At 36.0% G+C, this 116,509-nt stretch overlaps 12 protein-coding genes, 1 long non-coding RNA gene and 2 other non-coding genes across 24 annotated transcripts; 6 read left to right on the plus strand and 9 right to left on the minus strand.

Moving 5' to 3' along the window:
- Positions 1-2,887: 2,887 nt before the first annotated feature.
- On the minus strand, positions 2,888-12,561 carry LOC133877817 (B3 domain-containing transcription repressor VAL1). 4 transcript variants are annotated; one of them, XM_062316240.1, is made up of 13 exons: positions 12,197-12,561; positions 11,912-12,087; positions 10,689-10,770; positions 10,487-10,588; positions 9,169-9,779; positions 8,927-9,023; positions 8,590-8,764; positions 7,922-7,998; positions 7,414-7,839; positions 7,210-7,259; positions 4,420-4,533; positions 4,247-4,314; positions 2,888-3,838 (listed from the first exon to the last, which is right to left on the minus strand). In XM_062316240.1, the coding sequence occupies exons 2-13, from the start codon at positions 12,022-12,024 to the stop codon at positions 3,066-3,068; spliced, it is 2,688 nt and encodes an 895-aa protein (XP_062172224.1). In that variant the 5' UTR covers positions 12,025-12,087; positions 12,197-12,561; the 3' UTR covers positions 2,888-3,065. The 4 variants fall into 4 exon arrangements, with proteins under 4 accessions (XP_062172224.1, XP_062172223.1, XP_062172222.1 ...); XM_062316239.1 differs by having other exon boundaries at positions 11,912-12,041; positions 12,201-12,560; XM_062316238.1 differs by having other exon boundaries at positions 11,912-12,041; positions 12,197-12,560.
- A 1,338-nt stretch (positions 12,562-13,899) lies between these two features.
- LOC133878493 (uncharacterized) lies at positions 13,900-17,557 on the plus strand. 2 transcript variants are annotated; one of them, XM_062317051.1, is made up of 5 exons: positions 13,900-14,005; positions 14,577-15,549; positions 16,386-16,436; positions 16,531-16,739; positions 17,261-17,557. In XM_062317051.1, the coding sequence occupies exons 2-5, from the start codon at positions 14,721-14,723 to the stop codon at positions 17,303-17,305; spliced, it is 1,134 nt and encodes a 377-aa protein (XP_062173035.1). In that variant the 5' UTR covers positions 13,900-14,005; positions 14,577-14,720; the 3' UTR covers positions 17,306-17,557. The 2 variants fall into 2 exon arrangements, with proteins under 2 accessions (XP_062173035.1, XP_062173036.1); XM_062317052.1 differs by lacking the exons at positions 13,900-14,005; positions 16,386-16,436 and having other exon boundaries at positions 14,411-15,549.
- Positions 17,558-19,957: 2,400 nt separating this feature from the next.
- Positions 19,958-24,390, plus strand: LOC133878694 (two-component response regulator ARR17-like). Its single transcript, XM_062317284.1, has 5 exons — positions 19,958-20,561; positions 21,895-21,974; positions 22,649-22,726; positions 23,143-23,213; positions 23,310-24,390. Exons 1-5 carry the CDS (start codon positions 20,435-20,437, stop codon positions 23,434-23,436), a joined length of 483 nt encoding a protein of 160 aa, XP_062173268.1. The 5' UTR covers positions 19,958-20,434; the 3' UTR covers positions 23,437-24,390.
- On the minus strand, positions 23,583-31,597 carry LOC133878693 (uncharacterized). 3 transcript variants are annotated; one of them, XM_062317282.1, is made up of 20 exons: positions 31,358-31,597; positions 31,158-31,235; positions 30,959-31,032; positions 30,766-30,788; positions 30,389-30,573; positions 29,780-29,896; positions 29,617-29,659; positions 29,416-29,504; positions 29,075-29,170; positions 28,863-28,917; positions 27,574-27,673; positions 27,079-27,292; positions 26,526-26,691; positions 26,398-26,435; positions 25,629-25,701; positions 25,483-25,542; positions 25,362-25,387; positions 24,300-25,242; positions 24,141-24,190; positions 23,583-24,034 (listed from the first exon to the last, which is right to left on the minus strand). In XM_062317282.1, exons 3-20 carry the CDS (start codon positions 30,998-31,000, stop codon positions 23,862-23,864), a joined length of 2,493 nt encoding a protein of 830 aa, XP_062173266.1. In that variant the 5' UTR covers positions 31,001-31,032; positions 31,158-31,235; positions 31,358-31,597; the 3' UTR covers positions 23,583-23,861. The 3 variants fall into 3 exon arrangements, with proteins under 3 accessions (XP_062173266.1, XP_062173267.1, XP_062173265.1); XM_062317283.1 differs by having other exon boundaries at positions 27,091-27,292; positions 30,959-31,038; XM_062317281.1 differs by having other exon boundaries at positions 30,959-31,038.
- A 379-nt stretch (positions 31,598-31,976) lies between these two features.
- On the plus strand, positions 31,977-32,089 carry LOC133878732 (small nucleolar RNA snoR100). The gene has a single exon (XR_009901975.1). It is a non-coding gene; the product is annotated as a small nucleolar RNA snoR100 (small nucleolar RNA).
- A 4,995-nt stretch (positions 32,090-37,084) lies between these two features.
- Positions 37,085-40,192, minus strand: LOC133878400 (trans-cinnamate 4-monooxygenase). Its single transcript, XM_062316950.1, has 3 exons — positions 39,323-40,192; positions 38,770-38,903; positions 37,085-37,841 (listed from the first exon to the last, which is right to left on the minus strand). The coding sequence occupies exons 1-3, from the start codon at positions 40,105-40,107 to the stop codon at positions 37,243-37,245; spliced, it is 1,518 nt and encodes a 505-aa protein (XP_062172934.1). The 5' UTR covers positions 40,108-40,192; the 3' UTR covers positions 37,085-37,242.
- Positions 40,193-49,948: 9,756 nt separating this feature from the next.
- LOC133877970 (ATP-dependent RNA helicase DBP2-like) lies at positions 49,949-59,433 on the plus strand. Of its 3 annotated transcripts, XM_062316435.1 has the most exons (15): positions 49,949-50,282; positions 50,799-50,891; positions 50,981-51,145; positions 51,301-51,396; positions 52,164-52,238; positions 52,587-52,748; positions 53,237-53,317; positions 53,862-53,960; positions 54,601-54,696; positions 55,576-55,707; positions 56,632-56,706; positions 57,019-57,108; positions 57,209-57,283; positions 58,154-58,405; positions 59,039-59,433. In XM_062316435.1, the coding sequence occupies exons 1-14, from the start codon at positions 50,031-50,033 to the stop codon at positions 58,328-58,330; spliced, it is 1,668 nt and encodes a 555-aa protein (XP_062172419.1). In that variant the 5' UTR covers positions 49,949-50,030; the 3' UTR covers positions 58,331-58,405; positions 59,039-59,433. The 3 variants fall into 3 exon arrangements, with proteins under 3 accessions (XP_062172419.1, XP_062172421.1, XP_062172420.1); XM_062316437.1 differs by lacking the exons at positions 57,209-57,283; positions 58,154-58,405; positions 59,039-59,433 and having other exon boundaries at positions 56,981-57,107; XM_062316436.1 differs by lacking the exons at positions 57,209-57,283; positions 58,154-58,405; positions 59,039-59,433 and having other exon boundaries at positions 56,958-57,025.
- A 5,343-nt stretch (positions 59,434-64,776) lies between these two features.
- TRNAR-CCU (transfer RNA arginine (anticodon CCU)) lies at positions 64,777-64,849 on the plus strand. The gene has a single exon. It is a non-coding gene; the product is annotated as a tRNA-Arg (tRNA).
- A 151-nt stretch (positions 64,850-65,000) lies between these two features.
- LOC133878309 (protein NETWORKED 4B-like) lies at positions 65,001-70,070 on the minus strand. Its single transcript, XM_062316838.1, has 4 exons — positions 69,873-70,070; positions 68,539-68,613; positions 67,961-68,072; positions 65,001-67,238 (listed from the first exon to the last, which is right to left on the minus strand). The coding sequence occupies exons 2-4, from the start codon at positions 68,569-68,571 to the stop codon at positions 65,488-65,490; spliced, it is 1,896 nt and encodes a 631-aa protein (XP_062172822.1). The 5' UTR covers positions 68,572-68,613; positions 69,873-70,070; the 3' UTR covers positions 65,001-65,487.
- A 1,021-nt stretch (positions 70,071-71,091) lies between these two features.
- Positions 71,092-73,518, plus strand: LOC133877933 (methylesterase 17-like). The gene is made up of 4 exons (XM_062316387.1): positions 71,092-71,555; positions 71,752-71,892; positions 72,136-72,270; positions 73,042-73,518. Exons 1-4 carry the CDS (start codon positions 71,310-71,312, stop codon positions 73,318-73,320), a joined length of 801 nt encoding a protein of 266 aa, XP_062172371.1. The 5' UTR covers positions 71,092-71,309; the 3' UTR covers positions 73,321-73,518.
- Positions 73,519-76,018: 2,500 nt separating this feature from the next.
- Positions 76,019-81,915, minus strand: LOC133878332 (eukaryotic translation initiation factor 2 subunit beta-like). The gene is made up of 10 exons (XM_062316859.1): positions 81,799-81,915; positions 81,461-81,510; positions 80,938-81,046; positions 80,771-80,826; positions 80,589-80,643; positions 80,415-80,506; positions 79,451-79,596; positions 78,809-78,951; positions 78,173-78,258; positions 76,019-76,551 (listed from the first exon to the last, which is right to left on the minus strand). The coding sequence occupies exons 2-10, from the start codon at positions 81,503-81,505 to the stop codon at positions 76,474-76,476; spliced, it is 810 nt and encodes a 269-aa protein (XP_062172843.1). The 5' UTR covers positions 81,506-81,510; positions 81,799-81,915; the 3' UTR covers positions 76,019-76,473.
- Positions 81,916-85,908: 3,993 nt separating this feature from the next.
- LOC133877856 (pathogenesis-related genes transcriptional activator PTI6-like) lies at positions 85,909-87,751 on the minus strand. Its single transcript, XM_062316294.1, has one exon. It carries the CDS (start codon positions 87,279-87,281, stop codon positions 86,397-86,399), a length of 885 nt encoding a protein of 294 aa, XP_062172278.1. The 5' UTR covers positions 87,282-87,751; the 3' UTR covers positions 85,909-86,396.
- A 5,046-nt stretch (positions 87,752-92,797) lies between these two features.
- LOC133878030 (ubiquitin-conjugating enzyme E2-17 kDa-like) lies at positions 92,798-97,119 on the minus strand. The gene is made up of 5 exons (XM_062316510.1): positions 96,932-97,119; positions 96,734-96,817; positions 96,176-96,303; positions 94,258-94,362; positions 92,798-93,205 (listed from the first exon to the last, which is right to left on the minus strand). Exons 2-5 carry the CDS (start codon positions 96,801-96,803, stop codon positions 93,062-93,064), a joined length of 447 nt encoding a protein of 148 aa, XP_062172494.1. The 5' UTR covers positions 96,804-96,817; positions 96,932-97,119; the 3' UTR covers positions 92,798-93,061.
- Positions 97,120-97,694: 575 nt separating this feature from the next.
- Positions 97,695-103,491, minus strand: LOC133878029 (probable inactive receptor kinase At5g58300). Of its 2 annotated transcripts, none has more exons than XM_062316508.1 (3): positions 102,968-103,491; positions 100,011-101,375; positions 97,695-98,648 (listed from the first exon to the last, which is right to left on the minus strand). In XM_062316508.1, exons 1-3 carry the CDS (start codon positions 102,975-102,977, stop codon positions 98,020-98,022), a joined length of 2,004 nt encoding a protein of 667 aa, XP_062172492.1. In that variant the 5' UTR covers positions 102,978-103,491; the 3' UTR covers positions 97,695-98,019. The 2 variants fall into 2 exon arrangements, with proteins under 2 accessions (XP_062172492.1, XP_062172493.1); XM_062316509.1 differs by lacking the exon at positions 102,968-103,491 and adding an exon at positions 101,753-101,943.
- A 9,367-nt stretch (positions 103,492-112,858) lies between these two features.
- On the minus strand, positions 112,859-116,174 carry LOC133877511 (uncharacterized). Its single transcript, XR_009901752.1, has 4 exons — positions 115,652-116,174; positions 115,074-115,311; positions 114,270-114,335; positions 112,859-113,366 (listed from the first exon to the last, which is right to left on the minus strand). It is a non-coding gene; the product is annotated as an uncharacterized LOC133877511 (long non-coding RNA).
- Positions 116,175-116,509: the final 335 nt, after the last annotated feature.

Raw genomic sequence — 116,509 nt, forward strand, 5'->3', positions numbered from 1 at the left:
AAGCTGTTTATTATATTTTCATGTGAGAAGACACTCGAATTCCATTCTGCTCGGACAAGTGTCTTAAATTGCCCGATCAGGCCAGGTTGAGTCCCCATCCAAGTGCAGGATATTTGGGATAAGGGAGTCCAGGTCCTTGTCTTTGTTCACAGCTGTCAGTTTGGTAGGTGCCAACTGCCAAGTTCATTCGGATCAATTAATTAAGGACGGCAAAGTCAGTCCAGCATCCAAATTAAGTGCTGGGGGGATCCACACTTGATTAATTGCTGGCCTATTACTAAAATGTTCCACAAACAGGCGCCACTACAAGATTGTTTTGGGGACCATCACCCATTACTACTCAAATTCTTGGGAGTTTTTTTGGGAACCATCTGATCTGATCATCAATTCATGAATTTGATCTGAGATCCTATTACTACTCTAAAAGTTCATCATATATAATCATCAAACTGTAAAGTATCTGGTTGCCACAAATTAATTAAGCACAATCATAGTAATTAACTAAGGTCTTAGGACTTTGAGAGGATATTTAATTGAAATGTGAAGTTATAAACGATAGAGATAAAATTCGAACTCGAGACTTTTGCTTTGATACTATGTTAAATTACTATGTAATCTACAAACTTAGACGGATAAAAATAATGAATCTAAGTATTTAATTAATATTCTAGCCGTACACCCCAAAACAAAGATCCACATTATTATTATATATATATATATGTTACCTTTGGCTGAATCTTCTCCCTAAACACTCGATGCACTTTCTTCCTTCTGTCATCTCTCCCATGCCTATGTTTACGCATTGCCTGCAATACGCTCTTCCGCAAACCTGCAGTACTCAAGACAATAGTACTCACCATGTCATCATGATCATCTTTACATTTCTTTATAAATAAATTAGTGTACATATATAGAGGAAATATGTAATTCCTCGTTGAATTTTGAAGAATGATTAATTATATGAGGAAACATTTGACACTACGTACTGGAGTCTTAACTTATATATATATTTGAATACTAACCAGGCATCGATGCCGGAATATATAAATATAGGTGCTGCAGACAGTACAGATATTGGAGTGAGGAATCCCAGGCCGCCTTCGTCCACCTCTCTCTTGATGCATGGACGCCATGCTGTTCATGCCACTCACATCATCATACGCAATGCTACGTCCCTCCACTGCGTGCCTGAAACCGGCCGAGCGATGATCATCTGGACTCGCATGGCTTCGGTGGCTTTCTTCACTGTTAACATATCGATGGCCACGTGTTGCATGGCTGTGATGGTGATGATCATGACCACCTCTATACAAGTGATCACCAGTGTCATGAGTACTCTTCATGACGTGTTGAAAGCCGGTGTTGAAATCAAGGCTGGGTATTTTGATCAAAGGGGATCCTTTTCTTGGGGTTTTGACTTCGGAAACGGGTTCCATTTTGGTGGATTTTTTCTTTTCTGATGCTTTCACGTTTTGTGTCACCTCTGCAAGGTCTTGAAAGGTAAGGTTGACGGACTCATCTGGGATTCCCAGATACAGTTCCTCAAGTTCCATTCTCGCCTTTGCCAGTGTCGCCACATCACCCATCCCTGATCACAGAGAGAGAGAGAGAGGTTAGAGTGAATTAATGTTGAAAGAAGGCAGCGAGGGGGTTTACTAAGTTATATTGGAAATGGAGACGGTGATTATAAAAGGCCAAGGCCAAGCCATGCGGCCGGCCTTGGACAGTGTACAAGAACAGGTCAATATCCCGGGTGTCACAATTTTCGTGATTAAACTGAGATTATCCATGTCAGCCCATGGACCCTAAGTCATATGGATGTAAATTCATCTTCTTGAGTTGGATTTGGATCGTATTGAAACATAAGTATATATAAAACTATATAAGTTATTAATATTAACTCGCTAATTTTATATTAGGTTCGTATTAAGTTCACGGATCATTTAAAAAATTGTTAGTCCGTGTTAGCCTTTAAGTATTCGGTGTCGAGACATGAATATAAGATTATATAAATCAACTCCAAGTCAACCTATTTAATTAAATGAGTTAGACCCTTCAAACCTTAACCCACTAATTTTATGTTGAATTTGTATCGAATTGACAAGTCGTATAAAAAATTATCTGCCTTTAACTGGTTCGTAAACGTAAAGGATGATGATGCCATGTTAAACATGGATAGTATCAACTGACAACTTGGCTAAGAATAAAACAAATATTTGGTCGGACCTTTTGAATACTAGTAATGGAGATTTTCTTACTCTGGCGGTGAAAGCGTGTCTTGCTTTGTTGCATGGGCGATATCGATGAGTAAAACAAAACATATACATATTAGCGCGTAAACAGACCAAAGAGAAGAATATTGCCATACAGCATTACGGTTGAAGAAGCAACTACTTGGGTAATTATATCGTATATGATTGTCGTTTTATTGATACAACAAGACCTACAAACCTGGCTGCTGGCTTTATTGGACCTTCTCTGAAACAAAATTGGTTAAGACAATGCCTCGGCGCTAGCTGCCAAGTACCACGGATGGTTCTCCCTAATTCCCATTGCCACGAGGCCAACACTGAAGGGCCTCTTTACCATCTAAGGTGATTTATGGTCAGCTGTCTAGATTGAGCCATGTGAACATTTTTTAAAAAAAAGTTACCATCCCAACTACTTCCTAACCTTCTGCAGTCCTCTCAAATCTCAATGGGCCCAAGTGTAGGAGATTCTAATCCTCTGGAGAAGGGAAGCCAACGTTAGAGGGTACTTGGGACCGATTATTGGGTCACGTTGTCAGTCTATTATCCCAGCAAGTCCAAGGCCATTTGTTTTACCAAGTCGTTGCTGAAACAAACAGACTATGCAATGTAAAGAACAAACACAAGGGGAGAGGGAGGGAGAGAAATGTGAACAACTAACAGATGACAATTGGTAAAAGGACAATATTACATTCGTCAACTATAGAGAAAAAGATGAGTGACACCGCCCATTTATAAAATGGAAAGCAAACAAAACTATACTTTCAGAGAGGAACAAAAAAAGAAGAAGCTCTTCAGTCTTCATGGAAGATCGTTTCAGTCTAACTTGGACTCATGATACCCTCCATCACTTCTACTCTCATGCTCCCAACCCCCAGATGCATGCCCCCCTTCATCAGACAAGCGTCTCTCGCTCTCTCCAGTAACTGGCGTGATTATACAGGAACCCAGACTACCCTGTTGCTCACATGTCAAGCTTGGGATCGTACGTTGTTTCATAAAATCTTCTAATGGAAGGCTGGCTGCTTGAACAAGGCTCAACAGGCTCATTCCTGGTACCTCCAGATCCAGTTGCATGTCTTCACGGTTGGGATGGCAATTTAGGTCTATTTGTCCATTGCTGGTCTCACCCTCCTCAGCTTGATTTCTACTGTGACTGCCTTTGTTCTCCGGATGATTTTTAAGCAACAGAACATCTCTTGATATGCCATTCATTTCTGGTTCATCCCTATGGTGGTTATCATCCTTCTGGGCAGCCTCCACTTCACGCTCTGATTGGCGTTTCTTCTTGCGCAACATTAGGGTCTTAAACCTGCGCTTTACAGTCATACATACGTTGCATGTACACGTGGGCTTGTGCTTGCCCTTCCCACTTGGGGGTTGGATGCACACAATACAAGTGCAGCCAGGGCGGTGTCGGGGATGTTTGGTGGTGGCTCCAACCGAGGGTTCACCTGAATCGCCCACATTATCTCCCAGCACTGCAGCACTGGCTAAAGCATCCAAGCCAGAAGGTTCCCGTTCTTGGACAGACTTATGGCTTTCTGCAATTTTTCGCTTCTTGAAATCTGGGGAAGATTTAGAGAGGGCTGAAAAGAATCAATAAGTATTTTGAAACTCCATTGAGAATAAAGATTGTAAACTGTAAATGATAATATGTAAATAGTGACACCATGACCAATTCATCAGAGGACTGACTTCAACTTGGAACAAAATTCTTTACAAGAATATTGTCCATCACAAACATTTATCTAAAACACCTATAGACAAGCTCCGATCCTTTCAAATCCATGCATCCATATGCAGCCAACACCATGAAATGGCTACTTTGATAAATACATCCAGGCATTGCAGATGCATGCACCATTTTTTACAAATGTATGTCTTAATAAGAATTTCAATAACATACATTTTTATTTCTTCTGAAACCAGTTTTGAAACATACTGGACTTTGGAACTTCTATTATAAAGAAGAAACATAGAGGCCACGTTCATACCTTTGCTTGCTCTCAGAAGATTCTCCAATTGCTTTAGACTTATCTCCTCTGGAACAGAGCAGGAGCACCTATGAGAACTTGCAAACCGTAAGGGTATAAATTATACAGGAACCAACTTTCATCCAAGAAAAGTATTCAAAGGGGGAAAGCAGAATTATGGAATAAAGTTAGACCTGCTCGAATCCCAAACATTTTCTGAACACGTCCACTTCGGAGGGAGAAGAACATCCACAGGCAACCTTCGCCATTTGGAGCAATCATCACACTGAGCCCACTGTTCCTGTCCCCTGGATGAAAGTATTCAGTATATTCAGCGCAAGATGAAAATATTCATCACTAGATCAAATGCACACATTCTTCAACATGGACACAGTGACTTGAAGATGAACTTTATTTTATAAGTAATCAAAATATTATTAAAAAGTGCAAAAGGCACAACTCAAGTACACAAGAAGTATACAAGAGAAACATTTAGCTAGAAAGAGGGAAAAAAAAAAAGAAAAGAAAATCATGAAAACCAAGCAAATTAGGATAATCTAAAGCAGCTGTCCAGTGGTAAAGAGTATTGAAGAAGAAAGACTTTAGCTCCACCATTGTCTTCTCGCGGTCTTCAAAATTTTTATCATTTATTTCTCTTCAAAGACAACACAAAAGGCAAGACAATATCATCTTCCACACCATTGCACCATGAGAACTGCCACTCAACCCTCTCCAACAAGCGAAAAGGTCTACCACTTGTCGAGGCATAACCTAAGTTAGCTCAACACAACTGAAAATAGAACTCCATAAGGCACTAGCAGTCTCACAATGATGGAGAAGAAGATGATCCACAAACTCTCCACTTCTTTTACACATACAACATCAATCGACCACAATGACATATCACTTCCTTAGGTTAGCCATGGTGAGGATCTTTCCATGGGCAGCCAACCAAGCAAAAAATGCCGCTCTCATGGGGACCTTAATTTGCCAAATGCTCTTCCAAGAAAAGAGAGTACCATCATGAGGGACAAGGACGTTATAGAATGATCTAATGTTGAATAACTCTCTCTTGAAAAGGGCCCAAACAAAACTTGTCTTCACCTCCCCGTCTCAGTCTAAAGGAGTACACAAGATTGAAAAATAAAGCAAAAACATTCATCTTCCAATCGTGAGCCGCTCTAATAAAGCTTACATTTCATTGATGGGAGCCAAACAACTCTAAATGATCTGCCACAGAAGCATCATTAACGCGAGCAATACTATACAAATTCGGGAAAGCTTCCTTGAGGGCCTGAATATGAATTAGGGGTTGAGTCTTCTTGTATCTAGAGTATCTTGTCCCCTAATAGGATCCATATCGTTCTTCACATGCTCATGAGCTCTAGATCAATAAGAGAGAGAGAGAGAGAGAGAGAGAAATAAAACAATATAGAATTAAACATATAGGGTTAATTACTTTTGCCCCCATGAACTAACACACCATTTTAAGTTTTCCCCATGAATTGACACCTATCACACTTAGCCGCATTGAACTAGCATTTTGTTACAAAAATCCCCCTCCATTGGTCAAAATCGTTAAAAAAAAAAATTGTAAATGACAAAAAATACTCTAGTTTAGAAACTAAATTTACATAAATACCCTTAAAATTAAAATTTTCAAAGAATATAAATAAAAAGTTTAAAATACCAAGAAAAAAGAAAAGAAAAAAGAAGATCCTGGAGGTGGTTCGTGTTGGGGTGGTGGTCAAACCACCCCCGAAACCCATAGGGGGTGGATCAGCCACCCTTAAAACTCATAAAGGGTGGCCGAGCCACCCAGACACAAACAAAACTTAGAGCCACCCCTTATGGATTTCAAGGGTGGCCGATCCACCCCCTTTGGGTGGTTCAGCAACCCCCAGTGAAAAAAAAAAAAAAAAGTTCCAAGTTTTTTTTTTTAGTTTTTATTTAATTCTGAATTTTTAATTTTTTTAGTTTTTCAAATTGTGATTTTTTTTAATGATATATATATATCATTAACGGGTTTTATTACATTTACAGACTTATCAAAAAAAAAAAAAAAATATATATATATATATATATATATATATATATATATATATATATATATATATATATATATATATATATATATATATTATTTTTAGGGTATTTCCGTCTGATTTAACGAGATTCCTTAACGGTGGGAATTTTTTGTAACAAAATGGCAGTTCAGTGCAGCTAAGCGTGACATGTGTAAGTTTATGGGGACAAAAGGTAAGTAACCTAAACATATAATAAAGAGGGAGTTGAGATGCATAGGCACATTAAAAGACCAAGGTAAATGTTTGTTTTTCAAAGTTTGGGAGGCCAATGGCCATGTTCTAAATTAAATCATATTTGTCCAAATTCCTAATTCCCCCCCCCCCCCCACCCCTCCCCGGCGGCACAAGGGCTTAGTCACCTGCTTAGTGTTTCAATTGCATTGCGTCAAACCTTAGCCATTGAAAAATAACCCAGCCCAAAATATTGGGATAACGAGATCCAGAAAAACACTCCCTTCATCCCGAATTGTTTGTCCACCTTGGAAAATCCAACCTTTTAAGGGGACATCATCTAATATCTTGTCTTTGAAATAAAAAAAATTACCCTTACTAATTTAAATTCAAATGAAACAAATAGAAAAAGGTATGAATTTTTTAATAAAGCAAACGGCAAATTGAGAAAATTAATTAAATTATGTCCATTTAGTTCCCAAAGCGGACAGTATTTTGTGACATCTTAAAATAGGATAGTGGACATGCAATATGGGACAGAGAGAACAAAAAATGTGCAACTAACATTTCTAACGAACTGAATAAAGCCCTACCGGTAAGCTTGAAAAAAGAAGAAGCAGGGAATTGCTAGTAAAAACTATTAAAAAAAAATGTTAACCTTCAAAGCTGTGCAAATTTACCTATACAACATTGATAAGTAATAAGATACATTATATATATACTTACCTAGATGGGAGGGTAGTGAATATAGTCCTCTTTCCAAAAACCGGTGGTTCCTGAATGACATGAACAACAATGAATCAATGATCACATCAATCACCTAGAATATGTTGTAACATGAGATTCCACACTTGAAACCTATCAAGTATTCATTACTTATCTTACTAAATAAAAATAAACACACAAAAGGACTGATCATGGTACACCTACATCGTATTCTTCAAATTCATGATCCTCAATGGTAACAATGCTTGGCTTGACACTTGGGGGCGGGCGAAGCAAGTCTTGTGCTTCTTCCCATGTAAGTCTCAGCTCCAGAGCCTCTTCACTATGCATTAGCAGCCTCTTACTTTTAGAGCCAATATTTCGAGTCTTCTTCTTCTCTGGATTTGGCATTGGTTGCTGCAGTGAATCTTCAATTATCCTACCTCCATGGTTATCACTTTTACGCATCCCGATATCTCCATCCCCTAGATGCAAATTTTCAGCAAGAGCATTTAGATGAGGTTCCCTGCTTCCTTTCATTGTTTGAAAAAGCCCAGAGTAACCACTGCCTGAAGGCAGATTCTCAATAACACCAGAAAAGGAGCTTTCCATAGAAGGTGTGCCATTAGGAAGGGCAGATGTCTGAGCATCCTGTCAATAACACAAAAAAAGTTAAGATATGATCTGAAAGTAAGGTGACGCATATAGTGGTGTGAAATGTGCTTATAAAGACCTGTGTGTCTTCAGTGTTCGATGCCTTTCGAAACCCCATGACAAGTTTACCTCCAGGATCTATCCGACTAAATGTCACTGCACCAAAAACAGATAAAATAATGAAACAATTATGACATGATACAACATGTGTCCCACAATATATTAAAGGTTACAAATGGCACGCCTATATCAATTGACATGGTATCATTAAAAGTTAACTGAAGAAGACACTCCTTGCAAATTAATATAGAAAACCAGAGAAGTGACAACTGCATAGTATCAATAATTGGGCCTGTATTAGATCAAAATATATATATATATATATATATATATATATATATATATATATATATATATATATATATATATATTTTGTAAGTAATTGGCCCTAAGGGGAGATCAAAATAAAAAAAAACTTGATATGAAATTTTGGCGTGAAATAGTTTACAGATTTTGAAAATAGTAAAATAGAGGGATTGAAAATACTAATTTTAATATACAGATTTTGGCGTGTCTCAAAAACTTTCCTCTTCACGGCAAACAAAGTTCAAAGTGCTGCCAATGCCATAACACTGTGCTGTACAAGCTTAACGTACCACTAAACTGAATTCAATATTCATAAGATATTTATAGCAAATCCATGGACTATAAATATCACCCTCTATACCAGGCTATAATGAAGCATACCAGTGTCACCAGCTCGTAATTGCATAGACTGTATGCAAGGGGTAACGCCCTCTAAAACATACATCCTGCTGTTGTTATTGGGCCAAAATCTGAACTGAAACGTCCACTCATTCCCCTTCACATCTTGAATCCTTAGGGGCAGACCTTCTGATTGAGAAATAGGAGGAAAATACGCCTGCATTGACTTTCAGTTAATACACAACCAGGGAACAGAAAGAAAGAAAGGAAAGGAAAAAAAGGGAATAAAAAATATTAGAAAACCCCCTCCCCCACCCAAAAAAAAAAAAAAAAACACAGGCAAGACAAGGCACGTATGAAAATGAACTTTTAAACTTACTTCAGCACATGCTTTTGGTAGAACCAAACGACCAATTCGACCAGCGTCACTGGCACTAAGCACTTTCTCGAACAATGGCAGAATAGTGGAATTCAAACTTTGCAAATAACAAAATTTAAGGGGAAACACTATGCTTGAATCAATGGATAAACAATAACATAAATATAATTACAGAAGATAATATTTTAACAAAGTTAAACTTAGTCGTAGAGGGGGAAAAAAGATGAACAAATCAAGGATACTCTCCAGATAGTTGCTCCAGTTCTTGGTCAGTAATCCTCGGCCAGTATCGAGGAAGTAACTGATTCTTCCCACGTCCTTCAGCAGGTGGCCTAGCAATTCGCATCTGAACCAAGCTTTTATTTGTCTCTGGACTTACAGTGAGGCCAGTTTTCAGGGGTTTGGGCAATATGGGGCGAGATCTTTGCCCTTGCTGAAAGGGAGAAGGTGTTTTGCTCTGTTCCATTCCATCTACAACTCCACCAGAAAAGGGTAGCACAAAATTTGGAGTTCCCAAGGTCATACTCAGAGACGGCTCAGTTAGTGATTCACGCTTATCTTTGCCATCTAACATTTGTCTACTATTGTCTGGTTTCGAAAATGTTACTGATCCAACAGATGGTTGAGTTGCATTAGAAAAGCCTGTGCCAACTTGAGATGCATTTGCTTCACCTCTCTTAGATTGATGCAAGAGGTTTGGTTCATTAGCTTCCATGATTCTGCACAATTGCATAAGTTTTCCCTCATCGACACCATCGCTGACCAATCTTTTCCCAAAAGCACTGGATAATGAATCACCAACATTATTTACAGTCAATGAACTAAGTCCATTAAGAATTTCACCCCTCCAGATCTGCATGAAAAGAATAATAAAACTATGTTTAAAGTGTACAGTCTTACAGCTATTATTATTATTATAGATACTTATCAAAAAGTGTACAGTCTTACAGCCATATAACTAACTATTCTATTAGCACTCTGAAAGTATTGCTCCTTACACCCTATACATGCCAAAAGGTTAGTCAAATGATATGACTGGTAGCGTCCTCAACAAATGATATTATCAGAGATAAGCAAGCCAGAGTAATTAGCTAAACCTCAAGCTAAAATTAAGTTCAAAGAGGAAGAAAAAGGTCCTTCCCATGATCATTTTAACCACACCCAAGACCCTATACCTTACTTTAAAAAAAAAGTCCATGACCCTATACATGTATGATCGATTAGCAACAATTCCATATCCATTTTTGTGAGGAGGAGTTAGAGAGAGAGAGATAGAAAAAAGAAAAAAGAAAAAGGAGTACTATGTCAACTCAAGTATTTCAACCGCTGTCTATTTGAATAAGTTCCATTGAAAAAAGCAATAATCACCAGCACTAGAGTTAAAAACTGTCATACTTGTAACTATATATATATATATATAAAACATACACAGACACCAAAGCACAGCCAGGGATAGCTGAAGATTAAAAGTAAATGTCTAACCCAAATAAACATAATTGAATGAAGTAAAACTAAAACACACTGATTGTAATATATTGAGACGTTATAGGTAGATCTTACTGAAAAAAGTCCAGAGCTTTTTGCACAGCTAATACACCCCACACCGCCAAAATCCAGGTACTCATACAAAGGTCTAGAGATTATGCATCCACAGTGGATACGCTGCCATGCAAAATTTAGTTACACTTAAAAGGTTCAACAAAAAAAAGAAAGAACAAGGAAACCTTTAACCAAAAAAAGAAAAACACCACTTAAAGCTTACCTTGCTGCATAAACTGCATTCCCTCCAACCAGTTTCCTCTGTGTGGAATGTTTCACAGAAAACCATATCCTCATAGGCAGATCTAAGTAGAGAAAACACCACATCAAGAATAAGCAAAGCAAGAAATATTTAAATGAAGGTAAATAAATACAATGATACAACATATTCTATTGATCAATGTTTTGACATAAACTAAAATAGAAATACAATAGTTCTTAGTTGCCGGTGTAGACCATCAAACTTCTGTTATTATGAAAATTAGTCAAGGAATTTTCAAAATGGCATTTACACTATGTAGCAGGGCATCAACAATCACAAAGTATCCATAGATTCATACTAGCACAAGTGGAAGCAAGGTAACAAAAGCTATACAAAAGTCAAATGGGAGAAGTTGAAAAACAAATGCATGATTCTGCCCATGCCCAAGCAAATTAAAAGTTACTAAGCCACGTGCACGCACAAGCACATAATGGACTTTTGTTTTTCTTTTCTGAGCATGCACATTTTAAAACTTAATGTACCTCATACACTAACAAAAGCCAACAAAATTACAAAATGAGTCGAATGGTTTGAAATCGAGAACAATCACAACATTTAAATCACTTGATAGCTATTAAAAAGGGTAAAATCAAACCTATTGCATAAGTCTCAAATTAATCTAAACAGAGGATTATTGCGTAAATTAGATATTATCATCCTAATAAAGAATATACTATTTTTAATAGGTTCTGACCGGGCTGGCCCACAAAAAATTTGGGCCCTTATAACCTGGGATAGCCACTGATTCAGTAGAGTTACCAAGTCGTGCTTCATTCAGTAAGCTGTGATTGCAGGATGAAATTGAAAATTTGAGCATCAACAATACTCTTTCGTAAAACAGCATTAGCCACCTCAGTTAATGTAGCGAGGCCCATTTTCATTATCTAATTATAGGTTTGATAAGCACAATGCCACTAGTTTCTTCACAATACAAGCTCACGTTCTAAAATAGAAAATCCAACAACCACGAAAATGTCAACTGTTTAACACAAATAGAAACAGTTTCAAGAGCAACGCACTAAGTAAAACCCCCAACATAGAAAAAACCCAATATCAACAAAAATTCAATACCTCTCATAAACCCGAGCTTGCCCTTTACAAAACTAAATCACCCCCAATAATATGCAATAAGAAAAATTGCATTGAAATCCAAGAGGACAAACCTACAAGGAGAAGGAAATTACCCGCACTTGTGGCAGAGATCGGCAAATCCACCGGATCGCAGAGGCCAGCCTCTCTTCCATTCGTGAGCGGCGTTTGCTTCACACGAGGCATTCATGCAAATCTTGGACCCCATTAAGCCAAAATCGAAGCCTTCAAGCAGAGCAACACGCAAATCCAAATCAAAACCCTAAAACCCCTTTTGACCCAAACCAAAAATTGAATCAAACAAGCCATCATTAATTAGCCACACAACGCACACGCACAAACTCACACACACTCTCTCTTTCTCACACACACATACTCACATACTTATGCGAAAACTGGTACGAACTCCTAGTCCCAGTCGTTGAAGAAGCCAAATCTAGAATTGCTCTCATTCACATTGAAGAAAACAAACCCATTCCCCGTTTACGCTTAAAACACTCAAATTTCCCCAGCAATAGCAGTAACTACTGCTTCTGTTAATAGTCAAAGCTGAAGTAGACAGGAGTCAGTCCGGTGAAGATGTTCCCGGAAAGTGTTACGGCGGCGGTTATTGCTTTTACCCAACAAGGTGTATTTGTGTGTGTGAGAGAGAGAGGTGCATGCAAAGCAAACAGATTGCATAAAATGCATGCACGACACTTGAAGACACGCCGCTTAACAAGTCGTCTTCCTCTCTCTCTATCTCTCAACTCTTTTACTATTGCTCTCTCTCTCTCCCCTTTGTTTTTTCCTTTTCGGACAGTGATACGGTCACCCGGGGGTTGCGTGGGGCAGCGTGACCTGGAAGGCGTTTATTAGATGTAGATATAGATGTAGACATATACTACTGCGTTCACCCCCGTTGGAAGGAGTTTGCATCAGATTTGTGTCCACTGTGGGCCACGTTTTAATGTTCTAGTTTTTAATTTTTTTTTTAATAATTAATAGGAAAAATTACTTTAAACACATCCGTTAATATAAAATAATTATGATAAAGAAGTATAAAAAGTTGTGTTACTCTTTAATGTTTACTTGCTGTGTTACTCTTTAATTTAACGTGTGGTGGGCCGTGAGTAGGAGTATACAAGCGGTTATTAACTAAAATAATTGTAACGTACACCGACAGGCGATGTAGCTCTAGATTATTGTTATCCAGCCACAAAAGTACTGGTCATTAATTTATTATGCAATCTTTTTACAATTTTGCCTTATTTCATTTTCTCCCTCGGCTTAATAATAATTTAAAATACAAAATGTTTAAAATTATTTTTATTTTTATGTCATATTGAATCATAATATTTTTTTCAAAAAAAAAAAATTATTCTAGAAAACATTAACAAATTAATGGTATTAGTTATAGAATAGGAAACACCGTACCATATAGAGCCTTGACTATTTATTTATTTATTTATTTTTCTTAAATTTGTTGGCATCATCAGAACCTTGAAGTTATTGGCATTGGCATTATCATAATATGTTGACTTTGGATTAGGAAGATGCAAAATAACGGCCCAACTAGCACCTACCCATAATATATTATCTTAATACAAAGTCAAAATGGGATGGTTTGAATTTGTTAATTACGTTTAGTAATGATTTTTGTTCTTCTCCATGATTTGCACGTCCAGAGAAATGCATGGACTGGTGGGATTAAAGAATTAAAACGAAATATTCAACCTAATTTTTAGGTCTTTTTGTGCAACGCATGGATGAAGATTAATTAATTTGCGATTAGGGCCGGGGTTTGTTGGGCTTGGCCGTTGGTGTATCCAATAATAATCCCTTCAGGTAGTGGGCCTGGCCTCTAGTATAAAAGCCCACAAGGTCTATCTGGCAAGTGACACTACAAAAAACCCAAGCCCAACCAGCCCTTAAAGAGCCCAACAACTTCATAGAAACGCATGTCGCGGCCGAAACGCAATCTGCGTATAAGCAGCCCACAAACAAACAAACAAACAAAAAAAAAAAAAAAACCCGGGAAAGTTGAAAAGCAGAGAAAACTGAAAAGTGGGGTTGGCGGGATCACATGTATATAAAATGAGCAGAAAAGTCATTCTTACAGTTAAGAGGCTCAGATTTGAATTTGTCTAAAACCCTAAAATTCGTAGTGTACAAGTTGTCCGACCTTATACCAGTGCGACGTTCATTGGGTAAGTCAGCTAAATTTTTTTATTTTATTTTTTTTCTCTCCGTGTGTAAATTTTACGTTCACTCAGCTAATGCTATTTGCGGTCAAGAGAGAAACAATTAAAATGGGAAAATGGCAAATTATTATTCACATTTATTTTTTTACTATATATATATATATATATATATATTTTAATTTGTTGAGTGTTCGATTTTTGATGTCCATGGAGCATGGAAAACTAGCAAATTTGTTTTTATTTGTTTAGTGTAAAACGGGATCTTTGAGTCTACAAAATCAATGTACATGCTGGTCTAATTGCAGCTTTGTACCGATGTACGCTTTGTTGGTTGCGATTCAGAAAATGCTTTGGAAAGGAAGCCAATTTTTTTTTTTAGGGTTTTGCTTTGTTTAAGCGTGCATTGTTTAAAGAATGCTGCTTCATTTTTTGGTCGTATTTTGTTAATTTTTGACAAGTTCTCGTTTTAATTGTTGGTAGTAGTTTAAGTTTTCAATTTCTGCTGTCCCTGGAGTGTATACTGGTTGATTGATGTGGAACCATCTTGTGGGTCGTTGAATGTGTGGTTAATAATTAGGTTTTAATTGAGCAAGTGGACTCTTGAGAACCCCATAAGCAAATTTGGAGATGCAATCTAAGAAGGAACAGAGAGGGACAAGATTGTAGATTTTCTGGGGAGTCCTGCTTGTTTGATGCGTGCTCGCTTTGGCGCTTAAACGCCATGGATGGTAAATTTGAAGCCCGGCTCAGTGACGACTCAGCTCATGATGCTAAAGACAAAGTACTGATCCCAAATTGTTTCACCTCAGGGGGAATTAGGTTTCATCCTGGTGTAGAGGCCTTGTCGAGCATAGAAGATAGAGACCCATCAGGCAATGCTTCAGAGTCTGGAAGTTGTAATGCTCCATTGGAGAAAAAGGATGCTATGAAAGTGTGGCAAGACATGAAACAGAATGGTTTCCTCTCGCTACCTGCATGCAAACCAGCTCCAAGAAAGGATGTCACGAAGCACAAACATGACATGGCTAGTAGAAAAAAGAAGTTTGCAAAGATAGAACAGGTTAACAGGTTCACTAAGGTTGCTGCTGCACCAAGTGGGTTGCTGGGAGAACTGAACCCTGGGATCATAAACCGCTTAAGAAACAGTAATCAGGTCTATTCAATAATTGAGGCCTTGGTTAGAGGTGAAAAGTTAGAAAATACTCAAAGCATGCAGAAAAGCCGGTTTAAAAAGGAAATTAGGGATAATGATGCGAATGAACGTTTCAATACTCTATCAAGGGGCAGTCAAGTCAGTGCACACCTTATGTACCCCAGTAGGCCTGTGCATATCAATTCAGAACACAAAGGAGGGGTGATTTGTGATTTGAGTGTAGCGGTGAGAAAGGGTGAATATCATGGGGATGAAAAACATGAAGTAAGGTCATGGTCGTCTGAAACAACGGCTTCAGAGAATGCGGAATCTGATTATGAAACCGTGTCAACAGATAATACAAGTTCTCAGGAAGAGTCATCAGAGAATGCAATGGATTCTCCTTTTAACCCCAAAGGTTAGTTGTGATCTAAATGGGAAGATTCTTTCTCATGCTTATTGCTTTTCATTAGTCATTTTATTATCTTATTGAAGGCTGGTGGAAATGGATAAATCTAAGAAAAAAGGAATACCAAACACCAATGGCTATGGAAATTGCCACTGTTAACATAAGACATATTTTCTTATGTCAAGCTTTACTTTGCCTGGTCAACTGAAGCATAATTCTACACTAAAAACTTCGGTCCAGCTAGCTAACAAAACTTACAGTTGGCAAAATATTCTGTATTAGGATGATGTACCTTTGTTTATGAGCGCTATGCATCCAAGCAGGGGTCATTCAGTGGGTTTGGCACAATCTTAGCAAGCATAGCATTAATGACGTATTGACAGGGTTGCAAATTTTGTATAGAATATAAAACTTGGGGTGGATTTCTGGATTGCACAATCTTATAAAAATTTTAATTTTAAAATTTAAAACTCGGTTGAAAACATCACATATAAATTTACTGCTCGACTTTTAAGCTGTGGCTGTCTTGCTTATTTCCCACTTTAATCATTGTTACATTTCATGACCAATTGAATGAGCAATAGACACATTCATGCATACGTGCATGTACCAAGATGCTGTACAGGCAACTGGTTTCTTTACGTGCATTTACTCCATTCCCTCTCCCTCTCTATGCTCAAAGTCAAAGTTACTAATTACTTGGTTCATATTGTCTAAATAAAGCGCCAATTTGGGAAAAAATTTCTCCATTTATGATTTTCTTTCCCTGATACTAATCATCGGAAAAGTAGAGAATATCTTAAACTGATATGGATTTTGTTATTGCTTCCCATATGCAAATCTAGCTTCTCAATGGTTGGGACTCCTTTGCCAGGACATTAGAGGGCGTCTTGCAGGTGTATTTTACTTTCTTCAAGCTTGCCTGTGCACTAGTGAAAGTTGATGATCTGAAGTACTTTATGTGTACTTTACTTCTCCTTGTCTGTGCAGCATTAAGGTGTAGTAGGATGAGGGTTCAGGATGTACTCCAAAAAGAACTGCCTTTTCTATTATCAAAAGAGTTCTCAACTATCAAAAAAGATGACCAATTCTCTGCTGCTGAATATCCCGCGAGTATAATTGCTTGCACGCATCAAGAAAAGTGGACTGCACTGTTTGATCAGATGGATGAAGCACTTGATGCGGAAATGAATCATCTAGTAAGTTCAATATGGTTTAGCTTTACAGCCTGGTGTTCAAAGAGAACATCTTAGTCCCTAGGTGATTCTCAGAACTGTAAATTGTATTCTTGTTTTTTAGAGATGATTTACTTCCATGGTGAGGACTTGAAATTTGCATGCTGCGAAATGAATAATACATTGAGGTTGAAAGCTTATTAAGTGTTTGTCTTCAAACTCTTTCTTGACGAATTTCACTTCCATCCACTTGTTAAATCACAAAACAGAGTTAGTGTATTTGTAGATACACAACAAAATTCCCTACAAGCATATTAGCACTGAAAGTAAAGGGTTTATGGTCTTAAAAGCTTCAGTCCTGCTTTTCCAATAACAATTTGTTTTGGACGAGTAACAATTTCTTTTTTAATAAGAGCAATTTAGGCTTCTTATTTTTCTTCTCAAAGGATACTTCGTGGATATTGTAGGGTTGCTGAATCATTTTTTTCTCTGAATTGTAATTCTGAGAGAGTATTTACAGTTTTTAACCCGGACTTTAATTTCAGGAGATCTGGTTGAACCAAGTAGAAGAAATGCAGTTCCTCGGGTAATGCATGCCGCATTTCAATTGTTATGCAAGACATAAGATCAGCACCAGGCATATCAGAGTGTTATACCACCTGCTGCTTTTTTACTTTTGCAATTGACTGTTGTAATCAGTGAAGCTATTTGCTTGAGGTTCCTAAAGTATTGTTCTTATATGTCCAAACCATTTACAAACATTCATGTGCTACTGTGCAAGTCTGTCTGGACTGCCAACTCTTTCATTAAGAGTTCTTCATGAAATTCATGTTCCATGCTCATCTCTGGCTGTATGCATATAAGTTTTGATTAATTCTACATTTCTACTTGGAGTGGTGTCATCAAAATTAGTTCGACATATTGTCTCTGTTAGACTGGCCGAAGAACCCAGATTAAGCTGTTGTTTCTTAGAAATATATGATACCTAGTCTGTCTTTAAGCACTTGTTCATTTGTGGAGTGAAAGTGAGTTTAACCATTATATGTTATATTTTTCTAGTCTATTGGACTGATTTATTTTATGATTTTCAGGAAATTTGAAAGAATGTCTGCATTTTCATTGTATACAGGAGGAATAATCTGACTCCTTTTGGCAGTAGTTCGTAATTTAAGGGTCCGTTTGGCCCTGTAATTTTATAGACTAAATTTGCATTTTTACGCAAAATGAATGTGTTTGAAAAAAATAGTGAAAACATGGATTTATTTTATTTGATTTTTTTTTTTCACATTTTCAAATTGTAGATAAGAGAATAGTTTTTTAAAAACACATAATTTTAAAAATCAAATCGCAATTGTAAAGGCTGAATCGCAATTTTACTTAACGTTTAACTATGTTTTTAAAAATTACGTTTCTATTAACTGTGTTTTGACATTGTTATTTTTCAAATCACATGTTTTGAAACTACTAAATTAAACCAAACGGACCCCAAGTAGATACATCTAATGAAGGTAATAGTGTAATTAGTTTTTGCCCTTGGTAAAGTCTCAGAGATAGTACACAAGACTGGATTTTACTCCGGTCAAAAGTCATGGGTTTCCTATTCACCGATTGCCATGTTCGTTCTGGGTAAGACCTTTCAATGGTGTTTCAATGGTGTTTAGTTTCAGCTCCTTCCTTTTCTAGTTTGCTCCTACCTCCTTCAATAGAGTAGGAATTGCTCTCTCTTTTATCCGGAGCTGGTAGAGTCTAGAGCATGCCATTTTGTCCAAGGAAGCGAGAAGACTCCCTCATTGCAGTCATCGGCAGTGCACCTTTCTCACAGCTGTCCCATTTTTGGACAACACCACATACCACCTTCAAGGTGGCCTTCTCAGTCTTTTGGTCATGAAATTATGAGACTGGATTTGTTTAGATCTATTTTTTTTCTCTTTTTAATCTTACTTTCTTGCACTGTTTTTGAGGTGTTTCTTGGGATCTCCCATGAGGCTCTTCTAACTTTGTTTTTGTTGATGTAATAGTTATCTTTCTTGCTTTTATATATATATATATATATATAACTCTTTGCCCTTTATATTATTTACTCTGAGATTATTAAATGTTAGAATATTAATTAAATGGTTGAATTTATCATTTTCTATTACCTTAAACTTTTAAGACAATTGATAATTTAATTAACATAGTATCATATCAAAAGTTTTGAGTTTAAACCCGGTGTTTATCATTCAATATTTCTTATTTCACACGTTAAACATTCTTTGTTACGGAAGAGTTTGAGTCCACACTTGATAAAAATGTTAGAATATTAATCAAACGATTAATTTCATAATTTCAATAATACAATACAAGTATGAATTGTATACAAATAACGTCGTGCGACAATTTTAGTCCTTTATAATTTACTTGAATAATATTTTCTACGTTATTCTGTTTGTAAAACATTGTCCAAATTCAAGGGATAATTTATTACTTTCTGTCAATTGCACTCTCTATTTGTTTTGCTTTTTCTTTTTTCTTTTTCTTTTTTTTTTGTTTTTTATGTCAACGCACACTTTATTTGTCGATACCCTATGGACAATTGAAATGATATCTTATGGAATCTGATTTTGTCTCTTTTATGATTTCCTCTATATATGATCAATTTATAGTCATTGCACCTTGGAAAATCTTCAGATTGCTCTAAACAAGATTATGCAAAAAGATTATTGGTTTTTTTTTTTTTTTTTTTTTCCATAAAACAATAAAAAAATAGTTTTGTCCCATAAAATTAAAAATCTCATAGCTATCCCACAAATTTTGTAGCCAGTGTAAGTGTTGAACTCTAACTCTTCTATATATGCATATCTATATTTAAACAGATTTGGCTCTAATTAGTAATTAGCAACATAATCAAATCAGATTTCTTTTGGAAGGTTGAAAATCATTTACGCTATGGTAAAAGTAGTACTATACTGACGTGGCATTTTCGACTTGCCTTCTTATTCACAAGACAGTGAAAAACACTGCACAAACCTTATTATATATTAAAAAAAAAAAAATTATCTTAAGCTAGCTGTTTCATGCAACCTTAATAACAAAGAGATTCTGATACAAATCTAGGACACATCGACAATGTGTGGCAACGGACGTACGTGTAGATACCTTTTTTGTTATACGCGTCCATAATCCAGAATCCCACATAGAATAAGAACAAAAAATAAAGATTAAAAGCCAAAGATACTGGTGCATATTTTGTCGATCAGGAGAATAAAAAAAAAAGAGGATCCTGGCCTTTAAAAGGAAGCATATATAGAAGAAAAACAGTAAAATGAATAGCAGTGGTGAGCTGGATGGGGTTCTGATTTCTGGAAGGATTAGGAAGACGATGGGGTTCCTGTTTTGTTTATACGTCTGCAAAGATCGACTGCAATCGATATTCCAAATACCCAAAAGGATCACGAAATATCTGTGACAGCTTTATTTTCTCACTGATTTTCTTTTATTTTTTTGCTCATTTTCTCATCTTTAACAAGTCTATATATTTTTTAGCCCCCGGCCGACAGCATTGCTTTCACATAGCTCTGTTCCTCCGTAGAGTTTTGTCAGAGAAGCGCGTTTTTCTCTCCATCGTTTTTGCTGTCCTTTCTTGGTTAATTCTCGAAAGCAGTCATTTTTGTTGCTTTTCTTCTTCAAAGGTTTTGTGGGAATTGGGATAGTTTTGTTTTAGGGTTAGAGCTTTGAGAATGGCCTCTTCTTCTTCTTCTTCTTCAGCATCAGCGGGGGATGAAAAACCGCATGTTCTAGCGGTTGATGATAGTCTTTTGGACCGCAAACTCATTGAAAGGCTACTCACCAACTCTTCATGTAAAGGTATATATATATATATATAAAACAAGCCTCTCTTTTTATGTTAATGTTTTTGTTTTGATAGTATTGACACTTTCTTAGGGCAGTGATATATATATATATGTGGTGGGCGACAAATTAAGGAATATATATATATATATATAAAAGAAAAGCTTTTCATTTTCATTTTTTCTGCTTATTGTTTCATCCTAGCATGTTCATGGCAACTATTTCTCATTTCTTCTTCTTCTTCTTCTTCTTCTTCTTCTCTCTCTGTGATTATTTCTGTTCTTTTTCTGGGAAGAGACGAGATACTATCGACCCTTCACTGAATAGTATAATTATTTATCGTTCTCGGTTGGACCATTTCAATAGGCAGCGTATAATATAGATTAATGATTTGAACTGTAGAAAAAATTGATTAAGATAATAGGAATCGACAAAAAACAAAAATAGAACTGCATGGAACTTGTGATCCGCCACCAGGTGCATCTTCCTATAACATCACCATCGCTCAACACTTGTGGGTCCCCAATAATGGATTGTGCCCTGTTTCAGTGGCACTCACGGTGGCTGCTAGGAGACCCAGCAAAAGAGAGGTCAAAAATAAAGCAAAATGGCTTACTGAAGAGATTGTCCACTGATAAGTCCAGTTTTCATCTAGTGGGCTTAAGACCATCCGACTCAATAAATTTGCTCTCTATTTTATTTTATTTTTTTTAAAAAAAAAATTATATATATATTATTTTCTTTTACTTGTTCACTTTTTCAAAGCACCTATATAGTTATATCCGATTTTCTATTTTAGCTATTCATTATCACTGTTTCATTTAAATATTCTTTGTTAATGATTTCTTTGTTTTTTTTATTTATTTTTTATTGAGAGAAGAGACAATGTTAAAGATTAAAAAATACTTTATTTTTAAATTCAGGGAACATGGTAATTGTTCACCAAATGTTTCTCTAAATTATTTCTCTTGTTTTCATTTTAACATCCTGACCGGCCAAAATAACATTTGGCTATGCGGATAAGAAGAATGCTGAGTAAAAAATTTAATGCAATGCGGCAATAAAGCCACCACGCCTACCGCGAGGAAAAACAATTAAAAATTAGCTCTTAAAATTTTCATAATGTTTCATTATGTTTATCACATTTCTCAATTAATGGGTTTGATTGATCAACACTTAAGTCTATTAGATCAATTAATGGGCTGATATCTGTTATTATTATTTTTGAAATGGGGGAGGATGCTTGTCTGATTTGCCACATCTCAGCGTGTCTCTTTAATTTTAGAGGCCTTACTTACAATATAGTATTGAGTAAATGTACTTTATAATTTGGGTTCTCTTCTTGCAGTGACTACCGCAGAGAACGGGCAAAGGGCACTGGAGTTGTTGGGCCTAGGTGATGATCGGCAACACGCATTCAATGGTGATGTAAGTATTAGCCTTTTCAATTGCCGACGCCTCCGGTCTTATTAGCAAGAGGACGTAAGAGCATTATTATTATTATTTTTAAAATAAAAAAAATAAAAAAAAATTGCTAGAAGTACCAAATCTTTTACTAAGAGATGGTATCAAGGTCCAAGATGATGTAGAGCTTATTCATTATCCTCCCCAATAAACAAGGTCTACGTCATCTTGGTATTTATTTCTTGGTAAAAAAATTGATACCATTTGGTAATTTTTTTTTTTTTTTTTTTATATATATATATATATATTAGCGGCACTGAGGACGAGGCAGTGTAGGCGCCATTTGGTAAGGTTTTTTTCAAGTGACTTTTGATCTTAAAAGAAGCAAATCCAATGGATTAATTCAGATAGATGAGCAAGACTTTTAGAATTATATATAAAGAACCTATATTAATAATTTCAATAAATTGCAAGAATTTTAATTAAAGGGGATAAAAATTAAAGGAAAAAAAAAGCTTTTTAGTGGGGTAAAAAACAAAATTTAGAAGATTTTTATTCTTTAAATTTTATTTTTTTTTTTAAAAAAAAAAAAAACATATTACTTTGGCTGGAGTTCCGCCTATGGCTTTTTCTGTATTGTAATTTGGAAGTAATATTATACCTTTCATGCAAAACTCATCGGGTATATCTCTTTGCAGGCTTCCAAGGTAAACTTGATAATCACTGATTATTGTATGCCAGGAATGACGGGGTATGATCTACTCAAAAAAATTAAGGTATTATACTAACATATAACCTTCTCTTTATCTGAATATTTTATTGCATGATTGTATCAGATCCCAGTCTCACCGACATACAAGATTGATCACTTAATTAATCATACTTCACATAGCGGTGAAAGCACAAGGTATATACTATATACCGGGTATTAGCCCTTGAATCAGGCCTTGTTAATATATATATATATATATATATATATATATATATATATATATATATCCATTGGCTTGACCCTGCCACATGCATCAGCACAATGCAATAAAAGCGGGATAAAGGTACGGTGTATAGCATTACTCTAACTGGTATGCAGGTCTCCTCATAGAAGATTGAATGGTTAGAGCTGCTTATATGATATTTAGATATCTATAGTAACTAATGACTAGCCTAACCAGAAATCCTTATCTGCAAGCAGGAATCACCTACCATGAAGGACATACCAGTAGTGGTTGTGTCATCTGAGAATGTCCCTACTCGAATTAAGAAGTAACCACTACAACCCCATTTAATTTCGTTACTCTGTTAATTCCCGTTTTCCTCAAAGGTAAATCCATTCTTATTATGTTTTCTTTACTTGAACAGGTGCCTGGATGAAGGAGCTCAAGAATTCATCATGAAGCCTCTCCAGCTATCGGATGTTAAGAAGTTGAGATGTCAGCTAACGAAGTTCGGCAATCCTCACAAAGGGATGCTTTGCATGGGAAGATGAGCGCCTCCCTCAGAAGAGAGGAATTGCAGGAACCAAAAAAAAAAAGCCATAGGAAAACGAAAATGAAGACCGACTTACATGAATACATCAAGCCCTCCAGAAATGCTAGTATTAGTTTAGTTTATCTTTCTATCGCTAATCTGATATCCTCTGAAACTCCTTTGCTATATATATATAGAATTAAGCACATGCCTGTGGCTTTCGCTCTCTGGATTGCTCAAAAGGCTATTGTTTTTTTATCAGATAGGAAGTTCGGAACAACCAAAAGAAAAACTTAAATTGTGTCACTAGACTGCTAAGTTACAAGTAACCTTCTTGACCATTTGTGGAACTGTAGGGTATGGAAACAAAGCAGGAAAAATCGTTTTCTGATTGTTCATCCATGAGTTTGAAAAGAATCCCCAATTCTATCCGATGTGAAGGTGTCATACCTTCTTTGTGGTGTCCTGTGCAGATGCATCCTTCAGTATCTTCTGCGCGCAAAGAAGCTGAAGGACATAGCTTTGAAGCATCATCACCTGACAAGATGAGTTGTCACAGTTACTCTCTGTCTTTGTTATTATCCTTCTTTCCTGAGGCCCAAAAATGTATTGTATTTCTGCAGGCACATGAGTATAATAGGTTACTCCGCCAGAAATAAAACATCGAACAAATTTTGAAAGTTCAAAGGGCAGCTCATGAGAAAAAGGCCAACAAATATGCACCTTTATTCCCATTCTGATATGGAAGGGTCGCTTCATCGTCATTATGATGTCTGCCAACATAACCATTTTAGCCTAATATAGGTTTAAATATAGGAACGTTCTTGAGAAAGGAACGAAAAACAATAATAAGAAGAGAATTATTAAGTCTTTTTGACGTACTCTTGTTCTTCTATGATGCTTTTAACTTTGTCAGAGATCAATAGAGATGTTGATGCCTGCTCTGCATGGTCAGGAGAACGTGTAGTTTTTAGATTCTGCATTATTTCTGGTGCTTCATATTTTGCTTCCTTGCATCCACAAGTGTTGCTCCTGGAGCTTGAAGCATCTACGGCCTTTTTATTCTCTGAAAACAAGCCATTGCCGATGCAAATTTCTTGCATGAGCTCCAATTTTTCATTTTCGGCTGGCTGGATTTGTAATTTACTTTCCACATCTTTGCTTGCACTTTCCTCTGCTGATATTTGAGGAAAGTGTGTCTCACTATGAGAACCAGTCAGATGGGAAGAATCAGGCGTGCCTTTCAATTTAGAATCTCGAGAAAAATCTGGCGTGTTTGCCCCAAACTCAACCTTTGAGAATATAGGGGAATCATGAACTGTGAATTTTTCAGTGATGAAACTGCCAGAAGGTGAACATGCCAAATATTCGCCATGTTTAGTTCTATCAAAAGAAGATTTGGCATCAAAATCTGATCCAGGAACTAAAAGTTCACTGGAAGGATCTTCAGTCCAAAGCTTGGAGCCTGAGAATAGAGATTTTTTCTCTGAATTTCGAGAGAAAGGACTGAAACCTGAATTCATTTTAGCCGTACTATATCCTTTCTCATAAAACCAACTGTTATTTGGACCTAATTTCTCCTGGAGAGGGGTGTTAGAGTGATGGGATGGTATTGACTTTGATGGATTTGACACATCTGTAAATTTGCCTGACCCACCCACATCATTTCCTTGTCCAATATCATTCCTGCTCTCATGCCACGACTCTTTGGCAAAAATGTTCTTCACGCCATAGTTTTTTGGGGGGTTATAGAAAGCATTGCTGTGTCTTCTGCTCTGTCCTGCTGCTGAGTTCTGTTTTGAATTATTGGTTGCCTTGCCCCTAACTGTCATAAATCGTGGAAGAAAGATCACTTCAGTAATCTGTAAGAATATGTTAATAAAAATACAGAAACAGACTTATTTTGAATCGTTAATAAGATTATCCAGAATCAATGAATATAACCTGCACTTGATGAGCACGACTCTTCGCTGCAAAAAGTTTACAACTGCTAATGAACCACAAAGTCAAAGTAGAAAAAACATATGAAATCACTTTTAAACAAAGGAAGCTACTCAAAAACTACCTCAGCATGCTCATATTATCTCTTGCATCTTCTGTTGCAAAGCAAAACCAATCTGATTGACTGGTTACATCTCGAAAATCACAAAAATACAAAATCTTGAGCATATGCAAGTTACCAATAAATCTTTCTTGGAAAACTGGGCGTACCTTGCCCCATTGGGAATCATGAAGTCAAGATCAATTTCTGTTGTTTGGTTCTTGTAAAATGAAGCAGTTGACTCTGATTGCCAAAATGAAGTGGGCAAAGCATCAAAGCAAACGCCAAAACAAATGAGAATACATTCTCTATAGTGCGATACCATATAGCTTTACATACCTAACAAAAAAGTACAGAAAATATTTCCTTGTCTAAATAGGATAAAAATGTAGCAAAATAACAGGATCTCAGAAACAATTATCAGTATAATATTGCCTTTTAATCCTAAGGGATCAAAGAAAAGGTATAACTACAAATTTAGGATAATGAAGATACAGCTTTTTATGAATAATTCCTCTTGAATTACAGTAGAAAAGTACTTTACCATGCTATATATAGAGATATGAAGCGACTAGTGCCAAGTTTTCCAAATAACCAAGGAACTTTTACCAATAATGATAGTAGGGAAGAAGGAAAACATATAAGAACCTATAAAGTACTAGCAGTTGCCAATTATTTAGAGAAATCATATGAGGTGTATGGAGGCGTTTCAATTAAGTCCAGCATAATCAGCCGTAATCCAAATGGACTCTTGTATGTGCATAACATTCCTGAAGAATAAACTATGGGAAGTGCACTTGGAAATTTAATACATATATATATATATATATATATCATAGAGTGTCAACAAAATAACTTTCCTGTTTAATTCAAGTTTCATGGACAAAATACAATATATTAATAGAGATACTATTTTATATTGCAAGTGAGACAGAGCACCTAAGATGTCGAATCTGTCCATTGCTAATGCAGCATCCCTGCACAACAGATATAACAATATCATAATGAAGCTATACATTGTCATTTCTTGAAACAGGAAATACAAAGGATCAATATTAATAGAACACCTTTTCTTCAGTAGATGTGGGCCATCAAAATTGTAATCCGACATTTCAGCGTTTCCATATTTCCAAAAATCCAGAGATTTACCATCTCTTTCAGATGGCCAGTTTTTCCAAGATACATCACATTCCCTCTCATCAAGGAAGTTGTCATCTAGGAAGCAAGACCTAGCTGGTGGACATTAAAAAAAAAAAAACCCTGTATAAACCACTATCTCAATTTCATCCTTGAACATGATTAACATGCTAAAAACAAATCATAACAAGAAGATCCCTACATACTAGTATCATATTTCATATCAGGTTAAAAGAAAATGAAAACATTTTCTTATTGCGGTATGATTCATTGTCTAGGAAATAGTTTTATTTAGAAGACAATAGAAGAGTACAGATGCAGATCAACACAGAATCTATCTCAAAAATAACTTAACAATGATAGGGGAAATATGACTCAATATCTTAGAAGTCAAAAATCTGTTCAATATGTTATAGCAAACACAAAGAGCCACAATAAAGGATACAAATTAAAGAACAAAAAAAAATGTAAATTGTATGCTACCATCCCATATACCTTCTCTGGTGTTTTCACGGTCATAAAAGATTCTTCTGTCACCAAACAAACCATTGATTTCACTACCATGGCCGTAATGTTGCCTGTAGTCTCTGACAGCAGCTAATTTCTGCTTGGGATCACTATATGAATGCATTATGCCTGATGAAAACTCTGAAGAACTGCCAATTCGGGGCACATTGATATCTTGCATTAATGCATCCTGAATTCAGCATGCTGCAATAAATCAGTCTCAAGTGTCTTTTTTCTTTGCTGGGCTAGTCTAAAATCATAATTAAAGCAACAACAGATTTAGAATCAAGGTCCACAAAAAAATGAAAAAAGAAGCTTCTATATAAGGGTCAGTGTTTCAAGGAAAAGGAATCCATAATAAGAGCTGATATAATTATGACATTAAAAAAAGCGTTAAAGCTACAGCACATGGAGCAGCTAAATTATAGCAACAACTAATGTGCATAAAGATGCATTCGGCAATGCTCTCACCACTTCTAGTTCAAGGTCATCCAGCAGATGGTTATGGTTGTTCAACATATTTAGATCCCTTGCAGCCTTCAAAGGTGAGGAGCAACCAAGAGAACAGTATCTATGGTCACACAACTGTTAAAGAGTCAAGACATTGATGTAAAGGTCCAACCTGTTATCGTATTTAGACTCTTCAGACTTATAGCAAGTATCAGAATAGCTAACAACACAAAAATCTTGAGGGAAAACTTGACATGAAGCCTGCGAAGGATGCATTTCATAGAAACTAGAAAATTAAATGCATGGGATTCAACAACAACTATATGACCCTTGCTTTCAATGGAAGTGAAGATCAACAGACAACCAGATCAAAGAATATATATTTTCTTGATGGTTGAAGTTTTCAAACATGACAGATTGCCGAAAGTTAATAATAGCAGTAAATCAGATGCAAGGGCAACTGAATAATGTTAGCACATAAACAAATGACACTACACAGATTGGACGTTCTCACATTGAAATTCTTGACTCCCTAACAAAGTTTGCAATCAGATTTTTTTTTTTTGGGGGGGGGGGAGGGGGGGTGCAAGACAGATGCAAGCGTGGGGTAGTTTCAGACGCATAGGCCCACCTAAGAGCATTTTTGGAAGATGTTACATTTATTTTGTTTCGTTAAAATGCATGTTATTTTGAAAACTTTCAACTATTTTGGGAAGAAGAGAGAAGCAAATAGCCCTATTAACTTGAACACTAGTTGAAGTATTTAAATCTAGTATGCATTGCTTTTAGATCTAGGAAAACAAACTAAATAGTAAAAATAAACTTTCTTTGCATTAGCAAGCATTTTCAACAACTAAACAAGACAAATAAGCTATTTTAAGCAATTAGAGAAATTTTCAGCCCCTAACTAAGATAATAACCTTTTTTTTGTTTTACAAGCAATTACTTGCTAACTTGGAGTGGATTTCGAATTTTCAATGGCATCATGTTTATCAGCAACTAGTCCTAGCATCCCACAATACTAAAGAAAAAAAAAAGATCATCTTAGTTGGAAAAACATCCTACTGATTTGAGTGATCATGATATGGCATAGGATAGTGCATAAACAAACATTAAATTCTTAAATAACCAAATTATGGCAATTATTATAATTCTATGGACAGAAAGGCCATCCATTTTGGGAAATATGTACATGGAACTTGTTGACAGCAAATGGGTCACATGTCACTAGAACTTAGAGATGGATACCATAAAATAGCTAATCCATTATCAAAATATAGAAATCTTAAATCGGAATGCATACCAATTACCTGCCAGGTTGTCGTGGTGAATGGACTGGTGTCTCCGTTCCCACTTTGCCCAAACCTGATGGGTAAGAAACACAGCAGTAAATTATATTTTCCCTTTAATAACAAATAATTTGCCTCAAGATTGAGTTTGTTGATAATGTACACTGAAACTAAAGGTCTAGCCGTGTGAGTTGAAAAATATAAAGCCCGGCTTCCTAAAACCAACAACATACCTTCAACTGAAAATGCAACATGGGCTTCCTGCATTGGACTTCTTTCCATATTGCCCTTTGTCTCATCATCACCAAGCAAATCAAGAACAGATGACTCTGAGAGAGAGAGAAAGAGATGAAGGGAAAAAAGTCAAGAAAATGCAATTTTCAGTAATATATATGATGACTTATAATGAGAAGAATAGCTGCAGAAAAAGGAAAAGTCCATATAATAGGCTGCACCAGTTAAAGTGCTCTCCAAATCTATAAATAACTTTATTTTGCCACGCCATGAACCTTGCAGGGATTCATGGAAAGTGAAAGAGTTCAAAACTTGTTATCAATGAATGTTTGCGACTTACGCTGCTCGGTAGCTATCTTCCAGTGATCAAGTTTCGCACCAGTTCCATTGAAAATAGTGCTATTATCATCATGGGAACTAAGTGAAGCCCTGGAAGGAAATAAATACATCAACTCTTCATGTGGACAACATGCACTCTTCAAGACATTCACAGATACGTAATAGGATAACATGTTGACGCACACACACATTCATCACTCACTTCTTTGGAGATGCAGCATCCACTTGGCAATGCGATGGACTTCCTGTTTCAGCATATAATTGTCATGTGTTAAACATCTCATATCCACTAAGTAAAGTTCAGGGAATTGTGGTCAGAAAACAAGACTAAGTTCAAACAGTAGTGGTGATCCATTAGAAAATACCTGCTTCCTTAAACTTGACAGAGTCGGCAAGGATAACTGTGTGGGTAACGTTTGTTGATGGGCCTTTTGTGAAATCATTCTTCACCGTTGAACGATTAACTTCAAGATCTTCCTTTCCTTATATAGTCGTACAGGTTGGAAATAGAAAAAATGCATAAGTATATAAATCTGAAACAACGAGGAATATTAACAAACACAAAACTCATCACCCACGAAACCAACAAATTTTTAAAGAACAGTTTTATGAACATAACTTGTATGTCAAGGCATCCCTGGTGAAGCTATATCATATTACTGCTACATAACTGCTCTTCCAGATATGTCATTAGCATATTTAATCAAACTGACTTCGCCAACATTAGAATCCATAAGCCATAATTCATTAAAATAATAGAGCTACAACTGTTACTAACGAATGTTAAATAAAATACCAACTGAAAGTTTCAGAAAAAAAAAAAAAGGACTAGCTATCTGATCCAATTGAAGAATAATAATAATAATTTTGAAATTTCAGCATCATATTTAGTCTCACTTCTCAATTATATTAAACAAACTCGAGAAAATCTGCCCATAACTTTTGGATTGATTAGGATATTATTATATACTCACCACTAGGGCAAGCAGAACTGCATTCTTGAGAAACTGTTGACCAGTTTAGCAAACTGAGAACATCCAAGGACCGGTGTTCATTTTGATGTTGGCTACATGTGCTCATTCCATCACCGTAGCTCTCTGACCCGGCTGTCTGCTGCTGTTGTTGTTGTCGTCTCCTTTGCTCAAAGTATTGCTTTTGCCTACAAAAATTAACAAAGGTCACAACAAGTAGATTTGCTGCATCTAACACTATACTATAACGCACATCCAATACACATATATATACCTCTTAATTTTTCAGTTTTTAAGCTAATAATTCGTTCAAAAAACAAAAACACAAACATTGGAAAGAAAGTACATCATCCAACAGCAAAATGCAATAACATATATACCTCTTGTATGTCGACTTCCTTGACTTGATATTTGTACCGATTCAAGCACGAATTCAATGGACACGATGTGCAAAAGAAATGAAATGCTCACATGTCAGAACAGAAATTCACCATCATTTCATTTAAGATTCTGAAAGATGCTTTTGAATTGAATAATTGTGGTGTAAAAACTAAACTAATTGCACTCTCTTACAGTGGCAACTTTGCGCCTCGACCCTCCCATCCATTGCAGCATTGTGAGAGATAAAAATGAAGAATCATCCGCCTCTGTAGCTTGAAATGCACAAAAATTTGGCAAAAGATTTCCAATACTGTTTAAAATAATCGGAATGTTTTCAAAGCAAAAATATCAGAATTTTAAAAAAGTAGGTTCAATCGAGAAGATAAATTACCACGAAGTTGAGGAAAGAGTAACTGAAGCTAAAACCTAATGAACACGAAGCTTGGGTTATCTCTTCCTCTTGAATACCCTAATTTTACACAAAAATTAATATATCAAATGAATAATAGGTAGCATAAATATTGATAAATACAACTTACGCAACGAAAATTAAAAAGAAAATAGAAAATCAAAATCCAACCAATTAACTACCGGAATCCGATCAGCGACACAGGGGAACTGGTTTGAGAGATTCGTCGGCGATTAAAGAATGGATTGACGTTGTGCCATTACGTGATGTTTGTGATTATCCCAAGTATTGCAAACTTTTAAGAAACAAACACAAAATGAAACCGAAAAAGTCGCGCCAAAAGGCTTAAACTTCTACAGGACCTTGCATAAACCATGTTGTTTGTCCCCTCCAATAACAGCCTGCCACGTCAAATTGAAACGCCTTTCCTATTGGGTTGCCAGGCTCCGGCCACATTTGCAACTTGTTTTTGGGGCTCCGGCCCATTTGCAACCCAAACCCAAAGGCCGAAACCATGGCAATTTCGTAATTTAAGGCTTTTTTTTATGAGTGGGAAAACGGAAAACCCTAATAGGACTCTACCTCTCCCTTCTATATAAATACAGGTTAAGAGAAGGGAATCGTCGCGCCTTGAACTCACCCTGGCTTTCAATCTGGGTCTTTAGTTTTTTATTTTTTTTTCTAGTTCATGTATTTTCCAAATGAAGGTTTTCAAATCTGAAATTTTTGTATCCATGGAGGTTCGTTGTAGTAGTATATGCAAGATCCGTGTACAATAAGCCGATGCTCTGGATGACATGAGAATGAAGGAAGCATGGTAATGTGCACGGACATGGAGTTCACGGGTCAAAATGTCTGCTCCCTCTGATGCCTTATTGGCTTTTGATTTGGGGGCCTGGATGCGACCCACATCTTTATTCTCTTTCTTTTTTCCGATCTTATTCCTTGGGTTTTTTCTCTTTTCTTATTTTCATGATTTGTTCTTCATTTTCTGTAGCATTTTATTAGGTATTTACTATTTAGCTTATGAGTTTTTCAGGTATTATTTTGCCTCTGGTTACTTGAAGGGTCATTAGTATTTTATACAGTTATAGTCATTCTGCTAATAAATTTTTTAACCTTTATTAGAATGGCAATTTGTGTTTGTGTGTGAGGTTGGATAAAAAATCATTTAAATATTTCATTTACTTTCTGAATATGCCTATAAATCCAATTACTAGGATTATATTTACAAAAAAAAAAAAAAAAAAAAAAAAACAAGTAGGTGTTGAAAAAAAATGATTTATCTTTTGTGAGAACCAGGAGTATCACTTATGTTGGAATTTTATTTTTTTTAATGATTTCAATTGACTTTTCCAATTTTTAAATAATCCCACCGTTTTTGTTGTATTGAATTAACATGGAAAAAAGAAATAATTGTTATATTGTATGAATGTAAATAGGTCTCATCATTTAAAATTGTTATATTAAATAGGTCTTCTAGTAAGTCTTCAGTCCCAACACAACGTAAAGGACAAAAAAATGTATTTATCAATTTTAATTTGATCTATCTAATTAGAAGGGCAAAAAAATTGGTAAGTCTCAAAAGAGTCATAATATATTTAAAGAGAAGTGGTGGAAGATCGTAGGTATGGTGCCTTCCAATTGAAAAGGGGTCATTGGGTTTATGAGCAAACAAAGCCGTAAGGCATTAGAGACAGACAAGAGGTAGGTACAAAGAGGCATTTACGTCCTGAGTCAGAATCAAGTCTAACTTAAAAGTAGCTACTTAATAATACACAAAAATTACAATGTCACCATTTTAAGTCTTTTTTTATGCACACTCTCAAAAAAAAAAGGGTTGATCTGGCTATCACAGTCAACAAATATTCTAGTAAAATTTGTGCATTACATAGACACACTGTGAAAATGAAGATACAAGAGAATATACAAACAACCAAAAAATCAACACTGCCAGCATCAAAGAAAAAGATCACTGCCTACTGAGGTGGCACGTGCATAACATGCGCCGTCCCCTGAGGCTCCCCAAACAGCAAACATCCATCGCCAACTACCAAACACCACCAGCTATGGCTTGAAAAATAAGGCGTGACCCACGCGCGCCAATCCATAGAAAGAGATCCCCTTCACGTGCAAACCACGGGCCAGCAGGAACGAGCTGCAAGACCACCAAATTGAGACAGCTGAACCAATTGACAACAGTGAACACAGCTGGGAAGCACATGTCATGAAAAATCCAATAGAAAATTACAGATCTTGCATAAAGAAAAACAATATGTTGAAGCACGACTAGAGATCTACCGGAGACACAATGGAAAGCAGCCGATCCTCCAAACCAACGTTACATGAAGGCCTTTCAGTCAATAAAAGAGAAACACTAACACAAACTCCTCAACTCATAAGGGTTATGAGAGCAAAACCTCCACCGAAACAAGTCCGGGAGGAACAAAAACTTCCTAGAGACTAGGAGGACCAAGGACCGGAGGAGGAAGGCATGGAGCCTCCCTCCCCCGGCAAGCAAACCGAAAACGAAAACTTTCTTAAAGCAGTCTTTCTCTTTTTTTTGCCCCATTCTTAGAAAGTAATAACTCTTTGAATTGTGAAGATAACTTTTGGGTGCAGTTTTTGTTTTAGGGAAATCTTAAATTTCATTAATCAATACTAGAAAGCTCTCGATCATCTTAAACTTCATTAATTAACTTTTGGGTGCAGTTGATTGCACGAATCGTTGCGGGAGCCGAAAAATATCACCGAGAATAATGAGACAACTAGAACTCGGAGAATAATGAGACTACTAGAACATTTCCACAAGGCTGTTATTATTTGGGCTAAGGATTAGTCGTTATTGGGGCTCTTGGTTTGGGCCTAACCGCCCGACCCAAGCTTGCATTCTCAACTAGATGGATACTTAATAATTAATATACCAATAACAAAGAACAAAAATGCTAAGCGTCTTAAAATTTTTCTTTAAAAATTAGTTTTTAAGTGATGTGTTACTTGAGATTGTGACACATTTTTTAAGACAAAGATGACCCATCACTTAAAAATCAACTTTCTTTCGTCTGCTTTGCTTTGTTGTTTCATTACATGGAGTCATGGAGAGACAGATTTGAAGGATCTTAAAGAAAAGTTAACTTTCGATGTTATGTTGTACATTAAAATTATATTTTAAGAAATTTAGTTATAATATAATTCTATTTACATTGTATTGCACCGTGCGAAACAATATAATAGGAATAAGTATTACTATTTAATTGTTTCAACCAAACTAATAAATAGTAAGAGGACTAGCAACAGACACCCAATGAGATATAATACGTTTACAATTTTTGTACAATTTCAATAATTATTTTTTAAAATCAACCATTAAATATGTAAAAACCCACATGTAAAAAAACAGATCAACTATTAAAAAAAGGTTGTGTGGGTCTTACATATAAGTTCCATTCAATGTGTCTAAGTTATGGGGGTTGTTAAAAAATCATTCTACTATCCCTTTTCTTAAATTCTTGGTAGCTACAGTATTGTCCAACAAATTATTGTAATCCTAAAACACAAGACTCTTTCTCCTCTCTAGTCTAACGTCTCCAAATCTCCTCTTCTTCTTGGAGTACCCCCATCTCCCTCTCTCCCTCACGCCTCTCCCTCTCTCTCTCTGTCTTTCTAAAGTTCTCTCCTCTTCCACCCACGGATGAAAACTCATACGAATCATACCCCAAACTTCATAACTCAAAGTCTCAAACCCCCCCCCCCCCAAAAAAAAAAAAAAAAAAAAAATTCACTTGAAATCAACAAACAAAGAACAAAGAACCAAAAAAAAAAAAAAAAAGATTAAGAGTGAAAAAATAAATATATTTTAATGATATATAGAAGAATAATAGAATTTATTATAAGGTATATTTTGATAGGAAAGTAAAAAATAATTTTATTATTTAAATTTAAGAAAAATAGTTGAGTGTCTTTTGCTCGCGTTCTAATAGCTGATTCACTCATTTTTTTTTTTTTTTCATCCTTAGTTTTATTTTTTCAGTAAAATAGTCATTTTGTATACCGAAGATGCCTTAAGTCTCACATAACCATGATTGCCGTCCTCCTTGCTTTAGATAGTTTTGGCTTCAAAGTTGAAACTGTAAGAAAACGTCTATAATTTGAGGTGAGAATTGGGCGGTGACATCCGTTTGTTGGCACGCTGTTTTTAGAGTGCGATTAGTATCTTTTTATTTTCCTAAGCATTTATCTCTACGTTACGTTTCTTGCTTCAAAATCAATTTTGAATGCCTTTGTTTTGTGAAGTAGCTTCCCAACTCCCCTTGTGCTCTAATTGATTGTAAGTTTGTCGGGTAGTAACTATTTTTAATGAGGAAAATACTCTTTGACCTTCAAACTACCACCTTTATATATATATAATTATTTACTTATTTAGCTATTTGTGCCTCAAAACTATTAAGTATGACCACTTAAATATGTTAAAAATTATTATATTTTGATAAAAAAAAGCATCTCATTAGTGTCAGTAGAGGTGTGCGCGGGCCGAATTTACATGCTTTCCACTACCCGCCCCGCAATGAACGGGTGTGAAATTCAAGATCCGCAACCCACATAGTGAATAGTCAACTCGCTAGACCTCGGGTAACACGGATCGGAACCGGTTTATGCGGGTTTGAGTATTCCATTTGTTTTTTTTTTAAAAAAAAATTATGTGCCCAAAACTAGGTGGGCTATGAGTCGATGCCTTTATTTTGGGTTGTGTTGGGTACTTCTCCTTGGCAGTTCAATTGGATTGATATTCTAATTTCTAACAAAAAGACAGACATTGCAAGATACAACTAGGAATGACTTCTCGACAATCGGAACTATAAACCCCTTATTTTCTCCTTTTATCTCTAAAGGATATTACTGCTCATCTAACACATATTAACACAAATCTTGGCCACAAAGATAATCCAATGACCCATCAACAACGACAGAAGCCCAAAAAGATTTAGCTTTGATTGACATAACAACCAAAATTCCAAAAGCTTAAAGAAATAATAATAATAATTATGGGATGAGGGGCAATCAGAAGATTCAGAACACACCAGATTTTGCTTATTAGATTCGTCCTGAACACCAACGGACTTCATTTCCCCAAACTCATCATCCGAATCAAATATCTTCTCCTCAATCTTGTGCTCGCTACCACCAAAACCCTCCCCTTCGAGAATCTCACCCTCATCCACGTCTTCATCAAGGCGAGTAATGTTATCAGCCACAGGAGGAGGAAGGTTGATATCCTCACGCTCGCTCTTCTCTTCGTGCTTCTTGCTGCGTTGCCAGTGGTGTGGTAGTGCCGGTGACAGAGGATGTGCGGCGCTGATGGGGTGATGCGCGACGCTGCTTAGGACTCTTGCTCTTCCTCTTCTCATTTTAGGTTTTTGTTTTGGGGCAATATGGTCGATGGATGGGTGGTTGCCTGGTTGGGATTCAGATTTGATATTTTAGATTCTAGGCTAAATTTCAAGTTCGGGTGGGGCGGGTTTGCAGATTGGAAATACCCATCTCTGCAATTCGCCCCATAAGGCACGAGTCTTCATATTCAGAACCAACTAGTTGCAAAAACCAGGTGATATCTGAAAATTTCAGGGCGGGTTGGGACGGATTTGGAGGTGCGGGCGGGTTCTGCCCACCCGTAAGCGTCAGACGTTAAAATAGATAGAAAAATGGTATAGCACATACGTTGCAAATTATAACTTTATGGCCATGTAGATGTGTGCATAGATAGACGATATTCAATTTTATCATGTTAATTTGTATCGGTTCGTTTCGAATTTGCGAGTTATATTAAAGCATTTCCTTTTTGGGATTGAACCATCGTAGGGAAGGTAAGATTGTTAACTAGGTCAACATGGAACACTTATCATACAAAGTCGTAGAAGGAAATATATATTGACTTATTGCAACTTCTGAAGACCATTTCAAGTTCAACATTCAAAACCTTTTAATGACCATATTTCAACACTCAATTGGCCAATTCCCCAAAAAAAAAAAAAAAAAAAAAAAAGAAAGAGGAGAGGAGAGGAGACTGGAATTAAAATGATCTTGGCTTTGCAACAATGTTGGAGTGCTTCAATATGTGCAAACTGAATTGCCCGCCCTTCTCAGCGGTATCAATCTTGGACTGACCGGGAGGAGGCAAGAGCTCAAAATTCTGCACCAAACGTCCCAAAGTAATACCGAGAATTGGCAATGCAAGAATAATTCCGGGGCAGCTCCTTCTTCCAACACCGAAGGGAAGGTACCGGAAGTCATTGCCATTGGCCTCAACCTTAGACTCCTCTTCCAAGAACCTCTCCGGCCGGAACTCTTCTGGGTTTTTCCAATTGGCCGGGTTGTTGGCAAGCCACCAAGCATTGACCAGGATTTTGCTCTCGGCAGGGATATCAAACCCGCCAAGCTTTGCGTCATGGAGGTTCATGTGTGGAACAAGCAAAGGAATTGCCATCCGAAGCCTGAGAGTCTCTTTCACCACAGCTTGAAGGTAGGGCAGCTTTTGGATGTCAGGCTCCGTCACTTGGACGCCCAGTCCAAGCACCGTATCAATCTCATCCCGGACCTTCTTCTGAATTTTAGGGTGGTTCACTAGCTCTGCAATTCCCCACTCAACTGACCACAGTGTCGTTTCAATTGCTGTACGTTCCACAAAACCAAAATATTTTGCATATTAACATTTTTGTGATGCAAAATGAAAATTTAAACAACCAAAAGCAACACAAAATTCCTGCCAATTACTATTCTCTATCAAATTTATTTCAATTATCCCCTTACTATATATTTAAAGACATAATTTTTATAAATTAATTTAGAAAATTAAACTCTATCCCATGACATATCTCATATCTATCTTTATAGAAAAAAAATTGTAAGGCCCACCCCACGTGTGAGTCTTACCAGCCCCGGATAAGTATTGGGTTCACCTAAAATATCAAATCTCCTAGGTGGCATATCGTGAGGTGCCAACCACACGGGGTTTGGTGGGGGTTCAACTAACTTGGGTATCCCCAATCATCACACCTACTACAAGCACGAGCCTACAAGGCACGGCTGTTTGTTGGCTAAACATTAATAAAATAATAATCAATATTCATCTATTTGGCAAGTTGCAACAATTGTTTTAATTTTTAAAGAGAAAATGTTACTTTTATTACAAGTGCACAACATGTGCACTCCCTCCTCTCACACGAGAGTCGAGTCCAGTGTGAGGAGAGAGTGTACATGTGCACTACTGTAGTACAGCAATCAAGACCTTTTTTAAATTCGAAAAAAAAAAAAAAGAACCCACCTGTATTCGTGGCTAGCCAGTCACAGTCACTGATATTTATTAAATTTCGTTTTCTAGGAGCTACCAATACTGTTTAATTAAAGCACCCTTGGAAAAGATAAGAACAGAACTTGTCAAGTAGTAATTATATATCCAATTGATTTTTAGATAATTTAATAAGCTATCTTAACTTTAAAACGGACTCCATGATTTATCTTTATTTTAATTAAAATATTATACGTATGGTCATGGGACAATTATGCAATAAAAAAAAATATATAATGTCGAGTTAATTACCGGCAACGTTAATGTTCTCAACGATGTAAAGTACGTTGTCTTCGTTGATCTCCCCCTTCTGCTGAGCGTCGAGAATATGGTCCATCGCACACTTCAAGCCTTCGTTATCCGTGGGCTTCGTGCTCGCAAGCTTCCTGCAAACAGTTCAAACACAATTCAATATGATTGTTCCAACAGAATGTTTAAGTATCAATTATTTTAAATTATTAAAATAATAAAATTAAATAAATTTAGACCCAATATATAAAAATTTTAACTATTAAGTTGGTCATAAATTAACCATATAATTTTTTATTTTTTTCATTTATTATTATTATTATTATTTTTTATAGATGAACCATGTAGACTTTTGATTGGATAGGACGTGACATTAAATATTATTTAACAAGGGAATAATCTATTTAATAATAATTAAAACTTAAGGATATAAATAGATAAAATTAAAATTTTATAAAGTAATTTGATCATAACTTATAAATCCGAACCGTTAATTTTTCTAAAAAGAAAGAACAAAATTAAAGATTAGAGGAACTAATTAATGAATTGAACTTACTTCCTCTCGTCGACGAAATAGTCCTTGAAGAGCTGCAACCTCCTCTCCTTGACTTCCTTGCAGATCTTGAGGTAGCTTCTCAAGAAGGGCCTCAAAATGGGAATAAAGTCACCGTAGTTGTAGTCGAAGCTCTGAGCCAATCTACTCCTCTCTCCGTTCAAAGCCTTGAGCTTCATGAAGAGAGGGTCATCCTCGCTGTCGAACCTCCGGTCGAACATGATCCTGTACATGTTGTTGTACATCATCATCTGCAACCTCCTCCGGATGACGGTCCCAGTCGTCGCCGCCTCTGGGTTCTTCTTCACGTCCTCCACCACACTTGCCGCCTCCGCTTCCCACCCGTGCCTGTACTGCTGAACCACCTTGTTGGTAAAGAAAGGGACGGTCATGATCCGCCTCATCTTCCTCCAATGCTCACCGTACACCGTGAACACCATGTCCTGTCCCTTTCCGGTGAATATATCGAACACCACGTTCCTGGTCCTCGACCCGAACTCCACTCCCTGGGTGTGCAAAACTTCTTTGGCCAGGTCCGGCGAGGAAACCACCACGAGGTTTCGCTGGCCCATGCGGAGCAAGAATATGTCTCCGAATTTCTTGGCCAGGTCGGTGAGGTTGCGGTGGTTCAAGTCATCGCCGACTTGGAGCCAGTTACCGAACACGGGCACTGGAATGGGTCCCGGAGGGAGCTTGAAGCGCTTACCGCGGAGTTTGGAAATGGTAATAGCGACAACCACGGCTAGGAATAAGGCTAAGAGGGTCTTCTCCAAAAGGAGGAGATCCATTTGCGTGAGTTTGAGGAGTAATGGGGGGGCACTGCGCACAAGATAGAGCAGAGTAGTATTGGGTCGTGGTTTGTGAATGGCGATGGATTGGGATTTTATAAGCAAACTCTTGATGGAATAGTTTGGTTTGAGGGCACGGCACCGCACACGTTAGGTGGGGGGAGAGTGGCCATGTGCGACGAGGGAGTGGGTGAGGATCTGATGACGGACTTGACGGCGTCAGCTCTAACGGCGGCTAAATAAGGTCTCTGCGTGGTAGGTGAGCGGGTTGGTGGGCTCAAAAACATGTCAAATGCGGAGTGCCTCTTTTGTGTAATGAGTATTTTGAGCATTTTTCATAATATAATATATTCTTCGCAACATTTTGATTTTTTCTTTTAATTTTTTTTTTTTGAAAAATAAAATTAAAAAAAAGTTATTTAAGAATTATACAACAATAATTTTTCATAAGATATAGTTTTAGAGGGATGAATTTTGGTCACCCATGACACAATTATTGATTACTTTTACATTTTTTTAATTAAAAAAATTATAAAACCATGTAAATGGATTAGAATCTGATTTTGTAGTTTAAAGAAAAGTTATTTTTGAGATTTCTTTATTTTTTTTATATAAAGAAAAAACATCTGATAAGCAAGTTATTTTTAATACAATACATTCTTGGTCCTCAACAGTAAAGAAAATAAGATAATTTTAAGAGTCATATCAATTTTAGAAACTTATTTTTAAAGATTTTGTTAAAATGAAGAGAGTAATTTGTTTTTAATTATAAAATATGTTTTGAAAGTTGGCCTTGTATAGTTGTATTCGCATGCGGTGGTCGGCATACCTTGACGGAAAATTGAGTGTAAAAGTTGAAATGTAGTTTATTTCTTGTGTAATCATGAGTGTCACGAATGTTGTATAAAAGCATTTTTGTTCTGTACTTATCACATCGGACGACGAAAATAAATGTTGCGGATCTTGACGGCTGAATTCGGTGAAAGGTGGGCTGACTGGGTTATGGTCTGCCACCATTTAAATGAATAATACTATATACGATTTCCCTTATTTGTATATATATATATATATATTTTATATTTTATATTTTTAGATAACTTTTAAAATTATTTTGACTTTGATATGAATTTTTGTTAGATTTTAATAATAAGGTGATATGATGCCAAAACTTGTTCATATTTTTTAACGTTAAAGTTCAGCCGACTTGAACGTGTCTTGTCCTTATTTAATGCTATATTTAAAATTTGTTTTTAAAATGTGTTAATTAAATAATTAAATATTTTTTAATTAATTTTAAAATTTTAAAATAAGTGATCGTTTAAACTTTCAAGAGAAGTGGGCTGCGAGAGTTTTAAAAAAACAACTATTGGAAGTCAATTTTGACGGATTCCAAATTGAAGGAGCTCTGCAGATGAAAAATAAATCATGCTATTAAGACAGCTCGGCTTTTTGAAAAAAAATAAAATTAATTATACAATTATTGCAATGGGATTGTCTCCAATTTATAATCACGATTACATCCGGATTAGTTTCATTAAAAAAAATAAATAAATAAATAACATTATTTTTATAAAATAAACACAAAGTGTCGAATCAAAGACCGTGTCCATTAATCTTAGAAAATCCAAGGTATGAGTATGACAACGCATTGACAGCCAAAAATGGTACATACGGAATGCTCAATTGTGCAACATGTACATGTATACGGTGGATTCCGACAAACACCGTGAGCAGCCGATCGCGAATTTCAGCATAAGTTACTAATAAACTGCGATACAGTGGACAAGAAAGAAAAGTTTAAGTTTGAAAAAATTGTTTACGGTTTAAAAAAAATGGTAAATGTTTAATAAATCTCTGAGTCGGAGCGTCATTTGAATTCAATTCCTTATTTTTTAAAAGTAAGTATTCGGTACTTAACTTTTTCACGAATTTGAAACAGGTCCTTCTGTCATTTTTTCATCCATTTTTTTAACCACCGTTAGTGCCATGTCATCTTAAAATATTATTATTTTATTTAATTATTAATTTAAAAACTTCAAATTTATTTTTTATTTTCTAAAAAAAGAAAAAAGAAAAGTATGGGGTATGAGGCGACAGCCACCCCCTTGGACTGGTGAGTTCTCTAGTGAGTGTTTTTTTTTTTTTTCTTCTTTTTTGTTTGTTTGTTTTTTCTGTTGGGTGGTTGTTTTCTTATTGAATAGCAGAGGGTTCAGGTCATCCCTCTCAATCTCTCCAGAACCGTAACAGTGACAGTGGGTCAAGAACTCGACGAATGTAGATCGACCCAAGTTGGAGTTGGATGTGTTTGTTGGAAATGCATTTGGTTCATACTTGTCTAAAATTTGGGTTGATGGAATAGGCACAGGAGGTGTTCGAAAGATTGCCGACGAGGGATGTTGTGCTTTTGAATGAAATTCCGTCCATTTTTCAGCTTTGTTGCTTGCTGTGCATAATGTGAGAAAATAACTAGCCTTTACTTACAAAAGAATAATTGATGTACACAATTTAAAATAAGTTGAAGCGAAAAAGAATAATCAACTTGCCAAAGAATCCAGTTCAACCATTTGGAAATTTTACAAACAAATAACCAAAATATGTTAAAGGGAACACCACCAAGCGCAGATCCACGATTCTGACCAGGAGGGAGAGATTGCTTCAACAGTTCAACTTGTTAGCCTTCTCTTGGTCGAACACGCAAAACGTGTAGAGATACTTGGAGCAACGAACCTTGAACTTGAGTCTTGACAACACCTTTGCTCTTCTTGATCCTCACCGAGCGCGCATCTTTCTTTCTTGCGATGACAATTAAATCTTTGATCTCCTGGATTTGCATAGGCTGTGGGTTAAGCGACAAAGAATAGAAAAACACTCACCGTATAACTCATCAGTCCAAGGGGGTGGCTGCCGCCCCATACCCCCTACTTTTATTTATTTTTTATTTTTTTAGAAAATAAAAAAAAATTAAGTTTTTAAATTAATAATTAAATAAAATAATAATATTTTAGGATGACATGGCAAAAAGGGTGATGTGGCATTAACGGTGGTTAGAAAAATGGATGAAAAAATGACGGAAGGACCTGTTTCAAATTCGTGAAAAAGTTAAACACCGAATACTTACTTTCAAAAAGTGAGGGATCGAATTCAAATGGCGCTCTGACTCAGGGATTTATTAGACATTTACCCTTTAAAAAATGAAAATAATTTTTCAAAAATTAAGGATTTTTTTGTCAATCGAAGATGTTTTTCAGCTTGACATGATTTTCGGTTGTACCAAACACCTAGAAATAAGAAAAACGTTTTCCATAAAATATTTAAACTTTTTAAGTCAACAAACAGAGCTTTAATGTCATACTAGAATATATATATTTTTTTAAAAAAAACCACATGACTCAATTGATAATGTCTTCATAAACTTTTAATTGAGACAATATCTCTCAAACTAAAAAAAAAAAAAAATTATTAATATTTCCTCAAGGACAAAAAAGCCCTTAATAAAGTAATAATAAAAACAGAGAGAAAAAAACCAGGCCAAATGGAATTGGATAAGTTTTGGTGTGCATTCGTAGTATGGGTGTACATGTGGATGAATATTAATCATACTCATTTGCCATCCGCACATATGAATGTGGTTATAAAAATTTATTTTATTAGGTGCGGATGCGATTATAATGGATTTGCATGCTTTTTATATATAAATAAATAAATAAATAAATATATATATATATATATATATATATAAGTAATATTACATTTTATAAATACGGACGGCCACAAATATTACAAATATATTTTTCATCCGTATATACACACTCTTAATTCGCCCCCAACTTCAAAAGGAATTCGCGCAAAGAGGGAGACGATTTCTCTGAGTGATATAGTGTCAAGTCTGGCTGACGCCTCGGCTTTCGTCCAAGCAGCCCACCGCACTCCTAACTCAAAGACCACTTTCATTCCATTCTTGAAGAAAGTCGTGCAATCATATAATTTGGCCAACATCACAACAAAATTTCACTTTATTTTTATATTTTTTAAAAACAATTAACATAAAAACATTTTAATTTTTTTTACTTTTTATACCACATTAATAATTTTTTATTACTATTCAAATAAAAAAAATCTACTATAATAATAATTTTTTTTTCTTTTTTTTACTTTATATCATACCTATCACTTTTTGATAACTCTAAAATTAACAACCTACTATCATATTCTGTACAGTACTTTATCAGACAAGGCCTTTACTGATGATTTTTTTGTATGCTATTTTCTACGATTTTGCAACACATTTGGCCAAAAGGAGGTTGCCAAGCAACCCCATTCGGGCTCCCGCGCGGGGGGGGGGGGGGGGGGGGGGGTGGTGCCGCCATTGGTTCTCAATTTATTTTATTTTTTATTTTATTTTTTTTTAAGGTGATAATTTGAATGAGTATTTGAATTTTTTTTTATTTTTAATATTTTATTAAGAGCTTAAACTTACAATTATGGCAATAACCAAATGGTGCCTTAATATAAGTAATATGGATTAATTGAAACATAAAGAAAAGGAAAGCCAGTATACTTGGAGAACGTGGTCGACTAGAGCTCGTAATAACTTAAAGAGATAATTTTAAAAATTGTATTAAAAAAGTAAGAGAAAAAGTTTCGATTTCTCAACTCTCGGGCTCTCAGCTCTAGCTTGCCGGCTGCAACTGCCGTTAAATTTGACGGTGTTTGCATCCGGTCTTCTGTGTTACAAGAATAATGGATACGAATCCCCCGACGTCACATGCTATCTACCCCGAGCCATCCAATCTCTAATCTCGCAGTTTGCACTCCTACTTCTATATATCCCATTTTACCGGCAGTTATCATGTCTATTAACTTAATTAACTACATAGTCTCCGAAAATACTATAAAATTGTTATAGTCTTACGTCAGACTTTTGACCAATTGTACCTATTTTGTTGAAATCTAATCTAAGGGATGATCTGATTGTTAGATCAGCTTAGTTAAATAGTGGTTTGATAAAATGATGGAAAGAGAGAGATGTGATATATTGTTACCACAAAATATAATTTATGGCCATCTTTATAAAGTGATAATTTTTATTTTAACTTTTTTTTTTTTTAAATAAAAAAAATCCTAAAGCTAGCTAGGGGATCGTCTTGTCACATGGACAAATGGTCAAAAGTTGTGTCTTGAGGTGGTAAAATATCATATCTAAGAGAGTAATGCTATAGAGATATGATTTTACTATCTCAAGACACAACTCTTGACTACCTTATATATCTGACAATGTGGTCCCTACCTAACTTTAGAGTTTTATTTTCTAAAAAAATAAAAATAAAAGTAAAAGTTGTCACGTGAGTAATGATGGTCAGTAGTTGTGTTTTGATGTGACAATGTATCATATCTGAATGCTATATACTATATTATCATCCCATCACTATCATGTTATGTTGAAGTGGCATTGCTAATTTATTATTGAATTTATTTTTTATTAATTTTTTTAATAAGAGCCGATCTAAAGGTTGAATTGGCAATGTTATTATAGTATTAATATAACATTATTAATGGTTGGATAAAGGTATTATGTATAACATTTTTATAATGTTATAAATTATATTTTTATTTTATTATTATCTTACAAGACTGACATACCATTATTGATCAATTCTTAATTAATTAATTTATTTAACGACGACGGATTCAAGGATCAGTTGTGATTATCATATTAAGACTATAAAATAAAAATTTAACTTATAATATTTCTCCTTTTATTTTATTTTTGAATTGTAGTGGAAGAGGCCAAACTCCGTAAGCGCCGCAAAGATTGAAACCACGGTAATTGGTGAAAAAGAAAAAGAAAATAAAAGAAGAACGGGTGGAGGGTCTGGAGACGAGTTCAAAGGCTTACCTACTACCATGGAAAAGGACCAAGGGACAAATAGCACCACCTACCCTCCACCAAAGCCACCACCACAACCTTAAGCTACCTCCATCAGTTCCGCGTTTCGATCACATTTGTCCACGTCACGCCACGTCCGTGTCAAATAAAGTTTTTTATTGCATCAGCAGTTCTATTAGAATGTGGACGTCATGATTTGCAAAATGCAATAATATTTGACATTAATACATAATCAGATACAATAATAACATATTGACGCCCTAGAAAGTTTGGCACATGATGGTGGATAGTGGGCCTTGATTCACAAACAACGCCACCTTAATTATTGAACAATTCTAAGACACATTGAGGTAAAATCTACAAAATGGGTCACATCCTATTGTGCTTTAGAGTTATACAACAGTTGAGGTAGAGTTGTATTTTTAGCATTAAATATGACTAAGGCCCAAACCCCACAATGTCACTATTCACTAATCACTATGGAGTGTGGACCCTTAGATAAAATACCCTCATTACCCTACTCCAAATATATATATATATATATATATATATATATATATATATATATATATATATATATATAAAAGCCCTATTAATTAACAGTTAATTTAAAATAGTTCAATAAATTTTTAAGTGTGCTAAAGTGAATTATTAAACTAGCAAAATGTGTTAAAAATGTCAATTTTATTATTATATTCCTATAATATCCTTAATCTCTTAAAAGCTATTATTAAAAAAAAAACAACAACGTAAACTAAACTATTATATACCTAAAGTTAAAGAAATTAAAAAATTAAAATTTTCTAACTAAAAAAAGAAGAAGAATTAGAAGAAAAAAACCAAGGGGTGGCTCGGTTTGGGGGTGGCTGCTGAGTCACCCATTGGTTTTTTTTTTTTTTTTTTTTTCAATTAAAATTTTTAATTTTTCAACTTTTTAATTTCTTGAATTTTTTTAGTTTTATATATATTTAATTTTTTTTATTAACAATAATACGTGGCGTCATTTTATTGGCGTTGATGTAGCACACTAACAAAATTAATAAAGTGTTTTGACGGAATTTGACTGCAATGAGTGATTTGTATTTTTGGCATACCATAGAGACCTCTAAGTTCATTTTGATGCCATATGGAATTAAATGTAAATCAGGTAAATCACATTGACTAATTTTGTAATTTTTCATGTTTTTTATTAATAGTGACATATGTTATCATTTTATTGGTATTGACATTGACACTAACAGAATTCGTTAAGTGTGTTGATAGAATTTGACTCCATCGATTAAATTGTTATTTTTGCCTCCCTTGATGACATTTTTTGAATTATTTTTATATCACAATAAGCGATTTGTAATTTTGGTTAACTATAGTGACTGATTTTGTATTTATCAAAAAAAAAAAAAAATGGTATTAACCCACGCCTTTGTTTTGTTTGTTTTTATTTTTTTTAAAAAAAAATAGTTTTTTTATTAATTTTTTATTTTAGATTTTAAGAGAATAATGATATTATAAGAACATAATAAAAAAGTAGTATCTTTGACATACTTTGGTAGTTTGATGAGTCACTTCAACACTTGGTAATTCAAGTCATGGGGCTATTTTTAAAATCAGCCATTAATTGAGGGGACCTTTTTTTATATTTTTCCCAAAAAAAAAAAAAAAAAAAACTGAAGCACCTCTTCTTCCTTAGAAATCTCTCTTAGTACCTTTATTATTATTATTATTATTATTATTTATTTCTCTCTTTCAAATAGAATTATTGGCTTAAGCATCGAAGATTCTCTGGCTGGCCCTAAGCATATGGTTTTTTTTTTTTTTTTTTTTCTGGGTCTTATTTTGTCTTAATTGTTTAGTTTAATAAGTTATGTTTCGCACATGGAAGTGCCCGGAACCGGAAGTGCGGGATCAAGTCTTGCATTATTCTCTCTCAAAAAGAGAAAAAAAATAAAATAAAGCAAAGACCACGTGCTTTGCAATTCAGTGAGAGAAGACGCAAGTGTAACTTAAAGTATTTGACACTTTTTTTTTTTTGGGGGGTGGGGGGTCTTATTTTGTCTTTATTACTTAGTTTAATAAGTTATGTCTTGTCTTTAGCTAAATAAGAATTGCATATAAAAAGGAGAAATTAGATTACAATTCTATATGAAAACGAATTTCATAAAAAAGAAGAAAAGACTCAGATTTTCTCCTACCATGCATGCACTAGGATTGGTGTTTATAACAAAATTTTCACCTCGTACCAATTAATGAACACTACTAGAGATAGAAACAAATTGTTGCTTGCGAAGGGGCAGTCATAGCATCACCGGCGGTGGATGATTTAGTGGTCAAAGTCGCCAGCGTTTCCCAGCCCAGTATTTTGGTGTTATATGGACGGGATCTTTCTCAGTCCATAGCGGCAACCAAAACTTGCAAAGACGAAAATATCTAATGCTTTCCCAACATCAGAATAATCCACAACGGTAGGCGCCATGTCGTATCATTAGGGAGAAAAGAGACGTATCATTAGGGAGGAAAGAGACGATGTGGACGTGGTTATTAATTATATTTATATTTGTATAATACGGTTATTATTTTAAAGTATTTATATATGCATGGTTATTAAATGTGGTTATTATTCACTATCAGCAGCGGTAATGACTATTTTGAATTACTATTTAAGGGTCTATTTAGATTTGCAATTTCAAAAAGTACGATTTAAAATAACGATTTTAAAATGTGCGATTTGAAATAATGATTTTTAAAAACGCAGTTAAGTGTGTGGCAAAATCTCAGTTTAGCGTTTAAAATCGCAAATTAGCCTTTAGAATTTTGCGTTTTAAAAAAAAATCATCTTACCTGCGATTTGAAAAAACAGATTTTCTGCGTTTTCAAATCTCAATTTTTAAAAACTCAGTTCCTAAACGATTTATGTTCTGCGATTTAATTTAAAATTGCATTTATTGTCTACGAAATTGCAATCACAAACGGACCCTAAATCTATATGCAAGCTTAAATAATACGGTTATTACTCTATGCAAGCTTAAATAAATTAAGATTTCACTTATTATACAAATTCATAATTATCAGCCATAGATGGTCATTGTTTTATAAAGTAATTGATATTTGGATTACTCAAAGAAAATGAAAAAAAGTAAATGTAGTAAGGTATGACTTTGATATTATAGTGAAAAAAAAAACTTAATATAACCTAAATATCCTAAACTTACCAAATCTAAAACGATGTCGTTTTAGTGAATTTAATTAAATTTATATTAAATATATTATGTAAAGGTAATGCGGATGTAGTTATTATCCGCATTTGCATACTTTAAAACCGCATCCGCATTTGCTTAGAACCCCTTCAGTGGTCATCGAGATCCCTCAACCAATCATTCCAAGTGTCGTTCTCAAGATCCAACCAACACTCGACCCTACACCAAAAAATAAAATAAAAAAAATTATTTAAATATTAATTAAATGATTAAATAAAATTTTTTAATTAGTTATAATTTTTTAGATTAAGTGATGATTACATAATATCAAATCACCTTCCATTTTAGTTTGAGCCTATGTATTACGCATGTGTGAAAAATATTAGGATATTAATTAAACGATTAAAGAGCACAAACAAATAACATATACTCATCAAGTTGAAGAAAATTTTATTTGGCATAAAAAAAAAAGAAGAAACACGTTGAAGCAAAATTCTTATTACCATAATGGGCCCTGTCATGTCATGATGATCCAAAACTGAAATCATAGATCAAATAAACGGGTGACAAATCTTCAAGCACTTGGGCCATAAATTGTAAGGAGCACAAATGAACAGTAAGACCAATGGTGGCCCATAAATACCCGAGCTTCAGGCGAAGCCCATAAAGCCCAAAACCAACCCGTGGGGTCCGCCAGTTCGCAAGTGAGCAACTAGTGGTATATGAGTACGACTATATCTCTGTTGCGTCGCCATAACGAACACAAGCAGGAACCTCTCATTGGCAGACATTCGGTCCTTTCTATCTCTAGAGAAACCTTCCGTACAAGAAAAGAGAGCAAGACGATGTCGTATGTGCCTCCGCACCTCAGGAACTCAGGCTCAGCGGCTGCCACGACGACGACGACGACGACCACCACCACCACCACCAGAACCTCTTCTCTAACCCTAGACACTGACCGCACCAAGCTCTCCAATTCCTCAAGCTTCTCCAATGCCTCTCGCCGGGGCTCCAGCTCTCTCCGTCTCGCCGTGCCCGAACCCGTTTTCCCTCCGTGGAAACCCTCCGATCGCGTTCTACGCATGAATCCCGAGCAGGTTCCCTCTTCTGCTTTCTTCATTTTCTGCTACTTCTTTGAACTTCGGCGCTGCATTTGTAGGTTGTTTTTTTGGTGAATTGCTTCTGAGCTTATTTTCTAACTTAAACGTTTCGATTCTGTGTTGATTTTTCCTTTGTGCTTTGCTTTGAGTTCATTCGTTTACTTTTTTTTTGGCCTGCAATTATTTTGGCATTTTATTTGTTTGAAAAGCACTTCACTTACGGTGATGCATTTCTAAATTGTGAGATAATATATATATATAAAAATTGAATTGTGTATTATCTTCTTTGAGTGATATTTTGAATAATGGCTTCGAAATAGACTCAATAAACTTGTTTTGCCATTTCTTCTAATTTAACTGATTTATTTTTGTTCATATGTGTACTTCAATTTCTTCGAGTTCTATACATGAAATTGTATGTAATATGCTGATACTTGTGTCTGATTTGTTGTGTTTCAAGTATTCACACATGGGTCAAAGTTGATTTTGCTGAAACTATTGTTACATATACAGGTCGAAGACGTTCGGTTGCGGCTCAATGTCGATGTCACTGTCACTCTGGACTCCCCTCCTGCTCCTGCGCCTGTTGAGTCTTTCACGGATATGGTAATCTTTTGTATTTTATATCTCGTTTGGACTGGGCTAGTTAGTTATCACATAAGGATTTAAGAAACTATGTATTTGTATATTTTCAGCGCTTGCATCCAAGCATCATGAAGGATATAGCATTTCATGAATACACTACGCCTACTTCTATTCAGGCTCAGGCCATGCCTGTGGCCCTCAGTGGAAGGGATATGTTGGGTTGTGCTGAAACGGGAAGTGGCAAAACGGCTGCATTCGCTATTCCGATGATAGAGGTCTTAGTTCATGATATTTGATATGCTTATATGAACGTAATATTTCCTTTATTTATTTCTTGGTCACGGGTTGAATATGTAGCCTGCTAAATGTTTGTTTTCTTTATGTGTTGTCTTGCTCTACAATATATATTTTTTGCCCCTTTTGAATGCAGCATTGCTTGGCTCAACCTCCTGTTCGCCGTGGTGATGGACCTTTGGCATTGGTTCTGGCTCCTACTAGGGAGCTGGCCCAGCAAATAGAAAAAGAGGTGAGATGGCTGTGTTAAGCTACCGAAGATTAATTATCCGGACAATTTTTTTTGGCAAGATAAATGCTATACACTACCATTTTATCCCAGTTTGCTGATGTGGCGTTGCCAAGCAGCCCTTGTTTTAACCATTGTTACAAAAAAAATAAAAATTCAAGGGCTGATTGGGAGTGTAACATCAGAAAAGTGGGAGAAAAGTGTGGTGTATAGCATTACTCTTTTGACAAATTGTCATCTTTTTTTTTCTTCTAAATCATCCATAGAAGTTCTTCTACTGTTTTTTTTTTTTTTGGAGTTCTTAGGTACATTTGGCTCTTCATTTTTTCATGTGCTTAAATAGGCCCCTGAAATTTGAGGATTATTGAAAAATTTCTACGGCATTTTCTGAATGATCTAATCTGCAAGAGGAACTCTGGAGGATAGTAGATACTATTTTTGCCACTAAAAACTTCGCCAATGATTCATGTATTGTTACTAATATTTTTCAAGCCTATATAACTTACTGTACCATTTATAACTTGCTTTGGTTTTTGCTTTTGAGCAAACCTTCTAGTCTCTTTGGGTTTTGAGAATAAGAACCATTTGTACCATATACTAAGATCCATGATATCTAGCTTCAAGCATTGCGTGGTCTTTTTCTATATATCATGAGTGCTACTTTTGAGATTTCTCATTTGATATCTGAAGTTTTTGTATTTTGTGTTTGGTTGTTAGTTTGTATGAGCGATCAAGTTGAGCATCCTTTTGATATCTCTAGTTCTTTACAGGTTAAAGCTTTTAGTAGATCTCTCGAGTCACTCAAAACTGCAATAGTTGTGGGTGGAACAAACATTTCCGAGCAGGTAACTAATTTTGGCAGGATAATTTTTGCTTTCTACTCTTAAAATTCCCAGGTTTAGTGAGGGACTGGAGATTGTCTTTTTCCTTTCTTTTTGCTCTCAAATTATCTGGTTTTGGTCAAGAAGAACAAATCAGAACTTTTCGTGCCTTTTGGTTTGCCAACCATTTGTTTTTCCTTAATGCCTTCCCTTTGGTCGATGCTAGAATGTGACCGTTAACTTTATCCCGTTTGTTTATCACATAAACATTGAATATTCCATTTGTTTTCTCATCCTGTTTGATTATGGGAAAGTACTGGTTGCATATAGCTTACCTTGATTTTTGTTTGGTTCACTTTGTCCCTGGAACAGAGGTTCGAGCTGAAGGCGGGAGTGGATGTGGTAGTTGCTACTCCTGGAAGGTTTATTGATCATTTACAGCAAGGGAACACTTACCTCTCTAGAATTTCATTTGTTGTTTTGGATGAAGCTGATAGAATGCTTGACATGGGGTTTGAACCTCAGATAAGAGAGGTATATGGTGTCTCAATTCATTTCATGGAAATCCTAATTTTTTATCCGGAAAATTTTATATATATTTGTTTGTTTATACTGAACCTTTGCCAGCCGACTATGGAGAATTGAAACTACTTTAAAGATTGCAAGCAGAGAAAACCAAGACATAAACTTCTTAATAAATATGAATCATATTATGAAGATATACATTCTTCAAATCTTATTACAAATTTTAGGTTTCAGAGCCTGGGATTAATTTTTGATGTCCATTTTCTTGTAAATGTTTAGTTCATATTGCATTTTAGTCAAATAGAAAGAATTGTTCGACTACTGTAGGTCATAGAGTTGCTTGATAAGGCTAACTTTTTGTCATTATATCATGTATAAACTGATGTGAATGAAAAATCAACAAATGGGTAACCTTGAGTTTCGTGGCCACATGCCATTCCATTCTACATTCTACTCTTCAGAAGAAGACACATTACTCCTTATTGATACTGTTTCAGGTGATGCGGAACCTTCCAGAAAAGCATCAGACTTTGCTGTTTAGTGCAACCATGCCTTTGGAGATTGAAGCATTAGCACAGGTTAGATCTCCTACTAATCTTCTAATATTATTACAGTCATTATACAAGTTATGTAAGGAGGGAAAAGTGGTAATATTCTGTCGAAGTATATATAAAATCTAGCATGATTGTACCATGTGTCTCTCCTGAGTAGGATGAGTGACCGACACTAGGTTTCTTGGTGTATGTATCTTCAATTTGTAAATATTTCTAGCACTATAGAGTGAGTATCAACAGATTCAGGCCTTGACTGTGTACTTTTTGCTTGCGCGCGCACGGGGGCACACAGATATATATATATATTTTGCATGTTCATACTAGATTCTAACGTAATACCTATCTGATCATAATCACCCAATTACCACTTGAGCAAAAAAATTTACATATAACTAGAATGGGCACATTGATATGACTCAGATTGAATTTGTATTTTTTCCATATTATACGATCAAATTTTAACTCTGACATACTTCGACAACAAAAATTTATTTTCTATTTCCTTGGCTTAGTTTTCTGCTGCATGAAGAACTTTCCTACAATAAACCTTTATTTTATTGAATGACAGGAGTACTTAACTAACCCGGTTCAAGTGAAGGTTGGAAAAGTGAGTAGCCCAACAGCTAATGTATCTCAAATATTGAAGAAGGTTTCTGCCAGTGAGAAGGTATGCTTACATGGACGGTTTAGCCAAAATATATCTTTTTCATGTCAGATGTTCAAATCTGGCTTAATTTTCGTTGATTCATCTAGACAGAATTTTGTTGCATTTTTATTGTTTGGGTCTATGAGAGCTCCTTTATATATATATATATATATATATATATATATATATATATATATATATATATATATATATATATATATATATATATATATATATATTTTTTTTTTTTGGTGGGGGTGGGGGTGGGGTTTGGGGGACGGGAAACTCATGCTCCTCAGATTTTGCATCTTCTTAGTTATGAGTTCAATCTTTGATTACTCATTTACATGTGGGTTTAAATCGACTCAAATACAATTTCATAATGGAAAGGTCATTACCAAGTTAAGAGTTAAGATATATAGATTTTGAAGAAATATTTCTTACAATTTGGTTGCTGGGTTTGATGGTGTGGAGAGATGTGGAGGGTGTTTGGTGGAACGTATCTGTTCTGCATGTTTTTACTTTCCATAGATCATTTTTCTTCAACAAGTATATTTTATGTTACTCTGATATTTATGTCTTTGCTTTCAAATATGTTTGATATTTTATAGGTAGAGTTTTGACATGACATAATGTATTGATGGAATTGAGTGTGTTGTAGATTGATGGGATTCTAGCTATGCTTGTAGAGGAAGCATCACAAGCTGAAAGATCTGGTCATCCCTTTCGTTTAACTATTGTGTTTGTGGAAAGGAAGGTATGCACAGTCTTTTCTTTAAAAAAACTTTGTTATGTCATTATTGTCGTAGTTTTTAGCTTATAAGTTGCAATATGTATATTCTGTGCATTTTTTCTGCACCAGTATCTTACCCTATGGACATGTGGAGTTGATGCAGACATGTTTACATGTTGCTGCTCAACCATGCATGTGCATCCAACTTTTGGGTGTACACCTCTGAAAATAACCTTGTTGAATCTTCATATCCACTATCTGGAGCTTGTATATTGCTTTCATGTACTGAATAATTTGAAACATTTCAAATTTAAACTTATGAAAATTCTCATCCAAATCCTCTTCAACCTAGGATAAATATTGTGAAATTTGAGTTTGCATATGGACGGGTGGAACTAGATTTTTTTTTTTTTTTGGGGGGGGGGGGGGGGGGGGGGGTGTTAGGCCAAAACTAAAAAAAATAAAATTTGAGGGGGTTCATTTCATAAAAATACCTAAAATTTAGAAGAAATTTTCAAAATTTTGTGACTTTTTAAATTTTGCGGGGGCCCGGAATCCCCCATGGCTAGGGGTGGTTCTGCCCCTGCATATGGATATTCTGAATTTCTTGCTGTTACTGATCATGAAAAAGCTGGCAGGATATCTGATTTTCTCTTCAAGCAAAATGCTGTAGTCTGTAAATATGTTGTGACCTCATTTTTATCTTGGCGCTCATTTCCATTTTAAATAAAATTTCATAATGTAAATCTCTCTCTCTCTCTCTCTCAAATAAATTCCAATCACATTTGGTAGTTCTTCGAAAGATCATGTCTGTCTTGTCATTGCATAATTTATTTAATAATTTTTTTTTTTTGTAAGGTTTTAGCAAGATGTTTTAATATTGAAATTTGGTTTTGCATGTAGACAAGGTGTGATGAAGTCACCGAAGCTTTGGTAGCACAAGGTTTACATGCAGTTGCTCTTCATGGTGGCCGTAGTCAGAGTGAAAGAGAGGCTGCTCTACATGATTTTAGGAATGGCTCTACTAAAATTTTGGTAATTTAAACTGCATTGCTAGGAAGACTTTTGCTGGAAAGTCCAACTAGTTTGAAACATTCTTTGGTTCAATATACATTGCTGGGAAACATTAGGGTGAATTTGATGTCCCGTGGGATTTTTATGGCTCATTCTGTCTTATAATACCTTGAACTGCCATGGGTCAATATACATTGCTGGGAAACTTTAGGGAGAATTTGATATCCTGTGGGATTTTTATGGCTCATTCCGTTTTAAGATACCTTCAATTGCCATGGTTTTAAATCATAATTGTATGACATATATCATCCCAAATGGGAACCGTTAAAGGATATAAAATCCATTGCCACAATTAGTGGTGTGGGATTAATTTTAAGATATTTTGAAACAATATGGTTTCAATGTTCTCACAGTATATTACGAGGTGGCTGTCATTTTCTGAACTATGCTTACTCATTATAATATATTTACATCTTTGTATGTTATGCAAAGTATGATTGTGCCATTTAGTTTCCTTTGGTTGCATTTATGTACTTATGATGTTTAAGCGAATTTTGAAAATTCGCTTTTTCTGAACATGTAATTTTAACAGAGTTAGAATAATTGGATTGTGTCTATCTTTACTTACCCAAAGAAAAACAAAAGAAACTATTTTTTCAGTATACTTTTTTCTTAAAAGAGAATGGCCATTTAGTGTTTATTGATATAGGAATAGGCTTCATTAGCTGTGATATTAGTATGATCTGAAATAGTATACAGTGAAGATTTCTGGATTTTTTGTTGGTAAATTTGGAGAATTTTGCCTATCATTTGTGAAGCAGATGAGTGGACTTTCTACCACGCATTTCCTCTTTATCTTCTATATGTCTCATTCTACTTGAATAGATTTTGGAGGTTCTTATGCCATTCTTTTATCTGATTATCTTAGTGAGATGTTGTCTGCAGGTTGCCACTGATGTTGCATCTCGTGGTTTGGATGTCACAGGAGTTGCTCATGTTATAAATCTGGATCTCCCAAAGGTACTTATGGCTGCAAATAAAAGCTTCTTGATCACTGAGTTTCATCTGAATTCCACAAACATACCTTGGAAGGTTATCTGAAAATCTGGGAATTCTCCTCAGTTTGTGGGTTGCAATTCTAGCAATTCACAATGTCATCAGTAGTGATCTTCTTGAGTACAAAAGTACCATGCGATTTGAATCTCAGCTTGTGGTCAGGAAGTCTTTCTGCTACTGATATTTTAGCATCTCATTAGCTTGGTCTTTTTCAGTCATTAATTTCCTTGTGAAATAGCAAACCTGAAGCTTCAGTTATGGCTGCCTCAATTATAGACAATGGAAGATTATGTACACCGGATTGGAAGGACGGGGCGTGCAGGATCAATGGGCCAAGCTACTTCATTCTACACTGATCATGATATGGTAATTTCTACCCCACCTTTTGCTTTTACTTCCCTTTATGCTTGCCTCTATATTCATAGATGTGACTGATATTCTTGACTGGCGTTATTGCATTTTGTAGGTACTTGTGGCCCAGATAAAGAAAGCAATTGCGGATGTTGAATCTGGGAACCCTATGGCCTATGCGACTGGAAAGGTAGGTTTCCCTCCCTTCTCAAAGAAAGGAAGAAAAAGTTTTAGGCGAAAAAACATGAGCCTACGTCTTGTTTTCTTAAATTACCCTTTAGTCCATGTCAGATGATTCTGTCAACAGGAAATGTAAATTAATGATTTTGCCTTCATCATTTTTAACAAATAATTTAGAATTATGCTTCATTTTGAGCAATAGAGGGAAAAAAGAAGAAGCATGGGCATGGGTTTCAGAGTTTTGGGGTTGAGAGAAGGTTTATCAGAATCGTATAATTATTAAAATAGGTGTATTTTAGCATTTTTCATGATTTTAACAGTGCCATTAACAATTTCCGATTGTATCAGACACGGATTGGACTCAAGTGTATGCCAATTGTGAAAAACAGGAGAGGTGTAAGAGCATTAGCGCCAGTTTCCCTTGGATTTTCCTGAAATTTAGGAAACCAAACTACTTTTTGCTTCCATATTCCAATAAACGCTAATAGCTTCTCTTATCCTTTCTCTATACCATTTAAATATTCTTTCAAAGAAATGCTAGAGGAAAGAGAAAGCCATTTAAATATTTTTTCAAATAAACGCAAGGGGAAAGAGATGAAAGAGAAAACCTTTTTACATTAAAATAATGTTAAGGGAAGCAAAAGTGCTACCCTAGATTGGTGTTAGAGAGTCTGTTGCAGGTTTTTTTATGAGTTTTTCCTACATATAGGAAAGGGAATGATATTTAAGGCAGCTATTGCTAGTGCTTTAAGTAATTTATGGAAATAGAGAGTGGTTCATTTATATTTGACTAAACTCTGGAGTTTTAGATATTTTACCCGAAAAAAAAAGGTCTTTAATGTTTTCGTAAAGCTTGGAGGTTGCTGCTTTTAACTGATAGGTTGCAAGAAGAAAGGAGAGAGAAGCAGCAGCTGCACTGAAAGAAGCAAGAACTGCTGTGTCCAAACTCTCAATGAATGGATCCACTGCAATAACCATCGAGGATAAGTATAGGTTCATGATTGCAGCCTCAGACACTAAAGGAGAGGGCGCTGCAGATAGTGCTTGGGATGATTGACGCAGTCCCGCTTTAATGCCTCTTTCAAAAGATGATTGATGAGACAATGCTTCGGTCTCCAAGATTCTTACATTGGTAAGAAATTGCATGTGCATCTCTGTGTAAAAGTCGGGTTTTCTGTAACTTATACATATTGCAATGATCTGTTCTTGAAGCTAGATTAGTGAGGGCATTCACATCTGGCCCAGCAAATTTGCTCTCTATTTTTGCTACCCACTTTTTCAAAGCAAATACATCTTTCTCTATTTTAGCTATCAAGTTTCACTCTTCTATTTAAATATTATTTTTTAAAGATTTCTTTATTCTTTTTCTAACAATCATATATTTGAAAATTTGTTTTTTCTTGACGGTTATATTTTCAAAATCACGTCTCTCAATGGTTATATTTTAAAAAATTCAGGTAGTGGTGGCGAGGCGCTTGTGTAAAGAGGGAGAAGAGTATGCGAGAGAAAGAAAGAGAGAAGAGAGAAAATTGAGAGGAGAGAAAATTAGAATAAAAAATTGTTTCTTAAGTTTGGTGAGAGCACCGTAGCAATTTACTAAATTTTCTCCAAATTGCTGAGCTGGATGGAGTTCCTTTTGCTTCCATTTTAGCATTCTGGCCATGATGAGAATGCTCTCTCCCTTTCTCTTTATCCTTTCAGTGTGGTTGCATGTGGCATCTGTGTGCATCAAACTGGAACTAATGAAATGCAAATGCATCTACAGGTTCGTTGCTTCATACTTGGGGGCTTGAACTGCAACCCGTTCTAAACATGAATATTGTTAGCAAGGACAGATGGCTTGATGCCTTGGAACTTGTTGGGTATTTTTTCTTTTTGAAATAGGAACTTGTTGGGTTTGCTTTTAATAGGTTGCGCATATTTGTATATATCGAGAGTCAATTTTTCTTGAAAGCTTTGTTGTTTTATTCGACATATTGGGTTGGATAGTTGTCATCTTTAATTGCATATCTGGAATACGCCATATGAAATGGCAATCCCTACAATGTAATTTAGCCCTAACGCATACTCGGGAGGTAACCAATAAGCTGAGTTCAAGAGCTGAACATAAATCTGTTTAGTCCATTTATATCAGTTGATCGCCAAGGGTGAGTTATGCCATTTCCTTTATTTGTTGGTGAACGCCCCTGGGAAACAATCCAACAATTAATTATTATTATTATTTTTTTTTTCTGGGACAACGGATAGAATCGTCACCAAATATTGTAAATCGTGACTGTATAGCGGTTTGAAAAAAATTACAATTTCAAAATGCGATTAATGAAATTATGATTTTTAAAAATGCACACCTTCACCTTGCTAGGCGCAAAAAGTAAATAGTGACTTTTTTTTAAAAATGGTTTTAAATTATCATTTTATTTTTCCAAACCAACAACAGAGCATAAGGCTCCTCTTCTCTTCCCAAACACTGAGCTCACTGGTAGTCCCTTTCTTTGGCTGTGTTTTGTGTGATTTTTGAGAGGGTTATTAAGTCGAAATCTTTAGGTCTAGATCTACACTTCTCTCCCCATTACTCACAACACGGACCTCACCATTGGGTTCGTCGGATTCCTCCGAGTCTTCTGCTGGCCGGCGTGCCCCCAACCAACCTCGGCACACACGAGCCAGGATTTGTTCTGGTGCGTGGAGGCCACGCGCCACCTCCCAACCTCGACTGGCAGCATCTTTCTGTGGATCCGACGTCTTTTTGATGGTGGCATCCCCTCCCCTGTCTGAACCTCTGTTTGTTGGGTTTTATTATTGTCTTGTTTTTTGCTTTTTTTAGGTTAGATTTTGCAGTTTACCTGTTGCATGTTCAAAGATTGCTGGTGTTTTATAGCTTTTTAGCTTAGATCTCACATCTCTTAGTTTTTTAGTGAGCTTTATTGTAAAGAGAGGTTCTTTATTGTTGTCATGTAATCTTTTGTATTTGTTTGGTAGCTACATCCAAGTTAGTTTCTGGCTTAGTGTTTTAAAGAGTCTTGTTAGGAAGTCTTTCTATTCACTGTAATTTGGCTCTTTGGGGTTTTTTCAACGAAGGTTTACTCTGTTAAAAAAAAAAAAAAAAAAAAAAAAAGATAAATGTACATGAATTTACAAATTGTCTCAAGTGATTTGCTTTTTGGGTATAACAGGAAAAAAAAATTAAAAAAAAATAAAATTGGGTCAAAGTCATCAGTCATGCCCTGGTTGCCATAGGCATATAGGAATTGTCAAAAGTATTTGCAAAGGAATATGTAGAGTTATGGTGTATCACATTTTTATTCTACAAATTATTTCCAATATCTCTTGAGTCGACACTTGCGTTTATGAGGGCATCTCTTTTGGGTGCCAACAAAAGATCCGGTAACGACTCACTCATCGTTACCTAAATATATTTTGTAAAGCGAACTTTGTCGACATAGAAAGTCAGGTTAGGACTTGCATCTAGGAAAGGCTCATTTCTGAGATAATAGATTATAAATAGGGGCTTGAGTTTTTTGGGTATTTTGACTACGATAAATTCAGAAAGAATGGCTGCTGCTGCTGGAATCGCATCGAAGTTTCCGCGGCCCCAACCCACCGATATCCAGGCCGCCGCTTTGTGGGGTGTCGCCGCCACCACCACTGCTCTTTGGCTCATCCAGGTTCCTTTTTAACATTTCTAAGCCTTTTCTTTTCTTTTCCCTGATTTTTTTTTTTTTCTCGTAAACCAACCAGATCCTATTCCAAATATCTTTGTGTTCTCTTCTCATAAGTCAATTGAATTTTTTGCAGCCGATCCTATTATTTTAAGATTGCACGTAATTGATTGCATCTCCTTAGATTTGTATGTAAACCCATGCGATGTTGACCTTGAAACGAATCAACGACGAAAATTACTCCTTTTTAGATTCGACTCTTGTTGCTATGTTTTTAAATGTTGATTTTGTGGATGACAGCATTACAAACGCCATTTTTTTTTAAAGAATACATGAGTACTTATATTCTAATGGACGACCTATTAATTTTGACAATGTAAATCAAGTATATTTTTGGATGAATGATCTTCAAAGCTCAGATGTAACAAAATTTTAGGGCATGAGATGTGTACCTTACAAGCGCTTTTCATTTTGAGGCCATATGAGCCGTATAGGACTTCATTATCTGATGATTAACAATAAATGCAGTAATCTGAACAGAAGCTTTAGATAGTGATGCCATAAGAATAGGACTGATGTTTTTTAATGGCGCTTCCATGATAGTATCATTTATTTCTGCACTCTTTTGTTTAGAGATTTTCTATTCCAAGAATCTTAATGGGATGTTTGGGTTTTTTTTTTTCAAAAAAGATTTCTATTGGTATTTATTGGTATTCGCAATTTTTCAAAAACAAATCAGATTTTATTTAACTATTTTTAATTTTGTCTTAAGAAGTCAAACCATCAAAACATCTTTTTCAACTTTATTTTGCCTCAAAATTCACGCAGTAAATTATAGTTGAATTTAGATTTTAAAAAATCGAACACCCAAACGTCTCATAAACATTTTGTATGTGTGTGTGCATGCATGTTTTTGTGTGGCTAAAATATTCTTACAGCCTTTATTTTGGATGGAACTTCTGTGAATTTTTTGGGGGCGGTTCTTTGTCTAAATTTTACACAACTATTTTAAGTATCATTTACAATAAGAATTCCTAAAGTGCTGTTTGAATGGCATATTTATTGTTTAGAATATTGTTAAAAAATCTCCTCTTTTTTGATTTTTTTTAGCACTGTTACAAGAGTACAAGTGGTGTTAAAAGAAGACATCCTCTTTGCCCCTTTGTTTCGGTTAATTGTGGATTTGCTGCTATAGTTGTTTTTGTTTTTATTTATTTGGCTGGAAGGATACTAGAAAATGGATAAAATGAGGCACCAGCTGACATATGTTTGACTGCTATTGAGTACTTTTTCCCCTTAATTGAGATTTTGCTCTTCCTCGTCAATTGAATTTGTGTTGTTTATCTTCCAGAATATATGTTGTTGAGGGATTGTCTATTTTAGACTCAACATATGATTTCAGACCCCACTGCTGGCTGTAGATAATCCATTAATTGTTACCTATAATAGGGTTAAACGTTTTTTTCCCTCTTCCAAATCTTGGTGAGGATCAGTTTTCATGATCTAGTGATCCTGGTTATATTGACACCTTCCCACCGGGGTTTCCTACTTCTAAATCTCGTGTTGGACCGTGGTGACTTGTATCTCACAGCATAAAATATTGTTCCTGTGATTTTCTATATTTATATTATATTATAAACCTAACTTATAATAGAAATTTTGGAAGTGTTTCAGCAGCTTTGAGTCATCTAACATTTAAAATCATTAATTATGCATCAATTAAGTTTTACTTGTAGAGATTCAGCTGGATTGAGAAAATTTATCCATTAGTGTTTTAACTTATGGATTGTTAAAACTTTTGTTTCGTGCCTTTCTGTTTTCTCTTCTCATAACAAAAACTTCAACAAACAACCAAAAAAAAAAAAACTTTATTAAAAACACAAAAACAATTTTCACCTTCATGTCAGATCAGAACACTTTTTCAAACCCAACACAAAAAGCACCCCATGAAATGCATTAACACACAAAGCCATAATTACTCTCCTTTTTAAACCATGTATCAGTACTCTAGTTCTTGTTCTTTAAGCTTTTAATGATTATCGTTTTAATCCTCTTCTATTCCTTCAGTGAATTCAGGTATCTGAGTAGTTTATCTTATTTTCCTCTCTTGATTCAAATACACATTAAATCATTTCTACATTTGTTCTCTAAATCGTTTATATTGTACTTCTTTTTGGTAGGCTTATTTTGTTCATAGTTTCTTATAATTTTGTTTCAAAATGTAACAGCCGTTCAATTGGTTGAAGAAGACGTTTTTAGAAAAACCTGTGGTTGAAGGGAAATGATACTGATGCAGGATCCTACCTGAACATTGTATGATCATTCTGCACGGTTAAGCGAGCAAACGGAGTAGATTCCGTATGAATAATGCTTTGTTTCTACTGCTTTTTTGTAGCTCCCTTGTGGGGCCTGCAGTGACAGTAACATGCTAATTGAACGTTCTTTTGCATATTGCTATGAACTTTTTTTCTGAAGGTCAAGTATGAGATGAGCGTTATCTTTCAGTATTGATATCATGGAGGTCTTCATTTATTTCCTAAGCTCTTGAAGAGTATTTGAATAAGGGAAAGGTTCCCAAGTGGAATTCGCACGAAGGATCATTTTTATTTCACTTGAAATGGAGGAACCATTTTATTGTTAAGATTTAATATTGTTGCATCTAATGGTGTAAATGTTGTTACGTCATTTAAATTTTTTGAATGGCGTGTTAACATGTTTATCACGTGGCATTTTGTACATCGTTAGATATAATATTAAATTCTGACCATAAAATAGCTTCTCTCCATTTCAAGTGAAATGCTGAGAGATTTGGATTAGGTGCCATAAAAATACTACAGAATATGCTGTAGTTTTTGAGAGGTTAAGATTTAATTTCAAATATTTGATGAGAAAGAAAGAGAGTAGTTAAATTTGGACCTTTGAAAAAATTGTAGTATATGCTGTGGTTTTTATTTTTTATTTTTAGCACCTAAACCAAATCCATTGGAGAGAATCTTATTCTGTTAATCGTCGCTCATTAGCGAGCCTCTTTGATGTTCAACTCAAAAGATCCAAACGAAATTAAAATTTAGTCAAAAGTATGATTTTGATTCTTTAAGCATATATGTAGATTTCAACTTCATCCTTCAAATATTAGTTTGTTTCAAGTTAGATACCGAAGGTTTAACAATGTTTTGATATTTTATGGTTTATCCTACCTTATCATTACTATGTGAATGGAATTATTGATGTTGCATATATTTTTTATGCACATTAACACGTTACGCAATCCGTTGATTTCTCAAAACCATAACATGTAAAGACAAGTGACACGTTAAGAGCCAACAATGCTTTTTCTGTTTATTTTTATTTTTTAAGATACTAAAGTTATATGTCTTTAATCTGTTTTTTTTTTTTTTTTTGGATTTTATATTGTTTAATATGCCACAAAAAAAAAAAAAAAACAAAACACACACACATACCCATCTATTACAGTAGTGATAGTAAGATCCTTTTGTTTTGGCATAAAATGTTTTAAGATAAAATTATATTTTTGGAAAAATTAACTATTTTTCATAGTTTGTTTGCAACTTTGAAAATGATTTGGAAAACATTTTTTTGCGGGGGATTAGACTGAATCAATAGATAATCTATCACGGCGCTGTCTATTTATTTTCAGTTAAAAATAATTTTCATTATTGTTTATAACCTTAAAAATGATACGGAAAACATTTTCTTGCGAAGGATAAGATATTTATGAAGGAAATTGTAAGTTCGAGGACTAAATTCTCAGCTTACTCTTATATTAACTTTTTCTTGCGAAACCTACAATTCGTAAATTCTTACCTTGCTCTAGGCAAAAAAAGCGCCTGTAGCTCAGTGGATAGAGCGTCTGTTTCCTAAGCAGAAGGTCGTAGGTTCGACCCCTACCTGGCGCGCATGAATCTTTTTGTGTAAAGCTTCTAAGAGTACATAGTTTTAGACCTTTTGTTATCTAATGCTGGATCATAAAACTGATGTTTTTTAATACAACAATTAACAAGAGAGAGAGAGAGAGAGAGAGAGAGAGAGAGAGAAAGAAATAACTGGTTACAGTGAATTTCTTTATATTATATATCTTAATAAAGTGGAAGAAAAAAGTATACAAATCGAAAGACATTCCAACTCAACCTCATGTCATTCAGAACAAAACTTGAATTCAAACTAAACGACGACACTCAAATTCTGCCCAAATCCACAATCGCCGGTGGATTTTTCAGCCACTCGAATGGTCCCAAAAAATGGGGAACTCCTGCATTACATGTATAGGACACAAACTGATCGAAGAACTATTAGAACCATGAAGCTCATGGTCCATAATAAGGCCTGGGTACTTCCAGACCCAGAACCAATGCGGATATATACAACATGGGAAAATGCTCGGAATAATATAGTTTTTACTATAATTTCCTAACAAATTGACGTGATAGTCCGTCCATAATCATTTCACTAATAATGGACAATCACGTCAATTTATAAAGGACTTAATAAAAACGATAGTATCCTTGTAGCACTCATACAACATTACATATTTAACTTACGATGCCAAAACTGGAACTCGCTTGTGCCCTATGAAAGCTTGGCGAAGCATATGATACCCATTCCTATAATGCTCAAGAGAAAAACACAGCTGCCTTATAGCCTCTCGTTTCTCTTCTGCTCCTTCGAAGATTACGACTCTTTGCCTCTCAACTTCCTCCTCCAGTTCTTTGGCTCTTGATCTCAGCTCCCCCACAAATTTACGCGCGCCTTCCATTTCAGTGATCAGCTCCGCCTGTTCGACATGGAATTGCTGCAAATGCTTATCCATTTGGTCAATCCGATCATCCCTATGACTCACCTCTGCTGTGAGGGTGAGAACTTTTGCATTGAGTTCATCTCTATCTACTTTTAAAGCATCAAGACTTTTATTCAAATTTTCTATACGATCCCCTCTATCAACAATGTCTGCCTTCAAGTGCTCAATTTCACCCGTAAGTCTCTCCTCTATATATGTCTTTTCAGCCTTGACCTTTCTGATCTCCTCCTCCAGCAAACGAGCACGACATTCCCATTCTCTGAGCTGCTCCTCCAGACGAGTCCGTTCCTCCAACAATTTAGACATTTCAGACTTTAACTGTGCTTTTTCAGGAAATATCTTCTGCTCAGCATCCGATACTTCTATTTTCAAATCCCTGACCTCATGATCCCGGTCTGATAAACTAGCTTTCAACCTTGCAATTCTTTCCTGCAGTTTAGAGACCTCTCTTTTCTCAGTGTTGAGTTTTGTTTTCCAAGTAGCAATTTCTTTATGAGCCAGTTCAAGCTGAGCCTGAGAACGGCTGGCATTTTCAGAGGATTTACTGTTGTTCTCAAGTTCATGCTTCAAACAAGCAATTTCGTTCTCCGAGTCCTGAAGCTTTTCTTTGTTCATTCTCAGCTCTTCCACCAGTGCTTTAATCTTGCCATCCCAGTCTAGAACTTCTGATTCTGACTCACCAACCCTTTCTTGAACCTCCAATGCCTGATTAATCTCTAAGTCCAGCTCAACCTCTCGTGTCTTGACATCTTCCTGTGTTGATGATCCCAGCTCATACTGGAAATCATTACCGAATTCCAATGACTTATATCTTTGGATCTCAATCTTAAGCCTAGTGATCGCATCTTCTGAAATGCGAATCTTATCATTTGCAATCCTCAGCTCTTGTTCATACCGTGCAATTATAGCAAGGAGATCCTCAGGAAGTTCGTTTTTCGATCCCCTCAATGAACCATCTGAATTCTCCTCCTGTTGCATCCGGAGCTTCTCTTTCACTTCGCGGAGCTCAATCTCCAAGTCAATCATCTTCCTGTTCAGCCCAATATCACCACCGTTCCCTAATAGAACTGAGTAATTGTTGACCGAAGAATCATCAGACTCTGACTCAGAATCCGTCAATGTGGATGATTCATCTCCCTCTTTCTGGGAAACATCAGAGCTGTTTCCACCAGAGCCAAGGAAGACATCAAAACCAGCAGCTCGGTGGCCAGATTTACGATGACCCAACCTATGATCAGGAGTAGAGGGCAGTTCCAAACCAGGGTCGGAAATGCCTGAGCGTGGGGATTGGAGCTCTGAGGGAACATTCTTCCGTAATTCTCCTGTGACATGATCGTAACGCTCAGCCAGTGACCGGTACATGCGGTAGAACTTCTCAACATGAGAGACCAATTCAGGCCTCTTTTGATAATACATCTCAGCCTTTTTGGCAAATGAATCTCCATCCTCTTCAATAAGCTTCAACATGCGTTTGATGCTCTGGTCCATATCTGAGGTCAAGGATCGTTTTGTTATCTTCATGTTCGGCATTTTGGCATAAATCAATTACATCTTTTAACACATTTTGTGATTTATAAGATGCCTGGTTTGAAAACCTAAGGCAGATGGAATTGAGGAATACCTACAGCAGTAGGTTAAGGGGAAAAGAAGAGTATGATAATGTCGAACCATTTTCCACAACCCATTTTGAACTAGCTCTTTTCAAGAACGTGAAACCAAGTATTTATACTGATAAAACAAAAGCCCGGTCCCCACAGTACAAACAACAGATGTTGTTCAAACAGAACGAAAGAGGTTTCTCCACATCTTTAGTTTGTGTTCGTGCACACAGGGAATAAAAGGGGACAATGGGAACAAAACAGCATCAGGCAAATATAGTAAAAAGTTACAATCAAACTCAAATTCTTGAGAACCCACGTGCATTTTATTTGGGTGAAATACCGTAAAAATAGGATAGCCAATGGAGCTAGTCCTAATTATAAAGTTATTACTTGGTCATTGATATCAAATTTAGTTAACGATATCTTTGTCTTTTCTCAAATAAGCTTATGTACCTAAAAAATTGTGACCCAAAATAGTGGTAATTAATTTATAAGATCCCTATCTTGAGATCTCTTTCTTTTGCCTGCCTTTTTAATATGTGGCAGTTATTCATAAAGAGGAGTGAAGGATTAAACCAAAAAGGCCAATGCAACTACTATACAGTGCTCACCCTCGATATTCTCTGCAAGCCACTTGGAGTTTTTTGGACTAACGTAACTATCCCACCACCAGGAATGAGACTTTCTTGATTCTGTTCTCTTCATATGCTTATGGGAGTGAACCTGAAATAAAAACCAAACAATATTATGCTGGACACATGAAACACCCAAGTGATGTTCAAACATTCTGCTGACCAGATTTTTTTTTTTTGTTTGGTGGTCGTTCCTACTCAACATCTTTACTTTGATAATACATATTACATGGACATAATGTTTTGAAGTCCATCATGTCATTGCATAATAATGAAGCACTTTGTGACGTTGATAACCAAGAGTACAGGCTTTGGAAATAGCCTCATAATTAGGTAGCTAGGATAGGATGAAGAGAACTTCAAGCAAAAGAAGAAGAAAAAAGAAAGAATAGAAAGGCCAAAACTTAATTCCTCAAATATCTTGCAAAATATATAACTTATTCAAAGTTTCACAAGGACACAAGGATTAAATCAGACTTGGTTTAAATGAAAAAACTAGTTTTTCAGTTATCCCAGCTTGCAGAAAAATAAAACTGCAAAGCGAGGAAGATGTTTACCGGAGATTCAGTTCTTGTGGAAGAACTAGCCATTTGCTAAGTTAGTGGAAATTGGGCTGACTGATATGAATTAACCTGAATTCGAATATGAAAGAAATTAGCTTAGAAATGTTACATGCCACTGACCACAGCATTACTGATTACATCAACAACATTTCCGAGTCATGAATGGTATAATAATTCTGGAAACTGTCAAAAATCGATAATCCCAATACTATTTTTAGAAGATTCTATATGAAGTAAGACTTAATCAAAAACTGTCTACTAAATGATGGACACTAGATTCAGTTCTCCTACAAATGCATGTCATTAAAAAATATTTAAGTCTTTCAATGAATAAAGGCCTGTAATATGAACGATAACAAAGAGAAAAATGTGAATTGGATTCTTCCTTTTATAGAAACATCAATATCATTTTTTGACTTACATATGTAAGATTATTTACAGTGCAAATATAAGTAAAGACACAGATTACTACTTTTATCATATTCTAATACTAAAAATACTCATAATATTTGTTTTGAATGATAGTGACAATACATAACAAAGGGATCATTAAAAACACAATAGTAATAAAAATAACAAAGGGACTGAAAATGGCCTCCGAGGCCCATTTTGTGCAGTTAAAAAAGATCAAAACCCATCACCAAATTAAATCTATTTGGGTTAGCTATCAACGTCATGGGGGCCCAAAGGCCCCAAACCCATATTCAACACACACAGAATAATACGGTACAAATATTACAGCTCAGGCTGACAGGTCGGTGGTTGGTTCCCTTTCCCCCCAGGCTTTGAATAACCGATTAAAAAAAAAAAGAAAAAAGAAAAGAAAAGGCGGGCACAATTTTCTAGATGGAGCGTGGCTTCACGCGCAGCCAAAGCGCGAGGATTTCGGAGCAGTCCTCCGAATTCAGACCCGAGACGGCCAGCTATGCCCACGCGTTTTGATTAAATTGCAGGCCAACATATTTAATACGAGTAATACTAGTATTAAGCAAAAAAAATAAATACATAAAATTGGAAAATACCATATTAAATTACAAATATTCCGAACGCCGGCCGAAGAAGTTTGAGTGTTTATCGAAAGAACAATTTTGAGAAGAAGAAAAACGGAAAACATCAGATTTCGTTGAATAAAACGGAGGAAGCAAAGCATGGTTTCAAGAGAGAGAGAAGAAAAATTCAAAAACAGCACCAAACAATACACAAGCTCTACATTGAACTGCAAATGAGAAAACTTGAAGAACGGAATTATATATGCAAAGAAAACAAAGCAATTTCGCAGAAACATGAAATATATTTCAGAGAACGTGGAAGGAAGAAGCTTGATTTACCACGGAAGGGATGGATTGAGCGTCGGAGTGAGCTTTTGTTATTATTGCAGAGCAGAGCTGAATGACGGATCTAATTAGAGATGGTCTTGTACAGAGCGAGCGAGAGAGAGAGAGAGAGAGAGAGATGTATGTAGAAGACTGAAGAGAGGTATGAGGTGGGAGACACGTGCTTTTCAATCTGGCATTCTCACATGGAATTACAAATGGAGCTCAACAAAGTCAAACTCTCTTTATTTTTATTTTGCTATTTATTTAGTTTTTGAATTTGAATAGAGGGCCTTTTTCATTTAATTTATTTATTGGACACGGAAAAATATCTGTTCAGATTCATAACACATCGTGGTCACCACATTGCCCCCCACCCACCCATTCTCTAATCAAAATGGTCATCATTGCATTTTTCAATATTATTGTTATTATATTATATTTTTATTTCATAATTATTTTTATAATTTGGTATGATATTTTTAACTAATTTTGGATTAATTTTTATTTTTTTTAAAAAAATAGTTTAAAAATTAATTGTGACGGACACATTACATGATTAGATAATTATAAAATAAACCCATAATATACTTAATTCAATAACATTACTTATAGTAATTAAACATGTATATTAAATGTTTATAAATAATAAAATAACTTTTTAAATTATTATTAAACCTGTAATTGATCAAATAATAATTTTAATCAAATAGTAATTTTAAAAGTCATCTCATTTTTTAATGAACATAAACACTTAATGAGGACGTTGCATTATACTATGGGAAATATATGTTCAACTTTTTAAATTTTTATTCTTAAAAATGGTTTTTAAATGATATGATAGCACATTTTTTACAATGATAAATCATTTGAAATTGTAATTGTGATACAAAATTTAAGAATCACATTTTAAAAAAAAAAATTAAGATGTGGGGCACTTCTCTTACTCCATTACTCATCTCTAAAAATAAATTAATTCAAGCGGCGTGGTCGTTTAATTCATTTGGCCCGCGATTGTTGTCCAATCCGGATTGAGATGTGCAACAATTAATGCGAAAGAGTTGAAATAAAATGCATTTATTTAAACTATTTAGACACGTATCTAACCGAATGAGTCGTATATAATATAATCATTCTCATTATTAATATTAAATTGCCTGATAGATACATCCCAATTGGTCCAGGCCCACTGCCGAAGCCTACGGATAGAAAAGAAGGGATAGGAGTCACGAGGACACGTGGAAGTACAAGTGAAGTGCAGAGGGAGTGGCGGATAGAGGGGCAGTGCTACGGTGAAGCAAAGCTTCCGGAATTCATCCGGAAGTTTTGCTTCACCCAAGCATTACCCCGGATAGAGAGTGAAGGAGCAGTGCTACGGAGGAGTAAAACATCCGGAATCCATCCGGAAATTTTACTTCATCTAAGCTTTACCCGAGAGTGAAGGGGTAGGGCATGGGGCGTGGTGAAACGCCGAGTAGTAGAGTGAGGCCGCAGTTCGTTCTAGTCCACGGCGCAGGGCATGGGGCGTGGTGCTGGTACAAGATCCGGTCTCTGTTGGAGACGTCAGGCCACGAGATCACGTGCCTCGATCTTAAAGGTTCAGGAATTGATCCATCAGATCCCAATACCATCTTCACTTTGGAAGACTATGATCAGCCTCTTGCTAACTTCTTATCCAACTTGCCCCAAAATCAAAAGGTACATATACATATATATATACATCCTGTCCGTTGCAATGAGCCAATGAGGACATTGATCGAAGGATAGAGATTTGTTCTGGTAGTAGTAATTTGAACAGTGAAGGTTCTCTCGCTCAAGAACAAGAAGATTTGGAGCTGTTGTAATGGTCTCTTATATTAGGATTTATTGAAATCGGTATTTGCTTAATTGGTAGGTAATATTGGTGGGACATAGTGCGGGAGGTCTGAGCCTGACGGACGCAATACACAGGTTCCCTCACAAAATTCACATGGCCATATACGTTGCAGCCAACATGTTGAGGCATGGTTTCTCCACGGATCAAGATCGCAAAGATGTAACATTTCTTCTTCTTCATATATTTTTCAACTAAGTAAGCTTGCCCCATGAGATCGACAATGGAGGCTTTTTTATTTATCTTTTGTCCTTTCCTTTTCTATGGTTACTCGGAATCAGTACCAATTTCAAGTCAAGCTTTAAGAAAATTAAAAGGCGTTTCACTTTTGAATCTCCCTCTAGTAATTAAAAAGGCTCCGAACCAGATGGCTAACTACTTTGCCTTTTGTATTGAGATATGCAGGCTGAGCCAGATTTATCAAGTTATGGGAATGTTAGTGAGATAGAATATGGGATGGGCCCTGATGAGGCTCCTACAAGTGTCATAATGAAAGAGCAGTTTCGACGCCAAATACTGTATAATATGAGCCCTAAAGAGGTAATCATTTTTCTTCATCCGTTTAATCGGTACTGATGGAACTGCTCATAACTCAAAAGTAGGTAGCTTTTGATGCTCTCATGCCCTAAACGCACTTACATATATATATATATATATATATATATGGACCACTAACTATCTTTCGAGGATCTTAAAAAAAAATGGTATATATGTATATCACATGGGAGAAGAGAAATGCTAGGAGTGCTCTCACATTTACACCGCGGGTAATACTTGGGAGAAGCATTTTTTTCGGAATTCATCCGGAAAAAAGTGCTTCTTCACGGCACACTTGTAATTATAGTAATTACAAGTGTGCCATGGATTCCGGAAATAGTGCTTCTCCCTACCACTGCTCCCACGGGTAATTACATGATCATGTTGTTGTAGCTGCGATGTGGTATTGTCAAGTTAGTTTAAAAAATAATAATAATAAAAAGAAATTCACATCCGTTTGAAAATTGGATGCATCTTGTCAGTCTAGAATCTTGTTTATTTCTACATATATACGTGACTGCCATACCAGGGAGTAAGCTTGTGAGTGTCCCCTTCCAACGCGCGGGTGAATCTCTTGGAAGAGGTTTTTTTTTTTTTTTTGGATGAATTCTCTTGGAAGAGGTTGTGCAGCCTATTCGTCATGAACAGATATCTCTCATGAAAATCTGTGAGGGTACGGTGTGAATGTGTGAATGTGTGAATTGTGATGACACTTCACAAACCATAATGACGTGGGTATTAGTAACTTGAGCTACATACATGCATAATGATCAGGACGCCATCTTAGCATCAATGCTTCTTCGAGCTGCACCGGTGAGAGCATTTAGAGGAGCTCGTTTCGTAGGAGGAGCAGATGCTGATAGAGTGCCTCGCATATACATCAAGACAATGCACGATCGAGTTCTCAAGCCTGAGCAACAAGATGCTTTGATCAAAAGGTGGCCGCCATTCAAAGTCTTTGTTTTAGAGAGTGATCACAGCCCCTTCTTCTCCACCCCCTCTGCGCTCTTTGCCTTTCTACTTGAAGCAGCAGCTTCCGTCAATTGCATTTAATTTTGCGTGTGTTCAGCACACGGTGCTTCCTATGGGGTTATTCATTGCTCAAGAGATAGAGCATGAAAACTAAAGGTTTCATGGAAGGATAGAGATTCCAGCAATTCGGACCGTAAATGTGACAGATTTTATGGGGTCTCGGGTAACTGAGTAGTCCCCTATATTGTTCCAGTCGAATTTCAACATTAATTTTGTAGACGTCTCATGTGTGATTTTTTTATTTTTTTATTTTTTTTATTTGGATGAATATTTCATATATTTTTAATGTTGGTAGACTTGTGTTGAAACTAAATCTGTGGTAAAGGAAAACAATATATGGATCCAATTAGATGAAAGCCAAATCAAAATTAAATTAATTTGTGAAATCGAAATTATGAAAAGGAAGACTTATTGAGATAGAAGCTAGTAGTGCAAAAGTTTTCTTGTGAAGATCTTATAGTGCATTTGACTTTCCGGTGCGATTGAGGGAGCGCACTAAAGCATTATCCAGGGAAGTATAAGCACAAATTATAAGGTAATAAGGAAGCAATCTTAAGAGAGATTAAGATAGAGATAGTACAGTAATTAACAACATATAAACATAGCCGGTGTTTGTTTCGACGTAAAATAATGGGAAAAAAATTCGTCCTAAGCAAACAACGAAAATCAATTATGATATTATTGTAAGGGTTTTAAAAAAAAAAAAAAAAAAAAAATGTACAATGTCAAAGTGTCAGATTGGCCTCGTAAAAAAAGGTAAGATGGATCGAGGCATGAAAAAATAGAATTTCTCTTATTTTTAGGTGCTCAATCAAACAATGGAAAATCAATGATTATTTTTCTCAAAAACATTTTCAATCTAAAAATATTTTTGTTTAAAATATAATTTTACGCGACCTATTAATCTCAAGCTCAACCTAACAAAGCCAACGATAACATGATATAAAAAGGATCCAATTCTGTGTTTTTTCATGCGCCAGATCAAACGAACCTAGGCCGTACAAACCCACTTTAACAATGTTGGGATGAAAGACGGAAAATACATACATAAATACTTGGCAGTTAGCATGCAATCACAATGTTCACCTCTTAATATCCGACCGTAATGTCCAAAACTAGCTGTTTCAGGATGTCTACTACTTTGTCTTTGTCTTCTTATCCTCGGTTATGTCATAAAATTGCTCCATATATTCTCCGGATCAGGATATACTGAAAAGGCAACAAAAAAAAAATTCCTTAGTTCTAAGCCCCTATCTTTTGTTTCTTATTCTCGTATTATAGCCATATATAAATACCTCATCAAGGTTGTTCCAAGTGCTTCCATGCAAGAATCTTCTCTCAGGTTTAACAAGAAAAAAATTTCAGGAGGCACAGACACTTTGTCCCAAGGGATGGAGGATTACAGGAGCCTTTGTGGCAGGGTCGGGTTTCTTTGCTTCTTTTTGGGGATTTTCCTCCTAATCGGCCACGTCAAAGCTGAAAGTCAATTCTCTTTCCATTTCATTTTTACAATTTGAAGTGTTTTTATTTTCTGTTTTTTGTTTATGTTCTCAAGACAAATACATTAACAAACAACTCAAAACACATCAAAAACCCAAAAAAAAAAAAAGAAAAAAAAAAAGGTTTTCGCCTTTATCAGTCACATTAGAACACTTTTTCAAATAAAAAAAAAATCCCCAAAAACAAATTAACAAACATACCCTGTCGAAATATGATTAATAGGAACTAATTGATGATGATGCAACTAATTATTTGTGTTATATAATACATAGTTTGTGAAGAATAACTAATGACTTTGTACTGATTGTGTGCTTTCAGATATAACAAACCCTCGGGCGAATGTAAATCTAGGCCCAATCCAAGGGTGGAGAAGTGCTTATTACTGTTTGATGAATGTAAGCCATATCTTACATGTTTAGGCACTTCCAAATGAAATAAGAATGACAATTTTTAACACGGCTCACGAACTCGATACGAAATTAACGGGTTAGAGTTGATGAATCTAACCGGTTCAATTAAATTAGTCGGATTACGATTAATTTATACTCACGTCTTGCCACGACACAAACCAACACGCAAATTCGAATTTGTTTAAAAGTTTTAAGCTCTTTGGGTTTTTTTTGTGATCCGTGTTTAATTAGATATCGAAGCAGCAGTGTTTAGACAAGGACGTGCTGTCAGATAGAGGGTTGGTCGACGTTCCCCTGAACGAGGTAGAAGAGTACTGCAAGCCAGAAGGGTGCCGCGACCACACCCTCGCTGTGCTCAAATGTATCTATGACGTGAAACCTGACTTTTGGTTCGCAAATAAGGCCACCGTAAAGGTCCTCAATGAAACCATTACCAACGGATGCTCTGCTTCTGCAGGTACTGTTTCCTCTTCCAAGGAATGGGAACTGCATTTTGGCTTGATTTTCTTGTCATGATATGATTTTTTTTAGCGACATAAACTGAGAAATATTTGGGTGCTTCAACTGCAGCTTTTTCTACGGTTCATTACAGCAGTGCAATAAAGGTATACCAGAAAGCATACATGTCATTTATTTCAACATTAGTCTTCATAGCCATCTTCAACCTGTAGAAGTCTACTATATGAGGGGAAGCAAGGGTGTTGTCACTGAAGAAATAAATTCTGCTTCCAAACAAGGATCTGTGTACTCCAATAATTTGAGCACTATGAATGTCAGTTTATCAGCAATCGAAAGAACTATATCAGGTCTCAATACAAGATATCATACTAGATTTCATTCCAATATAACCAATCACCACAAACAATATCATGTCTCAATACAAGATATCACAAGTAAATTGGGAATTGTCACTCAATATCCCATAGCTACATCGATGCAATTGGCAAAAAAAATTGATTCATTACAAAGAAATGAGGTAAGAACCCAATGGGCTGCGGGCACATGCAGGTTGACAGGCGGCAAAAAACTATCATGTGAAAGGGTTGCAGTCCTCGGAATCCAAGCAAATAATTCAAACCAGTAGTGGTAGAACTATATTATCAAGTAGTAAAATAACTATCTCCACGTCTGAATTCCATACAAAAAGATGCAATTATTCACTTCTACTTAAAACAAAGGTTAACTAGTAAACAGACACAAAACTCATTGTTCAACGAACAACTCAACTATGAGTTGCCAGCTAGAAAAATGGCAACAGGCCAGATTATGTTCCTGCGGTCCTACGGCCAACACGAGCAACAAAACCAGCTTTAATCGGAGCAACTGATCGTCCAGAACCACACTGCAAAAGTAAAAGATCAAAAGAAGCAAATAAATAGGAGTATAAAATAGTCTTTAGAGGGAAAAAAGAAAACAAAACCCCCCACAAGCGTGATGGAAGCCAACACAATCTTCACACACTATCACCAACATTGGGTCCAATGGAAGTACCCAAAAGCCAAATCCAGAATCAACAAAATCAGATAGAATGAATATGGTGATCAAATAAAGGATTTTCTACAACAGCAAATAAGACAGGATAATTGAGAAAGGTAACACGGTTGCAAATAAAAAAAAAATCCATGAAAGTTGTACCCAAACTCAATAACACTAGAGTATATGAGTATAGTGACCCAGTTATCTAAGAATAACAAAACTAGAAAAAAAAAAAAAAAAAAAAAAAAAAAAAAAAAGAGAAAGAAGAAAAGAAAAAAAAAAAAAGAAATTCTCCTGACATCAGAAAACTTGGGGCCTGTTTGATAAAACTTTTAGAAAACCCTTTTCACTTCTCAAACACTAAAAATTCCTCTCAAATACTCTTTTCACTTGTGGCCCTCACCACTAACGCACTTTTCAAAACACAAGAAAATTCAAAAAATATCTTAACATTGTACTTTTTTAAGGATACAGATTATCCAGGTACAATTTTTTTTAGGTATAGGGGCTGGCAGCTGATTACATGCATGAAAAATAAACAGTTAATTTTTGTTTGGGAAAAAAAAAAAAAAACAGTTTGGGATGGTGTTGTGGCTGTCTAATGGCAGGTAGGGTTTTAAGAATGTTAGATTTTTAGTGGGGCGGGGTGGGTCCCCGCTGTTTTTAAAAACCCCAACCTGCAACCCGCAACCCGCCCTGCACGGGTATATCATTTTTGGACCCGTACCCACAAAAAACAACTAAAACCCGGGATTTTAGGGGCGGGGCGGGTTTGTGGGTATTTGATCACTCACCCCTAGGTCGGACGGTGGCAGTTTTTTTTTTTTTTTTTTTTTAAATATTTCTCAATTTTTAATTTTTACAAAACTCTTCAAAAATTTACCAAACCAATTTTCAAACTTTTCTGAAATGTGGCCCCAACCAAATCAATTTTCAACTTTTACCTTTTTCAAAACCCAAAATCCAAAACACCTCTCAAAACTTGACCAAACAGGCCCTTAAATTTCCATGACATTTCAGTTGTAACCAATGCAGGAGCAAACTTTTCCTCAAGGAGGCCTCGGGTACTATCCAGTGCAGTACATAGTCAATCACGTGTAAGGCAATCTGATAATGTAGGGATATCTTGATCATCACAGGTCTCCTCATGAGTATAATTGGCAGTGAAAAAAATAAACAGGAGTCTTCTTAACTATCTATGAAAATAAAACCATCTCCTCAAGGAGGACTCAGATATATTTAGCATAGTCCATAGTCAATCATATATAAGACCATCTGACGATGTTGGCAAATATAGATCATCAGAAGCCTCCTCACAAAAGCAGTTAGTAGTAAAAGAATAAAAGGTAAGAGTCTTCTTCACTTCTACAAAATAAGCATAACAATAAAAAACAGAGACAACTATACTTGTCAAATAGTTAAATTAATGCCATCGGTGAATAGCAAGCCTTGTCTGGGGGGTGGAGAACAAATGTATAAATAGTTACCTTCTCACATCGGAGAAAGAAGAGACGATTCTCCTTCGAAAGTATAGTGTCTGGACTTTTGCACCCAATGCAAATGACATACTCATCTGAAAATATAATTAGCCATCAACAAGAATTCAATCAATACAAAATACAGCAATTAGTACACATGAAACACTTAACCACAAAACATTCAACAGCTAGACCAAGCTGGTTAGCATTTAAACAAAAGATATTGGTTGAGGTAGCATAAACTAAAAGCGCTCAGTTAAACCAAATCATTTCAAACCCATACAAAACCAGAGTAATGGAAATTCTCAGAAAAGGATGGCATCTCCTGACACATACAGATCCTTCCACTTTTGTCAAGAAAAGATGGGAGGAGTAAGTGGGTTTATTTTTGGTTAGGGTGGGGGCCCGGGGATGGGGGGGGGGGGGGGGGGAAAGAGGTTGAGGTACATTCAACCATCAAGTAGACTAACATGGAACACAACAAGCAGATGCATAAAGGTCAAACTATGTCAACTCATTCTTTTTAGAGACTCATTGCAATCCAAATAGAAAACCAACCTAGCAAGGAAGCAAGAGCAATACTTTCCAGCTTCAATTAACAGTTATATCAACTGTTTATAACAGAGAAATAAATGAGATGCTTACTGATATATCGGCGCAGGATTCCTTCAAAATTCTTAGGCGCAAATCTTCCTTTCACGACCAGTCTTTGCTGCCCATCAAGTGACCCACTTGTCCCTAGTTCAGCCAGCAAGAATGCCATCACATGGTCTGGCTGCCGATGCATCCTTTTTTTTTTTTTTTGTTGAGGAAATGCAAAGAGTTAAAAGTCAAAATTATTTAAAAAAAAAATACATTAGGAAACAACACTACTAAACGAATATCTCATTCAATAAACTCATGCCCAAATCTAGGAAAAGTAATTATTAGCACTAGAAAAATGCTGAAGTAAAATAACCAAAGAATAGTTTAGCTGTGCCTAAGACAGCTTATCATGCATGATTGGCACAGTTAAAAAAAAATACATAGAAATTACAGTAGGGCCTTTTTCCGGAACATAACCATCATATACAAGGGCATAAAAATATAAACATTACTGAAAACAGAATTAAAGATATCATTAGGAGAACGTATAAGGTAAGCTTTGAATGCAATTAACAAGAAGCATATAATTCAAAACAACAAAAAAAAAAAAAAAAAAAAAAAGGGAAAATGTGCAACATATTATTAAGAGTTCACAACATAGGGAGAAAAAATGAGTATAAAGAGCAAAAGAAATCAGCATACGTCTTGCAGAGATCCATGAAATTCACAAAAACAGTTTTCTTCGTGCCCTCACGAAGAACTTGTGGAGGCCTCATAACAGTCCTACGCCTATCTCCTGCCAGCTCTGGATTATTCTCCCGAAGAATGTTAAACACCCTACCAAGAAGCTGCAGACAATATCAGAGAGAAAAAAATCATTACAAACAACACACATGATAATACGAAACATGGACTCAACATCATCTGCAAGCTAGTAGAGAGACAATTATCACATATCAGTAGGCTGAGATGAATTACTGATTCACGCATATCCTACTAAACAGACCCTCTCATCTTCAGATAACCCTAATATGATAACTGGTATACAATTTAGATCTACATCATCTGGGGTGACAACAACCATAGTTGTGATAAAATGTACGCACTTATTGCATTAGAGCAAATAGATACAAAACCGAAAAACTAGTGGTGCCTTCTTGTGATAGGAGAGCAAAACAACCCCTAGGGAGAATGCAACGAATAGTAGTAAGAAACGTTTAGCTTCAATAAATTGAGTTGTCTCAAGCAACAGCAGGCTGAGTCCAAAAGGTGGCAACCAGAAGACATACATGCCATAACAAAACTTCGGCACTATCGCGTTACAGCAGTCCCAACGACATAAATGACATCTCAAATCATCCATAAACTAGTGGCAAGATCATTCTGACATGCCACCAACAAAAACTAAGAAGATACAGAGCTCCTTACACCCTCTTCTCTACCCAACACAAAGTAAGCACGTGACATAAATCCCAAGTACAAACCTCAAAAACAAATAATGATTCAAAATTGTCTGATGGGGTACACATGTCCTTATATCATTGAGGCATCTATAAAATTAACAATTAAAATAAACGAATCATTCACTGCATGTCAAAATCAGAATATATAAGGATAATCTGAACTTCAAAAGAGAGCTCAAGCAACACAGAAGTAAATCATTTACCTCCTCATATTCATAATCACGGTCACTTCCTTCCCAAGGATAACGTGACTGTAGCACAGTTGCTTCTCCTTCATCATCCACACCAGCATGATCTGAAAGGGAGAGAACATAAATCTCTACAGTTCTAATACACCGTCAAAAGATAATTCAAAAACCACACATGCAACATATTACCTTCTAAATCTTCCCCCACTTCCCCACTCTCATCATTCAAGGAACTGGTGTCAACCTACAATCACACCAAACGTCAAAAGTTAATGCTGATGACAACATATAAATACTTTTTTTTTTATAAGTAGCAACATATAAATACACACATACAGATATGATTCACTGTAGATATCATGACTACTTACTGCCTTCTTCTTCTTCTTTTTCAGACCAGAGAAAGTACTTTCAAGCCCATCAGAAACTGCAAGCGAGAAAAATACTAAGCCTCTTGCTATGTATGCACAAAATGGCATACCTACATAAAATTAAAGAAAACACCACATCAAAAAATCACCGCATTCAATTTAGATACCTGATAAGTTCTCTGTCTCCTCAGTCAACTTCTCCACAGAATCATCAGCAGGATCCTGAATTACAACCTTCTTCTTCTTCTTCTTTTTAGTAGGATCGAATGGGGCAATCTGCAATCCATCAATTCATTGAGAAATATAATCTGCCTTTGTAGTCAAGGAAAAAACAACTTAGCAGTACAAACTAACAACCAACTGCAGCACCATTGTATAAGGTGAAGGCAGACAACATCTTGAGGTTTTTCCAACATATTAATAAACCCCACAAGAGGTTGCCTCAATAAGGTTTCTACAAATACCCTTAGGCACATCTTTGGACATGTGACTATTAACAAACTTGATCTCAGCTAAACAGCAGCCTTACATAAAAACACAAGGTCTCAGAATTTACATAATCCATCCGTTCAAGACCCTATAAGTTGCACTAACCAAACACCAACTTTAATCACCAAAACAGTTTGTTTAACTAATAGTCTAACTCCTATACCATATACCAAAATGGCGGGAAGAAAGTAACCGACTTACATCTGCCACGTCTTCTTTCACATCATTGGGAACGTCGTCTGCCATGATTGCTATAAAGCAAGTAAATCTGAATTAGTGGATTACACACCAAAAGAAAATAAAGAAGACGAAGAAAGACAGACAAACACATAGGCAGAATGCCCAGAATTCAAGATGCTACAAAATTGAGACGAACTCGTTTCCTATGATAAAGCTGTATCATCCAAATCCGGGAATTCACATATCGAAAACACAAAAGAAACCAATATATGTACATATTTACAAAACAAAAAAGATAATCATAATATTGGAGAAATATCTAGTGGGCATTCACGTATCGAAAACAGAAAAAGAATTACCAGTATTTCCCTGCGTTGTTGCTATGCTAAACCCTAATCTCTCCGCTCCTGATGGAAAATGTGCCTTGCGTTGCTCTCTGACCGTGAATCTCAGAATCTGGATGCCCTTTAAAACCTCCTTTGGGCCGTTCAGCACCAGCCCGAAACAATGGCGTGTGAATTTTGAATTTGTGCCCGCTCATCTTTCTCTAAAAGTGGGCCAATATTAGCCAGACTTCGATTTCAGGTTTTGGACCTGGCACCTCATTGGGCTTCCTACAAGAAGTTGCAAGCCCCATTGGTTTTTTTGTGATCCTTCTGGGGACCGAAGCTCCCTTAATTTTTTTTTTTCAATTTAAGAAATTAAACCACTTTTTGCTTTCCTAATTAAATGCATTTCACAATAATTTTTCTTATTTTTTTTTATACCATTTAAATAATTTTTAAATTAAATAATAAAAGAAAGAGAAATAAAAAAATAAATCATTTAAATATTGTTTCAAAATAGATGTTAAAATAACTAGAGAAAGAAAGATTATGGGACGTTATTTTCAAATAAGGTTTTTAAGTCTAACTAGTTTCTTGCTTTATGTTTTGACAACTCAATTAGTGAGGAGACTTCTTCTTATGTTTAGTCTCCTTCCAATTTTCAGGTTGAAATTATGACCATCCTATTTGTAATTTTGTATCGTGCTGCTTGTGCACATGGAACAAAGGGGTCAAGCGACTCAAGCCGTCAAGGTCTTCTCTTCTTCGGTAGAATTGTAGCTGCTCGACAACACAGTTGGACACTTGTGCGATATTTGAATGGACAGGTTCAGTCCCCCGCATCCCTCCCAAGTCCCATCATCCAATCGACCCATCGGAGGGGAGGGGGAAGGAATAAAGAAAATTAGAGACCATGAATTGTTTCCCACCGCATAATCATCTTTATCTTTCAAAATTTTGTACGTCTTTGTTGGAGAGACTCGTTTCAACAAGAATAGTTTAAATCATCATTTAAACTATTTATTCAACTAAAATAGATCGAAGATAAATTGTGAAGTTAAAGATTCAACCTAAATATCATTGATCATCTCAAAAGTAGCATCGCTTTTGTTCCCTCTTTTGATTATTTCAATGAACAAATAGTTTCAGAAATGGGTTAGTTCTATGAACCTTGATTAATGGAGCTATAGTTCTACTAATTTCTGGTCAAGGCATGCCTTCACGTGTTGTTACTCAGTCTATCAACAGCTTTCACCCACCAATTTGGCTCCACTCGATCTGGCCCCTTAGAATGGTTCTCTAAAATTCTATTGCTTCATTTCTCTTTCACATTTATTTGCTTTCCAAGCCGTGTGGTGTAGAATAATGCTATAAGTCTCTCGTGTTATTCTTATGCTCCTTCTAAAAACGAGATAATTTTAAAATTATTATTAATTTGATAAATTGTGATTTTAAAAGCAATCTTAGTTTTAGAATGACACAAAAATAACACATGAGAGACTTATAGAATTACTTTTATAACGTGTAGTTTTTGTTTAGTCAAATACGTCATCAGAGCGACAGACTATTTAAATGTTTTTTTTTTTTTTTTTTTTTGTAAGTAAGTATTTAAATGTGAAGAAAAGGAAGAAGGTAAAGAAAAGTCAAGAGTTGATTGTATGCATATGCATTAATAATCTCTTTCGTAGAAACTTCTTCCATCTTCCTTTTCTGGGTTTTCCTTAGCATTATTAATTTATTATAGTGGGTTTGGTTGGATTTGCATATTCCAACCCTAACTCCAAACCCTTTTTTCCCACTTGAACATAAATGGTAATATAATTTTATTTTTGTTGGTAAAAGTCTAAATACATCATCTCATAGTCGTCACAGCAATAAGCCAGACTTTTGGTTTGACACGTCTCTGCAATCAGTTGCTTGGCTTCCAAGTTTTGGACAAAAAAATAAAAACCTCACTGGGATATTGCATTAAAATAAAGGAAAATTTCAATAATATGTCTCTCCTTTCTGGTTCAAATGCTGCCATCACCTGCATACCATTAAAATTGATGGCGGCCACAAAATCATAAATATAACACTGCTCTGTGGCTCATGACCACTCTCAGTCACGTTTTATCTATCTCTTTTCTTTTCTTTTTTAAAAAGGTAGGATGGCCAAAATCTGCTGCTGGATTTACGGCTTTTGTATTTGGATATATTTTAGGTAGATAAGGCAACAAGCTCCTTGTCGAATCTAGGAAATGTTGGTTTTTAATTTTTTGTTTTCTTTGTTCCCAAAACAAAGACAAATGCACAAACGAATGATTTCCTTAAAATACAGAAACAATTTTCACTTTTATATTATATTATAACACGTTTTCAAACAAAAGCAAAGGAACACCCGACAAAAAATAAAAATTGGTCACACCTGGGCATATAATTCCCAACACGTACATAACGTTAAAACGTTAGGTTAACATGTAAATCATGAATGCACAATTTGATTGGTAGAACGTGTTTAAGTTCGTTTGTTTAGCAAGCAAGCAATACGGTAAGTGTCAAGTAGAATATCAGTCCATCACGTCAATTTATAAGGAGTTTATAGTAAAAGTTTTACTACTCTTTACAGATTTGAATCCTCAATAATTTTTTTTGCTAGAGATTATCTCATGAGACTCACATATCCTATCACGTGAGTGAGTTACACGAGATTTACTAAGACAAGTAGATGTTATAAGAAAAACTCTTTTATATTTACTAACTAGCAACAGGAGCTGGTCCCTTACAAAATAAGGGGCAAAATTATCATTCTAAATAATTTTGCTCATTGTTTTACAAGAGACCAATTCTTCTCGATTTCAGTTGAAATTGAGATAATCCATTTGCCTTTGTGTTTAGGGGAAGAGAATTGGGCGCGGAGATACTTAAAAAACAAAGTAGTTAGGTTGAGGAAAACCCAAACACACGTCAAAGCGTACAAATTAAGAGTATCGTTTTCTTTCAATTGCCTTAAACAGTTAAACGCTTGTTTCTACCGTTTGCCTTAAACGCTTATCTCTTCTCTTCAGCAACACCGTTTTGCCTTGAACAATTAATCTAGCTAAACCCGCAAGTTTTATAACCGGATGTATGTGCGAATAAGTGCGATACTTTTATTTACGGCATGAGAGCCGCCAAGCCGGATCCGTAAAATATATAGCATACGGTCCCCCTGTTTGCCATTGGAAGGACTTTAGGAATCCTATAACATATTGGTGATAGTGGAAGGGCGGCTGTCATATATAGGCTGGTGTGGCAACGTGGATGGCCATTTTTGTGCCACAGTTACATTCATATCTGTTTGTTCACCAACCGGGTCCCGCCAAATCACAGTCCCCCTTATTAAATCAACGTCATTCCAAATTTCTTTGAGCCACCCCCAAGTCCAACCCCTGGCCTTCATAAACCCACGACCTTTTGAATTTCCAGCCGCCGGTAGTCCATTTCTTTTTTAACCCCCCCGTTGTTTTCTTATTTCTTTATTTCTTTTGGATTAGAGTGTTGTCTTGATAACCATTATGCAGAAGCGTGAACCAGCAAGGTGGGGTCTCCATTATTATTAGCCAGTGGCCACGTCCTTGTCGTGGGCTCAGGGGTCAGGACTCCCACTCACCACTGTCTTCTCCCATCCATTTGAATCTTCAAATTTGAAAGTTATGTCATTAAAAACATGGCTAATAGTCGCTAGGATTATGTAACTTCTTGTTGATTGGTTAATGAGACAACATTAGACAATAGGATTTTGCAGAAACAAAAACGTGGCACCCAATTAGGGATCTCAATTCTTGTCATAAAACTTTAGATTTAATTAAACAGCGTCTGTGATAAGAGCCAAACCCAATCTAAGAATCAAGAAGAGTCATCAGGAGAGCGGTGAGAAGACCCGTGTACCAAAGAAGATAAAACGAAAGCATCTAAAAACTTTGAAGGTGTCGAAGATATCCGACAAAAGTCTACCTCAGCGCATGACGACTTGCGGGGTTTAAGGAACACGTGCCTAATGCTTGACACTAGCCTGTGTGCCATCCAGTTGAGCACTTGCAACTGAAAAGTCGCCATAAACAGAGACCGGCAACTGGGAAGAAGAAGATTCAATGAACCAACCATTACTAATCAGAAACCATATAGTATAAACACCAATTTTACTCTATTCTGGTATTTATTAATTAAATAATCAATCTTGATACAATAAAATAAGCTCCCCATTTACTTTTCAACGCTTCTCGGCGTGAACCCGAAGGAATGGCCTAAAAATCTCTCAAAACCCACTCTCCACGCACTTGAAACTTATCACCTCGCAATCATGTTTTGTTTTTTTTTTAAGAAATATGCTTAATTACAATTAGGCCAATAACAATATAACAAAACCTCATTGGCTCCTTAACAGAAGACAAAATCGCAGTATTAGTGCGAGGACCGGCCGACTCTACGTATATATATATCAACACTCCGTAGTTTGACCTAAATAAATAAAGTTGATCAAAATGAACGAGGGCACTTTAGGAATTCTGACTCTTTTGGACTCCACTATCGTCAACGAAAGAACCAATCAAAATATGCCACGTCACTGTTTCCGGAACAGGTGTGGAACCGTATTACTGAACTCTCCCTCGCTATTTAGCAAACGACGTCCACATGAAATCGTCGATGTCGAACTCCCCGAACTCTTCCTCCTCCTGATGGGCCACGTGTTTTCTAGACAAAACAACGTCCGGCACATTTAACGGCCAGTCGATATCGAACCCGAATACATCGATGTCCCCGTAACAGAAGCCGTCAAACGATGTCGGTGACTCGTCATAGCGGAGGACCGAAGTGGGTGAGGAAGCAGCTGCCTCAGACATGGCGGAGCTTTCCTTGGGACTCTCAACGTCGACCGAAACCGACGTTTCCGTCATAACGGAGTTACGGAAGTTCGTGACGGCGTTGGGACCCTTGAGCTTGACCGCTGCTTTGTCATACATAGAGGCAGCTTCCTCGGCCGTGTCGAAGGTTCCCAGCCAGACCCGTTTGCGGCGGTTCGGGTCTCGGATCTCGGCCGCCCAGCGACCCCAAGGCCTCTGCCGGACACCTCTGAACTTTTTCCGGCGACTGGCTTCTGACCCAGGCGATCTCAACGGTCTCTTTTTAGCTGCAGGGTCCTGCTTCGGCGACTTCTTGGGGGAAAGTGATGGCGGTGGCTCGAAGCTGATCTCTCTGACGTGCCGTTTAACTCTTCTTACGGACCTCTTTTCTTCGTCGTCGTCGCTGGAGGAGTCAGTGGCATCGCCGTCGGTGAGTATGATCCTCACAAGCTTGAGCTTTGGTTGAGAGTCACCGGGAGTCATGGGTTTCCGTTGATGAATGAGCTCAGTTGTCGTTGTTGTTGTTACTGTGTGCTCTGAGAACTTTACGATGGGCTGCACGGACCTGCCGAAGTGGGGATGGTGGAAACTCTTTGTGTCGGGGGTTGTCATGGTGCTTGTCGGACAGTAGCAGAAGGGTTTGTTCAGATGCATCAAAGGAAGCGAAGACGGCAAAAAAGCATTTGATCCAGTGAAGGGGGGTTTTCCTCGATCATATAGTGATCAAAGGAAAGGAAAGAGCTTTATGGAATTCGTATCTTTGAACAAAAAGGGAGATTCTATGCCTCTTATGCATAATTGGAAGTGAGAATGAGAAGAGAGAGTGGTAGGAGAGAAACCTTGTACAAAGATGAGTTACAAGGAAAGAATCTGGGCTTTGGATACGCTTATAATAAGAAGGCTTGGGAGTAGCTACAGAGGGAGACTGATCGAGACAGATGGACAACAAAATTATTTACAGCGGGAAGAATTAACCTGACCCAACAGAGGTAAAAGAAAGAGACCTACGAAGAGTGTCGGGCTTTTGGCGGGAAAGAGACTCGGATTGCAGGTTTTATGTGTTGGGGTCGATGGGAATTGAGAGGGAGGGAGTGAAGAGTTAAAGAAACAGAAGAAAGAAAGAAAAGAAGAAAACGAGGTGAACATTGAACGGGTCAAGTGTATATATAGTGCACGGCAGCACGGGACTCTGTTTTTCATTTTTTATTTCTTTCTTTTTTTCTTGTTAGAAAAATAGCGTCTTGATTAGGCCATAAAATATCAAACTTTACTAAAATTTAGTCAATTGTTTATATGTAAAGTATAAAAGTTGACAAGTAAACTGAACATCACATGATTTATAAGCCAACAAAAGAACATCTTGTTACCAAGCACTTATTTCATTTAAAAAAAATATATAAATTTACAAATGACATGTATTTTAATAAAATATTTTTCTTAGAAAAAAATATTTCCAAAAAGGATGAATTTTTTCAATTTATAAAAAAATGTGAGTGCAGTTCAAAAAGATGGATGAGAATTTAAAGATTAGACTAAAAAATAAATGAACAAATACTTTTACTTTCAAGAATTTTGATCTAGTTTGAGACACCAAAGAAAAACCACCATCAGGACTATGAAATGGAAGAAATAATTAAGTAATTAAACTACGATAAATAACTTTCTATTTATAAGATGATAGTATTATTTTGTTATGTATAATGATATTGAAAGTAAATGTATATCTTTTTCCTTTTTTTTTTTCTTTCTCCTTTTTCGTGTTGTGGGGGTGAGTCATGAGTCATGTCTGAGTGGAAATTGGAAGCTGTTTCCAGCAGCCTGTATTGACGTGTCAGAGGCCTTCTTTCTCATTTGTCTATTCCTCGAGCAAACCCCACTTCCCCATATCATACTGCACAGAATGTTTATCCCATATCCTTGCCGAAAAGGAAGAGAAGAAAAATAAAAAAATAAAAAAGAAATTGGGCGGGTGACTTCATTTTCAGGCCTAGCATAAAAAGTAGTTCAGGATACGTGATCCTAATGTGTGGGCGAGGGGAAATGATACTTTGAAGACGTTTTACTGACCGTCACCCAACAGATTGATTTAATAAAAAAATAATTTTTTTAATTAAAATTTTTTTATTTAAACGAAAAGTGCCGGGCAAGCCTGGTTGATTTGCCCTTGCCTATCACTACTCATGGGCGAGTGGTTTCGATTTCTCTGTTTGAACGGCCGTATGTGGTTTGTACTGTATGATGACTTTTCTTTCCAATTAATCAACACCTATATCAATATGTTCCTTAAATCACGTTGAGAATCTTGCACGAAGATCGAACTTAGAATAAATAAACAAATAGAACCTCCAAAGAACTTGTTCGAATTTGGCTCGAGATTGGTGCTTCAATTAATACTGAGTGATGAACTTGAGGAGGTTAAACTTAAATAAGAGAAAGACATGTACTATTGTTAAAGTGTCCTACATCGTTAAGAAATATTATTTAAAATTTTATAAGTTATGGTGTCTCTATCTTTTTAAAAGCGTCTTTTGAGAATGAGTTAGGCTTATTAGACTTTTACATTATATCAGAGTCAGATTCTTTAGACAATGATAAACATTTTTCTTTTGATATTAAACACGTGCTTGGTTAAAGTTATCATACGTGAAATGACGTGTTAAAATACCCTACATTACCAAAAGATACATGACTTGAAAAGTTTATATATAAGTCATATATGGTGTGCCCTTATCTCTAAAAGTGTCGTCGTTTGAAAGTGAGGTGCGGGATTAAACTTTTACATTAGTAGCTCTAAAGTCTAAACTGCTAACATGATGTAGATCGAGGTAGTAATGAGTGATTAAGCTCGTGATAGCACAGTGATCGATCAGAAACTTCAAACTAGTATATGTGCTTTTAAAACTGTAGTCAAAACCGACCACGCAATTTGTTATTCAGAACAGTAAACAACGTGGACCGTTTTTTCTTTTTAGTTTGGTCAGACACGTGGTTGGACATGGAATTGACCTTTCAACAGTAATTGACTTGATTGCCTTAACTGTCTTTGTCTCTCAGAAAGGTACCGGCCATTGCCTCTCCACCGGTCCGCATTTTGGAGGTATGACACTCGGACCGGCGGTCCGGCACCTTTGCTTAATTCGTGTACCTAATCCGAGTGCTGCACAATCTGACTCAAAAGAAAGGCACCAACCAGCCAAATAGTTAACAAGCCGACGACATAATTTCATTCCCTGTAAATGTAATCTCACCTTTGCAAAAACTTTAACACATTTTAGAGAGTTTTTTAATAAAATTATAATATAACATGTTATAACATTACTCAGTACAAAATGTTAAGCTCATATATTTGGGTTTAACTCTGGTATATTAACTAATCACACTATTTTTAATATAGAATTCAATCTTTTTACACTCATGCTTGTATACTTAATACTATTATCCTCCAACTACTCTTTCACAATTGAAGTGAGATTACTATAGCCAAAGGTAGCGATTTGAGGTGCCTTCAAAGAAGAAAGTTTAGCCCAAGAGCTTGTCGGAGCGGTCAACAAGAAATAGTTATGATGCTTAAGTCAGTATAATTGAAGTCAATAATCTAGAAAAGTAAAAGATAACGTTTAAGAGAAACAGACGAAAGTTCTATTTTTACCTAGTGCCTGCTGCTTTTTTATATCTGATTCGTTGTAAAGATTAGCCATGTAGCAAACGTTTATAAGAGGTTTTTCTGTTGCTGATCGAATTCCTTAGATCCCGTAACTCTTGCAAAACGACCACACCATGTTTGGATTATGGAGACCAATGCTAATATGCTAAAAGAGGGGATTTGGTACAGTATTATATATGCGATTGTACTCAAATATTGGTCGATGCAACGGCCGAATATCGGATCATCCGGCGGAACAATGTCTACGCATGACACAAGATTATCACATTGCTACAGTAGTGCAACACTATTTGTTTTGATTTTCACACCTTTCGAGATATATGAGCAGAAAAACTAGGTGAAGAAAAACGGCTGACTCGTTGCTTATGGCAAATATTTAATCATAAAATCTGAGAGTTGTTTTAGGGTGGTCAATTAGAGGAAAGAATTAATTATTGTTTAGAGAAGATATCCTTACTCATGGAGAGAGGCACTCAAGCATGGGGGTCCTTCACTAACATGCCACTGTCGCCGGAGGTCATCCAAATGGGATTTTAAAATATTTTGCAGAAACATTACAAAATGAAAAAGGGTTTACATCGTAATGGCTCTTCATAATCAGAACCACATAAAAAAAAAAATTATTGAAAAAGTGATTGGGTAGGTTGGTTTTGGATTGGAGGACACGCAAAGGCAAAGACCCCCCACAAAAATAAAAAAATAAAAAATTAGCATGGGAGCAATTATGTTAGTCATGTACTAGAGTTGGAGAGAGAGGGTGACGACCTCATTGCTTGTCAACCAAGGGATAAGTTAATTGTGTGCTCATTGTTCTCCTATTTTTCGGTGCAAAATATTTCGAATATGCTTTTCATTTTGTTCATATTGGTAGTGCGTCCTATCCAAGCAATGTTCGTCATTGGGTGATTATGATTTATGTGTTTAAAGTTTTCATTTAATAGTATTGAAGTGGTTAATAAATGCCCAGCCAATGTCCAAATATTGGACCAGGAATATTTCCTCTTATTATTACGTGGTGGGCAGCTTAAGAGCTGGAGACCAAGAAACTCACATGTCCTGAGCGGATTAAGATGTAAGACCCACTTGTCTGGAATAGATAGGCCTTACAAGTTACTACCCCCTCTCTCTTAAACTGTCTTAATATGTATCATAAAATCTCAATCCCTAAACATTGAGCAGTGCTATCCGGCCCCTTCCTCTCACACCATCGTCCGACTCACGTGGCAATTCTTTTGAAATATATATACAAGTGAAGCACTTTACCTTTTTAGTCAAAAAAATTATGCATGAGTCGAATGAAATGGCATGGGAGGGGGTCGGATAGCACTGCACCTAAACATTAGACATGGTGACATACCATCATAGTTAATGGGATAATGATTATTGAAATGAAGACGAGCCATTTCATAGTCAAAATTTAATATTGTTGTATCTAACAGTATAAATGATACTACATCATTTAAATTTTTTGAATGACGTATCAATATATTTATCACACAACATCATCTACCATTAAATATAAACAACATTGAACTTCACATGAGCGAGTGCAGAAATGTCATGCATGGCAACTCCCGAAGAAGTTAGCTTTCGAGTTTAAAAAGATTCTTTGTTTTATGCAACTGTTGCTCATAAAAAAATCATGCTTATTGATTTAAATGACCCATCAAATGTTTGGGACCCCTCCCAAAACCTACTTTGGTAGTTTGGTCGAACCATCTCCATCAATTTACCATTTGCTTGGATGGTGATCCATCAGTAGAAACCGATCACATGCGCAGAATATCCGGGTAGCATGTCAATGAACATGACAGTTTTACATCCATTTTTGAGTATTATCAAGGAAAGGATCCACATGATACTTGGTGGCCAGACTCTCGTTCAAAAGAATGCATTATTATATATATTTTTATGATAGAGATGGTTAACAATCCGAACAACAAATATAAATAAACCTTTATAAGAGAACAATTTACTCACTTATTAGAACATATGAGTCTTATAAAAGTTCTCCCACTGTCTAATTGTTGAACATCCAGATCCCATATTTGCACTCTTCCCACGACATCACTTTTTGATATCAATCTACAAATTAACAATTCAAACAACAAAAGTGGGAAAACTTTTATAATAGAGCAATTCACCCACTTATTAGAATAGAATAAGTCTCTATTACCGTCTAATTGCTGAACATCCAAATCCCATATTTGCACTCTTCCCAAGACATCAGTTTTTGTTGTCAATTGCAACAGTCATACAATGGCATTTTCTATTTAAAAGCTGCCCATTCTTCAAAAGAATCACATAAATGAATGGATTTATCAGAAAAATTGAAAAAGTTTTTTCCTCGTACAGCTCGAGAAAAATTCAAAATTACATCTTTGTATAAAATCTTATAATTAATATCACTATGATTCGAGTACTTTTCCTTATTCCTTATTCTTGACCCAAAAAAGCAAAAAAATTTGCAGTCAGATCCTGGAAATACAAAAGCAAAAATTGCAACTTGTGTCCGTAGGAATCGTGCCCACAAAACATTAATTATTTGTCAATCAATCATATGAGTTGTAGAACAAGAAGCAGAGCATTCACTTAACAAACATTAAATTACAGTTTTCCAATCCCCTAATGTCTTCAAATAATATTCACAAAATGACAACAAAGTTCCTTGCCAACATCGAGTCCAGAAAGGAGACTCTTTCTCATAATATTTCCCTTCTTTTACCTGAAGGAGATGAAACCCATGCTTCTGGAGTGTTTTCATGCGCCATCATCCCATGGCATACTTCTGTGTCCAGCTGCGAGCAGTGGCTTCATACTTGCCTCTGTCGGTCTTGTACATGTGAGCAATTTCCGGGACAAGCGGATCGTCGGGGTTGGGGTCCGTCAACAGGGAGCATATGGACAACAGCACCTAAAATACCAGGACGTTAGTAAGAAAGACTCGACCAAAATACATTTTTATTAATACCTGACAACTCAGTGGTGTATTTCAAAATAAATTTTGATGCTGCACAATAAATTTTGATGCTGCACAAGAGTTCAAAAATGCTTTTCATACACTAAACCAATAATAATTCTGAGTATAAATGGCTCATTGGTAGAGCTATCATCACTCGGGTTAAGTCCAGACGGCTCACTATTATTGCAGATGATCTAATCTACTATTGCTGCATATGATAACCATCAATCCATCACTCTGCATTTTTTCAACAAATTCTCAACATCAGAAGCACACTTCTATTTTTCATTTCACCATATCCATGTTGCATCACAGTTGTGTTGCCTTTTAGGCACCAAGCTCTGTGGAGTCAAGAAAATTCCTAGTTTTACAATTTTTTTGATTTTGTTGATCTTCAACCATTACTAAAGATAGTCTGCATTTAGGCATGATTCACAATTAACAAGTCTGGCTATGCACCAGCAAATACAAGCTTGTCAGTGGGTTGAGGAGCTTTATTAGCATCATCTAGATATTCACTTCTATCACCAGCAGATAATTAACAAGCACATCCACATGTTCCAAAACAGATAGCTTCAATGAAGCCCATGGACACAAGCTCCATATCTGAACCCAACCTGGGTAACAATTTGACCATCAACTCACAAAATGCACTAACAAACAGCAACCTTGTAGAGATGAGAAACAATTGATGACATGGGATAAACTAAGCTTTACTATCATAACTTTCTTCCAAGGTATAGATGGTATTATTCTGACTGACATTTGATTGATTTCTCACATTGATGTGGTAATTTAGCAGCATAGTGAGACATGAGTCTCAATCACTTGAAATTGATGAAAATCAATAAAGCATATTGCAAAATGATATCAAGTAAGCTGTTATTCCAGAAAATGGTGTATAATCGTGCATAGCAGCATAAACCAGACCACTGATCTGGTAATGATGGTAGAACCTGTGACTGTAAACTAAAAATTAAAAAATGGGAATAGTTCTAGGAAACCTTGGAAATGGTTAGTGCCGGGCTCCACTGTTCTTTAAGAATATCCAGACATATGCTTCCATTGCTATTAATATTTGGGTGGAATACCTTAGTCCTAAATGCAACCTGAAAGTACATAATAATGTTAGTGTTCTTCATTTCTAAAATAAATAACACAATATAACCAAAAAAAATCAAGACATGGTAATATAAACTACCACAAAGTCAGCACCATTTAAGATGAAAAAGAAAAAGAAAAAGAAAAGGCAAAGATGATTGAAGTGCCAACACTATGACTTCCCGTTTGAAAGCATACTACACTCTGCACTTCACATGAAATATACATATAAAGTTAATACTGCAATTTCTCTAGTGAAACACCATAATCTACAGTTTTTACATCAACAACACACCGTGTCACTTTGCTTATTTTATAAAATGTGTAACCTATATATCAATGTTCACATAAACCCCTAATCATCAATCTCATATGTGAAGACTTCAATATATAATTTTTACCCAAAAAAGCTATAAATAATTACATGTACATGTATCCAAGCACCAAATATTTCTTCTGCATATTATACCTCATTCTTTCAATGTAAAAGCAAACATATACCATTAGATAGATAATATCCAATACGCAAAATCTAGCACATGATTTAATCACAAGACATCATGCATTTAATGAGGCAAAACTAATGACTCATATTCTGCACAAACATTTTTGCAAAATGTTAATGATCTCCCAACAAGATTACGCTCTCTGGAATTGCTTACAATTACTAAACCCAAAATTTCAGTTTTAAATTGATGAGAAAGTTTCAATAGCTAAATTGCAATTTTCAAAATCACAGATCTTTCAGAGTAAGTACTAGCAGATCTTTGATCATAACATAGACAAAAATTTGAGGAACCAGGCTACAAATTGTATAGACATAATAGTGGAGTCTCAGAATGATTTGGCTTTGTTCCAAGAACACCACAACCACTAATGGGGAACAATCCAATACATGTGTGGAAAAAGAAGACATCCATAGTGATGAGAGTAGCTAAAAAAATCATTAGTATGAAACTGATTATATTATGATCTGTTTTGAGAATTTGATATGGTATTAATAGGCATCCAGTTAATGGTTTTACGATGCAATAGCACCTGAAGAAGAAATCCGCTTGTTTCATATTTACTTGTTTCTGACTAGAGTATCATGTCATTTGCAACAATCTACTGAACAGAAAGATTTCACGCCATAGTTGGTTCAGGGAAACCATAATGTCATCTGCCTCTCTCCCTCCCTACCAACCACCCTATTGATCTCCAAGTTTGGGTGTTTGATTCAACTTTTTGGTCCCTGTTTTCTGGATCCTTCATCCAAAGTTCGAGCACTAATTTCAGGTTAGATTCTAAACCTTTCATTTACCTCACTTCTAATTATGTTAGACCTGAAGATATATGAAATTCAAATACTTACTTACACTAGAGTGGATCACAATATCTTAACAAACCCACAAATTTTACAATAACCATAACTACATTTGATAAGACTTTGATCTTTCACTTTATTATCATGTTTATGGTTAAAACTTCAACAGCATTGGTCTTTTAACCAAGCAAAAAATATGAAGCTGCCAGACAACATCTATATAACTTCATATAATAGTGCAATGAATCGTAAAACTTCTATTTCCCTGCAGGAAGCACATTTATAAATCACCAAAGCGCCTAAACAGCATCAACTTAAAGGACAGGCTTGCTCCCATGGGCCAGGAAAAGAACCTAAAGAAGCTTAACTAAAAGCATTGAGTTGCGTTCTCCTCAATACCCCTTCAATTTTGAAGCCACGATGCTAAGCATTATATGTTGAAACGAATATAGTATTATAGAAAGGAAGCAATTAAATGCAACAAACAAGAAGAAGGAAAAATAGAATGAAATTACCTTTGGAGGCTTGAACGGATAATCAGGGGGAAAATGAATAGAAACTAGAAATACACCTCCTGCATAAGGGCTATCTGCAGGTCCCATGATGGTGGCTTGCCAATGGAACATGTCCTCGGCTACAGGGCCTACGCAAACATATATGAACCGAACTCGTGTCAATCATATAAACTTCAATTCATCGGCAACACATAAACTGTATATTATATGTTGAGAGAGTCTAAAACCAACAACAGGAATCAAAGGGCCAACTGAGCCAAAGCATAAATATGGTATTGTCTTCTGTTATGTGCGTGTATCAGAGGGCCGGGTAGCAAAACCCAGAAAATCCTTTACATCTTCACCCAGATTAAAACCGAAAACATCTTACGACTTGAGAAGCCAACCCAGTGCATAAATTAGAAGGCCACCAGACAAGCATAAGGTAAAGGTGATTACTTAAGGTTTGGGTAATAATAATATAAATTTTATTTATTTATTTTTTTTCAAAAAAAAAGGGCGCATAAAATTTCACAAGCAAAAGAGAGTTTGAATAGGAAGAGAGGTATAGGTGCATACCAGCGCTGCAAGAGGTAGGAGGGTCTTTCTGTAAATCCTTGAGCTCCTTCAAGATCCGTTTCGAGGCCATAGTCTGAAGAACACCTACAAACAAACAAAGCAAAGCAACCCAAATTGGCAACGGATCGTGAGCACCCAGAACTAAAGTTTTGATTTTTACCACAGATCAGTCAAACAAAACACCGTATATCTCTTTACCTTAAAAGGGGAGATCACTAATTTCTTCGAAGAGTTGATCAAGATCCAATAACAGCAGATGGGTAAGGGAGCAAAAATTCAAAAGGGTGGGGATGAATTGTATTTACTTGTATAATTGTATTATAGAGCCACAGACACAGAAAGGGCAGGTTCTAGAATTTTCTGTCTTTAAAGAAATAAAAATTTAATTGGCGTAGGATCAACGTCCTTATTTCTGAATAAATAATTTTTTTTCAAAAAAAGAGCCGTCTTTATTTCTATTTTTTTTTTATTGCAAAATCTCTGGCGGAAAACGATTTTACCCTAATCCAATTATTCCAATATCATCCATTCCTTTTTATTGTTTGCAATCCCATCCTCATAATTTTTAGCTTTTTGTGTATATGCCCCCCTTTATCTCTCTCCTTTTTCCATTTGCGTCCATCTATGATCTATGTGACTGTGTGTATATTCTTTGTTGCTTTTTTCTTTCTTTTCCTTTTGTGGGGGGCTTGACCAATCAATAAGTGAGAGCTAATCAAAAGGATAAACAAGCATTGGTTTAAATTTTTATAATAGTTTAAGATAGCAATACAAAATGGCTTTCATCATGATAAATGGATCAGATTTGATCGTGCTTTTAAGATATCAAGCCACGGGTGTAATAGTGGAATAAACAAGCTTTCACCATCTGCTTTTTGAGTCTTTAGCTTGGGGGGGCCTGCCGCCTGCACAAGCACAACAACACTCACCAGCCGAGGGAGGGAGAGGGACCACAAGAAAGTTACAGGAAGTAAGTTCTTGATTGAAGGTCATTAATCAATTAATTCATAATGTTGAAAAACAAAATTACAACAAATCATGAATTGAAAAAACCCATCAACATGAGGACAAATGGACAAATGGACAAGGATTAATACATCCCTAAGAAAAATCGCATAAATGGAAACATTCACACTCTACCAAGTCATACATGCAACGTAAGGAGGTTTTAACAACACTTGGGGAAAACCTCTCACAAGGCATATATGTATCCAAATTAGAAGTTCGATGTTGATTTCTGCGCCAGATGAGTTCTTCATGAGCGTGGCTTGAAACTTGAAAGGCAATCATGGAGTCTGCACATTTGAGTCCTTGGATTTGTTCTCTTCAGAAGATGGCCGGTTCTCTGAGTCGGATTGCCGGATTTCTTCAATCATCCTAACAACTTCATCCATGTTGGGTCGCAAGTCTGGCACCTTTGCCACACAGGCCATAGCAATTTGCAACATCTGCACCATTTCTTCTTCAATGTTTTGGTACCTCATCAACTCAACGTCAAAAACCTCCGCCGTCCATTCCTCCCTAACAACAGACTGGACCCACCTAGGAAGATCAACCAAATCGTCACGGCCAGGTGACTGGAGTGGAGCTTTTCCAGTCAGCATCTCAAGGAGGAGGACACCAAAGCTGTATACATCTGATTTATGAGTGTGTTTACGGGTTTCGATCACTTCTGGAGCACGATAGCCTGCACCCCGAGAAGGCGTGGCAGGGACATTCATAAGAGGGGTTAGGCCAAAATCAGAAATGCTTCCTTCATGATCTTGGTTGACGAGGACGTTTGAGGACTTGATATTTCCATGAGTGAATTTAGGACCACCCATAGAATGGATGTGGGCGATTCCCCTTGCAGTTCCAAGCGAGATCTTTATTCTGGCGTCCCAGTCAAATGGAGTTCTTCCACCTCCCCGGTTTCCTGTCGTTAAATTGAAATCAAAAGTAAGCAACAAGGGAACGGGTTAACTGATAGAGGATTCCACAAAAAGAAGAGAAAATTACGACCGGATAGATGATAGATCATCCAAGAGAAGTTATTTGATAAATGAATGAGGGCCAATTGATAAATGAATGAGGCCAGGGACGGCTCTATATAGAAAAGAATTAGGCGGTCGCCTAAGGCCCTCAATTAATGAATATTAATAAAAAAAAATTATAAAAAAATATTTGAAGGCTTAATTATATTAATATTTTTTAATTAAGGCCCCTAATTATAGTAATAAGTAATTAAAAAGGCATTAATATCATTTAATTCTCCACCATTCTATTCTTGAAATAAGTCTTAAAAAATTAATAATTATATAGGAGAATCAAATATTATTAAAGACATTCTTAAATAAAATCTATTTTCTAACTTTAAACGTTCTATTATTTGAAATAATGGAGAGATAGAAAATAATAATAATATTCAATTATGTTGTGGATAGAGATATTTTGGGCTTTGTGATGAGCATCGAGCGGCCAAAATTCTAATTACAATTTAAAAAGACAACAATTTTGCATCCCAAAAAGTGAAAAAATTAATTTTTAAATATATATATATATAAAATGCCCCACTTAACCTAGTCTCCTTAAGCCTCAAAATGTAACGAGCCAGACCTGAATGAGGCTATACCTCATCGTGTCACCTAGAATAAAAATTTTAGTCATCTTTGATAAGAAATAAGAATAACTACCAAATTAAATGGAAGCTTTTTATACCATGGGAGTTCTTGATCGAAACCAGGGCAAAAGCTGCTACATATATAATGCCTTCCGGTGAGAAACTGTGACAAGGTGTTTCCTTATGGATTGAAGAGGGCAACGATAAATAAAAAAATAAAAAAGTAAAATAAAATTATTTGCTACCTAAATGAGACCTAATTATCAGAAGTTCATGATACAAGTTATTATCATTCTAACAACCCATCATCAAATGTGTCATTGACCAAGTGCACCATGATTTCATATATCTTGCCGAAGTGTAGAAAAATCATGACGATCATCTCTCACAATACTAACTATTGAATAGAAAAATTCAGGAAAGAAGAATTTTCTTTTGGAAATGCAGTAATTATAATCTTGAATTCTCACTTGTAGGTATTAAGGCAAACAACACTAGTTTTCATAAGTGATCAAGTTCCCGGCTTGATCTTTTTGTATTGGTCCACAGCAGTGCATGTGTCCATTCATTTGTTCGTGTGTGGTCAGAGTTAATAGTTTAACTCTTATAAATCTTAAAACAAGATAAAGGGTTTGGATTACCCAAAACTGAAAGAAATAAAGGGGGGATATCGCATACCATGCAATAGTGTAGATAAGCTGCCACTAGGGACATAGTCATAGACAAGGAGCTTCTCATCTTTTGAATAATAATAAGCTCGGAGTGGCAGAACATTTGGGTGCTGCCCAACCCTACCCACAATTTCCATCTGCTGTTCAAAGTCCCTCTTCCCAACCACTACTTCCTTCAACCTTTTCACCACCACTGTCGTTGCCTCTTCCAAAACAGCCTTATATGCTGTGCCATAACTACCTTTTCCCAGCACTTCAGCTGAAGCCCTCAATAGATCCTCAAGATCAAAATTATAAGAGCAACCTTCAAAAAAAACAAGCTTGTTTTTCTCCGGCTCCTGCACCCCACTCCCAAACTCCTCTTTGGGCTTCTCACTCCTCCCACCACTTAAACCCTTTCCTTTTGATACACCAGTGCCTTCACTACGTTTCTTCTTTAGACAGCAGCAGAGAACAATAATTAGAGCTGACAGACACAGCAGCACAAACCCTCCGACTGCAATGGCAATTATAGCTCCCATAGACAGTTTCTTTTTGGAGCTTTGATTTGAAGGAACCAATGGTTGGGGTGGAGACAAAGCAGGCGACGGAGATGGTGGTGGGAGGATGAAGGAGCAAGCTTTTAGAGGGGGTCCACATAAGAGAGGGTTTCCGACAAAGGATGAATTAGAAAATGTTTTAAGGGATGATGGAACAGAGCCATTAAGATGATTGTAACTTAAATTCAAATGCTTGAGTCCAGGGAGATCAATTTCAGGTATGGATCCAGAAAGGGTGTTGTTTTGGAGGTTCAAACCAGTAAGCTGCGTCAAATTTTGTATTGTTTGAGGAATCTTTCCAGAAAAGGAATTAAATGACAGATCTAGTACATTGAGTTGAAGGGAAAAGGAGGTAGGAATCTCACCAGAGAAATTATTGTGTTGGAGGTAGAGGTAGTGGAGCGAAGGAAGGGAGGTAATGTCAGAAGAAAGATTACCATAGAGAAGGTTAGATCGAAGGCTGAGAATCCTGAGGGCATCAAGCTTACCAAGGGTGCCTGGTGGGATGTGTCCCACAAGCCCTACCCCAGGGAGCCGGAGGGCAATTACACGGGTGCCATCCAGTGAGCAAGTAATGCCTACCCAAGATTTGCAGACTGCAGCAGTAGGGCTCCAGCTGAGGTTGCGCCGATGGGGAACAGCAGCAGCAAAGTCAAGAAGTGCTTGCTTATCTGAGTTCAGGTCAGAAATAGCCAGGGGTAGAAGATTGATAATGATGAAGAGGAAAGTAAATGCCGCTGTGGAGGAGAACCTCATGGGGAGTTGTTTGGCACAGGGTTGCTGAAACTGACTGTAGAAATGAGAATGTAACCTCTGCAGAACTTGATGACTTCCTGTTTCAGCACAAAGATCACAGAAAATGATTATGGAGCCAGCAAAAGAAAGCAAGAAAACCTTATCCCACCCAAGTGTGAATCGTCTGCAAATACTATCACAAAGTTCGCAACAGAAAAGGGAAAACTAACAAACACATCTCCTACATTGGTTGCAGTGGAGTAAACAACAGGAAGAAAAAAAAAATAAATAAATATCAAATGCAACCTCTAGCAAGGGTAAACTACTCTGTTTCTGTTTGCCAAATGCAAATTTTTATGAACAGCAGAAAAGGATGACGAAGAAGTCCCCCTTTCATTTCATTAAACTCATAAAAGACTCGTCCACTATAGTACAGAAATGTATATTCAAAATAGGAAATGGAAGCCAATTTCACCCGTGTCTTTCTCTAAACAACCACATATGCTTAGAGATCAGAGACATGTATATCCATATGCTAAGAGGCGTTGATATAGCTCTGCGTCATATAAGAGCTCAAAATAAGTGAGCCTAGTGGTCAAAGTAGCTGTAATTCACACAGAAACAGACTCAAATTTTCTATGTTATATAACAACAAAATGACTTTTCTTTGAACAAGGGTACTTGAGCCTGGTACTTAAATGACCATTGGAAGTTTTGGAAGCTTGGAAGATTTCCCACTAAAAGATATCATCAACTGGGAATTTCCCCAAACTTTCCAACTAAAAAAGTTGAGCCAATTCTTTTTTTTCTTTTTCTCTACATCCAGCACCATACGCGAAAGTTCATAGACAATTGCAAAAAGTAATCGACACCCAAAAGCAGCAGGAAAAGACATTTTACTGATTAAAGCAAAGGAACCTTTTCCTTTTGTATTCTAATATCCGTATTAAAAAAAAGTATTCCAACTTATCATTCTACCAGACAGGGATTAGGAAATAGATTCAATACCAAACAGAAAAACAGAAAATTATATGAGACAAAAGGGTGACAAGGCACACAATACGGGTGTTAGTCCAATGTAGAGCACCAACAGCATAATTTACTTTCTAAATTGTCAAACTTAATAAAAATAACAATAAATAAATAAATACCAAAAATCTGGGGAAAAAGGTTCGGGAGACAGTAAGCGGATAAAGATCTAGAATAAAATGTAAAGTAGTAGATTTTTCATCAAATTTTTAGCTTAAAGAGGAAGCAATTCCTAATTCCTTGATAGCTGGAGTTGTTCAACAACCCAAATTGTATCCAAGAAAACTAATTTGACAAACTTATGGAAGTATCTCGGTGTCTTAACCAAAAACCAACCTACTAGAAATATAATGTAACAAGAAAACACCAAGTATCATTCTTGAAGAACATTCACTAAACACAAGAACGTGTGCCATGAAGAAGTTTAAGAAGATAATCACACGTTTTAACAAAAGTTCCCATTACTCTAAAATGAGGGCAGGAGTGCACATTAACAAAGAAGGAAATCCAAATAATGCGACGGATTCACAACCATTGTCTGCAATGACCCAGATCTAGAAAAGGCTCAATCAGTCGGTACGGAAATGCATGTATGAAAAAGAAAATATTAGACCCATTAAGTAGGAAACAAAAATGGTCCGAGCAAGTAAAGAAGGTTAACCTGAAGACATGAGGGAGCAGCAGGTCTCAGCTAGCTCTTCATCCAATGGCGTTGCTCAGAAGCGGGCATTAGAGCTTGAAAGAGGCCCAACGCTAACGGCATTTGCGCAAGAGTCAGGGTACCCTAGTGGGAGCCTCAGATCCAATTTAGCTGAAGCTCATGGATTTGGTCCCATGGGCTAAAACATAGCGAACTCAAACTCGTGGGATTTGAGAGCTTGCTTCGATACACACGTAAGGATTCTAAAGCAGACGTTTCAAGGAAAACAAGAAAATTTCTCAGAAGCAAACATTTAGACGAATTTTTGTCGGAGAGAAAGAGATTAATAATATTATTATTGCATAAAAGGGAGAAAAGGGAAAGAAAGGAAAGAAGAGTAAAGAAGAATAAAGGAGCAGAGAGAGAGAGAGTCAGCTAAAGCAATGACTTTTTTGGTCTGGCAGTGGCAGAGAGAGAGAGAGAGTGAGATCCAGAAGTCCAGACAGGCAACGATAAAAAACACTCTATCTCTTTCTCCTAAGTCCTACCTACGATGATGAAATTGGATCAAATGGAAGTTGTTGTACTTAACACTAAAACACTGTCTAAACCGTATTAACCTACGATAATCAGTCTTTTTCTCCTCTGCAATTACATTTTTACCCCCGATCCCCCAGGCATTGCTGTCTCCGGCCAGTTCTATCGACTGCGCTCCCTGCCAGCTTGGATGGTTTCGGATATGAGTAATTTATTATTTGGATTAATTAATTTAATATTTATAGGGTTTATTTGTCCAAATGGGAGGATGGGTTGTCAAAAACATGTCGGCGCAAGTGAATCCTCTAAAAATTCTCTCATATTTTGTTATCTGAATTACGAACAATTTAAATAAAAAAAATTGTTGAGAATTTATATTCAATTTAGCTTGTTTTCGTTTTAATTGGAATTGGACCAACGAACAAGTATTTTACCAATCTTGTCCGATTATTGCTTACAACTTTTAACACGTGTTATTATGTAATTAGAGACATGTCAGCCACTAAAAATACATCATATTAACATCTTATAATCAGATGCTGACACGTGTTAAAAATTGTAAAATAGTTTGAAGTGTAACATTTTTCTTGTATCAATTAGAATTGAAACATGCGTCTCGAGACATAATAGGACATTAAGGATATACGGAACATGTATCTCAAACTTAATAAATTCAACTGTAAACTGTTAGGAAATACTCTCTAGTAATTATGTTGAAATGGAGTAGTATATAGCTTCTCATTTACTATTATAATTATGGTAGGTATTGATGCACAAACTTATTCCTTCAATATTTTCAGTAAAAGAGAGTTAATTTATAATCTATTCGCAGAAAATGATGCATAATCCTTACCATTGATGGTCACAGTGTACTCCACAAAGCTTGTACATAGATTTGACAACTCTCGAAGAAACTAATTCAAAGATTTGAATTAATCAGTAAGCTTTACAACACTCAAAGCTCACAAATATAATGATTTCACTGATTTTAATTTTAATTTTTTATGGTTTTTTGGTAAAGCGGGTGGGATATATAGGCTACTAAGCAAGACTTAACAGGGCCCAAGCAACGCAAATGCAATCATTTTGCAAGAGCTTTCTTTGACCATTAATTGAGGGGAAGATGCCCTTCTAGCTTGAAAGTGAATAGGCAACCAAATTAAATTAGCTTGTCCATCACTATGGCAAAGATGGCGAACTCCGACTTGTTTGTATTCTCCACTTGATAGTATTCTCGACGTGACATGATGTTGTTAATAAGTAAGATACAATACGTGGAATATTTATATCTAAAACTGAATGAATTGACAAAAATAAAGTTCCAGCATCGAACATTGACACTAATGGTATTTTCAATCACTTTGTTCTTGGCTAGGCCAGGGGACTTTGGAAGCTTGCGCCCATGATAAATGGCCAAGAGAGATTTGACTATTTCTTTTAATATTTTATGGTGTCACAGTTGATGTTGAATGAACAGAGACTGATCCTTTTTTTCCTTTTTTTTCTTTCTGAGTTTTAGGTTTTAGCCCACATCAACATGTGGTCAATATACACGTCTGCATGGTGGGTTCGAGCTTACAGACCATCTAATCTAATGACATATATATATTATATAACATGCATGCATTGACATTTCATCATACTGATGGCAACGGAAAAGATGGGTTGGTTTGACGGAGGAAGGGGGGGCCGGTAGGGCCATGGCCCCCCCTCCCACTCTTAAGAAGAAAAAAAAAAAAAATTATAAAAGAAAAAAATAGTAGTAAATTAAAAAAATGGCCAAGGACATTTCGTAGAGGACTAAAAGAAAAGTCCGGATTGGACTAGATCAGAAAACTTGGTGCAAAAACCAATGCTTGGGCTTAACTAGCTGATAATCAAAGACCCAAAAGAAAGTTTACTGATAAAAAGGGAAAAGGAATTTCTATATATACACCAAAATGAAAAAATTAAAAAGGGAGAAAGAGGTAGATTTGGCATATTCTCTCGGTCCAATGAGCCTCAAGGTTTAAGATTTTTAAGTTTTTGGTATAACTTGTGATTTAACACCCGAATTCAACAAATAGCAGCTCCAATCCCCTTATTTATTCTACTTTTCTATTTGCAAATGAAAACTTTTAACTTTAATGAAGAGGAAAAATCAAATTTAATCCTTACATTTTCATGCAGTTTTCAATTTCCGCAAATAAGTCCTTGATATTTCATCTGATTTCAAATAGGTCTATCAATAAACTTATCGTCCAATCAATTAACAGTATGCCACACAGACAATTGTACAGAGGAATTTATTTAAAATCATATAAAAACTTAAAGACCTAATTGTTGATATTGAAAATTTGCATTAAAAAAAATAGAGACTAATTTTGATTTTTCCCTTAATTAAACCCAGGCTAAATGCATGTGCTCCACGGGCTAATAGTCACGATTTTAATTTGAAGGGAATAATAAAAATATAAAATAAGTTAAGGTTTAATTCACGTAAGATTCGGCTTTATATATATATATATATATATATATATATATATATATATATATATATATATATACTTTAACCTCTACTTGAAAAAAAAAAAATTATTTGGCCCCCTCCCATTAAAATATCTGGCTCCGTCCCTTCAACTTGGTTGGCTTTCAAATCCTACATAATTGGCTAACCTTGCAGCCCAGCAGCTCTTCTTTTTCCTTCCAAATTTTCAGCTACAAATAGCCGTTGAAAAGTGCTCAAAAAAATGAACCACAAATGAGAATGTTGACAACCAGAACAAATATGTATTAACAACTTCAAAACCAAATCTTTGTTAATGGAGCCTAGCTATGACTATTAGAGCCCTCTTCTTCTTTTTGCCCTTTTGGGCCACAGGATACGTCTTAGGATTGGATATTGACTTTGTTCATCAAAAGAAAAATAAAACGAGAAACAATAAAATACATGAGTCACTTACTTGGCTAATCATACAATGCCAATATGATCTTATGAGCTTATGAGTACCATTTCATGTGGGCTTTGATTTAATTACGTCGTGTTCTTGTGTACATGACACATTTTTAATTATTGATCTATATCAAGACATTTTAATCCAGCTTATATATAGGTTGGACGTCTTCCATGACTTGATCGTCGATCTACAAATTAAAGTTATGATCCATTCAAATATTGCATATATATACTCAACAAGATGCGTCCGATCTGTGGCGATTCCTAATTCAAAATATGCAAACCTTAGGAACCCAAAAACTGAGCTAGATCGACCACTTCACGTGGATCAGAAAATGTGTAAAGAAAAACCTTGAGAATGATTGAATAGCAAATATAATTGGGTTGGTAAAAAGCATTTGACTTCAGTCCCGAGCCTTTAATTTCCTCCCGGAGTATAATTAAGCAGTGAAGAACACGTAAACTTTTGTTCAAAGTCTCCAAATTTCATTTAAAATTGTTTCATAAACAGGCTTTCGAGTGCAATTAATTAACATAATTCTAGCTACTTCCCTGCCAAGCTGGACGAATGATTCCTTCCCTCCATGTATGACGACCAATATTAGAAAATGAAAAAAAAGAAAGAAAGAAACATTTGTCTGAACCCTATTGTGCCTTATCACACCTTTTATTGTTCTCTCTAACAAATTTGTAAAATTCTTGTTGTATTTTAGCGATGGCCCGCAGATAGTATTACCCTAAATTAAACCATTTGGAGCTAGATGACGAAACTGTACGTGAGGCAGATACATGCATGGACTAATTAAGTTATAGTAATTAAGTGGAATAGGGCCATATATATATGCAAGAGTGGGTGCATGTCATTTTAGTCTGGTTTTTGGGCTTTTAATATTAATAAAGTAGTGGAATATTATTATTAAGGAGATTTGTTGGTGGCTTCTGCCATTGCCAACTCAGTTCCACAGGCAATCATCCACTTTTGGCGAAAGTTGAGACATCATGATGGTTAATACAACTTAGCTTCCCCCTTCATGGATTTGAATTGCGATCGATCTGGTACTACTGTACAAATGTGTGGGCTTAATTCTTTCAAATATTCTCTTTATATATATATATGGTTTATAAAATTGAAAGATTAATTGTTGATTCTTTTTTGAATTTTAGTTTCGAATTTATTTAGTTAGACTTTATTTGTCTGGGTACATGATGAGGAGCATCTAGACAGCAATATTGGTGGAGCCGGGGAGGTAGTTGGGTACGTAATAGAAAAAGCGGAGTGGTTGGATCAGTATGTCCATATATACTTGCCCAATTAAGTCTGTTATCTACATTGCAATTTCTATTCAATTCTATGCTACTCGAAGCTTCTTTTATCGTATTGCAATCTTATCATTAACATTATTAATTATAGTTAATAGTATTACTAATAAACAAAAAAAGACAACATACATTAAAATAAAACTCCGGACCGTCATTTGTAGCATTCAAAGCATGTCCTTTCCATAGTCCCGGTGATCAGGATTCTCATGACGACGATCGAGAGCGGGAGAGCGGGAGAGCACACAGTATATATTGCTAGTGATGAAAGTTGTGAGGGTGCAACTGAAAGCTTCAAAAATTCTTAATTTCAGCCTAGCTTCTAAAGGAGTTGGAGGAGTTGGGGAGACTAGGAGAAAATTATTGAACAATCAGTAAATGAGTCTCCTCCAAGATCGAACTGTAAGACAAAAATAATATCAAGAACAATGTATTTTGTGGTATGAATTTAAAATTTCTTTGCACGAAAAGGGCTAGCTTCACTAGAAGAGAGTCAAAGAAGCAGGGATATAGGACTTCCAAATCTACTAGATGAAACCAAAAGGGGCGTGGCCGAGGAACAACGGAGGGAGGAGGAGTGACCGGTGGTGGTGGAAGAAGGGTGCAGTTAGTCTTCTAAGATACTTCCTCGCCTTTAATTTAGTAAGAGCATCATTATACTCTCAATAAATGTGTCATGAGCTAAGAGTAGTACCATATCATGCTATGCATAGGCAATAGAATTAAATCATTGAATACTAATAAGCGAGTGGAATTGCCAAAAGCTATTTTGACGGTACCATATATTAAGTCCAGTATCGATAGAGTAAGCTGTTATAGCCGAGATCGTACGTAGTAATATGTCAAAATCCTAAATTGTTCCACGTAATTAATGAATTGTACGTATTTGAAGTTTGTATATATCACATAACATTATTAGTTAATTTTTAGGTCGATTTTATTTGAGTCATACAAAAGTTAAAATTGTTGCACGCATTGTCTGAAAGCGTGTTGGCACATTATTTGCAAGTACGTATGTTGGACAGAATATGTAGACACAATCATAAGCGTAAATCTTGTTGATGCCTTGGCAATAGGCAATGGGCAATAGCAATGAATGAGATCTTACCTACTAATGTACAAATGTTCACCGCCCTGTGGTCCAAACTCCAACCGCCAAATAAATATATTGGAGGTGGGCTGGAAACAGCATGCTTAATTAATTTATATTTATAAAATGTTGAATTTGAGAGAAAAATGAAATCATGAAATTGGTACGTACAAAATGAAGAAACAAAAAATGTTTCTTGTGAATTTCTTCTGAATAATTTGAAATCCTTCTGTGTACGCCACGTGGTAGGGTCCTGTACGTCAGTCTGAAATAACTTTTGGGGTCCATAGCATTTTGTGGCATTGATCGAGTCAAGGGGATGGATCCACCCGGCCATGGGCACCGCTGGATCTTTATATGTTTCTTTGTGGTAATCATGTGCGGCCTAGCTAGAAGGTAGAAGTAAGTCACATAGCCTAATTATTTCCAGAAAGGAAATACTCCATAGAAGATGTCCCAGATTCACTGAAGTCCCATAAAAATGACCCACCAACACTTGAACTGTAAATGAATGATGCTTACCTAATTAGAAAGGAGGAGAAGAAAAGTAGGAGAGAAATGAAGAGTATTTATTCTACCGGCTACATTTTTAAATGAAACCATTAAATCTATAAAATTTGATGTAGACAATGAAGAGAGGAGGCCGGGAAGAAGGTAATGGATGGATGAATGAAAGAGCAGAGGTACGTATAAAAGGAGAAACATGGGGTATTACAACAACCGACATAGATGAGAGATGAAAGCAACTACTCTATGGAAGAAGTTGATTATTTTTGAGAATTTAATGGCGCCCTCCGAACAATCTTTCTTGTCATTGAGTGCCCTGGGAATCTATCATGCCCTAATTAAATCCCCATCATTTCTGATAGCAACATCTTTCCTACCTCCGATCCCTCGACTCCAAGAGTCCATGTCTTTCCTTTTGTTAATTCCCAACAATTGTAGCATGCAATATTGGTGCGTAGTAGTTGCAGTAACTAAAGGAAATCAGACCATATTTATTCACAAACCAATATGTCTTTGTGTACCGTTGTAAGTATTGAATAGCTCATAAAATACAAAATTGTTGGGAATAATTCCCATTGCCCATCTAAAGAATTATGAGTCTTCATGTCAGTCCCGGCCCAAGAAGAATTAGCGGCTGTAAAGCCGAGACAACAAGACTCCCAAGTAGTCCTATCCTGAGATCCTGGGAGATAGACACTAAATAGTCATCCCCGTAAAAGCTATTCCTGAAAATACGCGACAGGAGGTATATCCTAATTGAGTCCTGAGAATGCAGACATCCCGAGATCGAGAGTCAGTTCGTTCATCCTAAGCTCAAGACAAGCATGTCTAGCTCGGGAACTCAGGTCCAATAGATCCGGTAATAGTCCGGTTCCCAATAAAATTGGGATAGGGCTCTTAGTCAAAATCTAATCTCTGAAGATCTGTGATCAGCCTGAAGATCCGAACCAGATCCTACGTCTATTAAGGAATCGGAGTCCAAATAGAACTCTAATTACACTCCTAAGTTAAGAAGGAGCAGGAAAATCTAATTCAGGTTGACCTCTACCTATTTGCCTATAAATAGGTCCATACCCTGGGTATAAACACCAGATTGATTATTTTATATATTGAGCATACTTTTCTCTCAGAAGCTAATTTAGGCATCGAGGTGAGATCCCCAGAAGGGTCTCTTAATTTTTATTGTTTTGCAGTATTCTTTGAAAGCGTGAAGAACGTGCAGTTCATACCATATATACCAAAAACTATCCTAACAAGAATGATGTTAGCTAGACTTGCATCTCGTCTACCCTTTGTGTTTAGAGGACATGGGAAAGAAAACAACCGAAACCATCTTTCATTCCTCCAGTACTCAATTTTATTTTATTTTTTTGCTGTACATCCTACCCTACTAATAGGGGTGACAATTTATGTTCACGTGTCATGTCAACGCATGGGTATAATATTATATAAGCTAATAATAACGCAATACATTTAATTAAACAGGTCAAACTTTTAAACTCTAACTTGCTAATAGCGCAACTTTTCTTTGTTGTCACAAGTCACGACAGAGTATGTATTGCAATTCATTTTGAATTAGTAGTGTCCTGAATTGCAACCCCTCCACTCCCATGATTTCTTCAAATCCAAATGTAAATTTTTGAGAAATCCTACGTACAAGGTCCTCATCATAGTCTGCTCTTCAAGTACAAATGTTTTTGCAATACATGGCTCTAATTGTTCAACTGAGGTCATAAGAAAACATATAACTAGTTGAGGCACACATGATATGATAATCAGAATTCCTTTGAGATGTGACATTCTCAAAAAAGAAAGACAACTTTCGAACGGGCTTCCATTTCTCATCATTTGTAAAACTCAAAGTCAGTATGGGGCTTCTTCACATTGGTTTTGTAACCCTTTTCAAAGTCCTTTGGTAGTATCACATATCTGTTTTTCCGAACTGCATGCATTCCTGTCTCTTGACAAATAGCTGCAATCTGTGAACAGCCACAAGAAATTTGGTTGGTTTTTTCTTTTCTTTTCTTTTTTTAAATGCCAATGAGCTTTAGCTCAAATGATACTTCCTCCCTTTGTAGCAATATATACAATAAGTATATATATACATTAGCTGCATTTCAAAGTGTCTTGATCCACCACAAAGCATACAGCTCTCAGGGTCTCCTTAATCTGTTGTAGCCAAAAGTGACTTCCATCTATTCACTTTTTGCGCAAATGAGTCCTACAAAGAAGATCATAATTGTCAAGTATCTAAGGAGTAGAAAACATATTAGATCAATAGAGACAAATTTAACTAATGTACGTGGTACCAAACAAGAACTCTGATTGTTGACATGAATACTTTTTATGTAAAAGCAAGAAGAAGCAATTGCAATACAAGTATTCCTGCTTTCATATTCAATTTCACCACCAAATGCATTAGATCAATTAACAATATTTTCTCTTTCCAGTTCTACCCGTCATAAGCTAAATCTCAGCCAAGATATCAACTGAATAGTGAATGACCTTTAGTATTGGCAAGTTTTCCCCCTTGTTTCGGGGACAAATTTTCTTCTAGTTCTTGCTTACTCATGAAAAAACTTTTGTCTCAGCTATCAAAAATCAATAAGTTGTTAAAATTTAAAAACAGAGCAGGAAAAAATTGAGCTTGAGAGGAACTAACATAGCCACTTAAGTTTGGGGTGAGAACCTTTGACAATAATGTACTTATCAATATGCCATAGCTCCCCACAATAATCGAAGCAAATACTTTTCAATTGTTTTTATTAAATTTTATTTTTTTAAAAAAAATATAGGGTCAATAGCGTCAACAAAAAAGTCGACGTTGTTGGCCTATTATCAGCGTCGACCTGAATGTCGACGCGGATGGTATATTATTAGCAGTGCAATTAATGTCGCCGCTATTTGTTTTTTCACATTAACCCGCACACGGCAAAATTTTCCGACAGGTTATTAGCGGCGACATATTAGCGTCGACGCTAATATTAACTTGTATTTAGGATTAGGGTCTACTATTATCATTTATATTTTGTTAATAACAAATATATTTAGAGATCATTTTTTAGATTCAATTAATACTTCTACTTTCTTTTCTTTTCTTTTTTTAAGTTTTTCATATCCAAAAGCATATTTTCTAGTAGACATTTATAATTAAAAAATTTACAAATTAAATAAACACAATTTATATAAAAAAAAATATTATGACTAGAATAAAATAGATTTTAAAAATAGAACAATAAAAAATGATTTTTCAAATGAACTATTTCGAATTCTCTTTAATCATTATGATATGATTATCTAACACTTTTAAGCTGCACAAGGAAAGAAAAATTAGTGTAAAAATATTTTTTAAAATCGAATAAAAAAAAATTAATGCAATTGATTAGTTGAGGTTGTGATAACTAATCTTTCTTTTCTTTTCTTTCTTTTCTTTTTTTTTATCACTGATCATATATTGAATGATTTTAAGGACTTAAATAGTAAATTATTGAGAAATAATGAAATCAAAGAAGACGAGAGGAATTTAAGTTTGAATAAGACATTTTTTTTTTAACAAATAGAATGTGCTATTATTAATACTGAAAAAGCCCGAAGGCATACATCTTGAGAACAGAGGGACAAGACCCCCTACACTCTAAGTCAGAAGGATCTGACTTAAAAAACAATTGCTTAGGCAAAAACACAAACCCTACAAGAACAACATTTGAGCCTCTCTTTACAATAACGCACAATCTAAAAAGAAAAGAGGGCGGATCTAACTACAAGCTAATAGATATTTCAATAAAATTTGAGCAATACAAAAGCAGGCTGTGACTAGAGAAACAAAGGAAAAACACAAAACAAACAAAAGAACCCAATTTCAACCGACAGCAGGGGCTATTTTTGTCGAAAATCGGCGCGTCTCCCAGAAGATGACAAAAATGCATAAATTTGGCATCAAAATTATAAATGAAGATGAAAGTCCAGCCATGCACTTCGTCGATGACATAGACCAGATCAGCCTCTCCCCTACCAGTTGTCTTGAAGCTTTCTGCCTGAACAAAAGAAAAGAAAATGAAAAGCAAACAAACATAAACCACCATAGCCCTAAGAGGACTAGGGGAAGATCGACCACCATCAAATCTATCAGGAGGAACAAAACTTCACAGCTCTAATAGTTAGGAGAGACCTAACCTCCATTGATTCACACCAGAGGTACAAAAAACACTCCATAGCCCTAAAAAAGCTAAGAGGTAACCACCACCGGGAGGAGGGAGGCGTGAAACCTCCCTCCCCCGACGAAATTTTTTCAAAGTAACCAACTCTCTCTAAAGGAGAGAACGAGAGCTTCAGAGAGAGGCGGCTAATTAAAAAATTGTGTTAGTATAAGGAACGCTCTTAATTAAGTTTGAATAAGACTTCAATAGGGAAATTGATAAAAACTTATAAAGAGAGGGGTTTGTACTTGAATAAAATATTTAGACTTTCCATCTTCTTCACATTTATTTATTTTTTTTTTCATCATATTTTCAAAGTTGGACTCCAATCATGAATGCATATGTAAAAGAGAAGGACAAAAAAAAAAAAAAAAAAATCTATATCTCACACAATGATATTAATAAATTTCATAATTACTTTTCTATCATAAATTTGGAGCCTTAATTAAAGAATATTGATGGTAAATTTGGGGCCTTTGGGATTTTATACTTTTTGGCATTGTTTACGTAATCAATGGCGCTATTGAGATATGAGTATCAAAACGTTCCACTGGACAATTGAGATATTTTCCTTAAAAGCTATAGTAACCTCCCTTCTCGAATCATAGAGTTGGCTAGCTTGTAGTTGAACACTAAGCAACAGCCGGCACGTTTTTCTTCCTGAGCAAATACATCAGCACAAACGAAGAAACTAGACAAAGAACACACCGGAAACAAAAGAAAACTAAACAAACAAAACACCTGTCTTTTGGAGGCAGACTGTGTAAGTAGTTTCTCCGGAATAGTCCTATCCTGTTTTCATCTGGCCTGTGAAATTTACAATTACTAGTGAGAAAGTACCAGAAAATAAAAAACCAGATAAATTAATTGGTCTACAAAACACAAACACACGTTAGCGCATGAAAGAAGAGCAAAGAAGCTCTCCATACCATTTTCTGTAATTTAATTTAAATAGTGAAATAATAGCCTTATAAAATTAAACAATAAGGATGGATGGCATATGATGGGGCTTTTGCACGGTTTAGGAAGGAGAGCCTATGTCAAAAAGCATCTGCCTGACTAATTTCACTAACTTCATTGTTGCTTTGTTGTTTCTTTTTTTAGCTTAGTTTTGGCCATATAAACCAATCAAGTGAATTCGACAACAAAGATAACACCAAACTTGTCAGCATTATGCAATTCCTGGTCATATAGTTACTGCAGTCTAAGTCTTGTGATAGGCATTGCAGGGGATTCACAGGTGTATAAAATCTCTTAACCCGAATCCCTGAAACTTTGTTAGAAAGTTTGCTAGAAAGTAACAAAGGTTGGGAAGTCTTTGCAGTATGTTTTGTGTGTTCACTCGGTGCCTTCCGATTCTATAAACTCCCTCGTCTGCTTGTCTGAGACAAAGTGCGACTTGGTGCCACTACAAAGCAGAGATTTCTGGGCGAGTAGAAGGGCCTACAACGGTTACCATACATCTATGCCATGTCCACAAGTATACCATTGGTGAAGCAACCTTTAATTATGTACATTTAGCAGATGACTAGTACGTGAGCATACCTCAATGTGGTTTTGGAGGTTCTTAGCCTCGTCTAATTCCTGTTGCAGCTCAGCTACCTTGCACTTCTCTCTCTCATGCTCTTCCTGCAACAACGCCTTTTGACCCTCCCATGACTGGGCCTTTTTCAGAGCTATCTGCTCCCTCTCCACTACTTCCTGATAACTTGCAGCTGACTCCAAAGCCCGTAATTTAGCAGCATCTAACTCCGTCTTCAGCACTGAATTTTCCACATCAAACCTGCGAAAAGTAGAATTAAGTATCTCAACTTGGCCAGTGGCATTACTCAAGGCATTCTCCATCTCAGACACCACGCTGGTCCTTGCCATAGGCATTCATTCCTCTTGCTAAAATAGTTGGCTTGATTTCATGGTTCCAATCTTCCAATATATTTTAATACACTAACAGAATTCCACATTTCTTTCAATTTTTTATTGTTGTCCTCTCTATAACGATGATAATGACAAAGAACAAAGATAATGATGATAAAAGACTAATTGTAATATAATACAAAAGGTAATCAATGGTACTATAATATCAAAGGTTAGGGGAATGCTAGGGATAATGACAAAGAACTCACCTTCAGCCAGTCATACATGGTCAAAGATGTTGCTGTGCACGACCAGTCAGTACACATCGCAATTCATATACGAAGGGCAGAGCACGATAAAGTCTATAGCCTAAGTAATTAATTCGTGAAACTTCACTGGTCAAGAACTGCTGATACAAGGTGCTTTTGTGAGGAATCCCGTATCGAATTTGTATAGCCTGCAGAGCTAAAGAAGTGGCTTTAGCAATATATATAGCACGAAGTGCTAACCCTCCTGTTGGGAAGGCTCCATGTGCCAAGCATACTCTGTAACCGAATACGTGAAGAGGATGAGAAGGTAGAAAACAACTTTTCCTGTTGCGAAGCAACAGAGATAAATTATGCGACGAAGAAAAAGATAATCTGCAGGGAATAGGCATTCAACCTAGTTAGGAAGCTAACATGCATATCCCAGCCAGACTACCCATAAAAAATGCAAAGAACTAATTATTAATCTAACATACTTCTCCCAAGTAAAAAAAAAAAAAATGTTTCTCTCGCCGGAAACACTAATGTTGTATTATTCTGGGATTTGTTTTCCGATGGGAGCGGTCGACGCGAAGGAACGTGTTGTCCTATCATTCACTGAATGGAATTCACGTGGACCGCCAGCGTGTAAATTAGATGACGCGGAGTCACAGTGACGTCAGTTTACTGACGTCACGCTTATAAAGATTTCACAATTCGCTCCAGCAAACCTCTATAAATACTGCATAGTCTGCATGCATTCAAAAATAAAGTGGAGGAGAAACGAAGTGGAAGAGAAACTTGAGAGCAGGAAAAAATGAAAGTTGAGGAGAAAGTTGAAGAGCAAGAGCTATGGTTGGAGGAGGTGCCTTAAACGAAAAT

Source organism: Alnus glutinosa, chromosome 9 (assembly GCF_958979055.1).
Source record: "Alnus glutinosa chromosome 9, dhAlnGlut1.1, whole genome shotgun sequence".
NCBI classification, from domain to species: domain Eukaryota; kingdom Viridiplantae; phylum Streptophyta; class Magnoliopsida; order Fagales; family Betulaceae; genus Alnus; species Alnus glutinosa.

Coding starts and splice junctions, on each gene's coding strand:
- LOC133878030 (XM_062316510.1), bottom strand. CDS start 96,803: ATGGCCTCGAAACGGATCTTGAAGGAGCTCAAGGATTTACAGAAAGAC. Junction 96,304..96,733: donor TCCTACCTCTTGCAGCGCTG/GTATGCACCTAT, acceptor ATGTTTGCGTAG/GCCCTGTAGCCGAGGACATG. Junction 93,206..94,257: donor CGGCACTAACCATTTCCAAG/GTTTCCTAGAAC, acceptor CTGGTATTTTAG/GTGCTGTTGTCCATATGCTC.
- LOC133877856 (XM_062316294.1), bottom strand. CDS start 87,281: ATGCATCTGAACAAACCCTTCTGCTACTGTCCGACAAGCACCATGACA.
- LOC133878493 (XM_062317051.1), top strand. CDS start 14,721: ATGGATGGTAAATTTGAAGCCCGGCTCAGTGACGACTCAGCTCATGAT. Junction 15,550..16,385: donor TTCTCCTTTTAACCCCAAAG/GTTAGTTGTGAT, acceptor ATGCAAATCTAG/CTTCTCAATGGTTGGGACTC. Junction 16,437..16,530: donor CATTAGAGGGCGTCTTGCAG/GTGTATTTTACT, acceptor TTGTCTGTGCAG/CATTAAGGTGTAGTAGGATG.
- LOC133877817 (XM_062316240.1), bottom strand. CDS start 12,024: ATGGGGTCCAAGATTTGCATGAATGCCTCGTGTGAAGCAAACGCCGCT. Junction 10,589..10,688: donor AATGCAGTTTATGCAGCAAG/GTAAGCTTTAAG, acceptor TTTGCATGGCAG/CGTATCCACTGTGGATGCAT. Junction 7,840..7,921: donor CGAACACTGAAGACACACAG/GTCTTTATAAGC, acceptor TGTTATTGACAG/GATGCTCAGACATCTGCCCT.
- LOC133877970 (XM_062316435.1), top strand. CDS start 50,031: ATGTCGTATGTGCCTCCGCACCTCAGGAACTCAGGCTCAGCGGCTGCC. Junction 50,283..50,798: donor TACGCATGAATCCCGAGCAG/GTTCCCTCTTCT, acceptor TTACATATACAG/GTCGAAGACGTTCGGTTGCG. Junction 57,284..58,153: donor TGGCCTATGCGACTGGAAAG/GTAGGTTTCCCT, acceptor TTTAACTGATAG/GTTGCAAGAAGAAAGGAGAG.
- LOC133878332 (XM_062316859.1), bottom strand. CDS start 81,505: ATGGCAGACGACGTTCCCAATGATGTGAAAGAAGACGTGGCAGAT. Junction 80,644..80,770: donor AAAAGAAGAAGAAGAAGGCA/GTAAGTAGTCAT, acceptor GTGTGATTGTAG/GTTGACACCAGTTCCTTGAA. Junction 76,552..78,172: donor TCTTTCTCCGATGTGAGAAG/GTAACTATTTAT, acceptor TTACTTTTGCAG/TGTGGTTCTGGACGATCAGT.
- LOC133877933 (XM_062316387.1), top strand. CDS start 71,310: ATGGGGCGTGGTGAAACGCCGAGTAGTAGAGTGAGGCCGCAGTTCGTT. Junction 71,893..72,135: donor CGGATCAAGATCGCAAAGAT/GTAACATTTCTT, acceptor TGAGATATGCAG/GCTGAGCCAGATTTATCAAG. Junction 72,271..73,041: donor ATAATATGAGCCCTAAAGAG/GTAATCATTTTT, acceptor CATAATGATCAG/GACGCCATCTTAGCATCAAT.
- LOC133878029 (XM_062316508.1), bottom strand. Junction 98,649..100,010: donor CTTATCTACACTATTGCATG/GTATGCGATATC, acceptor ATTTAACGACAG/GAAACCGGGGAGGTGGAAGA.
- LOC133878400 (XM_062316950.1), bottom strand. CDS start 40,107: ATGGATCTCCTCCTTTTGGAGAAGACCCTCTTAGCCTTATTCCTAGCC. Junction 38,904..39,322: donor TATTTCGTCGACGAGAGGAA/GTAAGTTCAATT, acceptor AACTGTTTGCAG/GAAGCTTGCGAGCACGAAGC. Junction 37,842..38,769: donor TGAGAACATTAACGTTGCCG/GTAATTAACTCG, acceptor TGGAACGTACAG/CAATTGAAACGACACTGTGG.
- LOC133878693 (XM_062317282.1), bottom strand. CDS start 31,000: ATGCTGCAATGGATGGGAGGGTCGAGGCGCAAAGTTGCCACT. Junction 30,574..30,765: donor AGGAAGTCGACATACAAGAG/GTATATATGTTA, acceptor TAATTTTTGTAG/GCAAAAGCAATACTTTGAGC. Junction 29,660..29,779: donor TGTCAAGTTTAAGGAAGCAG/GTATTTTCTAAT, acceptor ATGCTGAAACAG/GAAGTCCATCGCATTGCCAA.
- LOC133878309 (XM_062316838.1), bottom strand. CDS start 68,571: ATGGCTAGTTCTTCCACAAGAACTGAATCTCCG. Junction 68,073..68,538: donor CCACAAGAACTGAATCTCCG/GTAAACATCTTC, acceptor TTTTTATTTCAG/GTTCACTCCCATAAGCATAT. Junction 67,239..67,960: donor GCTTGCAGAGAATATCGAGG/GTGAGCACTGTA, acceptor CCTTGACCTCAG/ATATGGACCAGAGCATCAAA.
- LOC133878694 (XM_062317284.1), top strand. CDS start 20,435: ATGGCCTCTTCTTCTTCTTCTTCTTCAGCATCAGCGGGGGATGAAAAA. Junction 21,975..22,648: donor AACACGCATTCAATGGTGAT/GTAAGTATTAGC, acceptor ATCTCTTTGCAG/GCTTCCAAGGTAAACTTGAT. Junction 22,727..23,142: donor ATCTACTCAAAAAAATTAAG/GTATTATACTAA, acceptor ATCTGCAAGCAG/GAATCACCTACCATGAAGGA.